This window comes from Pipra filicauda, unplaced genomic scaffold, assembly GCF_003945595.2.
Source record: "Pipra filicauda isolate LSUMZ 115617 unplaced genomic scaffold, ASM394559v2 scaffold147_size4022426_pilon, whole genome shotgun sequence".
Classification (NCBI taxonomy): Eukaryota; Metazoa; Chordata; class Aves; order Passeriformes; family Pipridae; genus Pipra; species Pipra filicauda.
The window spans coordinates 1,830,007-1,942,293 of record NW_024103962.1 but is presented as its reverse complement, the minus strand read 5'-3'; the positions used below and the strand labels follow the sequence as shown (position 1 = coordinate 1,942,293).

The 112,287-nt window shown below is 41.3% G+C and overlaps 1 protein-coding gene and 1 long non-coding RNA gene across 2 annotated transcripts in view; one reads left to right on the top strand and one right to left on the bottom strand.

The window, feature by feature from the left end:
* Window positions 1-10,726: 10,726 nt before the first annotated feature.
* Window positions 10,727-72,928, top strand: TGFB2 (transforming growth factor beta 2). The gene is made up of 7 exons (XM_039378791.1): window positions 10,727-11,617; window positions 51,829-51,992; window positions 66,614-66,746; window positions 66,862-66,972; window positions 68,698-68,872; window positions 69,451-69,604; window positions 71,409-72,928. The coding sequence occupies exons 1-7, from the start codon at window positions 11,275-11,277 to the stop codon at window positions 71,565-71,567; spliced, it is 1,239 nt and encodes a 412-aa protein (XP_039234725.1). The 5' UTR covers window positions 10,727-11,274; the 3' UTR covers window positions 71,568-72,928.
* A 29,370-nt stretch (window positions 72,929-102,298) lies between these two features.
* LOC113994823 overlaps window positions 102,299-112,287 on the bottom strand; it is a 12,050-nt gene continuing 2,061 nt past the window's right edge. The window contains exons 2-3 of the long non-coding RNA XR_005562597.1: window positions 103,343-103,533; window positions 102,299-102,478 (exon numbers count right to left, since the gene is read on the bottom strand). This is a non-coding gene — a long non-coding RNA (uncharacterized LOC113994823). The remainder of the gene's footprint in view (window positions 102,479-103,342; window positions 103,534-112,287) is intronic.

The following is a 112,287-nucleotide window of genomic DNA, read 5'->3' as shown; positions in this document are numbered from 1 at the left end:
TCTTCCCCATGTCTCTCGTCCCCTGTTCCCCCCCAGCACAATTCACGTCAATTGTGTTAACTTTTTTCAGCAAGGAAAGCGTGAGTTGGCCTATGGAAAAAAATAACTATATTCTCCGTGCTTTTCTTCAGCCTCCTCTTAGGGAAACACTTTGGGAGTGGTGATGGAATATCCTTGTTTTGCCTGATGCTGCTGCACCACAGCATCTTCCCTGCTAAAACATGGAGGGAAGAGCTCCTGCTTCTGCAGCTGTGAGTAAGGTTCTCCTGGGTTCACAAGTTGAGCAGAACAAAAGAGCTGGAAGCTGCTTCCTGGTGAAGATAATGTTTTGTGTGTGTGTGATTTGTTTTAAAGAGAGAAATTGATTGTTTGGAGGCCATAAAAGTGTTTTGATTATCTGATGCTTCCAGAAGAAGGTGGTCTATACAGCTGCATCTGTTCAGTGCTGGCTCAGTGGCTGTCTCTAGGGAGGAAGGCAGAAGTCATCTGGCACACAATACTCTGCACAACTTAAAATGACAAACTTCTCATTCTCATGAAATGAGTCCTGGCATAGTTAATATACACACAGAGCAGTTGTCAGTGTTGTTCACTTCCAACCCCTGAGAATTGCTCAATGATTTCTTCAAGACTTGCTGAGGTAAGGAGTGAGAGGGCCAGGAGAAAGCTTGAGGTTGTGAAGAATCAGGATCTTGTTGCACGGATAGGGTCCTTATGCTAAATAAGATGTTAAATCGGGAGTCTGAAACTTCAGTGACAGACACTGGAGACTGGACAAGTTTTTAGTTAACAGATGGTGGAAGACTGCAGATTTCATTTACTGCTGTTCTAAAGCAGTGGCTTCTAACCTCTTGCGGTATGTAAGCTTCAAATGTTTCACCTCCATAAGTGATCTAGCAGATAAAGGCTTTTCCTTAATCATTCTTTTTCAGACTGATAGCGGTGGCTGATACTGCATAGACAAAACATTTTGTTTTCTAATGCATCTTTTCAATTGCTTTTCTGTCTTAAGGGGCATGTTCAAAATTAAAATCCAGTCAAACTGAATAGCTTCAACACCAAAGATGCTTGTGTTTGTGCAGTGCTTCATCCCTTGAAATGATTTATTTTTGTTTAAATCCATGTGTTTAACCTGTTGGATACCAAATTGTTAAATGAACTAGGGCACTTTCATCAGGCTTTCGAATGTGAATTCATGAGCACAAGTGTCTTCCCAGAGGCACTTTGGAAGGTGATTTTAGGAATACTCATAAAAAGCATTATTTCTTCACAGTGCCTCAGTTGATTCAATAGCCCATTCTCTCATGCCAGTGCATGAACTTCTGGAGCATTATTTTACAACATCTTCTTAGTGTTTCTTAACTCTGTTTTCAGTAAATGTGTTAATTGTAAACTGCTAACCTCGATCAGACTTGCATTGAAGTTTTGATATCACTAAGATTTCTTATAGTGTTCTCAGAAGTAGTTGAATAATTAATAGAAATAGTTCATTAAAAGATAAAGTGGTTACACATATCAGAAACTTCATGCGTAATCTAGAAACAATTATTGCCATAGTTTTAAAGCCTATTTGAATATTGAAGTACTTAAAGATTCTACTAGCCACTTATGAGCCCTTTATAAAGTGCATTATGAATATAATCTTGGAGATTGTGACTGAATGCCCATGGTTATTCAATCACTTGCTTTGGACTTTGTTTTTTCTATCCTGATAACAGAGGACATTTTCATTCTTGTTCAGAACAGAAAGACATACAAGTGTTGCTTGATACAAGCAAAATGATAGTGAAAAGATTTCTTGATTATGTGGATTTTGCATTGACTTCAAGGTTGTGTACAGTTTATCTCAAGAGGATTTTCTCTGGGTTTTAAGCGATCCATAAATTGCAAATTTTGTGGGAAATGAAACAGCCTTTTACTTAAGGTACCCTATGTCCAGGGACAAGAACTGGTCTGCATCCGTTTTGGGAAGGGCTGAGTACCTGAGCTTTCAGTAATTGAGGCTTTGACCTACCTGCCCATAACAACTGTACAGTCACCACGTTGCAGGGCTCCTTAGAGGCGAAGGGCAGTCAAACACACACTGTTAGCCTTTCCACCATTGTGTGCCTCTGCACCTTCACCTGCAATCCCATTGAGTTTCAAAAGAGCTTAAGGTTCATATTGCACAGCTGCAATAATGTAGTAGTACAACAGGTAACAATAGTGTATATGGTTGTTTTTTAGAGGAGTGAAATATTTGACAGTGCCTGCTGAAATGTGTTACATGCTTATGAAAGAAATACTTGTTATTATGAAAAGACTTCATGAAAGTCTCAAGTGAGTGTCTCTTCATGATAACAGAAGAAGACTATGGACCATTTTCAGAACCTTCAGACATGATCCTCAATGCAGCTCAGATCAGGATTGCCAGTGCCACTGCTGTTCTCTCCATCTGCTATGTTTTGCCTTCTTTAAAAAAAATACTGGAATGTTCTTTTAAGTTTTGGTGTCATTGCCTAGAATTAAAGAAGAAGTGAAATACATTTTATGTGAAAAAGATAGTTCAAGAAGGGAAATGTGATACCTGTGTATCTTTCTATAATGTCAGTATTATGCTGCTCAGAGACAAACCGTTGTCTTTGATTCTCATTCACTTCAGTTCCTGTTGAAGCACATAGCTGAACTACCTGCCTTGTCATGAATTAATTAATTTTAATTTCAGAAGACTGGAGTGATGGATTTGTGAACTTGGGTCCTTTATGTGAGACAATACTGGGTTTGATATCTGCATTTTCAGCCAATATGTAGGCATTTTTACACTCTGATTTTACTGTTAATAAGGCGGACGTTCAAAACACCTGAATTTTTGAGAGGAGGCATTTCAGCTGTCAGTCTATAGCCATGATGGGGAAGTTTAGAAGTTAACGTCCAAAGTACAGATTGGACTTTGTTATGTTTAATGAAGATAGTTCTCCCATTTTGGTATCTGTTGTTCTTAAATCTTGTTTGCTCAACATATGTTTCTAGAAAACGTAGGACTCTTAAATTTGTGGAAAACCACAATTTGTTTCATCTTGCTTACGCTTTTAAGGATCTTTGACCTTAACCCACAGCTTGCCTTGAACAGTAGGGTAGGTGCTCTTAAGTGGTCCTCCTGCTGGAGAACACTTCACTGAGCACAGTCCCAGTGCAAACCACCCTCTTTGTGGGGGGGATCACATGTGCTGTTAGTTTCAAAGAGGGACGGTGCACAAATTCTTTGTGTAGTGTACAGCCAAACAGGGAACCATGTTCAGCTCCAGGGTGGGGCTGGCAGATGTGCAGGTGGAGCTGCTCTTCAGCTTCCTCCGGCAGCCTGGACCCAAACTAGCGCCTCTGGCTGGCATGAATCAGGAAAGCACAGAGTATCTGTCTGGATATAGGGCTTGAAAGCCCTGTTGATGGGAAAGCTGAGCAACTGTGTAAATACTGTAGCGTGCTGGATCCACAGGGCCCAGCTGAAAACTAGGGGAGAATCCTGTCTAAAAGATCATTGATCCACTAGAAGCAGATACTGAACATCTTTGCCACTCTATATAGGTAGCCTGTTCAAGATCCAGCTCTAAAATGTAGATAAGTATCAAAATTATTGCTAACACAGAAATGGATCTTTCTGTTCTAATTCTAGACAGAGTCACCAAGCTCAAAACATCTAGATGGAAGGATGTAGTTTGATCAGTCATTCAGGAATACTGCTTTCACTGACATCAGTAGCCAGGCACGGAAAATGCGTTTAAAAATGTGTAAGGCTGAGAGGCAACACAAAAACCTCTGCACTAATTTGGTCAGTGCAGCACAAAAGCTTGGTATTGCATGAGGTTTGGTTTGGTTGTGGATTTGTTTTTTTTTCATGAGGTAATGTGAAACAGTGCATTGCTTTCTGTAAACTTTCTAGGATAATTTTGAACTTGTGTTGCTTAAAAACCATTAGGAAAAAAACATTTCTGAAGCTGTGTTAGCTTAGAACTTTTCATCTGCGCAGACTGCACAGGCAGCTTGTGAAGAAGTCAGGATGCCAGACTCAGAGCTACTTGGTTTTTGTAGCTGCAGAATATGACTTAAAATATTGCATTACTCGCTAACCCATTTTTTAAGTTGCTGCCAATTAATCTTGCTATAATACGTAATTTTCTTAAAAACTTCAGTAGTGCGATCTGGGTGCACATTCTAACTTGAGTTACATGATTTTAATTTGTTGAATAAACTCCGGTAGATGCTCTCTTAGGAAGACAATATTTACAGGTATCATTTGTGTGTTAGTTAATGAGGTATAACCCAAATCATCACTGAGCAGTTCAGAAATAGAAGGCAACAGCTGTAATACTGACAAAGAGATGCAGGTCATGAGTTCAAACCTTGGGATTAAAGGGGTGACTTTTACCCTACTGTCTTTACTTTGTCGTGCTTGCTATAAGTAGATGTCAAGACCCCCTGGTGTATAAACCACCGTGCTTATATTTCTCTGTCTTTTTAAAATTATTTTTATTTTTAGTTGGTGAGTTTTCCTCTGTTGATATTTAAGTCTTACTGACTTTAGTGGAAACAGGATTTCCTGTGGTGATTAAAACCACAGGTGCTAGGATTAAGGAAGGCCTTTTTTTTGGTGGCACATAGACTAAAACTGGATGATGTAGAGAAGATTAGTGTGGCATCCTCAGGGCTGACAAGCAGATTTGGGAAAGCACAGGAGGGGATCAAACTCTGGGAGGTGTAACCATGGGAGAACTTCTCTGGCATACACAAAGTTTTTATGAAGACTTGAGTCTTAACTGATTCAAAGGTGCAAGTTGGATGTTGGAAGCAGAAACCTCTTTGGATGCAGCACTGATATGTGCAGCCTTTAAAGAACATGTATGTTTTTAGGATAAGGAGTTTACACCATTGATCATTACATTCCTTCCCTAGTCCCCCTAATGTCTGGCTGTGCTCTTTAGAGAGAGGTTGCAACTGTACTACCTAGAAAACATTTTATGAGTTGTAAAATCCAAGCCATGTAAAATGGGAATAATAATTTAGCACTGAAATACAGACTAATGGTGATGTTCCTTTCTGTTCCCTTTTTACTCTTATTCAGAAGACTTTTTTTTTGGTGGGGGGAGGGGAGAGTTATTCTAAGGGACAGCTGTAATATCTCAGCATCTCCTGAACATTCCCCCTTCCTTCAGATTTTAGTCATTCTGGCTTGAGATGTCCTGGCTAAAGTTCCAGTGTTGTTTTGGGGTTTTGGTTTTTGGGGTTTTTTTTGGGAGGTGGGGTAGTTGTGGGGTTTTGGGGGTAATTGCATTCTAGATGTCATTTATTAAGGTGTAGTTTTAAACACACAGACTGTACATCACATCACTGTGTGGACATTACAACTTGTGTTCTCACTGGATGGTGAAGAGAATACCATTCCATAAGATCACAGAGGTGATAGCTTTTTGAATCAGATCCTGTTGACTTGTGACTGTTTTCACTGAAGTTATTGAATCTGCTTGTGTGAACAGGAACTTTTTTTTATAGATATGTGTATAAATATATATATTTATAAATATGCAAAAATTGTGTGTGTGTATAAATATATATAAAAAAGTTCTTACTCCTGTTACATATTTTGTATTCGTTCATATATATATATATAATAAGATCTGGTTCATACAGATAAGTTTTTTTCTCTATATATATATCAGAAACCTTTGATTTGCAAGCTGACAAGTAGTTACATATGTATATGTATATATGGATGGCAGTCTTGCGTGTCGAACAGCATGTTCTATAAAGTAGCCTTTATCTTCTGGAACATGAGTGTTGCAGGAATGGGCTGTGGTTGTGTGAAATGCAATCCTGGGGCAGTGGGGCTGCTTGTATTAGTAAGGTCAGCAGGGTTTGCTCTCAAATTCATCCAGGCGTTACTGCACACACTAATGAAATGTGCAGCACAGAGGTATGGACTTCTACTTCACTAAGGATAATAAACAGTAAAATCTAAGGTTTTATTATAGTATATATTACAACTTTCCATTATTTGTCATCTCCTCTTTGCCTCACCTTTATTAGGTGCCACCTTGGCTCTACGAGTTGAACCTTTATACATGTATTTTTATAAAAAGGAGAATTCAAAAATTTTTTCCCTAGCAGCCTGCATCAGAATAACTGAGATTCTACACGACCACAATTACGACTGCAGATTTCTGTGCGTGTCACAAAGAATTAATTGTGCAATCATCCTACGCTCGTCATCAGTGTGAGAATTTACAAAAGTCACCTCTTAACTTTTAAAAGTTATTCCTCTTCCAACAATGTTCTTTAGTTTATGAAATCTGGCCAGCCACCTTACTTAATGACCTGGTCGTCAGCAGTTTTAGAAAGATTATTGCCTTTGTATTTTGCACAGCACATTTGCGTATAACCCAAACAATCTAAAAAGAAACCACAAATTGTAAAATCCTGACCACGTAATTTTTAAGTTAATAGGAAACATGAAACCTTTACGTTTAGTGAAGTAACTTTCCAGGTGTCTCTGTTTTTCTAATAAACAGTTACTGTTTATTAAAAAAAAAAAATATGTAAAAAGACAGTATTGTATTGAATTAAAAGCTCCAAAACAGATAACTTCTGTTCTTTCCCTATGTGCACGCTAAGGGCCCATTCCTACTTTTTGACTTACAAAGCTTCCACTGACAGCAGCCCCAGAGGACAAGGCCGTTTCATAGAAGCACAAAGAAGAGATAAGTATAAGCTGAGTTAAACTTCAGTGCCTGATAATCCCAGCAGCATTTGAAAGAAACAGGTAGTCATCAAATAAAAACTATTTCAGAATGAATCAAAACTAAAAAGCTTTTCAGGCTAAAATACAAAGCCACAATTGGGATCACTTTGACAGATGTATCAGTTCTGAAAATTAACAGCAGAGTTTTGAAGCTGGATTACTTAGGCAGAAGATCGTGTTATAACTGGATTCTGATGATACTATGCTTTATCCAGCTTTATAGAGCGCCCACAGTTTGGCTCTGTCATTTCTGACAAGTTTTCATTGCCTCTTCTGTTGTTGTTCACTTTAGCAAGGTAGAAATGACACCTGTTTGAGTATAGTTAAAGAACTGCTGTGGCAAAAAAGCCCTTAAATGTGCAGGGGAAAGATTTTAGAAATAAGATAGGTGTATCATGATGTATACATTCCAGATATTTTCCATTTAGATTACATAATGGAAAGTCGATGTTTATGAATGTGGGTGTGTATTTGAATGATAGGGCTAGCAGGTAGATGTCCCTTCCTGGAGCAAACTGGAGCAGCTCAGGCATGTGTGGTGGGCTTCTGCAGCTGCTGGGGATTTAGCTCAAGTGGCTGGGGCTTTTGAAATGGAGAATGCTGCTATGCCTGGGAAGTTGTGCCTGGCAAAAACATCACCATGGTGACATCAGAAAGTTTTAGGGAATCAAGCTTTGTTGCAGTGGTGAGGCAAAATGGAGACATGCACCTGGGTAAGCCTGACACCCTGTGTCACACTGAAAAGGTCAGAAGAGAAGAAACGGGTTTGTCTCAAATGAGAACAAACCCAAGATTTATCTTAATTCTCTTTTTTTCCTAGCTGGTCTAAAAGACACTGAGGAATCATTGACAAATCTGAAGGAATCTCAGCAACTTTCAAAATCCAGTCGAACTGGTTTGCTGTCACCCTGGCTGGATCTCTGGTGGCTTACATGGAGGGCTCCTCTGGAGCTTAGACCTCCTTCCAGCTTCACAGGTAGCCTGGACAGACGGGCACCGAGCACGTGGGGTTGATGGCCTTCAGTATCTCATCCCTAAGGCTCCAGGATTTGTGAAAGACACTGCAAAGTTTGGGTTGGTGTCTTTTTTTTCTTGGTTTGGTGGGTTTTTTTTAATTTTTTTTCACCACTAATAAAGAATCAAAACACTTTGCCAGCTGGTAGGGCTGTATCTGCAGAGGTATCCTGAGAGATGCTGGGAGGTTCCCTGCAGAAGGAGGGTATTGAGGACTGTCTCACTCGCTGCTCTGAAGCCCTCGAGGTGAGTGGCAGGCAGCACATTTACAGCAGCAAGGTGTTACAGGGCCATAGTTGCTGTATAAGGAATTTCTCCATGGTTTCAGCTGTAGCTTTTGGAGGAAATAATTTAATAACCCTTTTCTTTGGAAGTATTTGCGGTTGAGGTACCTTGTGTAACGGAGCTGATTCCTCAGCTGGTTAGCAGCAGAGCTGTGAGATGTAACAGCTCGAGGAACTGTCCCCTTGGTTTTGTACAGGTGTGTTGCAGAAGTGAAACCAGCTGAGTCTACATGTTGAGCTTGCTTGTTTATTTGAGTAATTTTGGAAACATTGCCATTCCTGACACTGCAGCTGTGTTTTTGAGGTCAGTAGGAGCAGGACATTGACATGTACAGCAGTAAAAGTGTGATGTTGTGGCAGAGACGTTTAATCTGGCCTTGCAGGAATTCATGGATTTAAGTGGAAAGCACCATTAACTCTTGCATCGGGAGACTGCAGTCCTGGCTGTGTATGTACATACCCACACACTGTTAAAGAATGAAAAGTAAGTTTACTTTCAGAGTCTGTGTGTGTACACATACCTTTTCAAAAATATATTTTCTTAGCTCCCTCATCTCTCGGAGAATCTCATCATTGCTGGTATCCACAGCAATACGAGGTTAGCTGGCCGTGTTGGTGCAAGGTTTCCCTGCAGCAGAGTCCTGCCAAGGCAAACAGTATGTGGCAGCTCCATGCTGCTGGGTGCCTCCATCACCCCAGCACACAGCCACAGCTGCTCGGAGGAAGCACTTTTCCTCACTGGCAAGGAAAAATTCGCATTTAATTTGGGGACTGCCATTATCCGGCTTCAGAAAACATTTGAACATTTTGCAGAAAGAAGATGGTTCCTGAGATGTGGTCAGCTGGAGGAAGTCTTCGGTGTTGTTTGGCTGGTTTAGGTCTTACATGATTCTCGTTAGGCTTTCAGATAGGTCCCAGTCATCCTATCTAACTTCTCTTATGTGTGTTTACCCATAATATGGCCAGCAATGGCCGAGCTGTTCTTTAGAACATCTGTGGCCCCTCTTCTCCATGCTTTTTCATCTCTGGAAATAATGTAGAGTTTCTTCTGAAATAGCCTTGACCCACCTAGGAGGGTGTAATTGGAAATTCTGGCAAGTTAAACCAGTGACAACTTAATTCATAAGGGAATATAAGGCTAAAATGGGTGAGAGTAAAGAAAAAGGCTACTTGATCACTTTATAAAGTTAATGTACAGGGGTGATAAATGGACTGTAAAGGAAAAGCTTTATGGCATTAAGTTGAGGGATGCCTAGTAGACTGGGGAGTGATTTCCCTAGGGCAGAGAAGGGTATGGAGGGAGCCTGTGATGTTTGTTGTGGCCAAAAGAGGCAGCGGAAAAAATGAATTACAGGAATAGCCAAAGCATTTGGGGCTTGAGAGATTCTGTCAAGTGCAGATGAGGATGTATTTGCACGCTTTTGACAGGAGAGGAGACCTCGGAGAAGGAGCAAATCCTCCTCATCTCTCGCTCTCCCTACTTAGGCAGTAGTACCGATTACCAAGCTGCCCGGGGAGCAATGAGAGTTGCCCAAAACACATTTGGAAGTGAAACCGAGGGGCAGTGCGGAGAGCGTTCTGTGACGGTGCAGCGGGCAGAGCCTTAACAGCAGCAACCTTGAATAATAGGAACGCATCTGAGTGGTGTCCAAGAGGCGTGTTATTCTTCCTCTAAAGCCAGAGTGGTATTTGGCCCAATTACTTTAATAATAGGTGCAAGAAGGACTGAAGCCTTTATTTAAAAAATAAATAAAATAATATAAAAGCCTGGCAGGACTCGCTTTTTCTTCTCGGCTCCGGGCTGCCTCGCCTCTCCTCGCCCCGGGGCGAGGCACCTCGGCAGCGGCAGGCACGGCGGCCGGGCTGCGGAGGGGAATAAATAGCCGGGCGGCGGCGCGGAGCCCTCCGCTCCCGCAGCCCCTCCACGTCACTTCGCAGCGAGGCGAGCACGTGGGGCGGGGAGATCGTATAAATTTCCCTCTCCCTGCGCGGCCGTGATGTTATCTGCTGGCACGCGTCCCCTCCGCGCAGGGAGAGCCGAGGGGCCGGGGGCGGCAGGCGGGGGGCGCCGGGCGGAGCGCTAGAGCCGCCGGGGACGGGGCCAGCCCCAGCCCCAGCGCCGCGGGGGAGGCCGGCGGGGGGAGAGAGCGGCGCAGCGCTGCGGCCAGCGCCGGGCGGCCGGCTCCGCGCCTGCGACCCGCGGGAGGGCTGCCGGGGCGGCGGCGCTGCCTCGCTGATCCGCGGCGCGGGGTTGGCGTTTCGGCAGGAGGAGGAAGGAGGAGGGAGCTGGAAAAGAGCTCTTGCGGCGCGCAGCGGCCCGGGCGGGGGTGGGTCGGTGCATGCGGCGCGGGGCGCACGCAGCAGCCTGCGGGACGCGGCCGGACCGGGGATCGCCGCTCGCCGCCGCCGCCGCCGCCGCGGGGGCCAGGCGGGGCCGCGGGGCCGGGGCCGCCGCCTGCCGCTGCCGCTGCCGCCGCCGCTGCGCCGCGCCCGGGCCGGGCGCGGGGGCCGGAGCTCGGCGCCGCCGGGCGCGCACGTGCGCGGCTCTCGCCGCCGCCGCGGGGGCTGAGCGGGGCCGGGCGCGGGGCGGTGCCGCCGCCGCCGCCGCTGCCGCTGCCCGCCGGGAGCCGTCGGGCGCCGCGGGCGCACGGCAGGGCTCAGCGCCGCGCCGGCACCCTCTCTCTGCCGGCTGCGGCAGCGCTCTGTGATACCCGTCTCTGCACCTTCTCCCCGCAGTCCTTCTCTTTTTGGTTTGTTGGGGGTTTTTTTTCCCCTCTTTTTTTCTCCCACCCCCCTCCCCCCCGGTTTTTTATTCCCCTCCTTCAGATTTTTGTTTTCCAGCGCGCTGAGAGCAGCCTCTCTTCCATTTACTTGATTCGCAGGTTGGTTGTATCTATTTGGGGGCTTTTTTCCTCCCCTTTTTTTGCTGTCCGGCTCTCTCCACCCCCGCATTTTATCTAGTTGTAGCAACTTGCTGGCTTTTTTTTTTCCTTATTATTACTGATATTTTTTCACTGGCGCCTCTCGTGCATTTTCCGATCGCGAGCCGTCCTCGCAGCCCGGTTTTTAACAGCATTTTGTCTGCAGATCTCCCCTTTGTTTGCACGGATCCCTTTTTATTTTTTGATTTTTTTTTTCTTGTTGTCGTTCGTTGTTAAAGTGACTTTTTTTTTTTGGTGGGGGGGGCGCTGTATTTAAACACTTAAAATGCACTGCTATCTCCTGAGCGTGCTCCTCACAGTGGATCTGGCCACCGTGGCTCTCAGCCTGTCTACCTGCAGCACCCTCGACATGGATCAGTTTATGCGCAAGAGGATCGAGGCTATCCGGGGGCAAATCTTGAGCAAACTCAAGCTCACCAGTCCCCCGGACGAGTACCCCGAGCCCGAGGAGGTGCCCCCGGAGGTCATCTCCATCTACAACAGCACCAGGGACCTGCTGCAGGAGAAAGCCAACCACAGAGCTGCCACTTGCGAGAGAGAGAGGAGCGACGAGGAATACTATGCCAAAGAAGTTTACAAAATAGACATGCAGCCTGGTTACCCCGAAAGTAAGTCGTCTCTGTTTGTGCATGTGTGCGTAATTTCGCCCCCGAGGCTTAGCGGTGCCCTGCACCTTTAAATAGCAGCCCCAAGCATCGTAACGTGCCTTCTTCGCTCGGCTTCCTCTCATCCTCAGCATCTCTTAGGTGGAGGCTTCTAGGGTTTAATTCAGGTGGTGGGATATACGTATGCTTGGGTGGATGCGTTGGGGGTGGTCACCTGTTCCCCCAGACTCGTGAGGTTTCCGGTCCCCTTTGAAGTCAGCCAGGAATCCCTCAAATTGCCTCTGCTGCCCACCACCACGTACCTGAAGAGAGCTCCCCCCGCCCAGCGTCCCACTCCCTCCCCAGCACCGGGTTTAGCTCCCCGGCAGCCCCGTGTACAGCTTCCAGAAAGAGCCAATATCTTTCCACTGCTCTTGTTTCCCTTGGAGTGTCTGGAACGGGCAGGTTTCCATCTCTCCGTAACCGAAAAGAAAAGGAGGTCTTAAAAAAGAGAAAAAAGTCGCCGGCTCGTCTTGTCTGTGTCCCTCCAGAACAGTGTCCCGCAGACTGCTATTCAGATTGGTGCTCGGCGAGGACAGGGACATAGACGTCCTCCCTCCTCTTCCCACATTAACTAGCCTCCCCTTTCGGTTCATGGGCACTTTTCATTTCAGGTACAGAAAAACTTTTCCCTTCTGGGTAGCCTCGGTTCTTGGAACCTGCCTCAGCCCGTCTGCCTTTTGCTGTTTTTAACGACCTTCTGGTGATCCATGCCACGTTTTGCACAAAAAAAAAAGGGGGATACAAATGCTCTGGGCTGACCAAATCCACTTAGAATGATTAATAATCATAACGACGTGCCTTTTTGTTTTGGTAGTGAAGCTTAAGTGCATAGAAAAAAAAAAAAGAAAGCAAAAGCACCACACTGCCTTAAAGGAATCTAGATCATCATCATACCGAGGAAAGTGGAATACCAGAAGCAGAAAATAACTTCACCGTTCACATATCTGAACCCTAGTCCCTTGTCTTTTCATTCAGCTTGCTTTTCTAGCTCTTCCCTCCCCCACCACTTGATGCCCTATATATTTGCTGTCTCTTTCTGAAAAGCTCATAGCTCTTGCTTAAATAGATAATGCAGCCATCTTGGTAACTTTATCCTAGAGTTTCTAATTGCATTTCCCCCTTATTTATTTTTAGTTTAGCAAGTTTAGCTTTGGGGCTTGCTCTGTCTTGCATGTGATAGTCCTAGGATGCCAGCCAAGGTATCTGAACCCCACGCTCTGTGCAGCTGCCTCCCTTCTTCCTTTAGTCTTAAATGACAACATCAGGTACAGGACATCCTGGCACTCAGAGCCATTTTATTATTGTAATTATGGCACCATCCTTAATAGCCATGATAAATACACTCCGCCCTTGTTACCCTTGGGGAAGAAATACTTTCTTTAAAAAAAAAAAACACATATTTGGAGCCAAGTGGGTATGAGCAGAGCGGTTCAGTATAATTCATAGCTGTAGCAAAAACACAGAAGTCATGTCTGTTTTCCACGTTGGTGTACTGTATCTTTTTGAGACCTGTCAGATCATACCCAGGGCAGAGGAACACCTATGGGCAAAGGTTAGGAAGACCGATAGCAGTGCCTTGGCTTGTGGAGTTGACCCGGTAACAAGAAGTCTCTTAGAATTGTAAAATGCATCCATCCTGAGCACATCTGTCCTTTCTCCTTGCTTGAACAAACTACAAAGAACCAAGAGCTGCATACTTTCCAGAAAATTAAAATATCTGTGGTGTGTGACTTGGATGGTCTTGACAAAAAAGCATCTATTTTTAAAATGTTGTCAGAGGCCAGATTTCTTCTGAAGTATCGATTGAGGCTTTGGAAGAGCAAAGGAGATTGCAGGTATCTACCAACAGAGTGCATCAGACGTTTGGGATCGGAGGGCCAGTTAGCAGTAGATCCGGCACTACTGTGCAAGGGCTGTCGCTAACATCAGAGTAAGTAGGTTAACTGTTTTTCCACTGCTCTCTAGTTATGCTGGATGGAGCGAACCTTTCCAAAAAAGACAGTAAGGAAGAAATTGCTCCACCATATTTTAAAGGAAGAAATTGAAAGCACAGCTCTGGCAGCCACAGGCACTTTCTCCTAGGCGTCTCAGAGTGAATTTTTTAACTCTATGGTTTCTGCTGTGTTGGAGGGAGGCAGGAGAGAGAAGGGGATCAGTGTGAATGCACTGAAGGTCAGAAGCTGCTGGAACGCAGGCATGGGAAAGATCAGTGGTTCAGTTTTTACCACAAGTTGTTAGCGTTCAGTAACTGACTACAACCCAAGTATTACAAATATGCTCTAATTATACTCATAGTCAGCAATATATCACTACAGATCGCTGATAGGTCTTTGTGGGGCATTTTGTAAAGTTCAGACTAAATATTTTTAGCAATGAGGAGATTTAAAAGGAAAGCTATAAGAGATATTGTATATACCCTAAGGCATATTTTGTCTTAAATATTATCCTTGGCCAACTGTACTGTATAAATACAGTAAATATGAATAGAACTGGCAAGATGCCAATCTCCTGGGATGAATTTTAGTCAAGAAGGTATTTATGGGATATAAATAATACTATGTCAACATTTAAAGAAGGGATCTGATTAGTTTTGAAATTATTCATATTAATCTTTTCACATGCTGTTAGTTTAAGGCTCAAACTAAAGTTATGCTAAGGTTTACTGATAGTTTGCACTGAGGAAGTAAGGGGGCATCTGGCTTGACAGTCCACATGAGGTTAAGGACACACTGGAATATACCTGGAAATTCAACAAGTCAGGGACTACCGGACTTGTAAGCAACAGATGGGAAAGAAGTGGCAGAAAAAAATACTACAGAGACATTTGGAAAAAATAGAAAGGTTTTGTCTGAAAAGCATTCCTGCTTGCATTGTGCTCACAACAGTATGCATTAGATACTGAAAGACTGGATCTCTTTTAAGTCCAGTTAGCAGTCAGAATTTGAGGTTTTTTACAGACCAATTTACAAAGGAAGGTGGGATATGGAAGCTGAGCACAACATGAAAGAGTTCTTGGGAATTTTGTGCCCAGGAGAAATTACCTCCGTAAATGCTTAAAACTGATTTTTGTGAAAGCTGGATAACATTAGAAGTTTATTACTTATCAGTTCGTCATTGAATTTCTAGGCCCCGATACTTCAGCTAGGTGAGGATTGACATTGCACTGATAATAAACAGAAATTTAATGCCAACACAGTTAAAGATTGTGAATTGTAATGCTAATGCATAACTGGGATACTTGAGAAAAATAGGCAACACACATATGTATGTGAAGGCAGGGGCCCGTTCTATCATCTTCACTCAAAGCAATTTTTACCACAGTCAGTGAACTGGTTGGTACTGATGGCTTAAGGCCAATGCAGGTAAATTTTTAAATTTCTGCATTCTCGAAGAGAGGTTTGTAAGTAGTCAGTAACCTTAGAAATCACAGTTCTTCTGATTTTGGGACTGGTTTTGCATGGGTTTTAGGCTACTCATGCCACATTTTAGTGTGAAGGAGCCTCCGTGGGTTCCAGCCTGCACTTGGTGTTAGGATTAGTCTTCTCAAGAGCCCTGTACCATGAATATTGCTTTACGTAGGCCATCGCTCTGTGGAAGATTTACCTCATGAAGGACAACATTATAAGCTGGCAGAGCACAATAACATGTTTCTACTTTATCAACAGGGACTCACTTTACTGGCAATTACACATATGTGGGTTCCTTGTCTTCAGAGTACCAGTATTGCTTGTACGGACGTAGCTACCTGCACTGGCCACATCATTACCATGATGTTAAAAACTACGACTGCACAGCTCAACTGTGTTTGCATTTAACATAATACAGAGCTTAATCTATCTAGCTATGCTGGACCTATGGTTGTGCTCTGGAGTACCTCTTGTAGGAGGCATTTGCCAGGCATGCTTTCTTACCTGCAGCAATGTGAAGGCTTTCCTGAGGAGAGACATGGGAGAAACAGTTCCTTATTCCTTTTTCATGAATGGCACCTAGTGCATTCTTCCTAATTGGTTATGAAAAAAACTCAGGAAGTGGCAAATGGCTTTAAAAAGGGACAGGGTAATTTTCTAGACAGTAGTCCTCTGCATACTAGGAGGGATAATAAAATAACATGCTCTAGTGCACTAATGAAGGGGAGCTCCACATGTGTTTCCTGCCAGGCTTCTGAATCACCATCCACTTGCTGTAAGCAGGGTGCCAAGCTAGGAAGCAGGGGGTGGTCCAAGAGCCAGTCTGGCATGGTACATGGTCCTTGAGTTTCTTCCAGAGGATGAAGCCTACAGAAAAGCTAAATACCTAAAGACCACTGTCTTTAACACTGCAAGGTCAGATGAACTGCAAGATGGAAACATAGGGCTATATTCCCAAGTCCTTTCTGAAACCTGGCTTAAGTTTATTTCTGGTTGTCTGTTTTAGAGGCATTTTCCACTGTAATTTGTTGAGAAGGTTAGATAGAATCATGGACTCATTTAGGTTGGAAGAGATCTTTAACATCATCTGAGTACAACCTTTAACCTAGCACTGTGAAATCCACCACTAAGCCATGTCCCTGAGTGCCACATCTATACTTTTAAATACCTCCAGAGGTGATGAGTCAGCCACTTCCCTGGGCAGCCCGTTCCAGTTTTTGTGAATATGCAGCACTGCCCCAATGCTCCCCACCCTCCAGCCCACTGGCAGTGCGAATGTTTTATTGTCCCAGAGACCTTTCTGAAAATGTGCCCTTTTCTTCTGCTCATGGCTGGAGATGTGCAGGAAGTGCCCTGAGTGCTGCTCTTGCTGGCTCCACTTGCAGGACAAGGTGTGAGTAGGTGATTGAGGGAAGAAAGCAGAGCAACGTCTTCATTAGCTACTGGTTTTAGCCCGGCTCATCCTCCATGCTCTGCGTGAAAACAGTAGTGGTCATCAGAATGGCTGTGTTGCTTTGAAGTTACTACTTCCACCGTTTTGCTGTCAGTTTGAGATTCCTGTCTGCACTGGAGCTGAGCAAAAAGATGAATGAGAACTGGCTGTCATTCTCAGTGAGCTTCTTCATCACAGTTCTGAAACATGCACTGAGCTTCACACACATGAATGGACTCATTAGCATTAAGTCTCTGTGTATGCCTAATTAGCTTCCTGAATCGGGGCCTGTTTATGGCACATTTGCAGGGATGAACAAAGCCAGACAGTTCAAATCCCTCTCACTGTGTTGAAATCTGTTATTTGGGCATCAGAGCCCAGTGAGAAGGAAATGCTTTACAGGATTTTTTTACAGAGGAAAGAAGAAACTCTTCAGTGCTCCTGTGATCCTGAAGAAGGCTTTCCCTGTTGGGCAGCTGGCTTCTTTTGCCTTTGCACTGATGTGCTAGACTGCTTCTGTATTACAGATAAAGAGAGGAACCCCAGGGTATGGTGACAAGACGAGTCATGAGTGAAGACACACAAATGTTTCCGTTCCTGTTGTGAAACCACATGCAGCACATTTTCAAGCAGGCAGTTTTTAGCTTGAGGATGATATGCTCCCCAGGTATTATTTAATGTAATACTGTGTTACAGATGTTTCTGCTGATTTGTTTAGATTAAAAGAATTGGTTTGGTCATTTGTTTAGGGAAAACTTGCACCCTGCCTTCCACCACAGGCTGTTGCTTGTTTCCCCTTCAGCTGTGATGTGTACTAGTAGGTACCTAGCTCCAGCATCACTGCCGGTTGGCTCCCTGTAGTAGTCAATCTGTAGCAGCTATGTTTCTTCTTAAAACATCCCCCCCCCGCTGGTTCTTGCTGTCTTTTCTGTGTTAAGTGATTGCAGCTGGGCACCCAACTGTACAAGACATACAGCTGCAAGGTGTAGAGGAGAAAGTCAAAGATTTGTCTGTAACAAGAGGATAAAATGTTGGGAAAAAAAACTTAGCGTCAAGGGTTGTGTTTTATCTTCTTCCAGTGTGACCAGTTGTTTTTGAATTTATGAATGACTCATGAGCCTTGTTTAGTACTGTGGTTCTCTTAGCTCGAATGGCACAGGATTGGCTCTGCAGAATTGAAGTGCTAGACCTGGCTTCGTAAACCTGTCTGGTGAGCGGGTTTTTAAGTATTCTTGGTGCTCTGCAAGTTGGTCCACAGTAGAGAATTTGCCTCTTTGGGTAGCATAGCATTCTTTAAACCAGTCAGGTTTTCCAAAGGGAACCGTGTGGCAGTTCATACATGCCACTTGGAAAGCTGCTGGCTCCTCGTGGTGGAGGTCATGTGGGATGAGTTTAGGCAGCAGTGTAGAGAGACTGCTCGTTCACTGCGATGAGACAGGCTCCACTGAAATACATCTTGTGGTGCTATTTGTATTCTCTAGCATCTATGTTTGGTTTCCAGGAGATGCTAGACCTCACAGGCATCCCTGCAGCAGATTTACAGCAGAAAGTGTGGAGAGGATCTTTAGAACATCTCTCCCTTGTTCAAGTTTTAATTTGGACAGTGAGTGAGGATTCCTTCTCATTTCATGTGTGATGCTCATTGAATATTCGGGATCTTTATTGTAGAGCTGAGCTTTTCCCCACTGAATGACCCTTAGGGAGAGATCCTCTTTGTGTTGTTATGTAAGACCTAGTAGAGCGTGATGCTGACTTGAGGTTATTAAAAATAATTGTATAAATTATAAAAGATAAGTTGACCTCAAAGCTGACCCTGCTTTGAGCTGGAGGTTGGACTAGATGTCCCTTCCAAAATGAATTAACCTGCTTGTAATCCTTGTAATACTACATTTTAAAACAAGAAAAACAATGCGTTATATTTCAACTTCCACAGGGTGGTCTTGATTCAAGTATCACCATATTTCTAAAGATGTGCTGTTTTCTGTCAGTCTTGGATTTGTCCCTCTGCTGTAGCTTTCTTGCACAAAAATGTTCCCGTTCTTCTCTTCCTCTGCACACATTTTTCTTTTGCTTTTCTTGCATGAATGTTTCTTTTCAAATAAGCGTGGTAACTCGCATGAAAATAGACTACTGTATTGGACTTCAGCAAAAGCTGTGACATAGTTTTAGGCAAACTGAGGAGGGGTGGGGAAGGGAAATGTTGTGATACTGACCTTTCACTTTGCTTGTTTGGCTCCTTCCCATCATATCTAACCCACACTGCACTGACAAATACCGCATCTGTCTTGACAGGCAAGTTCACAAATAACCATTCATTCATAACTTGGAGCTGCTGTAAGACTCCTTATGGGTTGCTTAATCTGACAGTTGTGCATTTGAGCAGAGACTTTGAAGCAAAGACTTTGCAGAAGGACCGTAAGTTCAGTCTGACTTTGTGAAAGCTAAGAGGGAGGTCTTGCGTGAAAGAGGATACTGTACTTAAGTGTATGTGTGTGTGTGTGCATGCGTGCACACACGCGCGTGCGTATATTCAAGAGCATTAAAACATCTGTTATTGCCAAAGCCCAAATTGGAATGTTCTGGGAAAGATAATTTAATTTTTAGCTTCTGGATTCATTTCAGTGATGGTAATTTCAACACTTCCTGGGGAGAGTCTATCAGTGGTTATGTGCATCAAATGCAGCAGTAAATCTGTCATTCTTTCCATTTCAGTTTTTCAGGCTTACAACTTGGTTATTTTTCCCTGTTTGGCTGGTGTTAGTATGCAATGTTTTCCCTGGCTTCATCTCTTTTAAACCCCTGCTTTGAATTTTAAACACGAGCTAAGCCTGTTGAAGTTCCTTCTGTTACTTGTTTTTGTTTACATATAGCATTTGCAATTCATCAGCTAGCTCAGCTGAAATAGTGATGGTAGCATATCTTTACCCATAGTGATGATTGAAAGATAGGAATCAGAACATGTTGGTTTTCATTCCTTGGGGTGGAAAAAAAACCCAATCCACAGAAACCCCCAACCCTGTGGGTGGACTTTGTACGAAGAAGGTTGAGAAACTAATAGATGTTAGCAGCACTGACTCTTAGGGAGTGGTCAGAGAGTACCTCACTATCACATACTTGATAAAGGCTTCTGCACAATGATACTTACTAATCCTGAGCTCACTATTGTGATTACAGGTGATCTCCAGTACCCCAAATTGAACAGAAAGTAGTTGTTGCTTATTTGAGTGGGCATTGTCCAATACGTATAAAATTACTTCTTTTGGGCTTTGGACAAACAGTCATAAAGATCTTCTCCAGGACTGCCAAGTTGTATACTTGAAAGAAGAACACTTGCAAATCTTTCCATCTTCCAAATGGCATGTAAAAACGATGCTGCAAATTTAGCCTCTTCGGGTGCAGCAGTGGGTTGAAACAATGGCAGAAGTGGCAATGAGGCACAGCGTGGTCAGCGTCTAGTGTTCACCAGAGCCTGTGGCAGAATGCTGCTCCTTGTCCCACCTCTGCTTGGTCTCATGGGTGGCCCAGACTAGCAAAGTTGTATCCAGGTGGGCATCGGTCTCTTCTCCCAGGCAACCAACAGGAGGACAAGAGGGCATGGTCTTAAGCTGTGCCAGAGGAGGTTTATGTCGAATATTAGGAAAAAAAATTTTTACAGAGAGAGTAATCAGGGAGTAATCAGGCATTGGAATGGGCTGCCCAGGGAGGTGGTGGAGTCACCGTTCCTGGAGGTTTTTAAGATGAGACTGGATGTGGCACTTAGTGCCATGGTCTGGTAACCATGGCGGTGTTGGATCAAGGGTTGGACTTGATGATCTTGGAGGTCTTTTCCAAACCCGTTGATTCTGTGATTCTGTGGAAGGTGAGAGATGTCTCTGCTCTCCCATGAATGTGACTGTGGAGGGACAGCTCTGCCCTTTGCATCGCAATTCCTGGCCTTTGTGCTTTGACGTTTTGGTGCAGGAATTGATCCAGTTGAGTGGATAATACTGAAACAGAATACTTAGTGAATGCCTAGTAAGCAAAATTTATGGATGCCAGAGTTCAGGTCCATTGGCATATGCAGTACTTGAAGTTCATTTCTTCGTTCAGGTTCATGCCTTCAGGGAAGGATAAATGATAAATTGTATTCTCCAACCTGATTGGACACTGTGAACAGTCTAGAGGTGTGTTGGATCTATGCAGATCCTTGATGTTCTTGTTCTCGCCCAATCTCTGAGACATCCAGCCCAGTTTTCTTGGCTGTTGCAGTTGGCTCTGGGCCTCCCTGGCAGAGCAAGGGCTGTATGTGTCTTGTGCCAATCACTGCTTTATGCTCAAATTTTTCTTGATGCACGCTTTGGAAGTGAAGTAGCCGCATTTCAACATTGAGGTATGCTGAAAGATATCTGTACGTTTCGTTTATTGCACTCATTGCGTGTTTATCCAGCCTGCAATGGCAGGCTATTGCAGCAGACATACATACATCTTTAGGTCTGTGAGTGGGGAACAAGTTCCAGCTTTCTTGAAAATAAATCTGCTGTTCTGATCTGGTGATGTGATAGGAACTGAGAGGCTCCCTGCCAGGATATACAGTTTGGAAAGTAAGGGAGCTAAGCAAGCAGCTTTGCCCCAGTTCGGATGGACTCAGAACAGATTGGTGGGGGCCTGAGCTTTCTGTCCCTCTTTGAATCTGGATTCCCCCATCCCAGCTTGCATTCCTCCCTGATGCTAGGAGCCATGTATTTGGAAGTTTCACATTCCCCTTGCTAATCAGGGAAGAAAAGAGTCCCAAAATAATCTAGATAAAGAGATCTTTACAAAGGTGGCCAGAGGCTGAGTTATAACAATATCATGTGTCTGAAGGAACTTACCTCCTTCCAAGTTGCAGTCCTATTATCTACCCACTTTATTGGGAGACTTAATTTTCTCTGGCTGAAAGTGTGTTTGTTGAGGTAGAGTCTGGAAAGGAATCTGCCTCATGCACACTTGCCACCAGGCCAGCTATACATGTGATACAGTCAAACCTTTCCATTTTTCTCCCTTTTGAGAATATGTTCCCCAGATTAAGGGACCTGGTCCAAAGCCTGCTGAAAACACTGGAAGTCCTTCTGTTGACTGCAGAAGTCTTTGGTCAGGTATTAAGTGTCATTCCTTTGTTTCAGGTAATGGCCACATCTTCAAGATATATTGGGATGTATTACTGTAATGCAGTACTTTCCCTTTTATTGAGTTGCCACTGGAGATGTTCTTCTGCATAAGGCCTTGCAAAAAACCCCCCACAAACCTCACTTTTGAAAATAAACACCATAGTTTGCTTTATTGATAGAATCATTTGATGGCAGATGTCATCTGGGAACAGCATATGGTGGCAATATGGCAAGAACTGCAGAATGCAGGGAAGGAGAAATGAGTTCAAGTCCTGTACTTCTTAGGTATTCCATATCTCCCTCTGTCGAAAATAAATGACCATCTGACTGCAAAGGTCTTGGCAAATAAACATGCCATAATACATCTTTATCATCCTCTCCACAGTGAGTTTTTGTCTAGAATCTCATCACTCCACATCCAGACACTTCTTAGAAACATGTGCAAAATCAGACCTCAGTGCCTGGAGCAGAGACTAATCTAAAGCCTGTGAATAAGACTGTGGCAAATCTCTGTGTAGTGGACTGTAAAGAAAGGTCATGGCTAAGCTAACAAGGTGTTTTTATGTTATCAATAAAATCTTAAAAGTCAGTTCTCTATAGAGCTGGAGCCAGGAGAACCATTTCTGAAAGTCAGTTTGGTACATGATATATGCTGAGTTTACAAGCCGGAAAGCCAAGTAGTTTGGGAACATGAGCTGTGCTTATAGCGTGAAGGTGCATGTGGTTTTACATAAAGCCTCTCTGACTTGATATGTCTCTAAGTGGCTCACAAAATAATGAGTTAACTTTTGAGATACATTTTTTTCATGGATGAAGAGCTGGAGCAATTTGATTTGAGTCAGTAAAGTCACTCCAGACTTTTTCTGGTTGAAACTGGATTCTGTGCAGTGATTGTTTAGGGAAGAAAAGCAGTCACTGTGGCCAGGGTTTTAAGCAGCATCTAAAGGAGTGGTTCCTTTGTAGCCTTTGAGAATCCCAACCTTTTGTTCAGATGAAGCCTGTGGCAGGTAATTCTGCTTTGCTGTTTAGAAATGTCCTGAATGCTGTTTTGTATCATGTTTATACTACTACCATGTACTTTTCAAAGCCTGGAAGGACTCAACATCCACCACAGGTTGTTGGGATTTTGTGTGTTTGTTTTTTAAAAACAAGTAAAGAAAAAAGCTTGGTTTGTATTCTATCTGTGTTTGTATTCTATCTACCTGGTGGGATGAGATTTCATCCCAAGACATTTGATTTGGGATTTGAAACCAAATGGTTTGGTTCTTGTTAATCTATGGCAATATTATAATGTCACAGAGGATAAAGTGCCTTAATATAATGACAGCCAGACCTGCAGGCAGCTCTATGAATGAGCATGTATGTTGCCTTACAATTGAAGAAGATGCTTATCTCAACAAGGATGGGATGTTCTTCTCAGAGTATAACATTCCAGGTCTGTTCATAATCATAGCTAATGACTAGTTGATATCATTCTGTACTTTAGAAAGGACGAGACTGACATTGCTCTAGGAGGCTTTGAGTTATGGTAGAATGGAAAAGTTAAAAAGGCTGGAAGCCCTCATTATGGATTCTTGGTCTCCCTTCCTGCGTATTCCAGGCCATTGAGTTTTGCTGAATTAATTCCTTTTTGAAAAGGAGTTCACGCTTGATAAATTATTCCAGTGATTAATTACACACACTAGAAATGAGTGTCTTTGTGGTTTAAGTTGTTTAGCTTCAAGTTCTAGCATTTGAATCTGGCTTAAACCTTCACTGTGCTATTTTGAAGACCCATTGTTAAATCTGTGGGCATTCTGTAGGTACCCACAGGAAATGGAATTTCCAGAGGGGAACTGATCTGGCTGAGAGGAAGCTGGCACGGCTGCTGGAAGATCATGCAGTTACCAGCCAGGAGCTCAGGATGGGCTGCTTTATCTGACTTTGAGTGTCTTTCGGATCCGTAAATTGTGATTTGAGCCACAGCTCTTTTAAGTTCAGTACGCTGTGCTCCGTGAGATACTTTCTAGCCTTTTCAGTTATTCACATGGTTTTGCTCTGAAACTCCTCTGTTTTATTCCTATTCTGCTAAGATTGTGGACAACAGTATTGGATACTATTTCAAGAGTGTCTCTGCCATTATCAAGTTACACACATGTTGCAGACTCTGCTCTGTATTACAGTGTATGGATCTAACTCTGGCAGTAACTTTGTCAGGAGCTCTGCAAGGAAAAGTTAAAATTCATGCATGGGTAATTATCCACCAGGGTCTCTTCCTGTTCTTCCCCAAGTTCTTTTCAGAGGTGCTGACTCTCAGGATGGCATCTCCTACTTTGTAAGTGTGATCCAGTTTCTCTGTCCTAGAGTTGTATTCTCATACTGATTTTACTGATATTTACATCTTGATAATTCAAAATTCAAGCCACTGTTTTTAAGTCCCTGTCTTCATGATGCACCTTCTTCATTATCTGATACATATGTATCATTATTTCATCTACAGTTAGTAAGGATTTAGTTTCCTTCCAGATGATGAATAAAAGTATTAAAGAGTAGAGTGCAGTAAAATTGAGCCTTGTGGGACTTTGGTAGAAGCTTACCTCTCAATAATGGTTTGCTGCCTACTGTTGTATTTTGAGTCTCATGAAAACGCAAGGTTTTTATTCATTTACTGCCTGGCCTTAGTGGTGTCCTGTTGTTCCTGTTTCCTAATGAAATAATCATGTAGTGCCAGCTTAGACGTCTTGCAGCTGCCCAAGTACATTATATTAAAAGTGTTGTCTTACCAACAGGCCTACCAGTGTCACTCACTAAGGTACTGGACCAGTGTTTTCCTTGAGCTGGTGTGGATAATCTCCGTTTCTCTGGGCTGATTCTCATTCCTGCGCTTTACATGATTTTTCTGGGATCAATATAAAGCTGACTATATATGTGCAGTGTCACAGGTTGCCTGCTTGGGATTGTGTATTAGCAATTATGTTCTGCCTCTTAGGATATTTTTCAGTGTTTAGGATTTATTGAAAGCTAGTTTTAATAATTAAGATAGCTCCTTGGACAGCTCTTTAAAAAGTCTTCAGGCAAGTTATCTGGTCTTGCTTGTTTTCAGTGTTGTTTTAAGACCTTCTGAGTCTGGAATAAAAAAAGATATTTTCATCTTGTGCTTGCCTGGCTTTTTTATCTACAGAAATATATTTCATATTTTTGTATTACCGTTTCAACAGTTTTTATCGTATAATGGATGAGTATCACTGTTAAGCTTCCTTAGTACTTAAGTAAATCTCATCTTTAAGTTTCTTGGCTATGAAGCTGGTGTGCCTGTTTGTTTTTTCTCATTTGTTATCTGCAGTTCTTATTTTCTGATGTTATAGTAGTTCTTAGCAGCTATTAGTTTTAGTTTTACTTTTTTTTTGGTAATATATAGTTGCATATTTTAATTTTGTCTTCTTACAGTTGCATTCTTATGGTTTCATTGTTCAGAGACAGTTTTCTAACCCAAGTGGTCTTATTTGTTGATTGGGGAACTGTGTCATTTCTACTCGTTCAGCAAACTAAATGTCGGTCCATTATGCTTTCAAGTTTTCTCTGTAAACACTTCTGTCCAGTTGATTCAGCTCATGGTTGTATCATCTTTGTAATGATGTCTCCTTCATAATACTAAACCCATGTGTCTTCAGTTCTTTGGGTCTTCTTGGTTTTGTGCAGAACGTGAGGTGATCACTTCTACCTAAGCTGTGAATCTTGCCTGTCAAGCACCTCGCTTCCACGTTCAAAATAAAACAGTACCTACATCTGGCGCTCTGTTGAAATGCCAGGGACGTAAAATAAGGGTTCTGTAGAAACCGGCTCATCAGAGAGTTACCATATCTCAGCAGGAACCAGATGTAAAGATGTGACCTGGCAGAGTTTGGTGGCCCTTGTGATGGCGAAAGCAGTGCCACTCATGGCTCCAAACTACAGAGTAGGTGGTGACGGGTTATCTAGGGCTCGTAGTGTTGGCAGCTCTTCCCTCAGAGAAACAAGGGGCCAGACACTCCAGCTGTGAGGTTACTTCTTTTGCCAGAAACCATAATTTTGGAAGGCAAATAATATTTTTGGGTTTCTTTTCCATGTTCAATAGCACAAGACATGGGAGACCTCCAAGTCACTGACTCAGTTGGTGACTCCATGTGCAAAGTAGTTAGTGGATACGTTCTTCCTACCCCACCCAGAGGTCTGAGCCCTTAACCTATAAAGAAATTTCACTTTTGTTAAAAATAGTGCAGAGGCCTTGATGGATCATAAGTCATCCTAGTAATTGAGACTTAGTAAAAGGACCTTGTTAGTAGGGTTATCTGTACTTAATAAGAGTTGATACTGTCATTGAGTCCATCCTCCTAACACTAAATTGGAGCAACTCTAGCAAGTATCTTCAGGGAGCAGTCTGCTTTTTACGAGTTAATGTATAAAAGAGAATGACCATTCACTCTACATTAATCTTCTCTGTGATAGCCAAAATTCCACAAGAGCACCATTTGTGGCTAGCAGTAGGTAAAGTTCTGCGGATGAGCTTCTCCAAGCTTTATTGTACTGTACAGTCTGTTCTGCAGCTCCTAATCCTTCCATGTCCATCTCTGTAGTGGTTTCTGGGCTTAATGAGCAGACACATTTCCCATGCAGTACATAAAACACATTTTAGGGATCTTCAGAAGTGGCCTGAGAGCTTCTGAGGCCAGCTATGGTGAAAAGTAGAGGAAGGAGTTGAAAGCTGAGCATGTTTGCATGGGCAGGCAGGGGTGTGTTTGCTGCATGCAGGCAGCTAGTGGCATCAACTTCTCCTGCCTACAGTTTTTCCTAAGGTTTAAAATCTTAGTGCTTTTCTGTTTCTGATTTACACTGCACCAGGGTGTAAATCATTTTGATTGTAATTACTGTTACAAAGCAGGAAGGATTGCACGATTTTAATGGGGTTTAAAACTTTCACTTCTTTCCATCTCTAGCATTCGTGTGTTGTCTGCTGTCTTTATCTTAATGTGTTGCCTGGGCTTTGAATCTGTGAATCTTGACTCCTCTGCAATGCAAAAAAAAAATGTATAATTTTCTTTTGCTTTTCCTTCTCCATTACACTTTTAATTCTTGTAGAATTCGTTTTTCTTCTTCTTTTTCCCTCCCCAGAGTGAAAGGGTTTGACAATCCAATCTGCTTTTCTTGAAAATAACTTGCTTTCATTTCTTCCTTCAGCCAGGGAATAGTTTGGAAAGGCTGTTCTCTGGACCCTTGGCCGAGCAGGAGAAGGCAGCCAGCTGCACTGCTTGCCAGGGAAACAGGAGCGCTTCCTGGCAGAGGTGGGGCGAGAGGAACAGAGCCTGTGCCGTGGGATTTGCTTTCATCTCCTCCCCTCTCTGCAAGGCAGTCTTGAAATTTCCTGACCACTTCTAGGTCTTCCAGTTAGAATATCTGAGTAGTGAGGCCCACTCATTTATAGAAATATATATATGTGAAGGAGGAGAGTGCAGCTTGCTCTTCTAAACAGCAGTAGATGAAAAACGCTAATTCGTGCTTGGCAATCCAGCGCAGATTTCTGTGCGTGATTTTGAATACCCAGAAAGAGAAGTTGAGTTGAGTGCTCTCATGTGCCTGGCCACCATCATTATCACCTGGTATGAATCCACTTTTTGTATAATCATCCATAGACCTTTTTTTTTTTGTTAAGAATAGGATCTAAGTCTATGGTTTACCCTATTCCATTATAATTAGCATATTTAGGGTTGGATGTGCTGTAATGTTCTCATTCCCATATCTTTTTTCTTTTTGCTTTTCCGAAGTTATGGGTATGTTTGAATTTGTGGGTTTGGCTTTGGAGCCCTGGATGTTACAGAGTACCTGAGCCCTGTTGCTGAGGTGAAGTGTTGGGCAGGAGAAGGGCTTCAGCACTGCGTTCTGGCTTTGGACACCTGCAGACAAGTTGGTGTCAGCAACACTGAAAATGCTTTATTTCTTGGAGTATTCTTCGAAATACTTGTAAAATACTTGTAAAATACTTCAAAATACTTGTAAAACTTAATTAAACTTAATTCCTTGGTCTCCATTGCTGGGGCCTTTATCAGAAATACACAAGTGAGAAGACTTCTCTTCTTAACCTCTGGGAAAAAGTTTGGAAGTCTCTATCCCCTTTCTGGTTTCATAACAGACATGTTTCAGAAGACGTCCCAGTGTGAAAGTGACTCCTGTGGAGAAGGTTTTCTTTTATTTGCCTCCAAGTCTGACATACCTAAATCTGTAACTGTTTGCTTGCCTCTTTCCTAAGGCACTTCAGCGATACCTGGAGATGCTGTGGATTCTCATACTGCCTTTGTAAGGGATGCATTCCTCTATATATGTACTGATTCAGCTTTTACCATGAACCTTAAGTGAAGTCAGCAAATGGTGAGGGGTTCCTGGCTTTACCTTAAGTCATAACTGGCCTAACCACTGGTGACAAAAGATAACTCACCCAAGGAGCTGATTTCTGCACTTGCATCAATAGTGATGGAAAATCTCAAAGCGGTACAAAGCCTCAATGTCATGAGGAAACTTCTCTCATCCTCCCATGTGGTTTTCCAAGAGGGAAGAAACAATTTGTTTGACATATGGAAGAGGTTTGGTTTATCTGCTTTTGTGAAAGTCTGGGTATGCTGAGGTGAGCTTTACAAACTTCCAGTGGCTGACTTGGCTAAAAGCAGCCAATACCATCAAGAGCAAGTACATCATGTGTTCTGTGCAAATGGCATTTGCTCCACCAAAGCCTTTCTGGTAAGAATTCATGTCTCTGACTGGAATTTGGAAAGCCTGTGAGAGCCTGGGATCCTTCTGCCTTAGAGGCTTTGTTAATGTTAAGTAAATACTAAAATGCCCATCTTACTTTTAGCGTTATGAAGCAGCAGTACTGTTTTTGGGTGCTGACAGCTAGGCAGGTAGGCATGAGCGCTCTTAGTTCGAGGGCATTGGCAGCTATTCTGTGTTGTTTATAATTTTTTCATCACTTTTGTCAAGGAACTTTAAACTTCTATTGCTGTCACCAAAGCAAAAAATCTGGGTGAAAGCAGTCTTGTTCTTCTATGCCAGAAAAATTGAAAAATAGAGAAAGAAGTTCACTATGGATATTCCTTTTTTTTTTTCACCTTTCATGTTATTGAGAGGTGCTAAGTAAAACATCTATGGGTGGGAGCAGTTCGGCTGGGGAGGCTGTAACTGCCCATGTTTAGTGAGTCAGGGCTCTCCACAGCTCCTGTAACAGAGATCCTTTTCTTTGCTCCCATTCTGGTCCTTCTAGTGCATCAGCCAACTTTCACCCCATATTGCAGCTGCTGACAGAGAGGTTTTCTGATGTGTGGAGCCAAGGGCCAACCACAATTTGTCCATGTATTTACAGGGATCATTTCACTCCACTAGAAGTGCAGCCAAATATTTCTTGATAGAAACATGCTGCATCCATCTAACGACACTATCCAATTGAGGCAAAGTGAAGAATGCTGTAATACTTGTATTACAGTAGTTGCTGAAGTCCCAGTGAGAGATCAGGACCCTGCTGCGTGAGGCACTGTTGATCTCTCAGTACTTTTCCAGCCCTATAGACCTTCCCGTCTAAACTGACAAGTCAGATAATGATGCTCTGTGGTATTATCAATTACACTGCAAAAGGCATGTGTGCCTGAAACCAGAGACTTTCATGTGATCTTAAATATTTGTTCATGTGATAGTGTTCATCATCTCATCCAGCATGCTTATCTACGAAGTGATCGTACATGAGAAATGGAGAAACTTCATGTGTTCATTCAGTGCTACTGGTGGTTTTTTTGTTTTGATTTGGGGTTGTATTTTTTTCCAGGGCCAGACATTAATCTTGGCCTTACAGCCCCAATAACTGTTATTTCTCATCAGCAGCATGGTGAGTCTGAAAAGAGAAATTAGAGTCAAGAGGATATTTTCCCAGAAGATTAAAACAGTTATAATGGAGGTCAAACTTTTGGCTTCAGCTATTGGACTGTTTCATTTTAAACTTGAAATGCACATCAATGAAAGCAGCAAGTTCAAAGTTTAGCATGAAATAATGCCAAAGACTAAGGGGAAAAAAAAGTATATCAGTGTAATTTTACTAAAATTTCACCATCACTCTTCACACTGAATATAACTTTTCAAGTAATATAACAAGCAATCCCAAGATAATGGTTCACTACTGGAGGAAAGTATCATACAACATAGCATCCTATTTTGGGGAATTCAAGACCAGGGAACAGAGTATCAGTTCTCATTATTTACTGTATTGTTTTAGCATGAAGTTGATTTTAATACCACAGAGAATTTATTCATACTTGCATTATTATACATTTCATGTATCCTGGTATAAATTCCTTTAACACAAGGCTTATCTCTTAAGGAGCTGTTATGATTTTTTAGTCAGTTGCAGGATAGTTGCAGGAGACTTCCAAGTGCATTACCCAGGAAACAGAATGCTTCGAAGAAACATTGTTAAATTTTTAAGTTAACTGTCTGTATGTCTGTAATTAGTAGTGTGTAAAAATCATTCTCACGGGAAGAGTTTTAGAAGCCTACCACACACTCTGCCTGCAGTGGGAATTTCTATGTATGGCAGCTTCAGCTCTGTGATCCCAGCTGGGGCTGCCTGGAGTGCAGGTCTGTTGGTGTTCGTAGAGTTCATGTATTGATCTGCACCCCCTGGGACCTGACCTAATGACATACATTCTGGAATTACTTTGTGTAAATATATCTGGCACGTATAGATATCGGTAGATGTATCCGTAAAGCTTGTTCGGGAATGTGAGCTGTTTGCCAACAGTTATTGCAGCCAACAGTTATCAGAGAAGAAACACAGAGCTGGAGGGACTTAAAGAAGCTGCTCCATTGATCCTGCATTAGAAGAGGGTGTGGACTGTAGCCATGATATTCCAGAGAAGTATCTGTGTAACTTTCTCACAAAGGCTTCCAGTCACCACCACAGTCTCCCTCTGCAATTTCATGCATCGTTATCCTTGTTTTCCGAAGGTTATCATGATATTTAGCACAAACTTTCCTCGCTGCCACTCAGAACTACTTGTAATTTATCCATTGTGGACATGGAAAATGGATCATTCCTCTGCTTTTTGTGGCAGATGCTTACATACCTGAAGGCTGTTTTTACATAACACATTTTGACTCTTTTGGCTGACTGTAGTGGGTTGACCCTGGCCAGATACCAGATACCCACTAAAGCCACTCTCTTACTCTCCCTCTGCAACTGGACAGAGGAGAGAGAAAAAACAGCTAAGAATTCATGAGTAGAGATAAGAGCTGGGAGAGGTCAGTGACTGATTACCTTCACGGGCAAAACGAGACTCAAAGTGGGGATAGTACTTATATTTATTACTAACAGGATAAGAGCCAAAGAGTGAGAAATAAAACAGTCTTAAAACCACCTTCCCCCCACCCCTACTTCCTTCCATGTTCTCCCTCCTCCCTCCCCAGCAGTGCAGGGAGATGGGGAATGGAGGTTGAGGTCAGTTGTTATTTCTGCTGCTGCTGCTCAGGGAGAGGAGTCCTTCCTTCCCCTGCTCCCATGGGGTCCCTCCCAGGGAAACAGTCGTTGATGGACCTCTCCACCATAAGTCCATCCCTCGGGCAGCAGTTCTTCCCAAACTGCTGTCCCGTGGGTCACTCCTCCATGGGGTGCAGTCCTTCACGGATGAGCTGTACCAATATGGATTCCCCACAGGGGCCACAAGTCCTACCTGGGAAAAACCTGCTCCAGCGTGGGCTTTCCTCTCCACGGGCTGCAGGTCTCTGGCAAGACCCTGCTCCATCCTGGGCCTCCCACGGGGTCACAGCTTCTTTCATGCATCCACCTGCTCCAGCATGGGCTCCTCCATGGGCTGCAGGGGCACAGCTGCTCCACCATGATCTGCACCACGGGCCACAGGGGCCTCAGCTCCGGTGCCTGGAGCACTCCTCCACTTCCTTCTGCACTGACCTTGGTGTCTACATTGTTATTCCCATGTTCTCACTCCTCTCTTCCCTGGCTGGAATTTTCTTCTGCTCAACAACCTTCTGTTCTTACATATGTTATCACAGATGTGTTACTGTTGCTCCTAATTGGCTCGGCCTTGGCCAGCGGCAGAAAGTCCGTTCTGGAACCGGCTGGCATTCACTCCATGGGACAGGGGAAGCTTCTAGCAGCTTCTAACAGAAGCCACCCCTGTAGCCTCCCCCCGCTACCAAAACCCAGCCATTGAAACCCACTACACTGAGTAACCCAACTTATTAGTTTGATAACTCTGTAGTAATCTCATTCCTCTGCAGCACCTGGTTGGGTAGATGATTCTATTTTAACTAGGAACCACTGATAACTGCTTTCTCGGGGCAGTTTTCCAGGCTTGCAGCTTACTTACTGTGTATTTTTGTCTAGACCCTATCTCCTTCATTTGCTGACGGGCTTGTCAGTGTTCAAACTTACTGAAGTCAAGATAAATGTCATCTCTGGTTTCTCCTCTATTGGTAAAATTTGTTATCCCGTCCTGAAGGCACTTCAGGTGGTTTGGACAGTAATTGCTTCTGACAGGTCCATGTGAGCAGTTACCCAACTCCTCATTTTCTTCCAGGTGCTAACAACTTGTTTGTTTGAATATTTTTCCACTCTCTTGCTGTCTTTAATTCCTCACAACTTCTTATTCCCCTCATGTCCCCTTTTATTTTATTTTTTAATAGATAACATAGATTGCTCTGTTCCAATCTTCTGGTACTTGACACTTTACTTAAAATTATCTTTTCTTCTATGTAATTGCTACTAGAAGCAATAAGGAACAGCAAAGTAGATAAAGAGTAATGTATTAATTTGTGGCAGATATTTTCAAAAGTTTAGGTAAGTGGTAGAAAAATGTACAGGTGTCCACAGTCCTTTGCACTCCAGGCTATGCACTAGATCTGCATTGCTTGTGTAAGAAAGGTAGAAGAATGGAGAGAAGGATTGAATGTCTGTGTCAGAGAGACTGCCTGGGTCTCTGCCTCTAATCACGGTCTGTGTCTGGGGTCTTTTACTTTGTACTGTTGCCCTTGTTCACCAGCTGGTCTTTTAATTGGTTTGTAGCTTGCTACGTACTTGGAGAAGCAAGACAGAGCTTGGGAATCCTGTGGAAATATATTGCAAACAGCCAGCTGAGTTGCTGGCTGTGTGTTAAAAGTCACTTGTCAAATTCGAGCAGGGTCACGATCATAACTTTTTTTTTGTTTTCAGAATGAGTTTGAGGAATGATGAATAGTGTCTGTGGTATCTACAGTAATATTCTGTAGTATCTTTTACTGAAGGGTCTCCACAGGTGCCTACAGGCACCTCAACTGAGAGGAACAGAGGTCAGCTGTGATCTCTCCATCTCACATTGTTATTTTTGTTCATTTTTTCAGATGGAATTAGGATTTGATGCCCTTTCAAAAAATGGAAACTATGAAAAGAATGGAGAGAGAACTTCTAAGCATTTTCTCTCAGGCCTCTCGTTTGAAACAACTGAATGAATTAAGTAACTTTTCAATACTCTTTTCAAGAAATCAAAATAAAACTGTATCATCTTTCTGACTGAGTGTACAACATTGGCTAGGTTTGCTATTCCAGAACATTCAATTGATATTTATGAGAAACATAATATTCTACATTCTTTGCACTTTCGTTCTTTGGATGGGGATTACTCGAGTTTCATGGCAGCACAGTACCCTGCCCAGTTCTCTAAGACAGTGGTACTTGATCTCCTCTGATTAATAGAGCTTTCCGAGCATTATTTTTTTCCAGTGGCCTATATTTGATGCCATGGATTATGTTACTTTGCACATGATCTTATCCTTTTTTACATTTCCTCTCTCTTCCTTTTTGCTTCAAGTCTCAGTGGCTCCCTTGCTGTATCCAGGTGCCCTTCCCTCCACCCTTGGAGTATCTGGCAAGGAAGAAGGAGGCATTATGTGTTTGCAGTGCTTTAGGAAAGTGGATGCTATTCACCTAGTTGTTAGATTAGCTCTTTTGTAATTTATTTCCAAAATGAACTATAGGTATTCAGTCTTTGTTCACTCTGGAGCCACTGGATCTCCTTGCTTGGCTCTGATTTTTCTTCATTTTGACACTATCCTGTTGGAAAGAGATGTGCAGCACTGAAAGGAAGAATTTTAAGAATTTTTTTGTGTGTGTGATCCCAGTTAATTTCTGTAGTAAAAGGCTTCACCTTTCCTTGCAGTCTGAGAGCACATTATTTTTGCTGCAGTGGTGCAGTGAGAACTCATTTATCTGCTATAGGCTATCCACCCTTGTCTTGCCATGTCCTTGCAGTTGAACCATTTTTTTAAATTATTTTTCTCAGTCATTTTAATATTTATGATTACTTCTTATTATGTTTTTTTGCCTTCTAGTTTCCAGGAATGCTTTTGTGTATGCAAAGTAACCTATTGTTGTATAACTTTGAAAATGGCAAAAAATTGTTCTTTGTTACTTGGTATGACTATAGGGTGGTTAGCTGGTGTCCCATACTTCTCATTTGAATCTCTGATCCTGTAGTGTTAATAGTACCTGTATATCAAATATACGAAGCCGGAACAAAGACGTCAACTCATTATTCATGTAATTCACATGTGTATTTTCACAGAATCACAGAATTTTAAAGACAACTTCCTTCTGAAGTTTCACCTCTGAAATGTGGAGCTTTTCCTTTTGATTGTGGGTCAGCCTTGGGTTGAGGAGTAATAGAATAGTCCTGAAGCATGGTATGTTTTGTATAAATAGGTATGATATTTCACATGTTCTTTTGTATCAGTGTTTAGAAGCACACTGCCTCCAGGGCATGCAACCAGTACTTCAAACAGAACACCCAGCTCAACAACAAACTCTTTGGACAGTTCCCTGTTTCACAACCACTTTCTAGCGTGATGTTCTGTCTGAATACAGTCCTGAAGCTTAAGTATCCTGTGTAATTTGTGTCCATGTCATGTGACTAGAGCAGTAAAGACTTATTTCTGGAGCCCTGCCTCTGTAGGCACATGTCAGCTGAATACCTGTGGAGCCCCACCAGTAGGAAGTATGACTAATAATGCATGTAGAGCAGAAAATTTAAAACTTGCTGTGAAGAGCCACCATGGTTTTCATGCTCCTTTGAACTAATGTGTTTTCAAATCATTCTTTAGCTAGTTCCAAGAAGCCGCTGATGCATTCCTAGTCTGTTTTGATCTTTAAGAAATGCAGACATTGACCCTGTAATTGCTATCCATATTCATTATCGCAGTCATGGTGTTGTATGATGCAATTTGTGGAGCTCTTTCACTGAATGTGATCTCTGTCTGGAGTCTGCGTTAGTTTTGGATCCTTCTGAATCATAAATGGTCAGAACAGCTTTTTCTAATATTTAGTTGGATGTCATCTTGTTAGTCTGAAACATATTCTTTTATATTTTTTGTTTCTTCGTGTGCATATATGTGTGTCTGTTTGTATGCACTCCTCTTTCTCTAGAGAATTTTGTCTCAAACATTTATGTGCACCCAAAAAAGCAGAAAGTAAATTGCTTGCAAATATGAAGCCAGTTTTGGGGGATATTATTGTAAAAATTTAAAGCAAAATAGGTGAAACTTCCAAGTAGAGGCAAAGGGTTGAAATTAATTGAGCAAAACCTGCCATTAAAATAGAAGGCAATAAGCCATCTGTTGTTAAGCTTGGGTGTAGTTCCAATGTCTTGGCAATACTGTGAGCCTGCTCATGATGTGTGTCTGTACATCTGTCACGCTGATACCTCTGGTGCAGAACTGTCCTGCACCATGGTTTTGTTATCATGATGTTTCCCTCGGTGATAGAACTCACCAGTAAAAAAAGAGATCAGAAACTCGGTCTTGCTGATGTTTGTCTAAAAGTCAATTCTATGCAGATGAGTCTGAAGTATGTGGTGGCACTTGAAGTGATTGATATTTGTAGTATCTCAGGGAAAGACGTTTATCTTGCCCTTTGGAAAATCCAACTGGATCCATCTAGCTGTTTTATTTGGACACAGGAAAACTAGTCTAGCCTTGTAAACCTGAACTCTCAGCTATGAATAGCACAGACAAGAACTGAGCGCCCACTATAATATGAACTTCTGCCATTTCCTTGTGTATTAACCTATCACAAGGAGGGGCCAGACTGTAAAGTAACAGTTGTGTGTCTGTAATGCCCCGTGTTACCTTGGGTAATGAAAAAAGAGAGTCTGTACCTGCAGCAACAGCAGCCATTGCAGTGAACTGTGCCATTCTCTGTTTCTTCTTTTTATTCCCAGCTCTCCCAATTATCTTCCATCTCAGACACTAGAAGGTTAAAATATAAAATGTACATATATTGTAACAAAAAACTTAATCCTTTTTCAACCTGTATATGATTTTACTTCAGACAAGGCAACCCTCCAGATTTACATTAACCAACATTTGAAATGGGATGGTTTTAAAACTCAAAAAAACTGTCTAGGAAATCTTGCTGTGTTAGCTTGAAATGATTCAGAAAAACAATCTTCTTTCTTCTTCTTTTTTTCTAACTTTTTTTTTTTTACTTTTTTCTTCTTTTTTCATCTTCTCTTTTTCTTTTTTTTCCAAGAATATTGCAAATAAAAAAATTTTATAATAGCAATAAGAAAAAATAGAACTTGAAAAGCTCAAGCTCTTGACTAGTTTGGTGGGGATTTTTTAGGCAATACATTTTTTTTATTTTTAAAATCGTGTCACTGTTTGAGAGTGAGCTGGGGAGGCTCTCACTTGCTCAGAGTAGCCATTATGTACTCACTCTTTATGTGCTTGGACTGATAAAGGCTGGAGACCACAAGTTAGATCAGACTGGGAGAAGGTGGTTTTGAGTAAAAAGTAGGCTGTTGGAATAAAACACTTTTAGTCATCAGTATCTAGAACATTTCTAGCATTGGGTTAAAAAAGAATTCAAATGGAACAACAGGGTCTGAGAAGCAATGGTCTTCCCACATCTTCTTCTAGTCAGAAGTTCTTGCATAAACATCTGTGATGAGTACTGGTGCCTTTTCAGATTCAAAGGAATTCTGCTTGTTTCTGCTTTGAACTTTGAAAGGTAAAACCTGCGTTTTGGTCCAGGGAAATGCAGTTCCAGAATTTTTTTGTATTCTGTTTAGCCCTACTGCAGCTGTGCTATGGGCATGTCATTGTGGAGGGGTCCTTATTACCCTGGCTTCAGTAGAGAAATGCACTCCTCACACATGAGGACCGCAGTGGGCTTTCATGCCTCTGAGGATTAGGTTAACAAGGCATAACGTTCTGCCTCAAGGTCAAACACCACGTAGCCTTTACATAAATTAGTCAAGTTATACTTGAGATAAACTTTCCACCACCAAGTAAGATGACTTTCATTATTAATGGCACCTCTCAGAGGAAATATTGGACACTTCTAATTTCCACGTATTATGTAGGAGTCTTAGTTGGGTTCTTTGCTTCTTTCACAGATACTGTTAATTCAACGGCTTGTTACAGCTTCACTCAGGTAAACATTTTAAGTGGACAGTTCTGTAACTTGCAACAAGAGGAGAACCATTTACATTTAGTTATAGTGGTGCCGAGGAAGTTCTGAGGCCACCAACTGCTTTGGAAGGAGAAAGATGGCTTTATTTCTTACCCGCATTTTGAATTCTGCACTCTATGTTACCATTTTCCCCCATCCCGATCTATAAATGCTTCTTGAACAAGTCAGTGCATCTCACTTAAAGAAGCTTTAGAATGTAGCCAGCTGTACCATTCAGAGCAAAGTACCTGTTGGCATGGCCAGCCATTGCATTCCCATGGGATAGCAGTTTTTAAGCTGAGAATGCTATCTCTTCCTAACTTGTTATGCTGGACACAAAGCATCTAATCCATGCGGTTAAGTTAGTAGAAGGAAATGTTAAATTCAGAAGAGCTCTTCCAGCCTTAGGAGGTGTTGCAGTTCTGAACAGAGCACTTGGAAGTTAGCATTTGTCAAGACTGAGCCTGTGTGGATACAACCCTATGTTAGAAGGTGAGAAATACTTGGAGTTTTCCTTACCAAACCCTGCTGTGTGATGCCAATCAATAATGCTTGATTGTAAAGAGAATTTGAACTTAGTTGTTGCTTTATGACTCTCTTCTTATTCTTCGATATCAGCAGTATCTTTTGCATGTAAGCAAAAGCCAGGTAGATGCATCCTCTTCTGCCTTTGAAGCTGTGGAAGAGAGCTGTGAGCAGGTGCCTTCAGTCTGGCTTCCCTAGTTCATTCATTGGTAGGGCAAGTTAGGTATAGGAAGGGCAGTGGTCAAATGTGTGCCAGAACCCTCCATCTATGAAAGGCCTTCAGGTGGCTCTCAGTGCTATTCTGTAAACCCAGTTAAAAATGCCAGAGGTTTGCATATGTTGGCCCTTGCTGTTGTGCAGATGATAATGTCACAGGGAAGGCTCCTGTAGGAGGACAAAGCATGACAAATCAGTCCTTATCTTCTTTCTCGTCTTTAATTTATGAAGGATGATAACAAAAATGTAAACATATATTCAGATTGAAAGGTTTACTTGAGTCACTGTGCTTTTCAGGCATTCTAAAAAGGCACGTAGCGCTTGTCTCTTCTCTTAGGAAGGCATTTCTCTTAACTTTGGGTTTGATTGGTAAAGATGTTTATGTAGTCCTGGGATTCAGTGTCTTGATTTGAATTGAATAAAGCCAGTCAACTACTATTTGACATTAGGCAACAAGGTACATACGTTGAAATACCAAGGAGAGACTCCGTTGAGGTCTAAATGCTTTACATTCCAGACCTGTTACCTTGTAAGTGTAATACTTACTGGATTTCTTTTCAGCTAGAGGTGAAGAGCAGGCCTGTGAAGGAGAAGAGAGCTAAGAGATTTTAAGCTTGAGGAAGAAAAGCTTGAATGACCTGATACAGCATGCTAAATTCTTTCAGGGTAATTGACTTACATGAAGACATGTAAAGAACAGTCACTCATGGACAGTTTGCTCAGGCTAAAATCAACGTGCATTGCAGTAAGAGAAAAACAAGAAAGAGGAAGGAGGGGAAAAAGGAAAGGCTTACTCTACTGTGGATGAAAAGCCCCAAGCTTTTGTGTTTGCAAACATGAATGGATTCTTACGAGAGCACAAGAGTGGTTACAACACTTTTGCTCATGGGCCTGCTTTGCTTAGATTCCCAGATGGCTTTATTTACTCAGAGGACTTCTCCTTTAGAGGAGATCGTGGTCCATGGTTCAGTCGGCACTTGAAATCTTGTTTACAAACAGGGTTGGTAAATGAGCAAAGCTGAAAAACGGGAACTCATAAATGTTTTTAATGGGTGCAAATCATAAAATCCAAAGCCAGAGTATAAATGAGCAAGCTTTGCAAAATCATCCTGATATTGCATGTTGCAGTCCCATGTGAGTGCTGCTGAAGAATGATTTTGGATTCTTGTGTACCAAACTGAAATATCAGGGAGAAGCTGGATCTAGTTCAGTTGGACTTTATTGGATTATGCCTTCATGCTATTGTAACTGAAAAAAATTGCTGTGATTCCAAATATGATGTGTAACAATTGTGCAAATTCCTTAATCCTGTTTTCCATTCATTTATGTAGTAATTAAAACCACAGACCTGGAAACTATTTTCACAGTCAACTTTCATTTGCAGAGACCTATTTAATTTCCTGTGGTTTATGACTGTATATTCAATTTTAGTCTCTTCCCCTTCCAGAAGAGGGGGAAGCTTGATGGTGTTACCTTCATTATCAGTCTGCGTATTGGCTCAGTTTCTTACAAGTTGTACATTATTCCACTATTCAGAACATGACAGTGTAATTGTGGGGAAAGGAGGTTTATTTCATTTTATTCTCCTTAGAGGGCACCACAAAATGCACTAATGAAAGAGTAATCATAAGCTTAAAGAGGAAGGAAAGTTTTAAGGGACTAATTGAAGAGGGAAAATGCCTCTGTGGTTTAAGGGAACGAAATTATGGGAGAGCTCCAAGTGAGATGAGGCAGCAAAAGAGCTGCCACCAACTGTGATGAATGCTAGATGTGCACTTAAAAACTGTGGTTGTGGGGCTGTATGAGTACGTAGACAGAGGGAGGACAAGGACAGTTCGCAGTTTGTTCAGGAGGCAGCAGTTCAAAGGTACATTGCCTTATGTGTGGTAACCTGCAGCCATAAGTGACAGGCAGGACTTTGTGCTCCAGACCTTTGGCAGTAGGGCACTAGCCTTTCTAGGTCCATGTTAATGGGGAAGGCAGTTTAGGACAACTTGATTTATGGTATACTCTTACTCAGTAGTCATCCATGATGGTGTAAAGACTGCTATCCTGCTGAGTACTGTGGGATGCACTGTTTAATTTAATATCTGTGCAAGGGACCTCCATTAACCAACTTCTGTCAGTTAAAACTGTGCTCTCTTCCCATGTTAAAACCAAAAAAGCCTCTGGGGAGACTGGATGGCTCTGTCTAGACTGGATTGTAATCCAGGATGGGGAGACCTGCAGAGTTTTAGTAGCAGGTGGCTGTCCGCTGGCCACCTTGAGATGAATGGGATGAGCAATGTTTGTGTGCTCGCAGATCATCTCTTTCACCAGGAGTATCAACTGGAAGGCAGGAAAGCTATCACCCACTATTGCTCATGCACAGAGGAACACTTTCCAAAACATAGGTTGGATAGTTCGGGAAAGCAGTAGCAAAAATTACATTGCAAGAGTTAGGGAAATGAAAAATTTGGTCCTGTAGGCTGTCCTCAGTCTGAGGAGCTCCATAAGGTCTGGATTCAACCTGTTCTCCCTCACTGCTAGGGGCTCTGAGGCAGGAAATAATCTTTTAAGCACATGGCTGCATAGAAAAGCTCATAGGATGACTGACAGGACTGTGTTAAAAGTGAAGCCAATGCCTATGCTCTTTCTCCGAAGCAGAGTGATAGGCTTCTTGCACTGTTATTCTACTAAATATTCAGACTGGCTTTACCACTTATCTCACATACATTCAATTCCGGGGGGGGTGAACCACCCTGCAGATGTGTAAGAGGAGAAATAAAACGTTGGACTGGAAAACAAGAGAATGATATTTGGATTAGTCTGTACTAAGGTAGGGAGACACAAAAACATAGCAGTATGAACAGCTTAAACTGAATTGTGAAATAGCCTGAGAATGTCTTTTTACTGCCATTTCCTTGATTTCAACATCACTGAGTTTGTCATGTATGACGGCTTTGTGGTTGTTGTGACACTGTTGGAGAAAATTGGATTTGGGGAAAGTTTTCGTACTTCTTTAAATAATCCAAAATGTTTTCCAGTTGTGTTTTCTTCTCTCCAGTGCAGCTTTGTTCTGCAGTGGTACGTTTTTTGTAAAATAGATTTTTGTATAGTTTCACTGCCATGGCAGTATATAATCCTTAGGACATATCCAAGAGATTTCCAACCATCCTTTCGGATTTCATAACAATACTTGCAATTAAAAGCCCTTCTGCATAGAAAATTAAAATGGAGATGCATATTCATGGCCTTAAAACTCAGCTCAAGTCATCCAGCACTAAAGGCACATGTCGGAGCCCGTGGTGAGCATGTTTGCTGTCAGAATGCAAGCTGTACTGAAATGACATTTAGTGAGCGGCCTGATTTTACACACATAGATATACAATGGGTAACCATGGCTTACCTTAGAAGAAATGTTAAGTCCATCTCCTTGGAGAGGTTAGTCTTATAAACGTGCTAGCCTTATTTCTAGCATTGAAAATATAAGCCTGTGCTTCTGTCCATGCATCAGGCTTAATTATGATCCTCCTCCCTGGAGCTGCCTTCAGGAGTCCCCAAAAGATCGCCCTGGTCCCCAGGTCTGGGGGGATCTGACCTGGGCTGTCCCTGCAGGACCAGTGTCCTGTGGCTCTTGTGAGTGGCCTGACCCTGTGGGCTGGTTGACTTGCTCTGCCTTTGGCATTGCTGAAGGAGTGCTACTTTCTCCTCCCAACCTGCACAGCACCACAAGCGCAGGGACATCCTGTCCATGGGTGTCAGGTCCCCCCACAGCTACAGAATGCCTCCATCCCACTTGCCACCTTGGCTTTGGTGCCTGTGGAAACCCTGGAGCTGGGAGGAGAGAGAGATGCAAAGCTGTGTACAAAGCTCCTCATTTAGATTGAGTGGGAGAATAGATTTAAAACAGGAGTAATTTTTTGTGTGAGTCCATTGTATTCAATGAAAGTATGTGTCCACAATATATATTTTTTAAATATAGCTCATAAGTAAAATGGCACCGAGATAGCACTGCAAAGCCAGTTTTAATCCTACTGACTGGGCTGTCAGTGCCTATGAAATTCATCAGAAAGGTACCAGGAAGAGGAAGGATTTTAAAAAAATAATAAACATACATAGACTTTCTCAAACACACACACATAAGTCTAACCTTACACCGAATCTGCCGTTGAGGAGGTAAAATATTTTCTTGGATAAAAATTATTCAAGATGACTTGTGTTTGTTGGGGGTTTGCTGACTGCTTAGGGGGTTTGGGGCACTGCAGTCAGCATCCTGATGTCTCTGTGTGGGCTTGGGATCGTGACTGCCTCTTCAGCTTGCCCGTGGAGAAGTCTTCAGATTGCTTCTCAAGGCATCACTTCAGAATCATGCAACAACAGGGAGACTGGGAAAGGGAAGAGAAAAAACATCTTTGTTACAAGGAAAACTGTTGGTCAGTCTTGTGAATGGCAGAAGGTTGGTTTGCTCTGTTTTCAGTCGCTGAGGTCATTGCAGCCATAAAACCTCAGCTGAACTGTGCCAACAAGTTGAGTCTTACTTTGCCAGTGAGAAAGGTGTGTGTTCCCTGGTGAGTTAGGGGTTTTTTGCCCCCCCTTTTAAATTTTATTTTTTCTTTTTTTTCTTTCTCTTTTTTTTTTTTTGAAAGATGAGATAGGCAATTGTACTTGCAATTCTTGCTTATGATTCCTAGCTGAAAGAGGAGCAGCTTTTCATGGAGAGAGATGAAAGACACTAGGAGTATTTTTCTTACATTCCAGTGTAAGTAGAATAGTGAAGTACATACCTGAGAAGTTTCCAAATACAACACACATCTATTTACATATTTGATTTCAGTGGTGATACATGACAACCTGGGATTTCATTCAAAGGATCCTGATGGGGATTTGAAAGGAGTGCTTCTTCCCTGAATGTTCACAAAATAACTGCTGAAAGCTGAAGGACCTTTTGCTGGCAAGCTAAATTCACAGAGAACAGGAGGCAGAGAGGTTGGAGACGGTTTTCTTGTGCTGAAAATCTCTCTGCTTGCAAGTGTGGGGGTAAATTCCTGGCCCTTTTGAAAGTGATGGGAATGTTTAGTCCATGACTTCAGTGGGACTAAAACTTAACTTGGGTTTCAAGAGAGGCTTTGGTAACTCTAAACTTTTTCTAATGTCCGTTGACAGACACAGCAGCTTTTCTGTTGGCTTGGTTGCACATCTTGCCGGCAGAAGAGGATCAGTCAGCTTCTTTTGGGAATGCATGGTCATGGGCTTGCTATGGTGGCATCCAGGAGCAAGGGACACATCTGAAGATGTGTTTTTCTCTCTCACTGTTAAAACTGCAATATTGCATAAGCAGCAGTGAGATTAGAGAGGGTTAATGTGTGAGAGAGCGAGCTGTTGTGCTGTTTCTTTACCCCATATGTTTTAACCTGCCACAAGATTAAGACTTCTTTGTTGAAAAACAGAGATAGCACCACGATTTGTGTTTACATTCCCTCTTTGACTCCTTGCATGACAGGTGATGTGTAAATAGGACTTTGAGGAGAATTGCGGTCAGACCTTTCAGACTTTGTAAAATGCCTGGAGATTTGTATATGCTGAAAGATGGTCCAGAATGGAAAATTCAGCATTTGCTGCACTCCAGAATACTCACAAGTAATTAAGTTACCCCAATTAAGCTTTGCTTAAATGGCTCAAAACTTAGATCTGAAAATAGCTGTCATGTGATGCATCAGTGTTGTTCACATTACCCAACCCCGCATTTCAGCATGGATGAGGGAAAACAAACCAACAGCCTGGAAAGCTTTAAAGACAAGCAGAGAGGAGGATCTGGTGAGTTCACACGAGGGGATTTTTCTTCAGGAAATTCATATTCAAGCAATCATAAAGGCAGGGACAGAAAGTGTGTGCTGAGCACCATACACCTCAGAGGGAGTCATAGGTGTTGGCCTGCGAGGTGCTAGTTTACCTGTTTCCAGCTACTCCAGCTTTTGCAAATAGGCAAATAGCCTTTCCTGCTGAGAGAGAAATACCGGGTGTGCTACTTTGTCTCAAGAGGGGCCATCCCCTGCAAGGGACTCCATTCTCCTTTTTAGCAGTATTTGGTAGAGGTTACACCAAGTCTGCCTGAGTTGGAATTCTGCTTTTGTCTTCCTGAAAGGGACTGGACTTTCGTTTTAGCCGGAGGTTTCAGTGGTTTCAACAGGCTTTTGATCCACCTCCAGCTTCAGAAGTTTGGATCCAGGCGGTTGATTCAAGGCTCAGTCAGACTCTTCTATAAGTTAATAGAGTTTTGTTTTATAGCAGAAGCAGTCTTCTGAGCAGTCCTTGCTTTCTTCAGAGTTGCAGAAGAAAACTGCCTTTTCTTAGGGGAATTAAGTCTTCCTCAACAGAACACACTCTCAGGACAGGGACTTAGTAAAGGACTAGGATTGTGTCTTGTAGGTGCTTTGGGATTGCTGTGTGGCTGTAAAGTAGTTATAACAGAAGTTTTTGCAATCTCTGTTCTGATGTACCTTAGCATACATCTGAAGATATAAACTCATGCCTGCAGTCTTGTAGTCCTTACTTCCAGGTGTCTTCCTCTGTGTTCCACAAGTGTTTCCTTTTTGCTCAAGAGATCCTACACAGGCATCTGATTATCCCCCCCAAAAAATGTGTAGCTTGTCTGGAAGGACTGTGTACGTTTTTCTTAAGTATTTTTCTTCCCATTGCTGAAACACATCCAGATTTTCTAATCTTCTTTGAAAATGAGCAGTGATGGAGGAGAGGGGTTTTTTCTGTGGGAGTTTGCACCCACCTTAACTCTCCATCCCCTTGCAGCAGGAATGTGTGAGGCAGCAATGCCACCCTGTCATTTGCAGTAGGATGATTGTGGGGACTTTGTCTGACACTTTTGGTCGTCTTCTTGGATAAAGCAGAACACTCCTTTTCTCTTTGGTATTAAATTTTGACTCTCCTTCAGCTTTGGATATGGAATAGCTGGGAACCTTCTTCAAGAAGAGTTCATTTTCAGCATCTGTTGTAGCCCAGACTTCTTGGCTCTTGGTGTTGCACATCATAGGAGGTGAACAAACTTGGCCCAGTGTTTTTTCTTCATATAGTACCAATAAGAGAGGGAGGAGAGAAGAAGCCATCACTGATTGTTCAAGAGAGATATTTCAAGAGAGAAATGATGTTTCGGACTGAGCGTACTAAGCACTAGTGGCTTCATGAGAATAATTGTGAAAGGGTGGCAGGGAAAGTCCAGTGAAAAAAAAGGATTTAAATGAAGGCTTTCTGGCTGATAAGATTCGCTTAAATCGGACAGTTCAATGATACAGGAAAAATACAACCCTTCTTACAGTGGTCTCCAAACCAAATTAAGGAACATCCAAAGTCAGTTTCAGCTGCAGCATGTAAATACAGTTGAGGTAAAACTTGCAACATGATTTGACCCAGCCCAGCCTACGGAAAACAATTACAAAAAAAAAAAATAATTTTGAAATGAGTTGTATTGTTATGGCATTAAAACAGCAGTGGGAGCTTTTCTAGGAAGGGTTTGATGCCCACTGTAAGACTGATATCCAGCTCCAATGTGCTAGTAGAGGTGGTGGATAACTTTTGGACACAGGGAGCTTGACAGAGCCAGTGTAGGCAGAAAAAAACAACACATGCATTTGTGCTGTATGAGCATTGCTGAGTGTCTTTGCTCTGAGAGTGTCTTTGCTCTAGAGTGTGCTAGTAATATCTATTGAGTCTTTGTAGCCAGATTATGAAACAATAGTTACATGTATGGATTCTCTACTGCATTATCAGGAGCTCAGTGTGTCGTCATTACAAAGAAAGAAAAAGTTCAGTAGTATAAGAAGTTACTGAAATAAGAAAATATCAGGGTTGATTTCTGTTAGTGTAACTGATGAGAGGAAGTCATCAGTAGTCCCTGTAGGAGTGAGGTTTTGTTTCTTTGTTTTGTTCTCCGAGGGGGATCACCTCATGTCTTTAAAATTCACTGTCTTAGTGAAGCTGTACTGAGGCTTCCCAGTGTGACTGCATGGACAGGTCCAGGGTCAGTATTGGTGGTAAAGAAGGGAAGTGATTTCAGTCTTCAGTTGCTCTGATGCTCAAAAGGGTCATCCAGGAGCTGGACCCACAGCATGATCTCCTTCTGTCTGTCTTTCTGATGAAGAAAGCTCTATCTTCCTTTATGTATGCCTGCCTGTTTCTCTTGTTAAGTGTCAGCATGTCCATGTGCCGTAAGTATCAAGACTGAAGTTACCAGGGAATGTGGAATTGTGAACCATCTACGTCCATTTGACATGAATAAATTATGTGTCTGGGGATCATTCAGTGGAAGATTTTTAGCTGCCAGCTTCTGCCGTGGGTGCTTCACCAAAAAGAAGTGCAGTAGCAAACATTGTGCCTTATACTGCAGTGTAGGTGCACAGGTACACTGTTCTGAGCTGCTCCAGAGCCAGTGGGCCTCAGCTGAAAGCCTTCCCCACTGTGTTCCCAGTGGGTTTTTTCTGACTTTTGGTGTAGTGCCCCTCCTCAGTAGCAAATGGTTGATGACAGAGGTAATAGCTCAGAGGCCGCTTTGTAGGTAAAAGCTGGAATATTGGAGTAAGTCTCTTACACTGCTTTTGTACCATCTGACTTTGAGGCCTTGCTGCAAGAGCCTGGAAGCGATGTCCGAGAGAAGAATGGTGCAAGTGTTCCTGTCCAAGAGCACTGACTAGATCATGGATGTGCTCATAACTTCATGTCAGAGCAGGGCAGAGGTTCAGAGCTAATGGAAAGCTGATGCACAACTGATTTACCTTTGAGGGCCAGTCCCAATTCCTGAATGTGACTTGAAGCTTCCATTATTTGATCCCCTTTCATTGCAGAGAGGCAGTTTCCAACAGGATTTTGCTGTCATGTCAGGGTCAGGAGGGGTGAGCAAGGTAATTATCTATGGGCTTTGGGAGCCCAGATGCATTAAACAAGTTTCTGATTTCTTTGAGAGACTTTCCCTGGAAAGTCAGCAGCTTCACTTGCTGTATCTGGATGTCCTTAAAGGCAGCCTGACCCAGCCTGTGGAGGGACACTTTGGTGAGCGGAGAGTAAAATTCACACGGAAGGAGAAACCATGTCACATTATGCTGCTTGTTAGGAAAAAAAAGACTGCAGAATTTGCTATCAGTGAGCTGAAATCTAAACAGGCTAAATGGTCCTAATAGTTAGAGAGGTTAGGGAAGCTTGCCAGAGGGTGGAAAGCATAACAACTGCATTTAATAACAATCAAGCTACTCTTATAAATATTTGCATGTGCTGCTTCAAAGCCTACTACACAGTCATTCATGTACTGCAGTTAGAAAGATGAGGAGGGGGGGAAAAAAGAAAGAGAGCGAGAAGAAAAGGGCACTCCGTGTTTTGTAGCTGCCATAATAAAGAATGGGCAAAGCACCAGAAAGAAAAGAAAAAGGAAAAGAAACCCTCCAAAGTTTAATAAACACAAAAGGGAATAAAAATAAATCTTTGGAGCATTTATTACAAGCCCTTGATGGAAGGATTAGATTGAAGCTCTCAGCGTTTCCAGTGTGGGTGTATGTGTGAAGTCGGCCTGTCTGGCCTCTTCCAACCAGAAAAGAAAAGTTGTTTACATTTCCTAACTTGGGTTGTGCATGTAATTGATTTCTTTTTGTTTCAAAAGCAGAAATGAAAATTCAGCGGGGGAAAAAAGCCTCATTTGGATACAATTGAATTTAGGTCTTTTTTCTTGCCAGAACGAAAGCCCAACTCTCAGAAGAGCTGTGTCAAACAGTGTGTTTTGTTTCTCCTGAAATGTCAGTACATGCAGTACTTGTGAGGAAAGCTGTGGGAATGCAGGGCTTAGTTCATCAAACAGAACTGTGCAAGGCAAAAGTGTCATCCTTTTATGCAGGTTATTCCTGATTTGGGGAACATCTCCAGCGTGAAACAAACTTTCTATTCCCACTTTTAGTGCTTGACTACATCTTGCTCTCCTCCCAGGTGCTCCTGGAGGCCTATGTGCCTGTTTGGATGGCTGGTCAAAGAATGTGTTCAGTCTCTCCTGTTGACAGTGTTCCAACCTGGAGCAATACTGCAGACTGTTGAGTATTTTGGGATAGGTCTCCTGTACCCCTCCCCTGGTGCTTTTCTGCTCTGTCAGAGCAGGGCTACTTTCTGTCCTAGTTGTTGGCACAGAAGCTTAGAAGATGCTGGACATTGAACAAAGTCAGTAAGAAGCACAGAAACCACAGTATCCTTATGCACTTAATCACTCACATACCAGAGTACATTTTAACCTGGCAGTTCAGACTGTCCTGTGTAAAGCAGCTGATGAAGTTGCAGCTTGTTCAAGGAGAAAATAAAATAATAATAATAAAAAAAAAAGGCTAAACCTATGATGCTCGATGTTGAACAGCCTAAAGGGGGGGATGCAGCCTTCACCTTCTCCAGTTGTGTTTTAGAACTCTTGTCTCAACTGCACTGTGATGATTGTTGATTAAGAATATTACAGCTGGAAGTCTTCAGGTTTTTTTGAGGATTGAATTAGTGAGTAATTTAAAGATGATAAAATATAATCTTTCATTGCATTTACTATTCTTGCTCTCTCCAAAACAAAAGAAATCTGTGTTTTCCTAGCTACAGGAAACATATTGATTTAATTTCACTCATTAATGATAATGGTTCAAAGAATACTTAAAGAGTCTAGTCTGCAGCAGGGTAACTGTGCTTGCAAACTAACTTGGTCAGAGTCATCCTGACGTCTACTGGAGTCACTGGGCCAAAACCAGGGGGAGTCTGGAGGTATCCAACTGAGTCAGAATTGATACAACTGTCAGGTTAAGGTGGAGTCACAAAGAGAGATAAATTGCAGCATCTGAGAACACTTAAAGGCTAATCCAAAACCTTGTAGACTCCATAGGGTTATTTCTAACCATTCCCTTAAAGAAAGTTTTGAGTCTCGTTTCTCAGTCTTATGTTGATTAATTTTCACATAAACCCCAATTCTGCAGTCAGCCATTCTTTTTCAGATGAAGGGTTCCAGCATGTAAAAACCATTTTTTAAAACTGTCCATAAATAATACCTTTTCCTCAACAGACTTCCTATGGATACTGTAATGAATGATAGAAAAAAGAAATAAAATTTCTTATGCGGGTTTTTGCATATAAAGATATAAAACTATCTTATTATAAGAGAGATGAAACTTCTCTAGGACAAGAATTCATTCTTACTCGTAGAAAGTGTCCCGTGCCTGCCTTCCAGTGGAAGGTTAATACTTGTTTGCAGTGTATATAAATGCACATATGCAAACACAAAAATGCACACACTGGAAGAGTATTTCTTCTCTGTTTTCTTTATATATGAAAGAGAAAAAATGTAAATGCATGAATGGTTCAGGAAAATCCTTTCATATACATATTCACAGATTCGTAATATACAGTATCTAAACCATAGAAACTGGAAAGAAGGACTAAAAATATAGCACAAGAAAGTTCTAGGAATACTGACAGTTAAATAGAACTTTTCAATCTGAAATAAAGTCAAGATGGACAGGGTTGGTTTGTGCCAGGGCAAGTGAATGGCTGCTAGTTTGGCTTGTCCACAGCAGACAAAATGGTAAGTTGATGCCTCAAATAAATGACAGGGAAGGACAACTTACAACTCATCCTGGAAACATCAATCTTATATATACATAATTACTATGCCAAATTATATTCCTAGTAGGATTAGGTTTGGCTGAAGAACAAGTAGTAGTCTTAGAGTTTTCTGTAGCAGGAAAAATAAATTGAAGATATTATTTCTCTCTTAAATGAGGATATAATCTCTGAACCAAGTAGTTTTTATAAGAATTTGCAAATTATATCAAGATTAGGATCATTGTTTCAGAAAGTTTAGCTCTTCTCAGAAGACTTTCATTTGGTGTTTTGAGAGAGACTAGCACTAATGTGTTGCTGATGGGCTATAGGAGCAGTTTCGGTGTAAGGGTAATTTGCATCCATTTTCCTTTGAGTCCTCACTATGAGATTGTAGCAGTTTCCTGTCAATAAGCACGGTAGCCAAGAATAGTGGTTATGATGCCTTGGGGTTTATTTTTGAGCACTGCAGATGTGAAAACCTGAGAACCTTTTTGTTTCTTTAATTAAATGGAATCATAAGGAAGTCTGGAGCTTCCTGTTCATATTTATACCTTTTACCTGTTTGATCATACTGAGGGTCTGCTTTGGGAAATACTCTTTCAGAGGATTTTTTGAAGTATTTTGAGAACTTGTCATGTTTCACTTAAAACGTATCTACAGTTGAGGCCAAGATTATTTCTTTATTGTCAGAGATTTTCTCATAGCTACATTTATTATGTGGTCAGTTTGACCTTACTCAAAGAGCTAGAACAAATTGATTATTTAATTTGTAACTCTGAATGGTGTTGCTTATAAATTCTGTTAATAGCAGCCTGTCTAGAAACACTGAATATTTGGAAGAAGGTCTTTTAGTTATTAGTATGTCTTATTGATATGAATAAATCATTACTATGGATTTATTTCAACTACCTTTAATCATTAGTAGTTAGAAATAAAGGTAATTGTACTGGAGTTGATTTCTCCAATCTCTACATGGAAATGATAACTTGTGTGTATTACATCTATTTAGAATCATAGAATGGTTTGAGTTGGAAAGGACCTTAAAGAGCAACTAGTTCCAATCCCCCTATCATGGGCAGGGCCACCTTCCACTAGACCAAGTTGCCAAAAATTCCTTCCTGCCTGGCTTGAATACTCACAGCGATGGGGCATCCACAACTTCTCTGGGCAACCTCTTATAGTGCCTCACCACCCTCACAGTAGTGAGTAGACCCCAGGGAAGTGGGATTCCTGTGCTTCCTCAGCTGAAAATGGCCACCCACCTCAGCTCCCAAATACAATTTTCCCTTTTTATTTTTTTTTTAATTTATCTACTTCAATTTTCACACTGTAAGAAGAGAGGAAACCATTCCCTCAGTTTGAATAGAGATTTTTATCAGGCCTTAGAGTCATTTCATCTCCTCCCTGAGGAGTTTGAGCTTGTCTCCTTTTCTCCTTCCACTCTCTTCCACTGTCTCTTTTCTGAGGAGCTGGGGTGTCAGGCAGGGGTGCTGAGGGTGAGTTTCTCCTTGAGCTGCCGGTCTGGACAGAGTGGAAGGGCCTCAGATGATGACTGAACCCGTTAGGGTTACCTGGGTTGTGCAGAAGTGCCTTGATCCTTAGCCTTAGTCAGTGTTTACAGCTGGGAAAAAGGAAGAGACTGATTTGAAACCTAAACTGATATGTCTAATACTGCTATTGAAGACTTGAGTCTGTTTTTCTGAGTTTTTTTCCTGCTTTTCCCCAATATATAGTAAGGGGTGGTTACATTTGTGCCTTTTACTGCTTCCAACTGGTCAAAACTTCATGTAATCCTGTTTATAATGTCTACTATCTGCTTACCTTTTCCTTTCCTTTTTTCTTCCCCTTCTCTTCCAGCCCTTTCACTATAATCAGAACTACTATTTTGTTCCAATAAAATGATTTCATAACTAAATATGGAACAAAATCTGAAGCTGGCTAATTGATGCTCCGTATTCTGTGGGGAAATGGGCTTCAGAGTACATATAGATCAGATGAGCTGCTGTTACTTTTTGTGTTAGCAGATCCATATGAACTCTCTGCAAGCCTGAGGGCATTTGCCAGATACCAACTGCTATGTTTTTTTCCCTATTTATAAGGATTTGGGATTTTCCACTAGTAGGTTGAAAGAGGGAAGGTTTAAATGCATGACCCGAGATAGAGTTGAAAGTAGTTGTTAATATCTATTAATATGGTATTCTATATAAACACATGTGGGGTTGACTTTTTTATTTTTATTAATTTGTTAATAACATGAAATTGAACATTGTAAACTGAGTCATGCTTCAGGTATTTCCCTTACTGAGGCTGTCTTGTATTACAATATTTGAAGGAACAATGTATCTTATAATTAAAAAAAGTAATAAAATCACACTGCTTTCTTGCAGATGCCATCCCGCCAAACTATTTCAGCCTTTACTTCCGAATCGTCAGATTTGATGTCTCAGCAATGGAAAAGAATGCTTCCAATTTGGTGAAGGCTGAGTTTAGGGTCTTCCGCCTGCAGAACTCCAAGGCACGGGTCTCGGAGCAGCGGATAGAGCTGTACCAGGTATGGTGGCACCTCGGACACATCAACTCCCCATCTTTCATCAGCAAACCCATTTTGCACCCACCTAGCAGGCAGAACAAACCATGGGGAGAAGCAGTTGGGTCCTGTCTCTCCAAAGTAACCTCTTATTTCCATTCCTTCCCTAGAAAGGATTTCAGTCAAAATTATATGAAGCTGAAATGTGCAAAATTTTTCTAGTGGTTGTGCCTCATGACTCCAAAGTTTTGAGCCAGTAGTGTGCCCAGGTGGCCAAGAGGGCCAATACCATCCTGGCCTGTATCAAAAATAGCTTGACCAGCAGGACTAAGGAAGTGATTTTCCCTCTGTACTCAGCGCTGGTGAGGCTACATCTCGAGTATGTGTCCAGTTCTAGGCCCCTCATTATAAGACAGACATTGAGTCCAGAGCAAGTCCAAAGAAGGGCAACTAAGCTGGTGAAGGGCCTGAGAGTAAGTCGTATGAGGAACCACTGAGGGAGCTGGGCTTGTTTAACCTGGAGAAAAGGAGGCTCATGGGGTGACCTTATCAGTCTCTACAACTACCTGAGAGGAGGTTGCAGACAGGTGGGAGTTGGCCTCTTTTCCCAGGCAACTGGTGGCAGGACAAGAGGAAATGGCCTCAAGCTGCACCACAGGAGGTTCAGGTTGAACATCAGAAAGAATTTAATCACTGAAAGGGTTGACAAGTATTGGAACAGGCTGCCCAGGGAAGTGGTGGAGTCACTATTCCTGGAAGAATTCAAGAGATGACTGGATGTGGCACTTAGTGCTGTGGTTTAGTTGATATGGTGATTTTCTGTCAAAGGTTGGACTCCATGATCTTGGAGGTCTTTTCCAGCCTTAATGATTCTGTGATTCTGTCATTCTGGTTTTTGGCATATAATAATAAGTGACAGAAAAAGACGTCAAAAAAGTCATCCCCAGGATCTCTGTCTCCCAGCACCTGACCTGTATTGTAGTTTACATAGAAGTCAAATTCCTCTCTCTGGCACGTGTTCAGGGAGAAGCCTTTTAATCATTCCTTGTGGAAATGGAATTAGTAACTCAATTCCAAAGTTTAGCACTTGCAAACTGTCTTCTGTATGGTAGTCCAGGGGTTGGGGCAAGGGAGTGCACAATTCAGGGATTGAGGAGTGAGGAAGAACATGCCCCATGACTCTCTCACTCCTGAGTGTTGATAAGATTGATGCCATTCAATCTTTAAGGACTTTAAAGCCATTTAACCTCACTTAACATAGAGTCTGCATTTGTGCAAATGTTATCTAGAGCATATTTCATCCAAAGCATACTTCACTTTGCTGAGAAACACAGCAACTAAAAGGGGCCCAGCTCCCAGCAGTTTTATACTGAGTAAAACTCATGATTGTTCTGGCAATCTGTGACTTGTTCTGCTGAAAACCTTGCCAGATCCATTGGGTGCAAATTGGAGTTAGTCATCTCCCTCGCTTTCAATGTTCACCTTTTCCTGCCTGGTCTGGTCAAGTGGAAGGCAAACTTTGAGCTGAGAAGGGGCAATTTGGATTCACATTCTTGCTTGAAGAGACAGTATAAGCTAATCCTGGAGGCTGACAGCAGGAAAAGGCACACTGGTATGTTTACACATTGTTTAAACGTAGGAAAAGCATGATTCCCAGTTGAATGTGGTTCAAGTCCACAGGTGGTCACTGGGTGCTTGTCTTCATAACTGTGACCTGGATGCCTTCCTTCCCAATGAAGGAAGAAAGCAGAATAATCGGAAGACAGAGGAAATAATCTGTCATTTGTTAAAAGAGAAAGCTAGAAATGTTTATTGAGAGTCACTGGTGTTGCCTGTATTTAACAGTCCTCAGAGAGAAATACACTGTGGGTCTCTGTGATGCTGCCACACCAGCCATTGAAACAATTGTATGTTCTGGCTTGACCTCACTGTTCAGACATCCTAAAAGGCGCTGATGGCATCTCTGGGCTTTCTGTTGTTCTACTTTTGAGAGCTGTTAGTCAGCCACCTGAAAGCAGTACAGCTGTGGTTGTCTGAGCTCCATTCATTGCTTTTCCGTGTTTGAGGAACATGGGACACAAAGGGTTTGGCAGTGGTATGGAAGAAAAGGCCTTTGCTTGGCTGGGATTTTGCCTTGTGATGAGAAACAGCTGGGGCTTATTTGGGAGAGCCTGACTCGAGCAAGCCTGTGCCCATGGAAATGACTGACACCTGCATCCAAGACAGGTACTTGGGTCCTTTGGATAAATATATGGCTGGTGAGTAAGGGAGTTTCTTTTTTAGGCTGGGTGGGTCATACTAAGTGAAGTGTTAGGTGAGTAATGAGGGCAGGTTATTGTAGGATTAGGTCTGTTCTCCACCAACTAACAGGCAAGCCAAAGGCAGCAAGCTCTAAGCATGTGTTTTGCCAGGCATATTTTAGGCATGTTACTTTGCTCCTTTGCTTGTAGAGAGGCAAGCTATCTCCAGAGCATTTCCCTTTGGTCATATTTTTTCCTTGTATGATTTTGTATGCAGCTTGATTTTGTATGCTCCTTGATTTTGTATGCAGCTCTTCCTAAAACCTTGTATGGAGGTATTATAGCTCTGTGATGGCCAATCTGAACTGCATGGGTTCCTTGGCAGCAGCTCTACTGTAAGAGCATGAGAGTCCCTAAATATTACTGCAACTAATCTCCATCACAACACATGAGGTTAACATGCAGTGTTTAACAGGAAAAGCAAAAGCAGGAAGAAATTGAAAAGGAGGGACCCAAGATCCTTTTGGTTCTCTTCCAACATGAGATGTTCTATGATTCTATGCTGTACTGTAGAACAGTGCCGTAGAAAGCATCCTAAAGCTTAGTATGTGAATCTTAGGAAGAAGAAAATCTGTGGAGATGAAGACAAAGAAGGATGGGTAGGAGACATTGGTACCACAGTGATGCTAGAGGAGTTTCAGGGCTGTGTAGTGATATATTGATAGTGCAGATAGGGTTGTCTAGCAGTAAAGGAAGGCGCAAATGTGAGAGGTAAAAGGGGAGAGTGAGGAAGATGTTGTTTCAGTGGAAGTGGGAGAGGCAGATATGTTCTGTAAGGGCTGGAGACTTCGTCAGGTATCTGATTCCAGCATGAAAAGCTGGAGAGTGAGCCTTGCAGAGGAGATTGCTAGAGGAGTTGGCATGTGCAGCTGCTGCTCCTCCTCTGTGCATAAGCAAGACTTCCTGTCTTGTGAGATAGGTTCTGGGCTTGCCAAGGCTGTTGTGCCCAGAAGGAACAGTGTGGTTTTTCATCTTGCATAAGCAACATTTAATTATTAGGGGGTTTTTTCTCCTCCGACCAAGTTTCAGGTTGCCTAGTGTTTTGCTTTGTTGTGGAGATCTTCTTGATGAGGGTTTTTGAAATTCCTCTCATTCCTGCAGTTTCAGGGAATGATTGTTCCTTTGTCTCCTAGTCTTTCTCAGTCAAGCAGGAAGAGAGAGGCAGAAGTCTTCTGAAGAGAGTCATAGCTCTCTTGTGGTTCACTGAAATAGTCTAACTGCTCTCCAAGAGCTTTCTGATTGAGTCCAGTGGAAATTTAGTAGTAGTATGTATACCATTGGTGCAGAAGGGACAACATTACTCTCAAGGACTATTTTAGGAACAGCTAGAGACAGATGTGCAGGGTAAATTGAAAAAATAAGCAAGCAGAATATAAATATTTTGTTTCTCCTCCTGATTCTTTCTTTGTGTGGTCCTGTGACCTTACAGATCTCCCCTTAAAACGAAAAAAGAAATGCAAGACTGCACCTTTTTGGCTAAGCTTTCCTCAGGCTATACTTGGCTCCCTTTTCCAAACCACATCAGAAAGGGACCTTGTGTTTTCCTACAGCCCTTGTTTGCACTGACTCTGGGAAGGCATTCTCGGGCTGCCTAGCATGGCAAGCCAGGGCTGTGGCCCCTCGTTCCTGGCCCCTGGTGCAGGAGCAGCAGGACCCTGTTCCCACCTCAGAGTCCAGGCTGGAGCACAGAGTGCCCCATCATATTTATGCTGGGAGTGAGTGGTTATGGATCTGTTTGCCAGGTTTGCTGCCCTCCAGATTTCTCTGGGCAGTGAGTCTTAGCGATTAATTCTCATGGAGGTACCCTGGATGCATCTGCGAAGCCAGTGGGCAAATGGTAATTCCCGTGAGCAGAAAATGTCTGTTCTCACCCAGAATACTTCTGGTGTTTAAGGATTAGTCAGCCACATCTGTGTGTTCCTGCACAGATGGGAAACGCAGTGCACATACTAAGTAGTCTTAGGATGGAAAATAATAAAATCATAGAAGTAGGAATTAAGGCTGATACAAAAGCTTCTGTCTCTTCTTGGCTATGGATAAGCGAAGCCACAGAGAATTAAATTCTTTAAAGGCACTGTCTTTTCTGTTGTTTCTTCTGCCCAAAAGGAAGGGTAATCTGATGGTTATACTGCTGATCAGCAGCATGTTGGAGAGTGGGAAGCTGGAGAGAAGGAAGGAAGCGGCGTGACCTCAGACGTGGCGAGCGCTCTCCTGTGCTTCTCCTTCCATCCTTCCACTGCACCACGATCACTTCTCAATGTGCACTGAGACTTCAGAAAATATTGAGAGGATAAAGTGCTTTTGGGGAAGGGAGGAGGAATAATATTAAATAAACAAGTTTTAGCATCCTCCAGTGGCCCTTGCTATGTTTTTAAAGATTTATGCCAAATGCAGGCTTTATTGGAATTTGATCAGATAAAGCTCAGTTGTTATGGGAATGTCTTTGTTCGTTGGTTTTCTTGCCTGCTTTGAAGACTTCATCACATCTTTCTTTTATTAAGGTGCTTCTGTATTTATGAATAAAGTCTCTGCGCCCTTCAAAAAAACCCTTGTCTTTTATGAATAAGCATTCCAGAAAATAAATAGGCACCACCGCAAAGCTGAACTAGTGGAAACCCTCACAGGGTGAAAAGCCATCCTTCAGAGAACATTGTGGTGTTGTTTTTAAGATATTTTTATTATGTATGGGCAGTCAAACAATAACAAGTAATAATTGCTTCCTATGGAAGCGGTGCCATGTTTTGTTAACAGATCATAAAGCATCACAGAAAATGCAGCTGAAGTGCTATGTTTTATTGTCATCATTACCTGAGGCTGCAGTGAGTGGGAATACCTGAGAGGCTGTGGATGGGGAGGATGTACCATGGGACGTATCAGAGCACAGGTTTGGAGCAAATGAATGGTGCCAGGTTAAATCCCAGAGGGGGACATCAGATTGCATTGAAGAATTTGAAGCAAACCAGAGCAGACCTTTGGTCTTTCCATGTTTGGAAGGGCCTAGTCCATGCCGAGAGCTCCTGTGGAGCTTTCTCAGGGTAGGAAGAGCCGTCTGCCCTCTAGACAGTGGTAACCCCCACTTCTTTAAGGACCTCTCTCCCTACTTGGAGGTATTAGGAGGAAGATGCTGTGGAACATATTACCCATTATGAGTCAGATTTAAATTTAAACCACAGTCAGTTGTTCAAATACTTTCAATTCAGACAGTGTTTTGTCTTGTTTTTCAGTTGGGAAATACGTTTAGAGTGAGCTACTATAGGTTTGGGCCAAATCTCTGTGGTGCAAATCTGAGGCAATTTACACTGCAGCAGAGATTCTCCTGACTGATCTCTGTATAATCAGGAGCAGAGGGGCCTTGCTCTCTTTTCTTGCCAAAAAGTGCTGTCTCTAATGCCATGGAAGAAAATACCATGAAGCAGGATTTGTGGCTTGAGCTGGTGCAGGATGTCTGTATTACAGATGTCACCTGGGGCATTTGATTATAATTGACTGTGACCCACATCTAAAGTAGTATATTTGGATCTCATAATTTATGTATTGCTGTCCTGAAACCAGATTCGTGCAATCCAAAAGGTTGCAAGGTTATGTTAAATGGCAAATGTACAGTGTTCTTTGAGGTGCCAAACTGAGTATAAAGTGTGGACCTAATAACTTTCTGTTCTACCAACCTCCTTCTTCTTCCCTGGCCCCCTCAGCAACAGCTCAGGACCAGAGGAAGTTAATTTGCTGTATATTTCAGTTGAATTGCTGTTTTCTCCTTGTTCCAGAATCCCCTTTTCTGATTCCAAATACTGTATCTCCTACAAAAAGATGTCAGTACATTGGAGACCATGTATAGAGTACCCTTGGCAAATAGTCTGTGAGCATGACGAGAAGTATTTATCGCTGCATCATCTTCACTGCAAGTTGAAAGTGTATCTCATATGCAACTACCTCTTGCCAGGAACAGAGCAGTTATTGAAGACAACTTGAAGAAATAGATGATACCCCCATTAGCTCCTGGCAAAAGCCAGCGTGTAGTCCCAGCTCAACACTGCTATGTGTAGAAATGTAGGGCACTGAGCTGATAGATTTATTGCCATATGTGGTGCAGGCACTTTATAGGAGGGGTAGGAGTGCAGGCCATGGGTCAGAAAACAACTGCTAGATTTGGGTTCCTGCCCTTTGGGCTAGGATTTGGTGGTGTGACCAAGTCTATGTTACGCTTAGACATGAGCAAGTTTGAACAAAGCACCTCAGCATGGAAGTTACTGGGCTGAGGAACATCAGGTTGGCTTGCTGGCCTTGTGCTAGGGAGCCTGTTGGAGGGGGGAAGGTAGTGCTTCTGTTCTGGGGAGGTACAGGAAACAGTGTGAAGCTTTCTTGGAGAGAAGGCGATATGAAGAGAATAGATGATGGCACAAAATGGAGGAGGGTGGGAGTGGTTTGGGTGGACGCCTGTAGGTGCTGGGAAGAGAAAACCACAAGGAGAATTGTGAGTTATGTGGAAGAAGGCAGGCAAGAGGAAGGGAAGAAAGAGGAGTGACTTGTGGAAGATGACATCTTAGAAGAAGCACTAAGTCCAAATATTCAGATAGCCAAGAAAGTTGCATGCCAAAATGTTGTAGTAAAATGCACATGAAGATGAGATATGGCTGTCAGGGACAGGGTTGAGGAAGAGAAAGGGCTTGGGAGACCAGTGCATAAAGAGGAGATGAACACAGGAGTACCCTTCAGGATCTGGGGGATTTGGCTAGAATACAGGAGAACCCACTCTGTTTTTGTTGACTTTGGCTCCTACTTGTTGATATTTTAATAAAACATAATGTGCCTCTGGCAAGTTAAAGCTAAATACTAGATAAGTTTATGGGATTTTTTTTGTTTTGCTTCATTTTATATAAAATCTTTCTTTGGAGCTATCTTAAAAATCTCCTAAATGGCAGGAAATTGCCCTCAATATTTCAGAATCTTCCAGGAGAAGGACCCCAGACCTGCCCGTTTTTATTTATTGCTTGTACAGTGCAGAGTCTTCCTGCCTGCTTAAGCATAAATCAGCCTGAATGGCCTCAGGGCTGCGTCCCCAACTTACATTGCACATGTATCTTCAGTAGCAGGAGGAAGGCCCTGCTTGGGGAACAAATGGAGAGGAAATCCCATCTCAGGATCCATTCTCTTCCCAGAGCTCATCCCCTCACTGCAGAGTGATGTAATAAGTCTGTCACAGTGATTCCATGACATACTTGACTTTGCCTCCCTTTTTGACCTGCTTAAGCACTCATCTCTTTACCCCCCTCACACTTCACCTTCTTTTACCTTTAAGCAAGTATCGGCCAACACTGTAAGAGAATCCTACTGCAGCTGTAGCCCATCCAGATATAAAGGAGGTTGGGTTATGTGTGCAATATGTTCTTTTTATTTGCAAGTTTGCATGAAGAACGTGTCTGGCAAGTTCTGAGCAGATGGATCAGAGAGCTATGGGGTTTTTTACAAACTTTGGCAAGTACTCCATACCTTTGTATTTTGGCAGGAACTCTGCATCTCATATACTGGTCTCCAAAGATTCTGCCCTCAGTTTGAGCCTGATTCCGAGACCGTTGCAAGTAATGGAAAGACTTCCATTGATAAGCGGGGGGGCTGTAAAGCCCCTTTAAACTTCACAGCACTGGAGGCAGTGTCTGAATTACTCCTTTGCAGAAGTGGTTACAGAAAGAGCTTGAAAATTCACACTGACAATTTTTTAAAAAAATACACAGTTGATCTCTTGCACTTAGAAGCAGCTAAGATTTTGATAGCCAGTAGATTCTCAGTTATCTGGCAAAAGGTACTGTATGGAGGCTTTGCACTTTACAACATATGTTTTCACATATAATGAGTAAGAAACTGGAGAGGTTTGCAACAGAATTAAGGATTTGCTTTTCCTTGTGTCCAAGATAGGATCAAAGGCCTCAAGTTCAACCAGGGAGTGAGAAAGGATTGAGAATTAGCATGGTCATTTTTTAACTTTAAGTTTCAGAAGGAGCTGGCTGAAGTCTCTGAGAGCTGTCTGAGGAGACCTTTGAAATCTGGAACCAGGCAGCGAGTGAATCTTTCAGTAGAGTGAATAGTGTGTAAGAATTTGGAAATGACAAGAAGCTGCTTATGCAGACCTTGGGAATCTGGTTATTCCAGTGTAGAGAGTTAGACTGGAGTCCCCTGCAGGTTTCTTCTAGTTCAGAAAAAGTTAACCTAAATGGCAATTTTCAGCTATGCTGAACTTTGCTCTGTGTTAACTGGCATTAGCACATCATTTACCACTGGATCTCATTGTTTGGGCTTATTTACTTTGAGCTTACAAGCACATGTCAGGTTATTTCCATTATTTTAAAAGGGCCTTGAAGTTCCAATGGAAACCGTGGATAATGGCTGATAAGTAAGAGTAGTGAGCCTGCCAAGGTGTTGTAATACACAAGAACATCACAGGAGCCTGAAATGACAGAGAAAAGAAGGGAAGGAAGGAAGTTATCAGGGGGCCAACAGCATCTGGAGGGAGGAGATCAGACAGTCCAGAATGAATGGAGAGGAAAAACAGATTTATAGCAGGTTTTTACAAGATAATGCCGTATTTACTGCTACTCAGTGATTGCAGAACCCACACTGGCTGACAGCAGTAACCATTTCAAGTTCCAGGCCAACACAGCAGATAGAATAGATATTTTTAAGTGGCCATATGATCTTATTACTACGTTTTGAAAGTTCATCAACTTGTTTTAAGAAACTGTAAGTCATCAAAAATATTTCCAAACAGTTGGTGACTCTAATTCTCAAACCCAGCTATAAAGTGCCCTTGTTATTGCAAAAGCTTGGCCTTTGATGGGTGCCCAGGGTTTTCTTGGCTGTGGCAAATGTATGTCATTGATGCATCAGCCTGTGTATCATCACTGCTGAACCACATTCAGCGTTTTGTTTGCTTGTTTTCTTGCTGAGGAGGTGGTGAATTTATTAGCCAAAACTATTCCACTGCAAATTATACTTAATTGTAGTTTTCCCATTCTTCTGCATCTGACTGTGGTGACTATAGAAGACTTAGATTTTGGCCAGACCATCAAATCTGAAATAAACTAAGCCTGTTGCTGTTCTGGAGCTCTAGTTCTTTGAAAGAACCAGTGTATCTTTATGTCAAATTTTTTCCTTTTAGCTCTGTAATGAGTCATGAAGACAGGCTGTTCTGGCGTCTGCTGTCAGTGGTTATTGTCTAGAATACATACACTAATGTGTTGATTCAGTTATCCCCTGCTTTAGCTGCCTGAGTATATGAGCGGGGGAGTAGGCAAAGGAAAATTTGAGCAAAATAATTATGTTTCTTTTTAACAGAGTCTTGAGGTTTGGAGGTTTTTCTGGTTTTGTTTTTGAACCAGTATAATTACACTGACGCTGAAAGCTGCTGTTCTGCTTATATCAGCTTCTGATATACCCCATTCTTTAAAGTCATGTTTCTTCTAATTTTGTAAACATTCTGCTTTGTTTGTTATCATGAATTATATAGTGTTCTCAGTGTACTTACAGTTTATAAAATACAGACTAAGATAATCCTTGTCCTTATTTTTATACTCAGAACTGTGTGATAGTTACTTGAGGGTATAAACATGTGTGCCTATAAATAAACAGTTTCATCCTCCAGTATTTTAATGAAGATTTCAGCTACTTGATACTTAATTTTTTTAAAAAATCTACAGTTGATCTGAAAAGCAAGCATAGCAGGGTGGCAGAAGTAATTTAGAAATCAGTATTTTCTGGAAACTCACCTGTCATTCTTCTGAAACCAGTTTGTGACAAAACTAAAACTTCTCACTGCTGAGTGCCCTGGTCCTGGTTATTTGGGATATACTTTCAAGATAATATCAGAGGTGAGCCTCCTCTAATGAGTGAGGAGGAGCACAGACAAATAGCTGCCAACCAGGCAGAGGGTCTCCCCCAGAAGACTGAGCAGAACACCTTTGGAGGACCCATGAAGAATAGATTTCAACAGGATTTGTAACATACCAGAAATCTGGCAGGCCTAAGAGAGTGGCATGTGAGTGCTGTCATCACCAAGATCCCCAGCTGGGCTTCCTAAACATATGTAGCTGTGCAAACAAGAGCAATTATTTGTTTGCATCTGGCATCTTCATGAGCCATTTCCTGCAATTAACTGCATTGTTTATATATTCATGTGTTTGTTTCACCTTGATGTGCTGGCAGTAGCTGCATGTATATGATACCCTTCACAGGTATTTATAAAGTATTATTTTCCCCAGGTGTTTTTAAGAAGCCTCAGAATAAAAAAAAAAAATATGAGGGAAAGGTTAGCAGTGGCCATAGAAAAAGATAGCTAGAAGGCAGGGCTTAAGTGTACAAGACACTTGGTCAAGAGGAGATTAACAAGTGTACTGGCTGTTTGTTTTCCTGTGAAAGGGAGGAATCACATAAAAAGAGGGTAGAAAAAACCCAAATTGTTCTTAGAATTTAGAGCACTACTGCTGAATGTAAATTACTCTGTATACTGAGCTAGAAGTCTGCTGGATAACCTTTTGGTAACACTTGTACCTATTCGGCTCATCCCCACAGAATGTGATGCCTGCATAATCCTTTATTACAAAAGGCAGTGTTACTTTATCACTCTGTTGAAAGCAAGGCCAAATAAACAGATACACCTGGAAGAACATCCCCACGTTCAGAACCTGGGGTTTGAGTTTGTTGATTTTGAGCTTTTACTCAAGCGTGTGTGAAGGTGTGCGTGCTCTCACCTGTGCGCACGCAGTTGTTGTGCATCATCAGCTGCTTGTGCCTGCAGGTGTTTGAATGTGTTGCTCCTGAGTGAGGGAGGTGGGGCTGCTTGTGTGGAAACTGTCTCCCGCTCATGCAAATGATGGAATCTGTGTCTCTGCATGCAGTTGGTGATGCACAGTTCTCCCCCCCTACCTGAAAACCCTAGCCTTCCACATCATGACCTATAAATCAGACCAAACTCCTTCTACCTCTTTAAGAGGCAATGTTTGGTTAAGGTGCCAGATGGAAATGAGAAAGGATTAAAGAGGAAGTTTAACTCAGTTGACTTTCTCTTATGTGGGTGTTTTTTTTGCCCCGTCTTCTGTTAATGTTTTTAGTACACTGAAAGCTTTTGCACAAAGGCTTTCGTTTAGCTCTTGCAGATACAAGCTGTTCAGCAACATTTCTGATAGCAGTGTTTGATGTGGTTGTGATGGGCTAAGCATAAAGGTAAGGTAGTGCTTATGGGTAAGGCAAGGCAATGTTTATAGCTAAAGGTAATATCTCTTCGAAGACCAATCAGTATAGCTGCAAGAAGTAGACAAGCTTTCAAGTGCAAGAGCTGGGAGGTACAGGAAAGGCTTTTATTCTTTTTTGAAACTAAACTAGTTGATCTAGTAGGAAGAAAGGACTGAAAATACTGAAAGAGACATTTTTCAGTGAGGATATAGGCTTGAGGGTGTATTGGAAGAAAAGGGTATGTTAATGATGGGGAGGGTAAGATAAGAAATGTAGAGCAAAGTAAAAAGAAGCAAACCAAAGGGGGGGAAATGGCAGAGAGAAACTAAAATGCTTGTTTCATGTAATAATTTCTGGAATACTCATTTGAAGAACGTAGTGTATCTGTGAAAATTTCTGAGAGATTCCTACAAAATGGCCCCTTTGTTTACCACCATGTAGAGTGCTATTGCTTCAGTGTGGATGGAAACATAGAATGCAGTGTAGAAAAAAGAAGTGAAGAATTCTTAATCAGATTATTTTGTGTGAGGAAACAGACTCTGAGGATCCAGCCTAGGATTTTATCATCCATTAGCTTTCCACACTTGCAACAATGTAAGAGAAAAAGAAGGAGAAATGGAAATGGTGAAGCTAGAAGGTCATTCTTGCTTACAAGTAATCAGATTGTTAAGATCATACATCACCCTAAGACTACAAAGGCACTTCCAGGAGAAGGAGATTCAAGCTAATTTCACTTAGTATGGCACTCATCATACTTGATAGCCTTTTCTTAAGAATGACCAGTGCCTGTTTAGCCCATGGTGTCATTTGTGGCAATTATCCCATACTTAGCTCATTCTTCATAATTTGCTTCCTGAACGTGCAGCATAAACAACATAGAGAGAAACTTTACTTTCAGATATCATAGATACCATAGTATGGATCATATCCAGCTCTTTTAATCAGAGAATCATATCCTCTCCCACAGTGCCGTACAGTTCTGAAACCTGCAAACACTTTTCCAGTCATTCAGCTCATTGGTGAGGATGGATTTTCCTTGTAGCATTGGACATATGCAGTGATGATTTCTTGTGCTTTTACAAATGCCTTTCATTGCAGGTACACACTGCCAGCCCTTGACTTTGTCTTTTGGTAGCAATTGGGATAAAGACTGGGATAAATAGATTTTATTTTTGCTACCAGGGCACAGCCGAGTCTTCAAAATATGTCTAAGACCAATTATAGTTATCATTAGGAGATTGCTTTTGGCACATTACTTACTTTTAGTCCTTACATCACTGCCAAAACTGAGGTATGCAGTTTCTGGAGTCTTTGGAAAGATATGACTGTGCAGAAAGGAAGAGAAATGAGCCAAGTCCTTGTGTCCCATTTGCCTCACACCCCGCCCCCCCCCTCAGCCCCAAAACATCTTTGCAAAATGACAGCTGCATTACATCCTCAGAAACACTTGACCTGATAAAGACCAAAGGGAAGGCAAAGTTATATTTGTACTTCTCTGGGACTTTCCCAGCATTGATTACAGATTCTCTCATCCCTCTGGCACTTCTGAGCAATGGTAGTCCCCTTGCTGCTGCCAGACTCTCTGTAAACAATTGTTCAGACACTTTGTTTGAAGGTTGCCTCATAAAAAGGAGTCCCAATGTTCACTGTTTGTGTGCCCTTAGTTTCTACTGGAGAACTCAGCATTGCCTACTAGGAGCACTTAGTAACCTTCTGGACTTGAACCAACATCTTCTCATGACTTTTTGCTAAATGTGTTGATCAGAAGGAAGGCAAAGAGCTTGTCATGTTGCTTTTCTTTTCATAAGACAAATGTTATTGTAAGAGCCGCACTGTTGGCCTTTGAGAGGTCCAGCACTGACTTGAAATAAATAGGGAGACTCTACATGCTGGTTCTACGTGCTGGACAGAATCTGATCTTTTCAAGCCTGCTTTTCTGTTTAGTTACGAAAAGCTGAATTTTATCACAATGACATAGTTTCACACCTCTTTTGAAATATTTTTCTTTACATGTATTATGCAGTTTCACCGTGGCTTTATTACAGCAGTGTTTGCTAGATGTCAGGTTGTTCTGGGCTGAGAAAATAGGAGGAAACAATGAGACATTGTTAGTTACTCATGTGGAGATGGACATGGATAGTTAAAGAGAGGAAAAACCCGAAACAGTATATGAAGTCGCACAGCTGGCATGCCAAAAGTTACAAAGTGATGTTATCCTGTGGTATCTTCATTGGAGTTGACTTAATGTTGCATGGCATTCCAGCTCCCTGCATCACAAAACTATCAACATAGTAATAACCAGGAAACCGTCAGCCTGTTAGCAGCCAAAAGTCCAATTGGTTTCATCCTAGAGTTAGGGTAAATACTAGCAGGCTATGGCTGTATGTGGGAAGGCACTCACTGAATTGTTTGACTAGGAGGAAGAGTGTGGGTACTTGAAATTCTAGCCATGCAGGGCTTGGGTTTCTTTCCTACGGGTATTTTTTATTGCATAGGCAGTAGCAAGCTTTGCTGAAACATTTGACACAAATACAAATAATGGTGGCATCAAAGTTTGGATGGAAGCAGCATCACCTGTTGCACAAATACATGTATGGCCATATGTTTAATGTATGATTAGTACCTGAAATCAAAGAGAAGGCTGAAAGCATGAATAAGGCAATATCATAGGGATTAGCTATGGGTGTGCAATATAATATCTTCAATGTACAGACTACATTGTACGGGTGGTACTTCAGCATCTGTTGTTATGCTCTAGCCAGTGTAAGTATTACTGAAGAAGGTAAAATAGCTTCTTTTGATGTTTACTTTGATATCTTGACTGCTTGTACTACAGGATGAGTTTTCAGGGCAGTTCTTTCTGTGTGATTTCTCTCATGAAGGACTATGTGATGGTATATTTTGCTTGGGACCGTAAGCTGATTTCATTAGAGTGTTTTTAAATCATGTTCTTCTCCTTACACATCCCAAGAAAATTCTTTCTAAAAATGTGCATTCTAAAAATCTGCTGCATAGAGATTTGAACTGTAATAGTTTCTTCTGCTATATTATAATGTTAGTGGTCCATTTTAATAGCAACCAGGTAAATGTTAACCTGTAGGCAATCTTATTTGTTGTTTCTTGCAGGTGTTAAAATCTAAAGAATTATCATCACCAGGACAGCGCTACATTGACAGCAAAGTAGTTAAAACAAGAGCTGAAGGAGAATGGTTGTCATTTGATGTCACTGAGGCTGTACATGAGTGGCTCCATCACAGAGGTGACAAGTGCTCTTTGCCTTCATTCCTGCCCTAACTGCTCCTCCATTAACTCAGCAGTATTTCAGGTTGATTCCATGTGTAAAAACCAACTCCACTCACTATTATGTTTTGCAGACAGGAATCTTGGATTTAAGATAAGCTTACATTGTCCGTGCTGTACCTTCGTGCCTTCCAATAATTATATCATCCCAAATAAAAGTGAGGAGCTTGAAGCAAGATTTGCAGGTAACGAAAGAAAAGACACCAACTTTTTAAAATGTTGTAGTACTTACTAATTGAGGAGGGAAATAAAAAGCTGTTACTGCCTCCTAGATGGCATTCAGCTTATTGAAAACTTGCTCTTTTGAGAATCATGATTCTCAGCTGGTAGGAAATGGTATTAAAGGCACAAGGGTAAAATTATATCATCTGAACAAATTCTAAAATCAGATGGCATGAATAAGCTCATTCCTTGCATGCAGCTTTGATGTCCTTAAGAGGCTGTGTTACAGTTTGTAGCAAGCACACAGGATATACATACAGTTTTGGGTTTAGTGAAGTCTGTTGCACAGTAAGCCATCCCCTTTTGGATAGTAGTGAGTAAAACATGCTGAGTATTTTCAAAATAAACCCTTTGACTGCTGTCCATCCTAGTACTCTAATGAGTCAGACTTAGTAGAAAAGATTGGATGTTAAAAAATAAACAGTATGTAGTGTGGGTTATAGATATATGTGCTTTTTATGGACAGCAGACAAGGTGATATGGAGTAAATATATCAAGGTCATAGTAGCTCCCTTGTGTTTTTAAGCCATTAAACTTTCACTTTCGAAAAGGGAAATAGTATTTAATTGACAGTACTGGAGTTATCATTCCCCAGTACATATAAAACTGTAGGTATATTAGAACCAATTTTAATGCAAATTCTGTTTATACAGTTCTCATTTTTTAAAGCATATCATGATTTTAGTTCACTCGTGTTCCAAGGATTTGAGTGTATTCCAAATACTAAGTTTTCTAACTATTGTTTCACTGCATTGGAAATTTTTCTCTAAGTAAATACATGTACTGTACATATGATTAAAGCCATTGTGTGTATTTAAAAAATTCTCAGTATGATGTTTGGTCACTGTAATTGCAAATGTTACAAAAAGAAAAGTGTATCTTTTTCTGTTTAGATAGTATTATCTTGTTGGGGAGGTTAATTTTCAAAACGGTCTTAGCAAAAGGCATAACACAACTACTATGAAAGGCCAATACTTTGAGTCTCTTGCCTGTGTTATTGCCATGATAAGAAGCTAGTAAGACAGATTGTGTTCAAAGAGAAAATGCAAAATAGGAGGTCATGGTTTGCCGCTTAGAGAAGAAATACTTTGATCAATGTCTTTGCCATGCCCATACAAAAGAAGGGACTAGAATAACTGACTTCTGGGGAAAATTAGCAGATTTAAATAAACTGGCAATGGGAGATGGAGAATTTAAAAGTATTAGAGGGGAGCGAATGTGATAGAGAAAACTAATGGGATAGGAGTAAGCAGTGGGAAATGAAGGTGAAGTATACAGAGCAGCTTTAATGATGTTAAAAGGTTTTAAAAGGTACATAGCTAGTTTAAAGTTAGAAATTCTGCTTTAAGTGACGTGACAAAAGAATCACTGCTTGGGGCATTTGAAACTAAGCAATGCAGATGCAATGACTTAAATTATCTTTTCTGTTACTCATTTCAATAGTTCTGGTAAATGTGCTGAAATGCCATGAAACAGTGCTGAATATGGGAGGGCCAGTACAATATATAACATGAGAACTGTGAATATCCTAGGGATCTTGGTTTGAAATTTCCCCCCCTTCCCCAGTAAACATGCTCAGCTGACGCCATCATGGCCAAGTTTCTGAGAGAATATTTTTAAGAGATGGTTTATTTAATTTGTGAAGAAAAAGCAACACAATGTTTATCACCAAAATGTATTTTTTGAAGGTATTGATGACTACACATATTCCAGTGGTGATGTGAAAGCTTTAAAGTCCAATAGGAAAAAATACAGTGGGAAGACCCCACATCTTCTGCTAATGTTATTACCCTCCTACAGACTTGAGTCGCAACAGCCCAGTCGGCGGAAGAAGCGTGCTCTAGATGCTGCCTATTGTTTTAGGTAACTATGCATCTGTATTCAATATACTTAAAAAATCATACCAGCCTGTGAGGTGTCATGCAGTTGTTTATCATTGTTTCTTTACAGTTGGTATTTATACAGAACTCATCCCCTCATTTGCAGACCCACGGGGTCTGTGCAGCAGGTGTCTGCCCAGTGGTCTCCAATCCCACAGAGACAGTGGCAGATGAGAGAGGTTGTGACTTTAGGCAGCAAAGGCTGATGAGTTCCATCTGGGATGATTCCCAAGTGCATTAGTCCCATAATAATTACAGCCAAATTATCACCTCCACTTTGCTCACCTACTCAGAGTCCCCTCTGTAGGACCTGGGGAAAAAGACTTGACTAAGTCCTCCAGAGGAACCTTTAGCTTTGTCTCTAAAGCAAGTCCTTCCATGTCTAGGTATCCAATTTCAGTTACAGTATAAGCTACTATTGATTTGATTTGGTTGAGAATTTTTGGGACTCAGACTTACCTGCCTGTAAAGCATCATTCAGGGAGTGAGGAACTGGATTATTTTCATTCCCTGTGTTGTTTTTGTTATGACCAATGGGTTTGTCTGTACTTTATTTCCAAGGAATGTGCAGGATAATTGCTGTCTGCGTCCACTTTATATTGACTTCAAGAGGGATCTTGGCTGGAAATGGATTCATGAACCTAAAGGATACCATGCTAATTTCTGTGCAGGAGCCTGCCCGTATTTATGGAGCTCAGATACTCAGCACAGCAGAGTAAGTAGTGGTTTTGCTAATTTTCAGCTTCTATAACTTCAGTTTTATAACTGCAGGGTGAACTATGTTTCTGGGACTGACATCAACACCAATGCTCAAAGTTTGTCTCAATAACTAAAGATGATGAAATGTGGTCCTATAGAGGAACTCACACATGGCCTCGAGCAGTAGGAATGTATTGACCCAGAGATTTTTTTTGTATGTGTTCATCAATATGATATGGTTGAATTGAATGCTTTTTGTGAATATGTAGCCTTGGGAGGTGGCCTGGGAAGGGCCTTTCATTATAGAGCAGGAGTGGATGATAACACAATGAGCTCAGTCAGCAAAGGCACTGAGGAAGGCACTGTCAGAGTAACGAAAGGGCTGAGTGGTGTACCAGCTGGTTATCACCTACGTTTATGACCTGCCATTTCAAGATTAGCACTTACCATGCTGAATTTCATGAAAATGTACTGATGGATGGCCTTCTTTCACTTCAAAAGATGTATTCTTTCTTGTACTTTGAAAATTTATATGTCTTGGGATACTGAAGAACCAAATGATAGTCATCTAAGATGGGACTTCTAGAGATTAGATGTGGTATTTTAGTCAACTGCCTTAGGATGAGTAGTAGTCTGCTGAGAAGTGCTTATTTCTCTCAACTGTCAGTAGGGATGTCTAGACAGTAAATGCAAGAGGCAGACATTTGCATCACAGTTGTCGTAAAGTAAGAATTTCACCCTCAGGTCCATACTAAGAATGATGTCTCCCCTTTTTCAAACCTTCCTTAAAATACCAGCTCCATGTTGGCCAGTAGGGAGAAGTCTCCATGTCCAAGGGACAGCTTGTGTTCCTTTTGGTTAGTAAAACAGAGATACGATGTGAATTTACCCCTTTGTAACTGTTACTGGCTGTGACATTGCTAATAGTACAATGTTGGCAGGCAGAGGTATAAATAAGGTAAGTATGTTTCCATGCTGATGCGGGGTAATAGTGTACACATTTTGGAGCAGCACTTGTTTGTAAAGGAAAGAGGAAGAATAACTGTCATGGTCACAAATATGTGGTTTGGATAGTTGCCCAAAGAGTCAGAAGTTGCTTAATAAAGTAGTTAGTGTTGCTGTCCTGAACAGATCTTCTGTCTCTCTAAGCTGCAAATGTTGTGTTGAAGTTCTAGGAAAAGGTCACTTGGTGTTTGGCTAAGACATTAATGGCATCCTCAGGAATACCTATGCATCATCAGTGGCTAACCCTACATACTTCCCTTGCAGAGAACCATGCATAGGAATCCAACGTGACATAGATGATAACTTCACCACAGCTGGTTCTCAACAGGAGTAGCTGCATCTTGAGTCCTGGTGCTTGCAGGGTGGCCTTAATGAACTTAATTGACATAGCCAGAGGGTAAAAGCAGATGAGTACCTATGTTGTGAAGGGCTTACTTCTCTCTTTGGTGCGCTTGGTAAAGCCAAAATGCTGCAAACAGCAAATGGCAATCTGAATAAACAGATAAAAAACTTTCATTTTCTTCTTTCCATATGAATATAGTGTGTGTGTTGATTCAAAGGGCTACACTTTAAAGGCAGGCTCCAGGCATGTACCTGTTCTGAGGTTTAAGACTATATGTACAAAACCCTAGCAAACTGAGGCCATATTGTGACACCAGATTGAAGTGAAGAAGCATAAAAAATATTAAAATCCAGGAATCTTCATACTGCTTTCTGTGGGCATTCTCTCAGGTGCTGTGGGAGGAGGTGATGCAGAAAGTAATTTGGTTGTTAAAGGTGGATGCCTTAATCTGTTTTTTTGTTTCTCCTTCTAGGTACTCAGCTTGTATAACACCATAAATCCAGAAGCTTCTGCCTCTCCGTGCTGTGTGTCCCAGGATTTGGAACCCCTCACCATCCTCTACTACATTGGCAAAGCACCCAAAATTGAACAGCTGTCCAACATGATTGTAAAGTCTTGCAAGTGCAGCTAAAGGATATCCCCGAAACAGCATGACGTGTGTTTATTAAAAAAAAATAACCGAGGAAAAAAAGAAAGAGAGAGCGAGAAGGAAGGAAAGAAAAATAAAAACCCAGGTTCATCAGTGTTAAAAAAAAAAAAAAAAAAAAAAAAGAAGAAAAAAAGTGGTACTAGTCCGAACTGTTTGAAAGTTTTTGGTTTTGTTTTTTTTTTTTAAACTGGCATCCGAAGCAAAACATTGAAGGCTTTTTTCCTACATTTCACCTACACATAGTGTGAGATAGACAAGAAGCAAAGTTAAAGAAAAAAGAAACCTTTTAAAAAATAAACACTGGAAGAAATTTGTTAGTGTTACTATGTGAAAGGAAAAAAACAGGAAAATCCCATGAAGTGGAGTTGCTGTATCTGTCCCGTGCCTTACTTGATCTCTCTGTATTGTTACGCAATAGGCATCCTACCCATTCCTCTTAGTTGTAGAGTTAACAGTGCATTATTTATTTGTGTGTAAAAACTATTAAATGAACATTTCCATATCGCCATTGGAAAAAAAGAAAACCAGCCAATGTGGACAAAGCGGAGACCAAATAAGCTGCCAGAAATACATATAAAGCCTAAAGGAACACAAGCTCAAAAGAATCAGAAGAATAATGGTTAGTTTAGTTTGATTAAAATAGAAATCAGTTATTACATTATTGACAAACTCTGCCTTTAAAATACCTTATTTTTTGTGCCAGCTGCCTAGAGAGACTTCTTGTAAGGTCTCAAACCCTTGTTTTAAATACTGAATAATTTACTAATAAAGGACACTCTGTTTCAGTCTCAAAGACAAGTCTATAAGATTTTTTTTTTACTGTAAATGATTTAAAATGTCAGTTTAGTAAACCAGTGAAATATTTAACATGTACTGGTCTAATCTTCAGACCTTAATATGTTGCTGTATAGCTATGCTATGGGATTTTTTTTGTTCTTTTGGTATATGTAACCATACCTAGAGTATTACAATAGGTGGGTAGTAAAAGCCAGCTTAATTGGAAACATATCTGTAGATCTCTATTTGTAAACTATTAAAAAATTACCTACTTTATGTGTAATGTGTAAATTTTCACCATATTTTTGTACTCTGTAATACTGTCAGCTCTCATGACTTTGAATTTGAATTTGGGGCTCTTTTTGATCACTCAGAATCATGTGTTTCCCTCTAGCTGGCCAGTATGAGTAGAGTCCCTATATTTTGACTTGCACTACAAATACATGTTTTATAATAATTGCTATACATGTGCTTTGTATATTGTTCATCATTATGACATAAGCTACCTGACTCCCATTTGTTTTTCTGTTTCATAAAAAGGATGGATTAAAGCAATCTCTCCCCCCCTTCTCCCCTCCTTCTTCAGTTGTCCCTGTTCAGAACACTTGAATCGCGATGCGGTTCGGATTTCTAGGCCTTTCAGTTTTCATTCGGCGTTCAAACAGATGGGCAGAGAGCGAGGTGTCAAGAGATGTCCCAGCCTGGCTGAGGTGAGGCAAACCCTTGCAGAGAATGACATTCACCACTGTGCAGAAGGCTGGTAGGAAGGGTCTGCCGCGGCGATGTTTGGGATCGATGCACAGTCAGAGGCCGTGCATCGGCCTGGCATGCAGCGGGGACTTGGGCTGTGGGACTGGTCCTGCTCTTACTGAGGTAACAGAGGTTTGCCTTTAACTTCTGCAGTGGCACAGCAGGCCCCTTTAGGCTGTTGGTATGTGTGTAAGGATTTGCAGGATCAGCCCCTTGATTTTTGCAAGCTTGCTGATTTTTTTTTCAATTGAGTTCATGTTAAAGCTCCTTAAAAAAAAAAAAAAAAAGGAAAAAGGAACATGGGGGGTCCTAAGATTTTTGTTGTTGTTACGTTTTAATATTGTCGAGGGAGTTAAAAAAAAAAATCACGTCACCTACTTCATTTAAAAAAAGCTCCAACGTAAATTAGCAAAAAAAAAAAAGAATCATGAAGAAGGCACAGTCATTTCATTTCACATGATGAATGCTTTTGCACAGCAGAGCTGGAAAACTGCAATACAGGCATACTACTTGGATGGGAAGGGCGTTTTCTGTTATTGTCCTGAGCAGTGTTGGAACGACACTCCTGAGCTTGATGTTGTCTGCTCCAGTTTTAAGAAGTGCAATTTCTTTGGCTTCAGCGGAACACTGATGCAAAACTGAAATACCATGGTGGCTTGCACATGCAGCTCCTCAGGACTTCTGTAGAGCCCGTCCTTATTGCCTAGTTGGAAACATAGCCCCAGAGATGATTTAATGCCACCCATTGACTCAGCGCAGAGGAGGAGGTACGTTAGACTTCTGATTTATTTAGTGAGTTGAGATGAACAAGTGAAAAAATCTGTCCTGCTAACACTTGCTTGAGCCAGACTAACTCCAGTGAGAAGATGCACTGAACTCAGTGAAACTCCTCAGGGTAATACATACTCTGGATTTTGCTGTATATGGCAGCAAAATTAGTTTTATCAGGTTCAGTATGAGAACTGTATTTTTGTTGGACAGGAAAGGAGACAAGGATGAACATTTTACAAAACTTAAAAAGTTATTTTGCAGTTCTCTGGTATGGGAATGCAGCTCAAAATCAGTTTTGAAAATGTGGTATAGGAGATAGCATAGTTGTCCAACTATACTCACTATGCGCTGGATGGAGCTGAAAACTTTGATTTGGAGTTTTTCTCTAAATTTAGGTATAAAACACTATTTCTGTGTGTCATTGCCCCAAGGTTGAGTATTTTTTTCTTTTTTTGTTCCTCAAAATGCACTGATTGTATTTGAAATTCTCTATTATAAAGCTCCTACTTTTTTTTTTTTCATTTTTTTGTTCATTGGGCATGTATTTTCTTTTTAATTACCAAGGGTGTTAGGCCTGATCCTACAATGTGCAGAACTTACGGATGAAATTCCCCTCTACAGAGTGGGGTAATGTGAGTCCTAAGCACTGCTCAGGTCTGATGTAAATACCCCTGCAATGATCTTTAGATGGATCTGCAACAGCTCAAGGACTTTGCTATGGGCCTTATCATGGCGAGGTAGTTGCCACTGTCTGAGCAGAGTCCCTGAGAACTGATGGTAAATGGTCAGCATCTTGAAAGATCAGACCCAAGGGGCTGACTGGGGCTGAGGGGGAATCATAGCACTTAGCTGGGTGGGGTTGGATAGCATTTCCTCTGTGTTATAACTGTATGGTTGGCGTGGTTTAAAGGAGAAGGAAAAGAAACTTAAAGGACAGCCGTGTTGTACTTTGGTGATCGATTACTCTGTATTTTAACACATTGTATGTCTGGTTTTGTGGTGCTCTAGTGGTAAATAAATTATTTCAATTATACGCTGGTGTTGCTTTCATATGGCAGTGTTCTTCTGACACAGGCAATTCCTCAGCTCTGGCTCAGCTTAATCCCTGCAACACCTGATTTGGTGTGGGCTTTTAGTGTGTGTGACCTTGACGTGGTCCTGCATAGGCTGAGGTGAAGAACAACCATCCTGAGCATGAATCACATCTGCTGTGAGGATTGCTTTCCCCTCATGCAGTGTATGTCTTGGTCTATAGACAAGAAGTGGCTTCTGGTTGACTGCTCGGAGCAGCAGCTCTGTCCCGGATGTGTGCAGGACAGGTACTGCCCTGGGTAGGAGCTGTGTTACTCCACAGCCCTGCTGTGCCTGATCCTTCACTAGAACCATACCCTGGCAGGCCTGTTACAGCCGGCACCACTTTTAGAGGCTTTCCTCTCTGGTGTAGGATCTCAAAGTAGTTTCTTCCTCATTTCTGTAACGCTGTTGGAGGTGGGAAGGTGATCTGTTTTCTGATGCCTGTACACTAAGTGATCCCACAGCACTGCATCCCACAGGAAAGCACAGTGAAACAAACTTGGGTTTGTATATTGTTCAAAATAGTCCACAATGGGATGAGATGGGGTATTAGAGGAGAGGCAACAGACATAAGTTGGAACATGGCAAATTCTGGCTTCGTGGAAGGACAATATTTTTACAACGGAGGTGGCCAAGGCGTGAAATGGGTTGCCCAGAGAGGGCATGACTTCTCCATCCTTGGAGATGCTCAAAACTGTCTGGGCAAGATTCCAGGCAGCCTGTTCCAACCGTGCCTGCTCTGAGCAGGAGGTTGGGCTGGAGACCTCATAAACCCCTGCCCACCCAAACAAAGAGTCATGTTCCAACCCAACCACTATTTCTGTCATGGGCTAAAAGAGCACAAAAAACACTGTTTCTCAACTGCCTCAATTATTTCAGTTTGCCATCAGCAACCATGTAGACACATGGAAGTGGTTTTTTTGACAGAAAATAGGACTCCCTAGTTTGTTGTAAGTCTCTCTCCATGCACTCTGCAATATGCAATTGTATTATCTAAGCAAATAGGAATTAAGAAGCCTGGTATTGCAGCTTTTCTTTATCAGGCCCTAGTCACTTAAATAAATAAAACTGGTGGGAGGAAGGACTGCAGGATTGAATCATTACTTTTAAAGTTGATAAAATATGAAAATGCTTCCAGACCAGAGGCTGATGAGGAGACCAGGAACTGCTCTTCCTGATGCCTTTTCTGGCATCTAAGGAGTGCATAGGATTTCTTGGCATGAATGAAAGAATATGTCATATTGTTTAGAGTTATTGTGATTAATTATAACAAATGGACTCTGTGGTCTGTCAATATGTTTAAGAATGCAACTTGGGATGAGCATTAAAAACAATTTTAGGAATGATTTCACCACAGTTATGTTTCAGCCTTACATTGATCTGCCTTAATTGATTTCAGTGAGTTTATACAGGCATAAAACTATAGTCCTGCAAAAATTTCTAGATACCAACTTTCATTCTGTCTACTTTTAGTTACACAGCTATATGCTTTGACATGAATGTAATCTGCCAGCCTCATTGTTATCTGAGGAAGTCCTCACACTGCCTTGAGGTGAGAATATTTTGCAGCCCTGTCTGTTGTATTTGTGAAATCAGTGAAGAACAGGAGGGTTTGAGGAGGAATGCTGATTGGAAATTTTAGATGGGAAAGTGGTTGTGGTGCCTGTAACTAAAAAGGAAAAAAGTAGAGGGAACACAGTGTGCTAAGAGAGATTTTATAGCATGGGGCTGAAAAGATGGAAGCTCTCCCATGATGATGAGACTTATGCAGAGTATTTTGATGCTGGGCTTGTCTTTTCCTTTAGTTAACACAACCTCTCCAGACTGTATCACTGAAGCCCTTGCTCTGCTTGAATCAAATTGTGGTTAATAGATGTGGAATATTCAATATAGGAAAAAACCCAAACCGTGTAAATGTCTTGAAACTTATTTTTTAGGCCAAAATCTGCCTCTTAGATCAGACAGAACAGATTCTATGAGGAGCCATGAGTTCTGGAAGAAAATAAACCAAGAGGTTATGTAATTATATGTGGTTATAAAGTAGATGTGAAGTAATGTAGTTGGCTTGTCAGTGGGTATGGGTGTAGCAGTAATTTCTTCATCTGTATAAAAATAAAATTAAATGGAACAGAAAGCTGATGAGAACTTCTAATCAAATTTGATATGCTCATTTAATGAAGTAACCTGCTGGAATCTAATACAGAACCTCTGGGGTATAAACCTTTCTTAAAACATATGGTGGTCCAAGAAACAAATATTTCCTTTGAATGGGGGGTTTTAGTGCCAAACTAAGATGATGGCAGGAGGAAGGGTCAGTAATCACTGATCTTTGGGTCTCAGCACTGTTTGCACATACTACAGGCAGGTCCTGATTTAATGATCCCTACAACTCATTCAAAGAAAATTTGCCACAAGAAAGGGAACAAGAAAGATACAAAAGGCAAATGGGACCAGAGTCTCTTTTTGTTCAGTGAAGTACATCATGAGTCTGAGAAAGGAGTTTTTCCATACTAATTGATCCAGCTAATTAGAGATGGATGAAACCGAAATGTTAACATGAGAGTACACATTTTACTAAAGTCAAAATCAAGTGATTGGGGCTCTTATGTAGTGTTCAAACCTGAGCCATTTTTATAAAATTCAGTTAGGTCCGATCCCTGCCACCAGTTTATAACCAAACTGTAATCACCAAATTTGTTGCTGGGGTGTGTAGGGCTTTTAGCTTAAGATGTCAAAAGTTCTTGCACTTAAATAGCTCTGAGCGTTGCAGATGCAAGTCTCACAGAATAGTCTTGTTTGGGTTTTTTTCCCAAGCACAAAGATGCATAAATCTAATTGCCATTCATAGAGATGACAGTTGGCAACAGTCAAAATGTCCCTACACATCAAGGTGCTTCCCAGAGAACCAGTAGTGTTATAGGTCACCTCATTCTTCAGTGATTAAAAGACCAGCATTATGGGACTATGTGATGGGGTTTTGCCTCTAAGGGAACTCACGTGAAACAAATTGATGGCTTCATTCCTGTTCCTAGTGTAAACTTGTTGGCAGTCTCCAAGGATATGCAGACTAATTTCATCCATCAAGAGCAGAAAATATCCGGAAAAAAATGCTTTTTTTTTTCCTTTGGAAAAATGTAAATACACAAGACAAAATATGCAGCAGTTCATGGGCAAGTTATGCATTCCTCTGCAGTGTGTAACCTGTTCTCAAAGAGGTGGTCTGGATCAATTCGTGAACAGTTGGGAGGGAAAGATGGATTTTGAGATACTCTGAAATATATTGTTTCCTCGCCTCTTCTCTGAAACACTTAATTAAAAAAAAAGAAAAGGCAGAAGGCTGTCAATAAGCATATGGACTGACTTTTTTCACATTGATAAGCAGCTATGATGGATAAGACAGGAGGTGAATCACAGCAGATTTTGTCAAATACGACCAACTGACGTACACAAAGTTGGGTCAGAGAAAGCAGAGGGGAAAAGATGAACACAACAGAAGGTTTCTGTCAGCATAAGTACAGGCCCTACATAGCACCACAGGAAAACTGTACTAGTTTTTGTTGTACTTTTTGCTTTGGAATGCTTCCACAGCACAGAGGGCCATGCTTTGAGAAAAGGGGCATCTTTAGGGAGGTAGGAATTTACCTAGGAATAACTGAAAGTCACTGATACATTTTGAGATCATTATCAGTCAGAAGACATAATTTAAATGAGCTGTTAACAAGACCTTAATTAACTTTTCCTGTAGCTAAGCACCCCTAACTGCTCTCCTGGCCTCTATCTCTTATTTTAATGTTAAAAGTTCCTCCACTGCTTTGTGGTAACAGATGTTGTCTATCAAGTATATGAAATCTCAGCGAGTATCCTAAGGACTGAGGGAGAGATCTCAAGCATTAAACCCCTGGGTTTCTCTAGTTCCTGGTCCCTTAAATCAGTGCTGTAACACACCAGATGCTCTGCAGGCGGTGCACAAAGCAGGACCTCAAATGCACTCTCAACAGTGGGCTATACATGTAAATGCAAAAATATTCTGTCTTGATCTCTCCAAGATCCTCATGGACTCATTCAGACAACTATGTCACTGATCAGACCTCCTCCCCTGCTGTAAGCAGTGCAGGAGGAATCACCCATGCTGGGGGAATTTATCCTTAGAAGCTGATGAATATGTTTATGCAAAAATATGTGTCATGAGTTGCAGATAGGAAAACCCCATCTACACAGTTGCAAGCAAGAATGTACATAGTGAAAAGGGAAAGAATCAAGTCATGCTTGATTCATTTCTGTGGATACATAGATTAAAGTGGTGTATATAAATTTAAAGGCCTCTTTAAAATTTGCATTGGGCTGCAAAGTTTATAATTTTTTTTCTATATTTGTAAGCCTCTCCCTCTATTTGCTAAGTATCTTTGCACTTTCTGGATAGTTTCACTACTTATATTCTTAGCAGTCTTACTGTATGGCCCCAGGGAGGAAAAAAGGAAATTTCAGAGACTGTTTCACTTCTGGGTTACTCCAGCGATAGCAGTTGGGGTTTGTAACTTGCGTTGCTGGATGCAGGAAATTACTTTTGGAGGCAACTCAGTTGAACTGACTGGTCTTATTCCCAGCTCTTTTACTTCAGCTTTACTCCAGCACAACTATTTCAACAGGGGACAACCTAGACTCTAAAGTCATTTGTCTAGGAACAGTCAGGCTCAGTTTGCCATTTTACTGGAGCCTTCACACAAAGCACATGTGTTTGTAAAGTATTTGAACACTGATTACCACAGTAGCCTGCAAGAAGGCATTTCTATTGCATATTTGAGTTTATATTTGAAATCCAGGAAGATGATGAATATGATAATATTCTGGAGAAGGAAACTGATCTTATTATCATTTAAATGGGTAGATTTTATAAGGTGTTGCTGCCATTTTTATCTCATCCAACAGTATTGAAAATAACATTTTTTAATGCTGGATTCAGTTCTTGTGCTGTATTTATTGCATGGGTGTAATATATAACTATAACTTGGTAAAACTATCCTTTCCATAGTTGCTTATAGTGTTCTTAAGTAGTTTTCAGTCTGAATTTTTGATATTGGAATTCGGCCCAGAGATAAATTTGTCTACAAAGTTTTATCAGACTTTGTTGAAATATCTTTGACTTCTGAGAGAACAGGTAAGTATATTTGCCTTATACTTTCCAATCAGAAAGGCTGTGCACTCACAGCTCAGCTTGAGAGCTGAACTCAGTCATTCACATATGGGGTCATAGTCAGATTAGTGTATCAGTTTTCATTTCAAACATGAAAGCAAGTTCCCAATGTTCCTGACCGTAAAGAAATAATGAAACCATGAGCTGTGTTAAATTAACATGGCAACATCTACTTGAGTCTGCAGAATTACCGAAGCAGAGAACTGACTGAAGTTGGGCTCTTTGTAGCTTATCAATGGAGAATATGCTCTTTTCAGAGGAATGGCCTTTCCGCCAAGCCTCTGGCGTACAGCAAAAAAGTCTCACAAGTGAGACTGTCATCGTCTTCTTTCTTTGGTAGTTAAGAATGAAAATGTCAGGATTTCAGGTTCTTGCTGAGAAAAAATGAAATCTGAGGGAAAAGGAATAGCTAGTCATCTAAACTGCTTTCAGTCTTGACAATATTCTTTCCAGAAATAAAAAAAAATATACTCTCCATCAGATAATGGGAAGGGATGTCAGATGCCGGTTAAAGGAGTTTTTAGCTGCGGTTCTCACTTGCAATTGGGCCTTTATTCACTGCTGAGTAGCGGCAATTTGACAAGAGAATAAAGTTGCGATGGCCCTCTGAGATAAGGTAGATCGCAGAAGAAGACAAACTGTGTTCAGGCACGTCTTGATATTCAACCACTGTGTGACCTAAGAGAAAATGTAAGCGTGAAGGAATCTCATTCAGCAAAAAATGACCACAAAGAACAAGAATTGTAAGCTGCATCTCCAGAGACAAACAGGCAGAACTAGAAGGTTTTATACCAAACAAAGACCTGCTTAGGAAAGTGCAAGAGCAGTGACTATCTCTTTCAAGGCCCTACAAAAACTGATGACACATCCCTAGGCTGGCCAGGCACTGCGTGGGAGTAGCTTCATCGCAGTCTAGTTTCAGCTTCCTCATGCACTTGGGTTACTTGGTGGTATGTGCCTGTCTCTGAATCTTGATTTATTCCTTTGAAATCTTTTCAAGAGTAATCTGCCACAGAATGTGTTTGTATAAAGGGATGAAAAGTAGCAAATGACCAAATGAAAAATAAAGGTCAAATAGACACTTTCTGCGTGAATCATCATTGCACCCATATTTCCTGCTGGAATAATTACAAGATTTGTTTAGTAGACTGTGGTTCTTCTGATTTATTCCAAATCTGTTGTAAATTACTGACTAGAGATTACACGCTCACCATTTTGTGCTAAAATAATTCCTAATCCATACAAAATATTTTCAATTTGTTTTAAGGGAACTGTTTCCAGAGGCTAAAGACAAACCTGATTCTCATATCTTGTCATTCTGCAGCCTGTCTTCCGAGATTTGGTTGTACCAATGCCATGAGCACATGGTGTTGATTTTCTTGTATCTGATGTTGACATCTCTTGAAACAGTGTACAGCATTGAAGTTTGTCCATCAGTTTCCTATATAGACCATTGATAGCTAGGAGAGGTACATGTGACTTTGAGTAAAGTGGGTTGGCTTGCAGCTGGGTTCCTCAAAGTGAAAGAAGCCTCCCAATATCCGAAGCTTGGAGCCCATTCCCCAAAGAATTTTTTGAGTTCCCAGTCACAGCCACCCCTCCACAAGTCTACCTACCAGAAACCAAACAGGCCACTGGAGGTACCTTTCATGATGGGAACAGAGTAGCAAGGCCAGAAAGCTCTTAGACCTGTTTATAGACTTGAAAGCCTAAATATATTCACAGCTAAGGAACACTTGTATGAATGCAAGTGATCAAGTAGGGCAAAATTATTCTTGTCTCAAAAAAGCAAAGGAGACATCTCTGCAGAATCCATAGTGAAAGAGGCTTGTTAAAAGGGGGACATCTTGAAGGCGTTCAAGGCCAGATTGGATGGGGCCCAAGGCAACCTGATCTAGTGGGTGGCATCCCTGGCCTCAGTGGGGGAGTTGGAACTAAATGGTCTTTAAGGTCCCTGCCAACCCAAACTATTCTGTGATTCTATGATTAGCTCCAAGTAAATCATAAAGTTGACACTGCTGAAAAGCCATAGAATTTCCAGCATTCAATTAATATCTTTTTGTTTGATTAGTGTATTTTTGGTTCTCTTAAGATAAAATTTGATGCATTCGCTCAGCCTTCAAATCCAGCACTGGTTCCCTGCTTAAATGAGAAATACTGTGTTTTTATGTTACTAGTTTAATGCAGTAAGCAAGCAGAGATCAAAGAATCTTGAGAACTACATTTAATTATAATCGCCGCCACAAATGCCAGAGCAAGATGTGGCTCTGTCATAAAAGAAAACACAGTAAAACAATATTATGCAGTTTACAAATTCCATCAAACCACTGTACAAATAAACAATGCTACTGAATCACACAACAAATCATCTTACAATTAGGCCACACAAGACCATCTGGTTTGCAAACCAGCCTACGAGCCAAAGAGGAAAACTTTGAAGATAAATATTGCCATATGTGGAAGCCCAGGAAAAATATTACTTACTAGCATGGAGCATCATTTTGAAATGTAATTCTCCGTGGGAATTGAAGAGTTCTTACTGAGGCTAATGTGTTTTGCAAGAAACCTCACAAAATGGAAGCATAAGGTATTACAGATAGGCCCAGAGACTGTGAAGGAATGAAAGCCCTTTAAAAGCAGCTGGATTTAGCCTGTCTGTTGATTGAGCACCTAAGTTAAATCAGAGGTTTTAACATTTTGTCTGTCCAGAACGTTTGTCTAGTTGTGTAAGGGAAACATCCTCTTCCTTCTCAGTCAAAGTGTACTGATAATGGTAAAAGGTAGAATTTGGTCGATATGACTTTTGAATGGCTAAAGTAGGATTATTTTATCACTCATTATACTGATGATCAGAAGTTCTTAGTATTCTGATGGACAGCTTTGCAAAACTCCAGGTCTCAAGAGCAAGATTTACCTAAGCAAACAGATGTTTGAAACGTCTGTCTTCAGGTCACATAACGGTTGTGCAGTTCGGGAGACTGGAATTCAGCATTCACTAAAAACCAAGGCACTGTAAGACTTCTGAAAATAGACACCAACAATCACTCAAGATGTCTAAAATCATCTCTCAAAGATGTTGAGCAATGAACATGTTTTTTCTGAAGTCAGTGGTAAGTTTCTCCTTAACTTTGGTAATTCAGGGTTGGGTCCTGGAGCATAATGGCTAGAAAAGAATAATATAAAAAAGAAGTAAACCATAAAAAGCACAAAATCAACATCAACCACTTATCCATTTGAACAAACTTTGATTAAAATAAAAAATGCAGAAGTGTTTCATTTGTTTGAAATTTACAATCTCTGTGCAGTTCTCCTGGTTTGTTCCCAATTTGTTTTGCCTTGTGTCATGAAAGACCATGAACATGTGAAAAGGGTTTATCTTTCATGCTTTGAAACAAATAAATGAAAAAAAAAAAAGTTGAAATATTAAAAGGGATAGTTTAGGACATTTATAGAATTATAAAATATGCTTTAAACTATATTGGTTTATATGCATTATATAGGGTATAAAATTGCTTGAAAGCTCATAATTGACATCTCTGGCTCATTAAATGTTTTCTTTCTGTCACAGGTATTTCTCATAAAGTTGATCAAAGGTTTGGATTCTGCAGAAAATGGCTCATATGTTAAGAATAACTCAGAAGTGCTGAAGTCACATTTTTATTCTTGCAGGGTTACTAATGAAAGCTGTGCTCTTGGTACTGAGGTTTTAGAGATGGGTTTAAGCAATGTTTTTACAAACTAAGAAAAAAGCTTTAAAAATGCAGCCCCCACCCCCAGTTTTCAGCCTCAAGGCAAATGTAACATCCCTTCAGTTGTCCTGCTTTAAAACTTTTCCCATCTGTTGTGTCCAGTGCATCATCCTTTAAAGAAATTATATAAAACTAATTGGAGGTTATAGAGCTTTTGTTTCAGTAAGATATGAAGATACACATGACTGTGTCACACCTCAAGCTGTCCTGATGCACACTGAGCTTTCACGCTGGGTCTCAGTTTGCTGCATTACTTCAGTCCAGTGATTTCAAGGGAAGTCTGATTTACATCAGCACAAGTCTCAGCCAGACCTTGATAAAACGGAAAGAGAAACAAAAGTGTCGTTGGCCTGACCTTGGGTGGTAGTAGCTTTGGGGCATCAGAATATTTCATCGTATATTCAATAGATGCTGCATATCACAGGGAACACTACTGTGCTTTGTGTATATTACCAGATCATGAGTGCATTTGACTCTCTGAAGTTTCTCAGAAGGTTCCTTGGATCACAGGGTGGAAAAACATGGCCTTCTCTAATCCAACTATAAAACTCAGTCTCTTCTCATGTTTGCTGGCTGATCCCTTATATGATATGAGGTGTAGTCCCTGCATTTGCAGGCTGTTTGGACCAAATGGCCAATGCAAAATGGAAGATCTCTCAGCACCGTTGGACAGCAGTTTTCACAGAGATTCAAAAGGAGATATACAAAGGTCTGCCAGTATACATCATATATAGGTCTCAATTTTGTTAGAGTTATGTTGATGCCATGGATTAAAATGGTGAGCAAGCAGATTGTGCAGGCCTCAGCTCCCAGTCTTTGCATTACTTACTGGTTTTTTATTTCAGAAAGCAGCAGTTACTTTGCTGGCAATGATAATAGTCCTAGACCAACAGAGAGCAAGAGGAAGACCTGATCTTTTCCCTTTCACCGAAGAATAGATAGCTAAAGCTGTGGAGAAAACCAAGACAAGTTTTCTCACTTCAAAGGATTTTCTCTCCAGATGATTATGGTCTCAGGCTTCTTTCACAGAGCTACACCAGTTTATCCTGGCTGGAGATGTGCTCATGGCTAGGCATCAGCACTGACCCAGAGATGGCTTAAAACACGTATGAGTCACAGAAAGGAGAGTTTTGGATGAGAAATTTGGAAGTGATGTGATGAGGCAGGGCAGGGCAGGGCAGGAAGGAAGGGTGCCCATGGCTGGGAAAGAAGGGCACTTTTATGGGCACTTTATCTCTGTGTTTCTTGGCCTGCTGTCTCCTTGTCTCCCAGTATTTCCACCACAGCACAGGCTTCAGCCCTTAGCATGCAAACAAACAATCAGAAAGACGCCTCCTCCCAAGTGCTGGATTTTGTCTGAAATGTAAGCATGAGATGAAATCTCTCTCATCCTTGCTGAGGCCTGTCTCTGCAGCTGATGTTGAATGGCACTGAGTCACAGCAAAAGACATCATGAACTCCCTGAAGCCAAAGAAATCCTCGCCAACATCCCAAAGGGGATTCCCAGCCACCTCACTTGTGCAGTGCCTCTGGCATCTGGTGGTTTGCCCAGCTTTATTTATTTATTTGTTTAATTCACCTCTGTTTTGTCTGGAAAAGGCTTATCTATTTCTCCTCCTGTGGCTCAGGTCTTTCTTTCAGCCTCTGCCAAATCCTAGAGCCATGTGTTTTGTGAGCCTCTTTGGAGGAAGAGCCCTCCTGCGTCCCTTGTCCGGCTGGTCAGCAGCCAGCTCCTGGGAGGTGACTGGGACCTGTAAGGGGAGGGATTCGGTTCCATAACTGAAGAGAGAGATGTCGGGTAGGAGCTGTGATGTTTGGCAACTTGAAAAGGTTGTGGGGCTGAAATATCACTCTGGGACATGGCTTTAGCCCTGGGCTGGGCTTCTAGAAGGCATACAGCCTCCTATCACACAGAGATGATGGGAAAGGGAAATAGGATGGAGAGAGGTGAAAAAGAAATGCTCAATGGCACCAGAAAACGTCACCAGGCCATGAATATGGCCTCTAGCATGTGGCATGTGTACGCTAAGCACTGTCACCGAAAGCCACTGTCACCCTTGTTTCCTTGGGTGGAGGCAGTGCCAGGGGGTGCCATTCTGGCTGGGAAAAGACTCTTAGCTCCTGCCACAGCCAGGCCTCCGTCATCCATGGAAACATACCACGTTGATTCATCTCTGTGTTTTCCTCTGTGCTTTGCTTAGGAAGTTCCCCACCTAGCATCCCCAACGAGAGGGGCTGATAGCCAGCACACCCCTGGCAGTCAGACTGCAGCAGGGGGGAAGGAGTGGGTCCTTCCTCCATTTTTGGGGTGGCTCAGCTTGCCACGGGCCCATCTCTGCTCTCACCACAGGCTCAGACCCTCAGGGTGCAGAGGAGAGCACCATCAGCACCACTGAGATCCAACGCCCTTCACTGCAGCGGCACGCGCCACACTGTCCTGACGTTAAATAAATAGTAGAAAAAGAGAGACGGGGAGAGAGAGTGAGTGAGTGAAATGTACACCCTCCATTTCACACAGTGTCCAGAAAGCCTGGCTGTCAGCATCCCGCTGGCCTCCCTCCAGACAGGTATTCATTACATAGATTTGACTTTTTAAATACGATAGAAATGAGAACTGCAAACTTAATATGTTTTTCTTCTTGGGAGATGAGGGGGCAGAAGGGAGGGGAATAGCGTTTACCTCATAATTTCCCTTTCTCTTCCCCCCTCTGTGTAAGCCACATTATTCTTTCTGCAAAGGTACTTGGGGAAACTTGGTAAAATTTTCCCTCATGCTTGAAATTTACTTACCCTGGGTAACAGGAAATGTGGTGTCTTGTGATGTAGATTGTTATACCAGATGGTAATCTTAGCACATGCTATTTGTGTAGATCTGCGGTGCAAGTGAGTCATCATTTGTAGCTGACCTTCACTGCTGTGAAAATACTTCTTTCAATAATAACAATAACAATAACAAACAACCTTTTTGCAGGTTTTGGCTCTGCCTGGTGTGAAGACAAGGGCATGCTGTGCAGCCAGTGAAGGTGGGTCCTGGGCTCCCGGCAGAGCAGAGTTACAATCCCTCTGGACCGGGATCCAGGACTCGTTACGAGTCTTTCCATTGGCTCTGCTGAGCTCTGGATCAGGCCCAGGTCGTGTTGCATCACATTTCTTACAGCCTCCTTACGTTCCCCTTTCTGCACTCCTCTGTTGACAGAAAGTACTTGTCTGTTTTCTGCCATATAGGAAGAGGTGCAGCCGCATAATCAGACCCAAATAATGGGATCAACTTGCTGCTCTTTCCAAAGTCCCCACAGCATGCTGAATTTAGGAGGAAAAGTGTGAGATGTATTACCCCTGAATTGCAATTATGTTTGCAATTTCTGCACCTGAAAAAGGAATGTTTTCACCTGAGACAGGTATCAAAAATCCTTGATATTTTGATGGAGGGTATCAACTTTTGCTGGAGCCTCCCACAATGCCTGTGGCAGGTCAGCCTTTCTTATCCCTTTTTGTTGTCATAATTCTGAACACAGGTTCCTGCTTCGGCAAATCTGCAGATCTAAGCCCAGATCCTGCAAAGACTCTATTGGTGCAAGATTGAGCTCATATATTGAAATTACAGTTGTTATTAGTAATGCCACTGCAGTCCTGTAGAAACCCAGACATAGTATTTGACTCCAGTGTTTCCTGCAGCAATGAATTCCACTCTGGGAAGAAGCATTTCCTTTCATTTTCCTGAAGTTGTCCTTCTACTGTAGGATTTAAGACAAAGATTCATTTTTCTTTCCATTAAAATTAAAATACTGGATGCTAGCAGAAAGTGGTTTCTGGCCCTTTGTAAATATTGAAACCTCAGACCTTACTAGCCATGATAGCTTTCCAGAGCTGTTCTTCCAGGCACTTCAGCATCTACTTCACTGTGTCCTAGGAAAGAGGGTGAGAGTTTCAGACCAGGGTACCTATTCTACTTAGAAAGCTGTTTGGTAAAATAAATAAAGCATTTAAGTAGGGAGAACCCAGAAGCCTATCATATGTCAAACTTTTCAAAACCAATTACAACTCACATCTGATAGAGTGAAAATCACACTGGCAATTAGATCAAGAATGGCTGATTAAATTCCTCAGGCTCCCCAAATCACAACGCCAGTATTTGTTTCAAAGACCTTATAATTATTGTATTTAAAAGGCTGTTATTCAATACTCTAACTCTGAATTGCTCCTGATGTCAACTTAAGGTACAGGAAATTCTGCATATGGCACATGCTATGGCAGATCAGCCCACATGACCTTCATTGCAGCATGTGTATCTTTTGCTTTGTACTAATCTCCTCTTTCTAAAATTAGAGTAGATGGATATTGTAGAAAGGGCAGTAGGTCTGATTAAAGGTCTATTAAATCAGTGGAAAAAACTTTCATCTTCTGTGGATGTTAATGGACTTTTATTCAGGTCCATTGTGACCAATTTTGCTGGATCACTGTTGCAATAAAAATGCCTATTTTCTAATGCTGAACTGTACTTATCTCCCAACCAGAGGAGTACAAGTGACAACATACAGTCAGCTTAACCTACTCCACATTTTTCGGCTGCTTTGATGCCTTTAGATGAGAGGATCTGATGAAGCAGGAACTAGTTGCAAAACAAAAAAAAAAGACTTTGCAGTGCTGTGAAATTGTGTATTTCTTCAACAGCCTGTTTGTTCAAGAGAATGTCATATTTGTTACACTATCTTGCTGGTAGCAGAGATAAAGTATTTTAAAACTGAAGTCCATTTCTTGCTCTCACATCCAGTATATGCAGCCCTTGTAAAAGACAGAAAAATTCCTGATGTTTGAAAAAGTTGCTTTTGGTGCCAAAACAGACAGAAAACGTCTATGCTTCTGTAGAAATGCAAGGGGAATAAAGCTGTTTCTAAGGGGATAAATGTCTCTCCTATTTCCTATTCCCTGTTACTTTGGTTACTGTTACTTTTAAACATTCCTAGCATTTTGCACGCAATAAAAAAATGGCAAAACCCCTGTTCATTTCTAGACACTATTTTCAAACCAAAGCTCTTGTGTCGAAGAAAGGTGTAAACACCAAAGTCCATCCCACTTCAGTTTAGCAACCCATCCTAAGTGTACCTCTTGCCACTCTGCTTATTGAAGGAAAGACATACAGGGGAAAAAAAAAAAAAAAGAAAATAACTAAACAAGCGTGAGGACTTGAAACTCATAATCATAAGACCCAGTGATCTGACCATTATGATCACCATCAACTTCACTTCTTTCTTCTGTGGTTTAGTCCATGATGCAGGTCCTATATATGGCCACGCTATGATATTACACACAGTGTTCAGTGGTGGACAGTGCAAAATGGACTGTCCCAGGAGTTATTCCTTGCATCCAGCTATTATCATCTACTACACTCTTTCCTCCAAAACTATTCTTCAAAGAAAGCAAACAGCAGGCAGTCCCAGTCCCCATTCCATGACTAGAGCCACAAACCAGTGTGTCTACCTCAGGACAAAGAGCTTACCAGCCTTCATTGCTGTCCTGCAGCTTGTGTTTCTCTTATTTGTTTAGGAATCTATTTCAGCTTGGTATTTAGCTGTGATAATGAGGAGAGCAATGTATCCCCTGTGCCATAATCTGTGTTTGGTTCCACCCAGCAGGTTACAGAGAAGGAAGGAAAACAGAGTTTCAATTTTCCGCTTGCTTGAAACCTTTCTTATGTTTTTCTGCAAGACTATGCTAGCATCTCATAATTTCTAGGCTGAAATGCTAGGTGAACTATGAAATGCAAACTGAGTAGAGTTATCTGTACACAGCCTGACCCACCTGTTAGAAGTCTTTGCATGCACTCTCACAGCACAAGCTGGACTAGGCTGGGGTCAGGGCCTTGGGACAGTCACCATTGTATCCTGTCTGCCTTCTCACAGGCTTTTTCCACTGATTCCTTTTGTCTGTATGAGAGCAGTCTGGCCTCTACCTAGGACAGAATAAAGGTTTACTGGGCATCTGAAATATTTTTTTTTCCATAAGCATTGCCCATGAGTGGTCCTAGGTTTGTGTCTTGAAAGAAAAACTGCATGGAATTTCATTTGCACTTTTATAACCTATTAAAGTGACTGAGAGTTACCATTATAGGTTTACTGTTTCTGAAAGTGTTTAACTTTCAATAAACAGAAGCATTTACATTTGCACTATGGCTTTTTTTTTCTTAAAAGTGTAAAAACCCTCATTATTTATTTTCCTCAAAGTATTACATAAAGAAGCATCTGCAAGTATCTGCAAATATGGCAGTCTCTGATGTTCCTCATTTGTCTGTCATTAGTAATACCCTTTAGTAACCTCTGGCTAAAGGCATTTTTCAGATATGCAGTTCTTCTGGTAACTTATTTACTCAGGACAGTTTAATTCAGAGGCAACATCTGGATTTCCATGGAAGCCAGTCTTACAGCTTAGCTGTCTGAGGTACCACAGAGGTCAAGTGAACTGCCTGTGGTGATACTTTAGCTGCCATTGAACTTAGGACCTTCCTGCCTCCAAAACACTGTGTTGTAACTGTCAGACTCTCCTCTCTCATCAAAAATCATATTCCTGGGGATGATCTTCTTTCCTTAGGCCCTGCTTATATCCTTCCTTTTTCGTGCTCATTTTTAGGCCAATTTTATCTGTTCACTGTATCAACCCTGCAGAACTGTCTTAAGAAAATACTGCTTGATCTCCTAACTTTGGCTCTGCTTTTGCTTCCAAATCATACTTCAGTGTTTTGTTCAGATCACAGACAAGGTTTGAAGATGTCCTTCTGGTCCATGAAAAAATATTTTCTATTCCTTGCAAATTTCTGAGATGCACAGATATTTCATCACCTGTGACTCTTGTGAAATCACGTCTTGTTAAGAGTCTTTTGAAGCCATAAAAATCCATACAAAACAAAACTGTATTGACTTCAGCTATTGTTTCTTTGCTAATTAAACATCTCTTTGAACAAATGGTGTAAACTTTCTAATAAACTTGTAATGAAAGAAATATTCTAAGCCTCAGTGATTAATGAGCAGATGTTAACAGGCAGTGCAAACTTATGGGAAACCATTTCTAATAGTGATGTCAACAGAGAACAATTCACAGACATAATTACTAAAAAATTATCAGAGACTTCCTTGTCAAGTATTTTGTATGTTTATAAAGCTGTTGGTGACTCATTTTAAGCAGTCTGGGAGACTTATTTGATTTGGAATCGGGGTTTTATTATAGCTTAGTTGTTATGTAATAGTTTACTCAGACAAAATGGTCAGCTATTCTTCCATCTCGGCATAGTCCTTATGTGTGCACTGAGATTCCTTGTAATTCTTTCAGCAAATCATATCTAAATACTTTTCCATCTTTTGGAAATACGGTTCTCATTAAAACTGAGTAGTAGAACAGCCCTTTGCTTAATTACCCATTAGATGGTCTGCCATCCACTATAAAGTTCAAGTGCTGCAGTACTAGCCACCCTGTGCTGTTCAATTCCCTGTGCCATGTGGAGCAGCTCTCTATGACATGCAAGCAGCCTCAGCAAATTTTGTCTGTGTTTGTTTTAGAGGCCATTTTATAGCAGGCAGAGTGCTGCTATTTATGCAAGGCAGGTGCATTCACTAATTTCTTAGGTTACAGCACAAACTGCAATTAATGTTGCCTGTCTCTACAGTGTCATTAACATTCAACTGAAGTAATCTGGATGTAATTTTCACACTGGCACTAAAATGACATTTCAGTGATTCCACGAGTTTCTTTTTCCAAGACATTCCAGTTCAATCAGCTATAGAATTACCCATCTTTTTCTTTGATTGCTTACTGTGATTCCTTCAGATGAACTCCTAAACCCAAACTTGGAATTTTAAAAAAGGCAAGCACTGCTGTCCACCACTTCTGGCTCTTCTCTGGGAGACTGAGCAATTTATATAGCTGAGATGTAGCTGGTATTTGTATAAAGCACTGAGATTTTTGGATGTTAGTACAGAGTTGTTGTTTTGATTTCTGTGTCATATATCATGGTAGTGACAAGCTGTGGCAGATGAATAATGCCCACCAATATCATATTTAGTCTTGCACTACCAAACTGTGCTTCGCATTGCCAACAAACCATGATAATTTTGGGCCACCACTCTGAGAACTCTCTGTAGAAGACTGTTGGTACCTCTTTACATGCTTTCATGTTTTCTCATCTGCAAATATTATTTAGATTAAATTAAAATTGTCAGCTGTAATCAAACCTCACACAATTTCCTGGAGAATTATTTTACTGTGCAAACACAAAAGCTTATCAGTGCAAACAGATTTTACAAAGCAACTCTCACTCAGACCATAATCATTTTGGGGCAGAAATAGCCTATATTTTTAATATGCATAGCCAGCCAACTTTTTCTTGTGCAGATGAGACCCTAGTGCACATTCTCAGCCTGCAAAGAACTTTAGAAAGAGTTGTTAGAAAAGCACTAGTAGTTTAGTACTCTAGATGTCAGATTATTCACCAGCACTCAAGGAAGGCACTATTGCAACAGGGAGCAGAGATGTTAGAGTTTGTTCCACTCCTACTTGGTATAGAAACCCTACTGAATTATCCCATGGTGCCTCAGAGAAGAAACACCTCAAGGAGTTTGGCTTCCAAGAGTCCCTAGAAGTCAGAAGAAGCTGGGTGCCTAAAATCTGCTTTGCAAATCATCTTGGTTTAAAGAAAATGTTGGGGCGGGAATTCACACAGAATGAACCCCCTCCCCTTTATTCCCCCTTCAATATAGAGAGATAAAAATTGTGAGAAGGTATAAGTGAAAAAGTAACAATTTACTAAAAGGTAGGAATCAAAGGACATGACAATCTACTCTATGTCAAGAATAGAGAAAAGTGAGAAAATTGTACACAAAACAACCAATCTGCTACTGCCAAATAACAGTTTCAGAAGTCAGAAATGAGAGGCTGTTAAAAACCTGGGCTATTAGACTGAATAAGCTTCAGAAGAAAATACTCTCACAGCATTTGTCCAAAGAGGTAGGATAAGTCGAATTTCCCTTTAAAAAACAACAAATCGACAGAACCCAAAGGTCAGGACCAGCAAAGACTAGCACAAACTGCATCTCCACTCAACCTACTCATAACACAATCAGCTAAGGACAGGATTAGATAAGAAAGCAATACCGTATTTAAACAGGAAGAAATATTCATCAGACTTAAGATTTCACATGTTTTATCCAGCAGTAAGATACAGGGGAAACGGTTTACCCACAAAAGAGGGATCCACCAACCATGTGCCCTCCTCCTTCCACCCTCACCCTGGAACAAAGGTGAAACAAAGATGGCTGAGGGTCTTCCCCCCTAACCATCCCTCTTGGCACCGGTGCTGCCCTCTTGGCTTGGCTGGACTTGGGCTCTGCTGGGGTTTTTCTGCTGTCCTTGCATCAGGAGGAACTGCTTCCAGCAGCTTCTGAGACCCCAGAACAGCTCTGGCCTGCAGCAAACCCCTCTTCCCCCTTCTCCTCCAACTCCCCATGCCTGAAGGGAGGAGTGGCCCCTTTCATATGACATATGAATATTCATCTCTATAACTTTCTTCCCTGATTTTGTAACCGTAACACAAGTGCTCTGGCAACAAGAAGGAGCAAAGGACTTCTGTGGCTGGAACTTCTAAGGGAACTGCAGCTTTCCAGGAAACGATGGAAGTATTTTTAATCGGGAAGCCAGTGGGTGAAATGCTGTTCTCAGATGTATGAGTAGATGTGAAATTACTCCTCTGATATCAGGACACCTGATCTTGTACTTTTCTCTTGCCATTTTTAACCTCTACTACAACCTATATGGCTCTGGTTCTGGGAAGATCCCTTCTCCTGGAGGAATTTTTTGAAAGCAGATGCAAAAATAAAGGATTTCTAATCAATCACCTTGGTGACCTTCAACTGCTGCAGCAGTTATTCAGATCAAGGTTTATGAAGGGTGGTTTGAAAACTGGGGACTGGAAAGAGCCATTTACAACCCTGTCTTCTGAGCTCTGGCTGCCAATACCAAAGTATTTCTTTGACCAGAACTGACAAGGGCCTGTGTGTAGCTGCTCTGAGTCCACTGCAGTCACATTAGCATCTGTAAATGACATATTGCCACACTGCAGTGAAAAGTCACCTTTCCCTGCTAGGAAGCACCAGGTATGAACCCTTGTACCAGCAATGCAGTCATGAAGTAAAGATCGTGTGCAAAAATACCCTTTCTCCAGTGTCCACTGAGACTTTAAATGCATTTAGTTACACGAACTCTTTATAAGTGAGGGGAAACAGTATTGATTTGCTGTAACTGTAGCCTTGTTGCATTTCACGACAGAACCACAGCCTCTGTACAACTTGTGGTTTACATATTAGTGACAAACTGATTTTCCCCATTACCATGTCTCTGTGTGCAGAGCTCATCACACTGTGAAGGGCACGAGAGGAAGAGGAAAATGTGACCATGGACCACCTTAGCCCCAGCTTGTCCCTGGCTCTGAACCACACACAGCTCCTGTGTGCCAAGGAGAGGGTTTCTTCCAAAAACATGCCATGCAGTTGCTGGGTCCGTTTTTTCTGCAGATAATTATTTTCAAATTGATAGCACACCTAGCAGCACTTTGGGTTTGTGCTCAACATCATACTTTTGTAAATATGTCAGTGTCATAATGTGATGGAATAGCAGAGACATGCTGCAGCTTTTGCTCTTTGCCACAGCTTTTGCAACATTACTAGAGAGCTGTTCATCTGAACACCACCTGTCCTGGAAAACAGGATAGTGTCAGTGTTGACTATCAGCCTGGAACAACCAGCACGGTACAGAGAAAGTGTGACCCCCTTCTCAGTTCCCATCAGCGTGGGAGACTTGTGAGGCCTTATGACAGCATCCAGAAGTGTGTGTGTTACCTAAAGAAGTACCCTCAAAATTTGAGTAAATTATGCAAACAATAAGACTTATCAGACTGGGAGACCTTCTGCCTTTCCTGCTGCATTCAGCTGTGGAGCCCCCTTCCCTGGGCTTCAGGCCATGTGAGATGGCAAGATGGCCTTTGCAACAGCCGTGGCAAAACAGAAGCACTTGGTGGGCAAAACTCATCCTTTGCAGAGTTACCACCCCTTAAATCTCCCAGAACACAGATGAGTGGAAATTTAGCAGCGGGAAAATCTCACTCATTAAAAACAAGTCCAGGCCAGGTGCTGTGCTGGGAAGAGGCACGGCGGCCAGCTTGAGGTGAGTTACTACAGGAGCTGCAGTGACCCAGATGGGTACCCCCAGGGACCGACTGTTCTCAGCTGTGTCCTTCAATGGCAATACTGCCTGAGATGGAAAATTTGAAAATGAACAAGAACTTTTAAAGGGTAAAACATTATTTTAAGCACACAGTGTTTTCCAAACTATTTATGTATCTAAGCTATATTCATTTATGGCATGAACAGGCAAGGTACTAAAACCTATATTTAAGCATGCAAGCACTCTAATCAACTTCCTATTACATGGTCAGAATTGAGACTCATCATGAAATGCTTTCCTCAAGTCATGCTTTTAACTGGCTTTGAAAAGCCCATCTCTACACTGCTGAATAGCATGTGAGTCATTTAATTCAGCCTGAGCCTCAAGTCAGCAAACTTAAGTCTGTAATATTCATTTGAATGGTAATTATCGTCTTCAATAGATCTTTCAATTATAAAAATATTCTGCTTTTTTATGGAAAGGTGTAAACAGCATGTAATTTGGTAAATGGTAATGGCAGAAATATTTGAGGGTAGGAGACAGTTGGAGAAAATGACTCGTATATATAGCTCTGAACATAGTACTTTTTGAAGTGACTTCTGGATAAGAAAGTCAAAATTGTTACCAAATCAATAAAATTCAGAACTGGTTTTATTTTGAAAACCTTTGAAGTAACTCCCTTTTATACATTTTAATGTTTTTAAATCCTTAGCGAGAACCTTTTGTAAAGTTAACACCCACATTTTTAAAATTATTTTCAATTGTTATTTGTCAGAAAAATTGCGATGAGCTATAAGCATGTGTGTGTAAAATAAGTAGTAATAAAATAACATTGTAAAACACTAAACAACCTGAACAGCAGGTACTTTCCAGAAGTGCTTTTGTTACTTTCTGTAAGATATTCTTGGAAGAAAAATGAATGTTGCAGTGTCCAAATGTCTAAAAAAGCAGATCCAGTAAATAAACTGTGTTTTGGACTTTGTATCTAGCTGGAGACTACAGAGTGGAGGAGGGAGGTGCTCTGCACAGGGACTGCTTGAACTTTGTAAGAGGGAAAAGAAGCTTTGGGGGTATCCTGTGCCATAGAAAGAAATGTGTGTCAGAGCTCTATGTGTCTGTATATTTATGCGGTGCGTGTGGGTGAGAGAGAGGGTCCTGGAAGCAGAAACTAAATGAGGGATGTGGTCCTGGAAAGAGAAAACTAGAGAAAGGCCAAAGAGCATTGCTGAGCTGGATCCAGCCCTGAGACATCATTCCAGCCAAGGAAGCTGTGAGTTAGATTTTTTTTTTTTTTAACATGTACATTTTTTATTGCATTCTGAGCAATTTCCCACAACATTCCACATTTTTAAGCCTTTTCAGAAGGGGAGAGGGAGGGAGGCTTGAGAAACATCAGAACTTTTTTTTTTTTTTTTGAGAAATTCCAGATCTCTTGAGAGCATAAAGCATTTTTAAGGTTCCGTACCCGTATTTAAAAAGCTAATGATGACATAACCAAATAGACTATAAAGGAGCAGCAGCTGCTCAGTGAGAAGAAAACCATAGGGGGCAGATCCTCTGCTGGCAATCGCTGGTGAAATTAGAGGCAGCCTGACAGATGTCAGCAGCTGAACGTTCACAGTGATCAATAAAGGCTATGAACACTCCTTTTTCTGCAGGGCACTTTGTATACACCACTGTAAAGTGAGCTGAGAGTCGGTAAAGACAGTGCACCTCCCTTTACGAAGTGAGGAACCTGGGGCCAGCTGAGTCACTGAGATCTCACAGCGAGCGTGTGGTGGAGGCAGGGATAAAACATACCCTCCCTCCTGCCGAAAGCACAGAGCCAGCCTCCCTGCCGCCACTCAGTCCTGCTGGCACACAGGCTTGGGTGAATCCTTGCAAACTGCTCTCTTGGGCTTCCCTGTGCCCAGTAGGTGAGGTCAAGTTGTTCAACAAGCACGCAGAAGCAATGCCCTTTTCTGGGTTCTGTTTAGATCTTTTTTGCTGCCTATTATAATTGTTGATATTATTTGTCATTATTATGGTCTGTTTTTTTAAGTTTATTCTTACTGTTTTCACTTCTCAGAAGAGCTGGGAAATGGTTACAACCTGGGGGTGATGATGGTAAAACTCACTACATAATTTCTGAGTACTGTGGGAGATACATCCTCCCAGCATAACATTTTTATGGCAAGTTTAATGTTCGGCTCATCTGGAATAAGCTGTGAGAGCCACACTACAGGAAGCTGTCAGGGTTACTGACGATTTTTTATTCTCTTTGGAGAAGAAGAAAACACAGGCTTCTGTCCTCAGTGGATTCTGTGATTTGTGAAGCACTGAAAGAGATCAGATTTCTGCAGAAAAGGAATATCCAGTGGGTAACTATTTGTGCCAATTCCAGTTCAAACATAAGCCTTTCTTATACAAATAGTTCATGGCAGAGCAAGAGGTATTAAGAGGGATGTGAGCTGTAACCAGAGTGGAGGGAATGCTAATATTTTGTCCGGACTGGGGTTTGGGAGGTGGGTTTATTACTGTTTAGAATAAGAATCGAGAAATTCTGGAACAGTGCTGTGCTTTATTTTTGTTCTGTTGTGAAATTCCATCCTTACAGCTCTGGCCACGCAGGAAAACCATTTTCTTTCCCAAATGGGATAGACCCTGTGTTTTATGTGCTACCCCACATCGTGGGCACTGCAAAACAGTACCAATCCGGGAAACAGCAGTGCAAGACTGCACTGCCCAACCCTTCACAGGCGAACTAGTGATGGGGGGGAAAGGTGGAGAGGAATTTACTACTTCTTTTTAAGTGTTGCAACCACTCTTCTCTGCCACATGGAGCACAGAGGGGGGTAGAGACATACTTCTGACCCCCCTTCGGCCCCCACCTTCCCCGCCTCCTCTCTGAAGAGTTGCTCCTGCGTTCCCTGGAGCAAAGAGGCTGTGATTCTTGGCAGACTTCATGTCAGTTACTCAGGTCAGGGGGAAGTCATTACTTCCTCCTCCCACACTGCTCAGTCTTGTTAGGTTAGGACAAGACTTTGCAAGACATTGCCCAATATTTGCAATGTGTCTTTCCCATAAAGGAAGAAACTAAAATGTGTCATAAACCTTAAAATTACAGAAAGTGACGCTGCTTGGTTGATAGGTGAAAAGGTACCAAATTATAATAAATAGGGAATTTGAATATAGTTGTGGTTATGGCTCTGATCTGGGGATGGGGAGAACTTGAATGTTCTTCTTGACCATGCCTCAAAACTCTTTTGATTTTTGTTTAGGCTACTGAGATGCTGGTTTTTTTGCTGTTATTGCCCTCATATTTCAATAATTACATGCCACTTAGCTCCCTTTTTTGGTAGATTCAAAACCCCTATGACAAAAAGAAGGACCTTTATTTTTCCAGCTGAAATGAGATTATCCACCTTGGAAGGAGAAGTGAAAAATTTGCTGTGTACTCTGCGCCTTTGTTGTAAAGCAGTCTGAGACAGTGAACAAACCCTCACTATTGTTGTAAAGCTTTCTTTATCAAATACAGTTAGCATTAAGACTACAACAACAGCAGTAAAACTACAAGGATCTTTTGTCACAGAAATAACACTGGGATCTAGGCTACATGTTTAAGGGAAAAGAGAAAAATAGGTACTGAGCCTTCTATCCAAAGCTTTTTTCTCTTAGATAATTACATTCCCCATTATCACCATAGAATTAAGTAATATAATAATAGCCTTTAATTTCTTACTACTCTAAGTAATGTGAGCCCCATGAGGAAGGACAACCACAAAAAGAGCACACAGAAATCATCTAAGGAAACACAGGCTGCCTGCTACGGAAAGGGAACTCTGCACTGGTATCATGGTCACTGTGGACTCTTTCCTCTTAAGAAGGCAGCCCCCATCTTATAATTAATAAAATTTTATAAACTTGGGAATTTCATCACACACCTGCTCTATCCTTAGAAAGTAATGAAAGCCAAACAGGCTTTACAGTATGGTGGCCTAAATTCTCTCTCCCTGAAATTCCTCCTTCTATTTCCACCATCCTATAGGAAAATTCTGGGTCCTGATACAGTATCAGACAGCAGACAGCTAAGCAACCACCTAGCTGCAGAGCACCACTAGTGGCAGGGCCTGCTCTGAAGGAGTTAACATCAAAATCTTGGGCTCTCAGTTTTCCCATGAGCAAGGTACTTCAAAGCCGACTCATGTCTAGAGTTCATTCCTGTTGATAATACTGCCATACCTTTCCAAAACTTTCAAATTAGCAGCAATTGCATGGGGACATTGCAGCATGTTGCTCACACCTCCCCATTTGGAATACTCTGTCTTTTCCGGGTTATAAAGATTGTGTGTGTTGATGTTGTTCTTAAATGCTTGGAAGAGCTGGATGCCATTTCTAATGGTATGCTATTGCAATGCCACTGCAGCAGACTGAATAAGCTTTCAATAATAAGCACTGACACTAACATAAATATTTGTGGTTATGCTTCCCATTTTTTCCTTATAGGAAACAAGTTAAAATTTTGAAATACTTCAGTGATGTGATCAGTGGACAGTAGTGGGAAAAAATTTCTCCAAAATTGAATTGCAATCAAAATAAGGGAGGAAGATCTGAAAGATCAGAAAATATTCTTGTTAATCAGGATATGGCACTTTCCAACATCTGGATGTCAAAGCAAGTGTTTTGAATTCAATACTATTAACATGTGTCACTTAAATGAATTTTTTCCTTAAGAGTTGATTGGATGGTTACAATTTTTGGCAATGATTTTGCAGTCTGTTGCTTACATTACCTGACCCATGGTCTGTTTGTCTTATGATGTCTGTGGGAAAACAAAACAAAACAAAACAAAAACCAGTCCCCCCCCTTCCCAGTCCCCAGTCCTGAAAATAGCTCAGGACCCAGAAAAAAGCTCTAGGATCGAGTCTCATCCTCTCAGTGAACCATTTTGACGGGGGGGGGGGGGGGGGGAGGGTAACCTCATGGGATTTATGCTGCTTTTGTCTATGACATCATGTAACACCAAACGACAAAGTATCTGATTCTTCTGAATATCAAAGAGACATGATTAAACAGAATATAAGAGCCTGGGAACGTAGAAAAGAAGTTTGAATAGGAGGTCAGAGAAAGATCAAGCATCAGCTCTTGCTCTCTGCAAAATGATAAAACTAACAGGGAGTAGTGACTCAGCTTCCCCTGATCAAAAAGCTCCTTTCTTTGCAGTGTAAACAACTGTAGTCGTGTTCTTGAAATCCCAGACTGAAACATCAACCAATGCTGGAAAATAAGATTCTCCAGAATGCCTTCCCTATCCTAGGCATAACCTGTGGCTGATGTTTCAGGGGATTTTATTCCCTGTGACTGGGATTCACTGTCTGAAAGAGGCTGTTGCATGAGTAGAAGGGGGAAAAGTTTTGTGTGTGGACTGTGACCTCAAGAGTGTGAAACAAATATTTTGTTTCGAATCATCCCTTAACCCATTTCAGCAGTAAATTGAGTGACTGGTATTATAAACCAAGAAAAAAAGTAGGAAAGTGTGGCTTTGGAGGAATGAATAAAAAATGAAGCTAACAAAAAATAAGCCTTCCAAGCTAAAGCTTGGTGTCTAATTTTTTGCTGAATAACTTATTTTGAAGAATAAGAGACTCTTGCTCTTGCCAGGTCCCTGCAGCTAGATTTTACAGCTACAATGAACAAGTATGCATCTGTGTAAATGGTCTTTAATTTTCTTTTTACATCATATTTACACTGCTCAGACAGTAAAACTGCTGAATGTTTTAATTAGCACTCCCATGGCTATGAAGTCGTTTGAAATTTTCAGGCGGTGTGAAAAGGCTGGCGCACAAATAAAGGCTGCAGTCGCTAGATGCTCACAAAGGGGGCGAGATGTCTAAAGTGCACGAACCGTGTTTGTTTTGGGCTCGGGACGGGCCGTAGCGTGGCCCGCGTGTGGCGAGTGACAGATTCCTCGGCCCTGACACCCCGTGCTCACGGGCCCGACCCACAGCGTGGGCAGCGTACCCTGGAACGGCGCTGGGTCCGGCAGAACGGCCCTGAGGAGCAAGCACCGCTCAGCATGAGCTCAGGGTTGCGAAGTCAGGCACGGCGAGAGCTGTAGGACCGCTCCTGCTCGAGGATTATTTCGCCGGCATTCGTCACCTGCCGAAGCAGAGGTGGGGAGAGTTTCGCTCTCAACGTTTTCAGAAATTCCCCGGTGAGGCTATTAAGAGGAAATCAAGTAGTTTGAATGAAATGAAAACTTTCCACGGAATCCCTGTTTTTATTAATGTAATTTTAATGTAATTTTCATAGGCTTGTAGGATAAATGAGGCTGGAAAACACCTCGGGAGGTCATAGAATCCAACCTCATTAAGAGCAGTATTTTGCATGTAAATGTGGAGCTGGCAAAACCTGCTGGCTGCAGAGTATCTCCTGTCTTTGTTTATTTGTAGAACACATAAACTGTGCAAACTGTCTAACACTGGCCTGTCAATTCATTTCAGCCACAATCCAACCCCTGGGGAGGAGAGCAGCTCCTCTGTGGTGGTTGGCCTCTGTGTTGAATCTATCAACACAGTCACTAATTACCAGAGAACTGTACCACTGGAAGAAGACTGCGAGAGATGATCTAATGCAACTGCTGTATTGAGGCAAGAATCAAGAATCTTAATGCGATGTGGGCTTGCTGTATTTGCAATGTAGACATTTGTACCCAAAGGTCTAAACTGAAACCACGACTGGATCTGTGACTTTTTATAGTGTTCCTGGAGCTTTCATAGCTTAGATAACAATCTGGCAACAACTGATTGCTCTTAACTTGGACTCAGCATCTCCTAAAGCAGCAGTCTTTCACTTGGTATTGGAGAGAAAAAAGAAAATGTTGGGACACAGCGAGTAAATATGCTCAGGGACTTGAGAAAGCTCTTTAAAAAGATGAGAATTTATTAAATTTATAGTTCAGGTGACAGCTAGAAATAGTATGGCATAAAATTAAAAAAAAAAAAAAGAGGAAAAGCGGAGGTGAAAGAAACTAAGATGACAAATAGTGACAGAGAAAAGATTTTCCCTGTGTTTGTCGAAACAAACTAACAGATCATTAGGAGGACACAGAGGGGATTGTACTGCAGAGGGTATTTGTCACTTCTGTGAGGTGAGGTGGCGTTAGGGTGAGATTTGATCTGAAGAACAACAGACCAAAGAGCAAAGAAAAAACTTAAAAATCTTCTGAAGAAACTCCCAGTTTCATTAAAATTACATGTTTGGTATTTTGGAATCTCAAATTTTAGTATAATTTCATTGTCCTATCTGAATTCTGGTTTGAGGTCAGCTTCTGGTTCTTGCCATCTTGTGGTGTGGTGCTGCACTGCGACCATCCTTCAGCTCCTCTGTAGATACAGCAGCTGTAAAACAACGAGCTTTCATAAAGGTCTCCCCGAAGAAAAGAAAGGCCATTTCTTTGGTGATTCCTTTCTGTAATTTGCAGTCTTTTTGCCAGGTTTAGGGCTTCATTTAAATACTGTTTCTCTTTTTGTTTCCCCAGTTCTTAACAGGATTCCATGCCATTCCCAGTCTGGAACCTGAGCCTGACAGAAAGGACCTCTGTTTCCAGCCTGATATCTTGGCCCATTTCCTACTTGCATGGGTACAGAGTCTCCACACTCTTCTTCTTGAAGCTGTACTTGGAGTTGAAAAAACTCCAGTTCATCATATCCTTCACTGAGGCCATTTTTTAAATAGTCCTTTAATGGTAGCTGTACAGCTTCTGTCCTCCCTCTTTTATCCTACCATTCTTATCCTTCCAAGGACCACACACTTTTAAGCAGGAGACACTCAGAGAGAGATAGCAGACCTTTGGAACCCACAGGCTTTAAAGGGAACCACTATACTGTTGCAATGCTCTTTATTGCAGCAGTCCACATACAGGAGCCAAGTCCCGCAGAGTTACCACAGGTGTTTCCTATTTTTAGTATTCTAAATACAGGGCATGTGTGCTGTTAGTGACATGCTATTGTGCTTCAAGGTGCTGGAAAATGATTAATGTATAAGGGTGTCTACTGCTAGCTTCTGATCCAAGTTCACTGACTTTCAGTTAACCAGTTAGAAGTCATGTCTCATGCATGTCTTGTCTCAGACATTTCCAATCATAGTAAGAGTTGAGCATTTTTGACACTAGGGTCCTCTCTCTCCCAGTTTGCCAGAATGATGACTTCATTCTGAGCTTGAAGAACTTGAAGGTCAGTCAAAAAGATGTCTAACTGGTTTACCTAAGGCTGGCTGGTTCTGGCTGTCCTCGCTACCTGATAAGCCTGGGATCCAGTGCCAAAGAACCTGAGTGTAACATGTCTGCAGAGAGGGTGTAGTCCTGTTTCACAGGATTCCAATAATGACTTTGGACTTTTTTTTCCCAGTTATATTGAGGAAAAAAAAAATCCTCCGGTGTTTTCAGTTTGCAGACCTGATAGGGAAAAAGTACAAGAGAGGGAAAAAGAAATTGATGAGTTAAATTTAAAAAAATAAAATAAATAAATGATTGTGCACTCACAGTTCATGTCAAAGTTTCTTTTTTTTGCTTGCTTGTTTGTTTGATTTAAAAAAAACCAAACCAATAACAATAACAACAAAACCAAACCAGAACTGAGAGACAGACGAAACTATGAATAAAGAAGAAATTTCTTTGCTGTAGGATTTTGATGAAATTCAGAAGTTATATTTGGATACCTGAATATTGTGCCTCTGTGTGTATCCTTAGGAGGATTTAAGAAAGCTTGTACTGGTTGTTGTTGGAGATGGAACATAAAATCATAGAATAAATCATAGAATGATTTGTGTTAGAAGACACCATCTGGTTCCAACACCATTGCCATGGGCAGGGACATCTTCCACCAGACCAGATTTCTCAATGTCCCATCCAGCCTGGCCTTGAACACTGCCAGGGGTGGAGCATCTACAACTTGTCTGGGCAAAGTGTTCCAGTCCTCAAAATATATTGCACTTTGCACTGTCTGATATGTAAAAACCCACTTGAGTGCTAGTAGATCATCTGAGGAGAATTTAACCTCGTTTCACCAAAATTTTTGTGTTCAGGAAGTGTTTTTTTCTTGCAGCTGGTATGAATTTTAGCTTTGGTGAATTTGTCATCCTTTTCATGAAAAAGGTTGGTGGTGAATAACAACACCATTTCTAAGCTAAAATGTGCAGTGCAAAAATGAGGCACTGAAACAGCAGCTCTTTCCTGCCAGTGGCAAACACACACCCCATGAGCTTTGTGCTAACTGGTCAGAGCCATACAGAGAGCAGGAGCTGCACAGACTGAAATATAATGAAGAGCTAAGATTTTGTGCCTGCCAAAGGGAAAGTCTGAAAAACAAAAGGACTGTGGGTTGTCTTCCCATTACATCAAGAACTGCACTCAACAGCCACAAGGACTAAGAGTGCCCTGCACTCTCAACCTGCCTACATACACATATAGGATGTTCAGTACTGCCCGTCTCCTTCCCACTTCCATCTATTTGGGTTTTTTCCACAGTCTCTGTAAATGTTTGCTCTAGAGAAGACTACTCAAGCTAGGGAAAGACAAGGGTAGAGTATGGGAAATGGTGAAATAAAACCTATCCTCACTCAAATTTGCCAATGACTCCCTACAAGACACAGCTGCTTGATAATACATGCTAGAAGCCTGGATCATAACATACAGGCACAGACACACACACACAAAGAGAGAGAAAAGAGTGGCTACATACCAAAGTGTGAGAGAGTCAGATATAGAAAAAAGGCTAACAAAAAGGAAAATAGAAACCATGTTAAAAACTGGTTTCCTTTCAGAGTTTTGACTAATATCTGGAGGCCAACAATGAGTATACCACATCAGAGACCCTTTTCACCTTGCCTGAAGTAATGAGCTCATGTTTGCAGATTGCCTAACACTTTGTTTTCAAGCCAAAAGTATCAGATTTACACTCAAGTAACAAATTGTTACAATGTGGGAAGAGGTTATGGACAAAGTACAAATCTGTGGGATGCTTTAACCATCTACGACTGTGCTTATTAGACCATGTAACAGAAAAGGAGCCGATCCTAAGAGCTCCTATCAGGGGAAAGACGGAATGGTGCAGTGCCGTTCCTTCCCTGATTCATCAGGATATTTCATTAATGCAAAGTAACTATATATGTATTTAAAAATGCCTTCAGTTATCTTGTTTGCTTCATGGAGTTCCTCACTTTAATCATAAGTAAGCATAGTTTTGAATGTTGTGAGGAAAAATACACTGGGCACCTTCTTCCAAAATGAGTATTTGCCTTTTCTGCTCCTTGGTTAGATGAAGCACTGAAAACAAGCTCCAAGACCCCAGCTGCTGTCTTCTTTGAAGGCAGGAGCCCATGGATGCACCCATGAGTATATGTGTGTTTTCCCTATTCATCCCACTCATCTACTCATCTATCTGCTTCAGTCTCTAGTTCTCTGCTAAACCTGTCAGAGTTAAATTAAAGGAGAACTTGGACTTAAATGAAGACTATCCAGTTGTTTTAAGATAGACCAGCTTTTAGTAGATCCCATTTGATAATTCAGCATTCAGTGCCTCCGTATATCTTCAGTAACTACCTAAGAGGAAGAGTCACTATGGGGTTTCCAAGGAACAGTGAAAATTTTAAGAATATATTTTAGGTAAGAACTGTGACATGATAATCTCTCTCCTTGTCTTCTGCCTTGGTAAGCATGGTAAGTATTTTGGAGGAAATTGAATTAATTGACTTAACATCTGTTTCTGCAAATATTTTTTGCTATACAGTTGTGTGTCTTTAGGGGCACTGCTTCCCTGTGTACTGAAAGTCCTTTCTTCCCCTGTTTTAATTACTGATTGGAGTAATTGTAAATACATTGCTGTATTTACATGAAAATTGCTGTAAATACATGAAAACCTGAGTCACTTTCTTCATTTTATAGTTTGAAAAATACTTCTCTAACCATGGCTCAGAAAAGTTTAAAAGATAATTAATTTTTTCTTTAGTGTAGACACTGGAAAATATTTAAATCAGTGCTCCTTCCACTCTCTTTCTCCCCTTCAACCCCCCTTGCTTACTTTCTTTCTTGATATCTTATTGAACAGGAAAAGGGAGGGGGGAAAAATGCAGGGCTTGGAGGAAAGAATCAAAGTGATGAGGTAAAAATCCTCTTTGCATATTCTTTCCCTGTTTCCATTCCCCCAGGGTCCTTGAAGGCAAAGATAAAAGTATCTCAGATGGCCAACAAAGTGTCTCTGCTTGATTTTACTGAAAGGGAGAACATGAGACAAAACAGACTCCAGTGTGGTTGCCATTTAAATTAGCTATAGAAAATTGTGATGACAGTCTCAGTTAATTAATAAATCATTATTACAATTTCATATATTAATATTCTGACTACAATGAAAAGTCTACATGTCTTTGAGAATACTGCACATGCCAAATACTGCTTTGTTATAAGTCATTCAACAGATGATTTCCTTCTGTTAACGATATTCTTCAGAAAACAATTTAATGCTTCAGAGGAAAAAATGTATATTCTACAGTCCTGCCATAAAGAATAGAATTTGGGAAGATTTCCTGAATTTAGCTGCTTTGCTGCAGGTTCAGAAGGCTTTTTTCATTTCACAGCTGAATTGGCTCAGTGACTCTTCTGAGCAGTTTAAGAGAGCAGTGTCTATTGTTATTTATTTTTTATCTCCAGTACCATGTACTTGCCCTATGGAATTAGTGAGAGCAGCGTGATGCTCCTCATATTTGGTTAAAACCTGGTGGTAATAACGCCAAGGTCATGGGTTCAATCCTGTGTATGGTCCATTCACTTAAGAATTGGAGTTGATGATCCTTGTGGGTCCCTTCCAACTGAGACTATTTTTGATTCTGTGATATTCACCTGGTGAAATACCCTCATTGTCCTGCTTTTACTGACCTTCCTCTTACAGAATCTCTACACTCTACTCTCCAATAAAATCCCTCTGCATCTTTGTTTGGCTTCAAAGAGCTGCTTCAGGTGAGAAAGGCTTTGGGTTGAGCTGGGCATCTCCGTGAGAGCAATTCATTGTTATTGATGATGGATTTTGATGATGTGTGAGGCCCACACAAAAATAAGAAAAAGAAATGTATTTTTGGTCCTTTGGAAATACTTTATGTAGTTTGAAATCAAGTGTTCCAATGAATTATCAGATTCTTAAAATGTAAATAAATGAATAAATAGATAAAATTAGTTTGAAAAAATCCAGAATTAAATATTTTGGATTGTTCAAAATTCCACTCCCCCTTAATTTTGTTAAAATTGTTTATCAACAGAGACTTGAATTTGAAGGGGATTTTCAATCTCCTGAAACTCAATATTTTACTACCTTTTTGTTTTGAACACTGTTGTCTTTAGAAAAGCTGCTAAAAGCTGGAACACATTTTCATGATTCTAAGTGAGCAAAACATTTAGTAGTACAATCTTAAACTGCTCCATTTAACTGGCATTGCAAAATGTTCCACAGTGCTACATACCAAATACTAAAAAAAAAAATAATAACTCTTGCTTCTTGCAAACACAACTTAGCCTGTACCATACTGCATATTATTCTGGCTACATTACCTCTATATCTGAGATAATTCAATTAAAGCAGTCTTGAGTATCTCCACAGTCCATCAAGCAAAAATATTTGAGGAGCAAGCTGAGATGTAATCCTCTTCTCTTACTCCTGGAAAAGTTGGAAATTCTTCCACTAAAATTAGTACAGTAAATATAGTGTGAAGTATCTCCTCTGAGGAAAAAAACCTGGCCCAAGGTTTCTGAAATCTTTGGGTGAAGTCTCAAAGCGAAGGGCACCATATATAGCTAATATAGTTTGGTGAGATGCAAATGTATCACTGCAGTGGCATTCAGCACTTAGATCACAGCTCCCTATTATAATATGCCAGGAAGCACTGGAGGTAGGCAACCCTTTCAAGAACACATTTCATCCCTAGTCCTGACTCTTCCTGCTTTCCCTCTTCATTGCCTCAGTGGTTTGAGTGAGCTGTAGCCTTGACAAAGAACATGTTTGGATAATTGTTAGCTGGGTACTCTCAAATAGTTTTATAACATCAGGCTAATAAATTTACCACCACTAAGGGACTTTTCAAAACAAACATTTCTTAGGAACAAAAAGGTCTTGAGGATGAGTGACGAAATAGCTAGTATTTTCTAAGGAATCAGAAAGAAAGATAAATTCATCCAGAAATCTGTTGTTAGTGGAAAAAAAATATTCAAATTTCAGATAAACTCTTACCATACGCAGAACAAATTGAACTGCAAAGTTGTTTCATGGAAGAATAAAGCCTGTATTATAAAGCTGTGAGACCTAACAAAGAGAAATGATTCTCATTTTGATCTGTCCACAGTAAAATAGCATCACATGAGTTATTATCAGCATTTAACTTCATCCACATGATACCTCTGGTTTTGTTCTTGCATGGCCTCTGACTGTATATACTTCACTGCTTCACTGGGAAAAAACAGAAAAAAACCACAAACTTTGTACTTTCTCAGCTGTCAGAAAATAAAATTCTTGACTTTTTGCTTTTGTGTTTTTTGTTCTTTTTTTTTTTTTTGACTCAGTGAAACCATGACTGGCTTCTGTTCCTAGCCCTGCGGAAGAGCTCTGGGGATACCCACACTCTCCTCTTTTGTATGGAAAAAAAGGCTCTATATTCAACCGCGAGAAGTTCACATGGATGACGATGATTTCATATGAAAATAACTTAAACTGTAGCACCTTCTTCATTCTCAGGTGTTATGTGTGCACAAGTGGGTTGTATGCCAATGATTTCTTTACTGAGAAGTAAACTTTAGATCATCTGTCTCCAAGAGAGAATACTGCAGATTGACAATATTAAATTTCTTTAAGAGGTGAAACAAAATACATGGGCTTATAGAAGGATTAGAAAATTATATCCCAGCTGGAAAATTTTATGGGTACAGAAAAAATTGTGTGAGTGAAATACCAGTATCATAAAATGAATAACAGGAAATATGGTAATTTATGTGATAGAGAAAATTGTCACTTTCAGAACTGCCAGAAAATCAACAGCATTTCACCCATTTGACTTCAGAAGTGAACTTTGACCTCAGAGGCTTAAAAATATATGAAGAGGAGTGAAATGAAATAAGAACTCATGAATCCAATGTGGATTTAGAAAGAAGAAAGCAGTCTGTGCTGAAAGAGTTTTATGGAAGTTGGGAATGCATGTAATCAGAATTTAACTTATTCCTGGAAAGTGATTTAAAATACGCCAGATAAATTCCATTCTGCAAGATGAACAATTAATGGGGCTCCTAATTTAGAAAGCATCTCAATTCAGAAATGGCCTTTAAGCCTGTTTAACCTTAATCATATGTGGAAAACCCACTGAACTCAGCTGGAAATTAAATGCAAAAAACAAGAGAAGGTCGAGTAAGTCTACTCAGTAGTTTGCATTACTAATACTTCGTATTTCTGGAGATCCTTGAATCTCCTCAGAAAAAGGTGCTTCACAAATACTGCTGACTAAGCAGTACAGTTTCCGTCTGACAGGCCACAGAGTTAGGAAAGGAGAAGCAGGGGTGCAAATCCCTGAGACAGCCCAAGTGCAGCTACCTCTTCCCTGTTAGAGTGGACGTGGAACAAAGAAGCCATCTCACATTGCATGACCTTGCAATGCCCAGTAATTGTTACCCACCCTTAGACCATAAGGATGATCCTACCGCTGCTAATTTCTATTTTAAGTGCAGTGGAATGCTGCGGTCACGCTGATACCGCTCTGCAGACACTGCTGGCAAGTGATAGCATAACATTTAATGACAATTACTGCATGTATAGAAATGATACTGGCCACTGGGAAGCAGTTGTTGTAGGAATGTTGCTCCTGCTCTTGCAGTTGCTCTAAAGCCTATTAGAAACTGCATTTTCCCATTTTTATCCTGACATTTGTGTAATTTTAGCTTCTACATTTTGGCAAATACCGCCATATATTTTTGGCTCACCCCTAAGTTATCTGAAGCAGAGCAGTGTGATTCCAGGCAGAAGAAGGCAGAATTGTCTCAGAATAACAAGCAGATTTTTTTTAATGCAGTGCAAATGGTTCATACATTATTTTTGCATGAATCAGACATTTATTTTCTAAAGGGAGACAGGGTGGGGGGAAGGAGGACAAAATCTTTTATTTAAGTCCTCTCATAGTTCATTGCTGAATATCAGCTTATAGCGACAAGCCAATGTATGCTAGGCTTCTTGGTTATTGTGCTTTTGAAGATTAGTTGTTTTGAGTCATGAGGGTGTGTTACCTCACCCCAATTACAGAACTCCAGTAGAAATAGTAAAAACAGGCAACATGAAGGAAGAAAGGGGAACTTTTCTAGTATTCACAGGACATTCACATGAGCTGCATGGGCAGGATGAAATCATGCAATTGCCAAGAAACAAAAGCAAGTAGAAAATGAACAACTGTGAAATAAAAGGAGTCCTACAAATGCTAGAAGATGGAGGCTGACTTGCTTTTATTCTGTGACCTTTCTTTGTGTTGTGCTTTCAACTGTACAACTCTACAGACAAGATGGCACCAACTAAACCTAGAAAATGAATAACTGCCAAGATAATCCAAAGAATAATGAGGTCGCAACAACTGCAAAGATGCAAAGAAAACTGATGTCAGTTATCTCTTCACAGAACTCAGTGAGAAGGAATCAAATGTTTAGTCTTTAAAATGAATGGGTTTAAAACCTGAGATCACAGTTTGGCTTATCAGGACATGCTGATGTACAGGATTATGCAGAAGTCATATGCTTGAGTCTTCGCATATGTTTAATTTTGGGAAATTTGTTCTGGAGCACATTGTATCACTCTTACACTGAGGGGAGAAAACTTGCTTTTTGCAGAGGGCTATTTGAATTAAACTTTTAAAGTAGAAGGAATATCAGTAGTAAGTCCGACTTTCTAATAAGATAGCTCTTTGGACTTGGTTGTGACTTGTATTGAAAGACTGCAGAAGTAAGAAAAATTAGGAGATCTCCTTATTACACTGTGTGTTTTAAAACAGGCCTTGGACCTTGATTGCTGGGAGAGGACTTCTAACAGCAGATGTTCAAGAAGGTCAGGGAATGGATGTAGGCTCGGCCCTCTCCCAACCTCTGACCATCATGGTTGACCCTAGAAAGGTCAAGAACTACCAGTATATGTTTATTTTAAAGGACCACCCTTACAGAAAAGGAAAAGGACAGCACATGCCAGTGGCACCTCAGAGAAATATCCCCTTTGCATGTATCCCTGGGGACAGCAGCACACTATTGCTGCACTCCTAGCCGTCACAGTGTAGTCCTGACGGTTTTGTGCTGTCCCTGACTGAATATTGATGAAGATCGATCCCCACCTGTATTGCTTTGTTTCCTACTGTCAGTTTTATTTGGAGGCTTATGATACTGACTATCATTCCAGATACTGGAATCATGGTATTACATGAGAACATTTGCTTTCATTTCAAGTGTAGTACTATATCCATTTGCATAATCCATAGGCTGCACCAGGTGCTGTGCCATTAAACAAGCGTATGGAGCACAAACATGAAATATCTTAAGGGCAGACAGTTAGAATGATCTCTTGCAACATAAGCATATCTGCAATAACCCTGCTTCTCTTATCTTCTTTGGGAGCTCTTCTAAACATGTGCCCAACTGCTGAAGCAGACAGGAATCTGTCTTTTTATCTGTGCTTTGAAATCCCACTTCCCAGCATCCTAGCAAACTCAGTAGCTGCCAGGGAGAATTGTGGGGAACAGATGTCTGGTCACCAGCAACGACACTGCAGGAACCACGGATAGAAAGAAGAGGCTGTTGTGATGATGTGCATGCTTGAGCAGCCTGCTTGGGTTAAGATTTACTGTAACAATAACCTTTGTCCCTCACTAGCACACGTCTTGTTCTGAGCTCATGCATGTTACAACACAGAAAAATATGCTGAGCTGAGCATTTGTGGGAGGCATGGGGAGAGGAGTTGTCTAAAAAAGTAATTTTAAAATGTCAAAAATAAGGTATCAAATGCAATGAACTCAAATATATTATTAATATACTGACAAAAGCCCTTGCAGTTTCCACACTGATCTCACTGATTTTTTGGGCTCAACTCATAATTTTCAGTGTTTTTAAAGCTGACAGTATATATTCTTCCGTTATGTACCCTGACATTTTCTCCCCTGA

Coding starts and splice junctions, on each gene's coding strand:
- TGFB2 (XM_039378791.1), top strand. CDS start 11,275: ATGCACTGCTATCTCCTGAGCGTGCTCCTCACAGTGGATCTGGCCACC. Junction 66,973..68,697: donor GCTTGAAGCAAGATTTGCAG/GTAACGAAAGAA, acceptor TATTTTTTGAAG/GTATTGATGACTACACATAT. Junction 69,605..71,408: donor CAGATACTCAGCACAGCAGA/GTAAGTAGTGGT, acceptor TTCTCCTTCTAG/GTACTCAGCTTGTATAACAC.